The sequence below is a fragment of the Hyperolius riggenbachi genome, chromosome 12 (genome assembly GCF_040937935.1).
Source record: "Hyperolius riggenbachi isolate aHypRig1 chromosome 12, aHypRig1.pri, whole genome shotgun sequence".
In the NCBI taxonomy this organism is placed as follows: Eukaryota; Metazoa; Chordata; class Amphibia; order Anura; family Hyperoliidae; genus Hyperolius; species Hyperolius riggenbachi.
In genome coordinates this window covers 9,518,223-9,662,401 of record NC_090657.1, presented here as the reverse complement: position 1 = coordinate 9,662,401, position 144,179 = coordinate 9,518,223, and the positions used below count along the sequence as shown (strand labels likewise).

General features: G+C 46.8%; 2 protein-coding genes and 1 pseudogene across 5 annotated transcripts in view; all 3 read left to right on the top strand.

Annotated features, from left to right (window-relative positions):
- The first annotated feature begins 25,388 nt into the window (after positions 1–25,388).
- LOC137540896 (zinc finger protein 182-like) lies at positions 25,389–26,378 on the top strand (annotated as a pseudogene).
- Positions 26,379–33,678: 7,300 nt separating this feature from the next.
- Positions 33,679–116,662, top strand: ACOX1 (acyl-CoA oxidase 1). Of its 4 annotated transcripts, none has more exons than XM_068263772.1 (14): positions 33,679–33,895; positions 45,231–45,390; positions 77,279–77,439; positions 91,251–91,358; positions 98,246–98,365; positions 98,459–98,574; positions 100,725–100,894; positions 103,229–103,391; positions 106,472–106,662; positions 107,966–108,139; positions 110,549–110,654; positions 113,914–114,057; positions 114,790–114,996; positions 116,476–116,662. In XM_068263772.1, exons 1-14 carry the CDS (start codon positions 33,787–33,789, stop codon positions 116,524–116,526), a joined length of 1,980 nt encoding a protein of 659 aa, XP_068119873.1. In that variant the 5' UTR covers positions 33,679–33,786; the 3' UTR covers positions 116,527–116,662. The 4 variants fall into 4 exon arrangements, with proteins under 4 accessions (XP_068119873.1, XP_068119872.1, XP_068119871.1 ...); XM_068263771.1 differs by lacking the exon at positions 77,279–77,439 and adding an exon at positions 67,541–67,701; XM_068263770.1 differs by lacking the exon at positions 77,279–77,439 and adding an exon at positions 90,880–91,040 and having other exon boundaries at positions 33,680–33,895.
- Positions 116,663–130,407: 13,745 nt separating this feature from the next.
- The window catches only part of FBF1 (Fas binding factor 1), a 169,435-nt gene continuing 155,663 nt past the window's right edge, over positions 130,408–144,179 (top strand). The window contains exons 1-3 of the mRNA XM_068264242.1: positions 130,408–130,547; positions 139,624–139,651; positions 143,444–143,485. Of these exons, the coding sequence (XP_068120343.1) occupies positions 130,545–130,547; positions 139,624–139,651; positions 143,444–143,485 (73 nt within the window). The 5' untranslated portion in view covers positions 130,408–130,544. The remainder of the gene's footprint in view (positions 130,548–139,623; positions 139,652–143,443; positions 143,486–144,179) is intronic.

Here is a 144,179-nt window from a genome sequence, read left to right as displayed (position 1 = left end):
AATTCAGCCAGAAGAGGTGTATGGGTAAAAACTTGGAATGATGACAATTCTTCAAAATCAAGTTATGTGGTGTACCTTGTGAAGGGGGTCTGCTGTTTGAGTCAGTTAGACAACCCTCTAGACAGAACGGCAGACACACATACAAAAAAAAAAAAAAGTATTCCTGTTAAAGGAATTCTATCGATTCACATATTTTCAATTGACACAGGAATTGTTTGGGAAGTGTTGCTAAGTACTGGTGTATACATTTTAGTAGCAACCTCTTTGTTTACTGTTATCAAAATGCTTTCAAACTTTACTGACAAAACTGACTCTGAGCCATGAGGAGAGGGGAAATTCCCCTCACACTTGATCAGTTAACTCTGTGTAACTGTGTGTGACAGAGAGAACAGCTGCAGCTTCTGTGTCCTGTTTCGGACTGAAGTGTCTGTAGAGAGCAGAGGAAATGTAACTAATTGTTACAGCTTTTCATACTGTTTTTTGCTTTCAGAGTTTGTTTGATATTTGCTTTCTGTAGTCCGATATGCAACTCTGGCTGTGCATTGATGCAGACACCCCTTCTGCAATTGATTTGTCCCAATATAGCTAATCCTACCCTCAGTAAATTACAGCTTTTGCCTCTGATATTTAACATGAAAGGTAGGTACATGTTTACACAGCAACTTAGACATTATTTATACATTGTCATTTTAGAACACTTGGGTATTGATAGTATTCCTTTAAGAAAGGACCTTTTCAAAGTAAACGGTCCTTTCGTCCCTCCTTCTAAGAATAAGTCAGATCCCTAGTCCTCTAAGGGCAGGAGATTGGCTCTCTACAAGTCACAGAAGCCTAAGGGCCTGTTCAGACTGCACACGTTTCCAGCTGCGTTTTGGAAACGCGTGCAGAAGGCCAACACGCACGACATCAGACAGTGCATAGAGTGCACTGTCTGATGTGCGGTCCGGGAACGCATGCTGCACGCAGATTTAGCAAAAACGCGCGGCTGTCCCATTCACTTTTCAGTGATATGGGATCAGCCACGCAACGCATGCAAACGCGGATGACGTGCGTTCGTACTCGTTGCGTTCCGCATGCGTGGCCGTCCGCGTTTGTAATGTGAACCGGCCCTAAGTCCAACTTCACTTTTACCAAGAAGTCAGATAAGCAATGACGCTAGTATTCCAGTGAGATGGAGAATTGCAAATTTCAAAACATGGCAACTACAGTGCACAAAATATTGGTTATTTAGGCTTCTTTCACAGTGGGACGTTACAGGCACAGGTTAGAGCAACCTGTAACGCAGCCCAGTTCACAGTAATGAAAAATCAATGGGCTGTTCACAGTGCCCACGTTGCATTACAGTGTAACGCTGCACGTTCTGGGAAAGTGCAGCATGCTGTGCGTTATACACGGTTTTAGCCGCATTAGACTGTTTGCATATGCTCAATAACGTGTGTTTTTTTGTTTTTTCTTGCAGGAGAGGAGGGGAGAGTCCTCTGTTGTGGCCAGCCGCATGACTAATTAATATGCACTGCAGTGTTAACTTCCTGGAGCGGCCGCTTATTGGCTGGCAGGACCACGTGATGCGGAGTTTATCCGATCACGTGCTCTCCAGTCTTTTGCCGCATGCGCCGTTTTCGTCCGATAGTATGCGTCAAAAAGTACGCATCACAGACCCATCAGGAGACTCATAACGTGGCTCTAAATAGCATCCAACTTCAAAGCTCACATGCGTTGCGTTGGGGGCACGTTATGTGACCTTAGCGTCGCATCTAACGCAGCGTCTTAGTGGGAAAGAGCCCTTAAGGTGGTTTTTGGAGATACAGAATAGAGTTCAGCCAGCCTCCTTTTAAGAGCTTTTGCATTACTCCCCGCTTGCAGGACCAAATAAAGTTTTCAGCCCTACAATCGAAAGTCCTTTCCCTGTTTAGAAAAAAAGGGTAATTCGAGAAGTACCGAAATGTCAGAGGACAGGGATTCTATTGCCCTGTGTTTTTTCTAGTAAAGGAGCTACAGGGAAATTATCAGTTCATACTAAATTTAAAGAGTCTAAACCAGAAGGTAAAATACAGAAAATTCAGGATGGATTTGATCTATTATTCATCTCTTACAGAAGGACGATTTCCTAGCCTTTCTAGACTGAAAAGATGCCTTCTAAATAATACTTAAGGTTTGCCATCCAGATGGAGGAAGAGGTAAGAATGTATCAGTTTAATGCTTTGCCCTTCGGATTATCCTCAGCTCCAGGGTTGTTTATGAAGGTAATGTCTGGGGTTCTGGCTACACTTAGACAGAGAAAGGTTAACATTTTGGGTTACCTTGATGATTTTCTGTTTTGGTGGACATCTCCCAATTCGGTAAGAGATCAGATTGTTACGACAATAGTCTTACTACAAGATCTAGGTTGGATCATTAATTGGGAGAAATCTTCCTTAATTAAATCCTACACAGATTATAAATTTGTTTGGGCTATTTAATTAGCATATCAGACACAGGGGGAGCAATTAAATTCTATCATGGCTCATTCCACAAGAGGAATTTCGACTTCTTGGGCAGAGAGGGCAGGGGCCTCCTATAGATCAGATCTGCAGAGCTGCGACCTGGTCAAGTCACAATACGTTTGTAAAGCACTATCGCCTTAATGTATTGGCCTCTGCAGGTTTATCCTTCAGAAGGAAAGGTTTGCAAGCTGTGGTCCCACCCTAAGGTTTTAACTCTTGTATATCGTCTCATCCAGGGGTGCTGTCCGAAATGATGTTCTGGGAAAGACCACTTTACTTACGGTAAAGTCTTTTCCAGTAGTCATGAGGACAGCACCCCTGCAACCCGCCCTTATTTGGGTAGGAAAGAGAAATAAGTTTGTGTAAGCATCATTAAATGTCCGTGTCATCTTTTTATTAACTGAGGTACTGTGGCAGGTGTAGTATCTTATATGTGGCTGCCTATTGCTTATGCAAATTCTTCTTTTAACAGTTTCCTGTCCACAGTGGGGAGGGAGACAAGTCTCATCCAGGGGTGCTGTCCTCATGACTACTGGAAAAGACTTTACCGTAAGTAAAGTGGTCTTTTTTGTATTAAACATTTTATTTGGGTATTTTTGGGAGTGTGGGATGTAAACCATAGTTTTATAATGTAAAATGTGTCTTGAGTTTTATTTTTTTCACTTTTAGTTGTAGTTTTACTTTTTGGCCACAAGATGGCGGCCATGAGTTTGTTTACCTGACGTCACTCTAAGCGCAACACACGCTTAGAGCGACGCAGAATTTTTTTTTTTTTTTTCGCGCGCGAAAAGCGCATTGTGTACTAGCCAGTAACAAGTTCCCCAGAACTCATTCAGAAAACATGCATGGAAACAGTTGTGTCCCTTGCCTCAAGGCTACTCACACTAAGGCATTGTGACATACATTTAGGCTCAGTTCACATTGAGTTATGTTCCGCTCCGATGAGAAGCAGCAATGCTTTCCCAATGGGAAAGTTCACATTGCTCCGGTCCGCTCCTGTTCCGTTCCCTGCGTTCCACTCATCGGAGCGGACGTTCCCGACATGTTGGCTAACAGAACGGCAGCACCGGTGCGGATGCGCTCCAATGTGAACCTGCCCTTACAGTTGCACTGAAGCATACTTTTAACTGCATCAAATTGAATGTCACACCGCATGTACTGTGCAATGGAGCTTTCCCTCAATTGGTGTATGTTTTAACCAGGGCTGTGGAGTCGGTACAAAAATCCAGACTCCAACTCCTCAGTTTAGGATTCCTCTGACTCCTCGACTCCGACTCTTCTAATTTGCATATTACAATCTTGTTGTTTGAAAGTATGTAAAATGAAATTAGTCCATTAACTACCAACACTTTGGAATTTTATAAGACAACTGAAGTGAGGATATGTAGACTGCCATATTTATTCCCTTTAGTCATAGACTAAAACTAGTACTTGTAAAAGGTACAGACCGGAACAAAGAACATCTATTAGGCCCTAGGCAACGTAACTGTGGGTACATGTAAGAGTGATGTGCAGGTACTCTGCAGGAGAATGAGATTCTTCCTCTATTACACATTCTTCATGCACAATCTGAACCAGGTTTATGGGTGACAGACAACACCTCTGTGTTCAATGTGCACAACATTCTCAGTGGATTCTCTTCAGCTCTGTGGGTAGTGCATATGTAGAGTATAGTACTACTGTATAAGAAAGTAAACCTGAGACAGATTAAAGTTTTATACATACCTGGGGCTTCCTATAGCCCCCTTCAGGCTAATCAGTCCCTCGCTGTCCTCTTCCGCCACCTGGATCTTCTGCTATGAGTCCAGGTACTTGAGCCAGTCTGGTGTAGTGCGCATGCACACACTCCGCTGCCAGGAGCATACTACACCTGCGCAGCACTATTGTGCAGAATGCTCCTGGATGTGGGAGCGGCATGTAGCCAGACTACTCTGACTGGCTGAATTACCGGGACTCATAGCAGAAGATCCAGGTGGTGGAGGACAGCGAGGGACTGATTAGCCTGAAGGGGGCTGGAAGAAGCCCCAGGTATGTATAACACTTTTTTTTCTTTTCGTCTCAGGTACCATTTAATTTGTAGTCACCAAACCAAATATTTTGATATGTTAAAATTTGATTTCATGAGCAAAAGGAGGAAATATTTCCATCTCATTGACCATCTCTATTAGTGACACGGCTACACATCAGGCTTTATACTTACAGCATAAATGTTATTTAGTATATATGTTACGGCCAGAACCCGAAGTTTGGCCACTTCTAGTTCTGGCCGGCCACTTCGGGTTCTGGCCGGCCAATGTGCGAAGTGGCCGCTGCGCTGCGGCCAATGTTAGAAATGGATTGATTCCTGTGACATTAATGTATCTTCTGGCCGCAGCGCAGCGGCCAAACGTATAACAACTTAGTTAATTTAATGCAATTAAGCCGGCGGCAATGTAACAATTCAAGCCGCCGGCTTTTTCTCTGCCTCTCTCCTCCCCCCGCCTCTCTCGCTCTCTTATGGGCAACCGGCGGGGACACGCGTGTCCCCTCCAGAGTCGTTCGTCGCGGCAAGCTTCCCTGCCGTTCTTGCAGAGCGGGTGCTGTCAGAAGCAATGTCTGCAGCCTCCCCGCTCTGCTTTCCTGGTGCGACGAACGACTCTCGTGGACACGCGTGTCCCCCGCCGGCTGCCCATAAGAGGAGGAGAGAGAGACGCGGGGGGGGGGAGGAGAGAGGCAGAGAAAAAGCCGGCGCCTTGAATTGTTACATTGCCGCCAACTTATTTGCATTAAATTAACTAAGTTGTTATACGTTTGGCCGTTGCGCTGCGGCCAGAAGATACATTAATGTCACAGGAATCAATCCATTTCTCACATTGGCCGCAGCGCAGCGGCCACTTTGCACATTGGCCGGCCAGAACTAGAAGTGGCCACACTTCGGGTTCTGGCCGTAACATATATAAGAGATTCCTGTGTACACATTATATATACAGTCACAATAAGATATGTATATCTGACTTTAAAAATACGGGGACTGCTTTATTGAAGCCGCACAAGTAACTCATTTTGATTGGTTTATTTCATTTTTGTGGACTAAGCACAGCTATTACTGTGTATATATACATTATTTAAGAGGACTATTATCTGATAGAAAATATGATAAAATGTTCTATTTTAACCACCCTGGCGTTCTATTAAGATTGCCAGGGCGGCTGCGGGAGGTTTTTTTTTATAAAAAAAAATCTATTGCATGCAGCCAACTGAAAGTTGGCTGCATGAAAGGCCACTAGAGGGCGCTCCTGACGCGTACTTCTGATCGCCTCCGTCCGGCGATCAGAAGTAACAAGAAGGGCCGCAATGAGCGGCCCTCCTTGTTTTGCTTTTGTCGTCGCCATGGCGATGAGCGGAGTGACGTCCTGACGTCAGCCGCCTCCGGTCCAGCCCTTAGCGCTGGCCGGAACTGATTGGTCCGACTGCGCAGGGCTCGGGCGGCTGGGGGGGACCCTCGTTCGCCGCTGCTCGCGGTGGATCGCTGCAGAGCGGCGGCGATCAGGTAGCACATGCGGCTGGCAAAGTGCCTGCTGTGTGTGCACCTTTTTTTATTTGAAGAAAATCGGCCCAGCAGGGCCTGAGCGGCACCCTCCGACGGTAATGGATGAGCTGAGCTCGTCCATACCGCTAAGGAGGTTAATTACAGTTTAAATTCATTAGAGGTCGGTGCATCTTCCTGACTCCGCCTCCAGACACCCAAAAATACTCCAACTCCACAGCCCCGGTTTTAACCGGATACACAGTTAGAGTTGTAAAGGGAAACTGAATTAAGAAGGATATGGAGACCAATACCAGTTGCTTGGTAGCCTTGCTGATCTACATGCAGGGCCGTTTCTTGGGCAGGGCGACCGCCCTGGGCATCGGCCTGCAAGTAGAAGAAGGAAGGCGCAGGCAGAAGGATATAACAGCTAGGGAGATGATGATGCGTGGTGCAGCCAAACAGAAGAAGAAAGACTACCAGCGCGATCACCTACCTTGACTCCTCCTGGGCTGCCTGTGTCCGACGTCAAGTCATCATCACGTCACCACCACATTATGACACCTGATGTCCTGTAGCGGTACTGCAGGCTTTCACCACCGTGTGATGATACCTGGTGTCCTGTAGCGGTACTGCAGGCTGTCACCACCGTGTGATGACACCTGATGACCTGTAGCGGTACTGAAGGTGGTCAGTGTGCAGCGCCCATGGAGGAGTCGGCTTTCCGGGGGTCTCTTCGCGTGTGTTCTCCTGGTCCTTGCTTCCTCCTGGATAAGCGGCTGGTTACTAGTAAGTAGGCAGATCTACTTGTGACCTGTGTCCCTAAAGAGTAAGGGTTCGCAAGTCCACGGGGGTGGGACAAGGGGGCGCAATTTTTACACCCTCTCCCTGGGTGCAATTTAGCCTAGAAACTGCCCTTTCTATATAGCTGCAGTGGTGTCTGAATAACACCAGGAACAAGCATGCAGTTACACTTGTTAGATCTGACAATGTCAGAACCATCTAATCTGCTGCATGCTTGTTCAGAGTCTATGGTTAAAAGTATTAGGCAGAGGGTAAGCAGGATAGCCAGGCAACTGGTATTGTATAAAAGGAAATGCATATAGCAGCCCCCATATCCTTCATACTTCAGTTGCCCCTTAAAGGATACCCGAAGTGACATGTGAGATGATGAGATAGATAAGGGTATGTACAGTGCCTAGCACACAAATAATTATGCTGTGTTCCTTTTTTCTTTCTCTGCCTGAAAGAGTTAAATATCAGGTATGTAAGTGGCTGACTCAGTCCTGACTCAGACAGGAAGTGACTAGTGTGACCCTCGCTGATAAGAAATTCCAACTATAAAACACTTTCCTATAAGAAAATGGCTTCTGAGAGCAAGAAAGGGATAAAAGGGGAATATCTTATTAGTGAGAGTCACACTATAGTCACTTCCTGTCTGAGTCAGGACTGAGTCAGCCACTTCCATACCTGATATTTAACTCTTTCAGGCAGAGAAAGAAAAAAAGGAACACTGCATAATTATTTGTGTGCTAGGCACTGTACATACCCATGTCTATCTCATCATGTCACTTTGGGTATCCTTTAAAGGAAACCTAAACTAAGAGGTATATGGATTTTCCTTTTTCCCAGTAACCTCCAGAACAGGTCCACCATGAGATGACATAGGCTCCTCCCAGGAACAGGAAACGTCCAATTGAGTACTCTATAAATTTTATCAGACACCCTCACTCGCCAGTTGACGTTTCCTGTTCCAGGGAACAAGAGCCTTATTTATAAATACTATAGGGGCCTCTAAGGGCATGAAGATGTCTAAAAGAACAATAGCAAAGTGGATAAGACTATGTATAGAGGAGGCTTATAAGTTGACAGGGTCAAACCTATCAGGGGCTGTTAGAGCCCATTCTACTAGGGCAACAGCCACGTCATGGGCCTACAGAGCGGGCGCTACGCCGGAGGAAATCTGTATAGCAGCTACGTGGTCAAGCCTTGGCACCTTTTTCAAGACATTACAGGGTGAATCTGATGTCTGCAAGACAGCAATCTTTTGGAAGAAAAGTTCTGCAGGCAGCTAACCCACCCTAAATGGTAAGATTCTTGCCCATCTTCTCATGGTGGACCTGTCCTGGAGGTTACTGGAAAAACCCTATGTTAGTTACCTGGTAACTTCATTTTTAGTAACCTCCAGGACAGGTCCGTAACCCACCCTACTTAAAGGAGATATATATAATAATAAGTATGACACCCTTTGTGTTACCTAAAGAACAGTTCTTGTGTTATACTGGCGAGTGAGGGTGTCTGATAAAATTTATAGAGTACTCAATTGGACGTTTCCTGTTCCTGGGAGGAGCCTATGTCGTCTCATGGTGGACCTGTCCTGGAGGTTACTAAAAATGAAGTTACCAGGTAACTAACATAGGGTTTCAAATAATACCAGCTGCCTGACTCCTGCTGATTCTGTGTCTCTAATACTTTTTTAGTCACAGTCCCTCAACAAGCATGCAGATCAGGTGCTCTGACTGAAGTCAGACTGGATTAGCTGCATGCTTCTTTCAGGTGTGTGATACAACCACTGCTGCAGCCAGAGAGATCAGCAGGACCAACAAGCAACTGGTATTGTTTAAAAGGAAACATCCATATCCCTCCCAGTTTAGGTTCCCTTTAAGCTTGACCTGGCATGGAGAGTGGTGCGTGTGTCTACCTCCACCTGCAAACAGTGGGATGTGAAAATTTGGGCAATTTTGTTAATCGTCATGATTTTCCTGTACAAAACGTTGGTTGTTACAATAAAAAAGTCAAAACACCCCCCCCACACCACATCACGCACCACAACACGCACCCGCACACACTCACACGCACCACACACTCACACGCACCCCATTCGCCACACGCACAAAGATTGTCCCCCATCACAGTTTAGGGAATGTATACAGAAAGATGTCTCAGAGATTTCAGCTGTCTGTTTCCACAGTTAGGAACTTATTAAGGAAATGGAAGACCACAGGCTAAGTTCAAGTTGAGGCTTGAAGTGGCAGACCAAGAAAAATCTCCGAAGCAACGAATGGTGAGAATAGTCGGTCAACCCACAGACCAGCACCAAAGACCTGCAACATCATCTTGCTGCAGATGGAGATGATGTGCATTGGTCAACCATTCGGCGCACTTTACACAAGGAGGTGCTGTAATGTGAGAGTGATACAGAGGAAGCCCACAGCACAAACAGAGCCGCTTGAGATATGATAAAGCACATTTGGACAAGCCAGTTTCATTTTGGAATAAGGTGCTGTGGACTGATGAGTTATTTGGGCATAACAAGGGGTATTATGCATGGAGAAAAAACACAGCATTCCAAGAAAAACATCAACTACCTACAATAAAATATTTTGGTGGTTCCATCATGCTGTGTGGCCAGTGCAGGGACTGGAAATCTTGTCAAAGTTGAGACGCATGGATTCCACTCAGTATCAGCAGATTCTGGAGACCAATGTCCAGGAATCAGTGACAAAGCTGAAGCTGCGCCGGGGCTGGATCTTTCAACAAGACAAGGACCCTAAACATTGCTCAAAATCCACTAAGGCAATGCAGAGGTACAAGTACAATGTTCTGGAATGGCCATCTCAGTCCCTAGGCCTGAATATAATTGAAGATCTGAGGTTTGAGTTAGAGAGCTGTCCATGCTCGGAAGCCATCAAACCTGAATGAACTAGATATGTTTTGTAAAGAGGAATGGTCCAAAATACCTTCAACCAGAATCCAGACTCTCATTGGAACTACAGGAAGCATTCAGAGGCTGTAATTTCTGCAAATGGAGAATCTACAAAATGCTGATGTCATTTCTTTTTTGTGGTGCCTAAATAACCCCACAAATAGAGCCAATGTGATTAGGAACCATGTTTAGCATAAATAAGTCTTTGGAAGTGATGGTTTGCCCCCCACAGACAGACCTGATCCCCACATGGAGTGTGTCTGGGATTACATGGAGACAGAAGGTTGTGAGGAAGCCTACAACTTCACATCTACAGAAGATCTGAGAGGTTAATTCTCCATTGATGATTGGAACAACCTACCAGGTGAGTTCCTTCAAAAACTGCAAGTGTAACTAAAATAACTGATGCTGTTTTGAAGGTGAAGGGCTGTCACCCCAAATATTGTTGACGATTTTCTCGTCTGTTCACTGCATTATTTTAAATGATGAAAAATAAATGCTACTTGTATTTATAAAAAATATTTTGTCAGCAATTTTTTTTTTTTTTAGAACAGAACAGAACAGAACAGAACAGAACAGAACAGAACAGAACAGAACAGAACAGAACAGAACAGAACAGAACAGAACAGAACAGAACAGAACAGAACAGAACAGAACAGAACAGAACAGAACAGAACAGAACAGAACAGAACAGAACAGAACAGAACAGAACAGAACAGAACAGAACAGAACAGAACAGAACAGAACAGAACAGAACAGAACAGAACAGAACAGAACAGAACAGAACAGAACAGAACAGAACAGAACAGAACAGAACAGAACAGAACAGAACAGAACAGAACAGAACAGAACAGAACAGAACAGAACAGAACAGAACAGAACAGAACAGAACAGAACAGAACAGAACAGAACAGAACAGAACAGAACAGAACAGAACAGAACAGAACAGAACAGAACAGAACAGAACAGAACAGAACAGAACAGAACAGAACAGAACAGAACAGAACAGAACAGAACAGAACAGAACAGAACAGAACAGAACAGAACAGAACAGAACAGAACAGAACAGAACAGAACAGAACAGAACAGAACAGAACAGAACAGAACAGAACAGAACAGAACAGAACAGAACAGAACAGAACAGAACAGAACAGAACAGAACAGAACAGAACAGAACAGAACAGAACGCCTGGAGGTGCCTGGCTGGGCCCGACCCGCGGTCCGCAGCGTCGGCACCCCAGGCCTGCGGCCTGGAGGTGCCTGGCTGGGCCCGACCCGCGGTCCGCAGCGTCGGCACCCCAGGCCTGCGGCCTGGAGGTGCCTGGCTGGGCCCGACCCGCGGTCCGCAGCGTCGGCACCCCAGGCCTGCGGCCTGGAGGTGCCTGGCTGGGCCCGACCCGCGGTCCGCAGCGTCGGCACCCCAGGCCTGCGGCCTGGAGGTGCCTGGCTGGGCCCGACCCGCGGTCCGCAGCGTCGGCACCCCAGGCCTGCGGCCTGGAGGTGCCTGGCTGGGCCCGACCCGCGGTCCGCAGCGTCGGCACCCCAGGCCTGCGGCCTGGAGGTGCCTGGCTGGGCCCGACCCGCGGTCCGCAGCGTCGGCACCCCAGGCCTGCGGCCTGGAGGTGCCTGGCTGGGCCCGACCCGCGGTCCGCAGCGTCGGCACCCCAGGCCTGCGGCCTGGAGGTGCCTGGCTGGGCCCGACCCGCGGTCCGCAGCGTCGGCACCCCAGGCCTGCGGCCTGGAGGTGCCTGGCTGGGCCCGACCCGCGGTCCGCAGCGTCGGCACCCCAGGCCTGCGGCCTGGAGGTGCCTGGCTGGGCCCGACCCGCGGTCCGCAGCGTCGGCACCCCAGGCCTGCGGCCTGGAGGTGCCTGGCTGGGCCCGACCCGCGGTCCGCAGCGTCGGCACCCCAGGCCTGCGGCCTGGAGGTGCCTGGCTGGGCCCGACCCGCGGTCCGCAGCGTCGGCACCCCAGGCCTGCGGCCTGGAGGTGCCTGGCTGGGCCCGACCCGCGGTCCGCAGCGTCGGCACCCCAGGCCTGCGGCCTGGAGGTGCCTGGCTGGGCCCGACCCGCGGTCCGCAGCGTCGGCACCCCAGGCCTGCGCATTTTCAGCTGCTTTTTGAGAATTCTAAAATAATGTGGAGAACTGCAGTGTGTTTTTTGAACTCTTGGAGTGCTGTTGAGTAGACAGGTAGGGCATAAAAAGGCTAATTTGTGCTGTGTCTGTTCAAATGAAACCTTTGCTTCCCAGTCTCTATTGCAGCTGCAGTAATGTTAATCTGCTGCTCCTCCCTCTAGCCATGGGATATCAGCCTCCACTGCTCGTCACCAGTGGTTCTCACCTCGCAATCGCTCAAATTTACAAATCTCCTCCAACCATGCTCCAGCGGGCCAGAGTCCGTCACATTGTTGTGATAGTTAGTACGGCATGGTCATATTAGTAAACCGTAATTACAGCCTGACTCAGCTGACTCTGCCTGACTTGATTTTGCAGCACAATTTAACGCTTTTACTGTGATGGGAGTCCCACTCAATAGAAGAATCACAGCTCCCCCTATGCTAATGCCTCTGAGAGGTAAGAACAAACTATGGATCGCAGCCTAGGGCCAATTTAGGGGGGGCAGGGAGCAATATCTACAAAAAAACCCAAAACTAACTAAGAAAGGCCTAATTATGCGAAGAAATGGAGGTAAGATTTATTTGTTTGCGAAGTTGTATGGCCCTGCAGCGAGGTGTTAAAGCTGCAGAGTGCAGAAGTGTGAAAAATTGCCTGGTTGCGAGGGGGGTGTAGCCTGTAGTCCTCAACTGGCTAAAATGTTTGCTTTTGATTCCCCCTCCAGTGACTCCATCTGGGTTTTTGTACACTTTGTACAGTTTTCTTTTCTTTTTTTTTAAGTAATTGTGGCTGCAGGGATACCGTGAAGGTTTAGAAATTTGCCTATCATTAGTCAATGGGGCATCACAATGTTTTGTGATGTTCAGCGACTCCTAATCACAGGCAACTGCTAACAAGGCTTAGTCATATACAGTGCTGCCCATAATTATTCATACCCCTGGCAAATTTTGACTTTACATTACTACTTTTCAACCAATAAGTAATTTTGTTGATGAGAAATGAAATTTGGTGTATCCCAAAATATAAGCTGATGTACAAGAGGCATTATTGTGAGAGGAAAAAACATACATTTAAACAAAGTGACCAGGCCAAAATTATTCATACCCTTCAAACTGTCAGTCTGAGGGGAAATCCAAACTTCTATACCATTCCAAATAGTCCAAGCTGTTCTAAAGCATCCTAATTACCCTGATTAATTTGGAACAGCTGTTGCAATCTACTCAACAGGTGAAAATTCGCAGCTCTCTGCAATTGGTTTGTGGATAGTCATGGCTAAGACAAAGGACCTCAGGACCTACCAACTACACTATATTGTCTGTCGGCCTCTCCCCGCTTTTTTTGAACCAGACAATAAGGGCCCTCTCACAGTATAAAGCGTGTAGGAAGGGGGCAATTGTTTTCCTGTGCACTTGTACTTTGCAATTGTACCACCAGTAAAAGTTGTATTGAATGGAGTTGTATGGCATTATGGCAGAAATGCCACATTCAGAGAATGGAATCAGCTGTTTTCGGGATCTGGGATCAGCGATGGTGTCCTTGCGGTTGCATGTGGCTCAATAATCAGATGGAAACGCATGCAGTGTGAAAGGGGCCGCATACTTCCTGCTGGCATTTGGATGTGTTTGGAACTGAATAATCCCCTCTGTATGTGCAGCTGCTGACATTATTCTGACATCCGTAGCAGCCAATCAGGAGTCAGATCAGCCTGACCAGGTTAGACTTCTGCAATGTGTGATGTGGAGGAGACTATATTCCTGCGATGGTGCTGTGCTCATACAGAGGTCATTCAGCTGTAACTAGCAACATAATGACGGCTCAGGAAAGCCTCTGTTCTGTGTGTTTAGGTGGGAGCCGTGAGCGTCTCTAGTGCAGAATCCTCACCATGGCGGCAGACAGTGCTGAGCGAGAGGAAGATTGCAGCCCGGAGATTGTATTGAGCGGTAACATCTTGGGATCTTTTACGGAGAGCAAACAGACATGAGCCCTGATTGTCAACCTGCAGATGTCCTGTATGGAGCCGGTGAGCAGAGAGCTGTGCGCACAGAGGTTTCAAGGTGAATGAACCAGACTGCAAATCACTAGATCCATGTGTGTGTGACTGCGGGACATAGTTAGTCCTGCTGATCCAGAATCTGTTTGGGGGTTGAGGTTAAGGGGGATTGCTGGGGTAAAAGATTGAACTCTGCACTTGGGTATTAGGCAGGGGTAGGAGACGAGAAGCCTGTATATCCCTTGTCTGAGTCTTACCATCCTCTCTTCTTTCATTGTAGTTATGGACAATTATCAGGAGCAGCCTCACCTTCTGGATCCACATCTAGGTAAGCTATTTTCATAACCATAGACAATAGAGTCGGGGCCAGCAAGGCACCTCCAGGCCGCAGAGCAATGTTGCTAATGTTAATAACAGTGTGGAGCCAGTTGACATTTCACTTTGTAAACAGATCACTTTGTGATCAGGGCCGCTATATCACGATCATGGCTTCAAAGTGATAGGTTCAGATCAGGGTCATTGCTACAGAGTCATTGCTTCAGATCAGGTTCATGGTGTCAGAACAGGGTCAGGACTCCAGTCAGTGGCTCAAATCAGTCATTCCGTCGCGTCGTGGGTTCAGATCAGGGGTGTGGCTCCAGAGTCATAGGTTCAGATCAGGATCATGGCTACCGAGTCATGGGTTCAGATCAGGATCATGGCTACCGAGTCATGGGTTCAGATCAGGATCATGGCTACCGAATCATGGGTTCAGATCAGGGGTGTGGCTCCAGAGTCATAGGTTCAGATCAGGATCATGGCTACCGAGTCATGGGTTCAGATCAGGATCATGGCTACCGAGTCATGGGTTCAGATCAGGATCATGGCTACCGAGTCATGGGTTCAGATCAGGATCATGGCTACCGAGTCATGGGTTCAGATCAGGATCATGGCTACCGAGTCATGGGTTCAGATCAGGATCATGGCTACCGAGTCATGGGTTCAGATCAGGATCATGGCTACCGAGTCATGGGTTCAGATCAGGATCATGGCTACCGAGTCATGGGTTCAGATCAGGATCATGGCTACCGAGTCATGGGTTCAGATCAGGATCATGGCTACCGAGTCATGGGTTCAGATCAGGATCATGGCTACCGAGTCATGGGTTCAGATCAGGATCATGGCTACCGAGTCATGGGTTCAGATCAGGATCATGGCTACCGAGTCATGGGTTCAGATCAGGATCATGGCTACCGAGTCATGGGTTCAGATCAGGATCATGGCTACCGAGTCATGGGTTCAGATCAGGATCATGGCTACCGAGTCATGGGTTCAGATCAGGATCATGGCTACCGAGTCATGGGTTCAGATCAGGATCATGGCTACCGAGTCATGGGTTCAGATCAGGATCATGGCTACTGAGTCATGGGTTCAGATCAGGGGTGTGGCTCCAGAGTCATGGGTTCAGATCAGGGGTGTGGCTCCAGAGTCATAGGTTCAGATCAGGATCATGGCTACCGAGTCATGGGTTCAGATCAGGGGTGTGGAACCAGAGTCATGGGTTCAGATCAGGATCATGGCTACCGAGTCATGGGTTCAGACCACGGTCATGGCTACCGAGTCATGGGTTCAGACCACGGTCATGGCTACCGAGTCATGGGTTCAGACCACGGTCATGGCTACCGAGTCATGGGTTCAGATCAAGGTCATGGCTACCGAGTCATGGGTTCAGATCAAGGTCATGGCGTCGGTCATGGGTTCAGATCAGGGTCATGGTGTTTACATTTCGAACCAATTTCTGACTCTGATGCCTATTATAATTTGTATGTAATCACAAGTGAACCCATTCAGTTATAAAGTTTTTATTATTACTATTTAGTATTTGTATAGCTCCGACACCTTATGCAGAGCTGTACACAGTATATTGTCTTGTCACTTAAAGAGGAATGTTAACCAAGGAATAAACTCCATTCCAGTCAGTAGCCGATACCCCCATTCCCCTGAGAAATCTTTCCCTTTTCTCTAATAGATCATCAGGGGAGTCTGTATGGCTGATATTGTAGTGAAACCCCTCCCACAGTGTGATGTCATGTCCATGGTCTTGACAGTTTGCTCTCTGAGAACCTCATTGCATTGTGGGAAAGAATGGCTTTTTTCCAACTGTCAAGCAAGCAGTATTTCACTCTGTGCATAGAACTCTCAGTAATGAACATTCCGCACAGATCACCTGGCAGAACTAAACACGTCACTACCAGTGATACATTTCAGAATGTTAATCAGGGAGAGGAAAGATTTTTACAATGGGAAAACACTGACTAAATAATCTGTAAATACTATTGTAAACCAATGTTTCTCACACCTGTCCTCGTGACTCCCAGCGGTGCACGGTTTGCAGGCAACCTCACTTATGCACAGGTGAGGTAGTTAGTGTCTCAGCTTGGTGGATTGCATGTAGCTGAGACATTAATTACCCCACCTGTGCATAAGTGAGGTTGCCTGCAAACCATGCACTTTTGGAGAGTCATAAGGACAGGTTTGAGAAACTCACAATAAGCAATTTTATTGTTGTTTTCACTACAATTCCTATTTAACTGTCCCTCAGAGGGGCTCCCAATTGAATGCCTACCATAGCCCCATGTAATGCTGCCCTGCAGAGGTCTGCCACACACAATGCTGCCCTGCAGAGGTCTGCCACACACAATGCTGCCCTGCAGAGGTCTGCCACACACAATGCTGCCCTGCAGAGGTCTGCCACACACAATGCTGCCCTGCAGAGGTCTGCCACACACAATGCTGCCCTGCAGAGGTCTGCCACACACAATGCTGCCCTGCAGAGGTCTGCCACACACAATGCTGCCCTGCAGAGGTCTGCCACACACAATGCTGCCCTGCAGAGGTCTGCCACACACAATGCTGCCCTGCAGAGGTCTGCCACACACAATGCTGCCCTGCAGAGGTCTGCCACACACAATGCTGCCCTGCAGAGGTCTGCCACACACAATGCTGCCCTGCAGAGGTCTGCCACACACAATGCTGCCCTGCAGAGGTCTGCCACACACAATGCTGCCCTGCAGAGGTCTGCCACACACAATGCTGCCCTGCAGAGGTCTGCCACACACAATGCTGCCCTGCAGAGGTCTGCCACACACAATGCTGCCCTGCAGAGGTCTGCCACACACAATGCTGCCCTGCAGAGGTCTGCCACACACAATGCTGCCCTGCAGAGGTCTGCCACACACAATGCTGCCCTGCAGAGGTCTGCCACACACAATGCTGCCCTGCAGAGGTCTGCCACACACAATGCTGCCCTGCAGAGGTCTGCCACACACAATGCTGCCCTGCAGAGGTCTGCCACACACAATGCTGCCCTGCAGAGGTCTGCCACACACAATGCTGCCCTGCAGAGGTCTGCCACACACATTGCTGTCCTGCAGAGGTCTGCCACACACAATGCTGTCCTGCAGAGGTCTGCCACACACAATGCTGTCCTGCAGAGGTCTGCCACACACATTGCTGCCCTGCAGAGGTCTGCCACACACATTGCTGCCCTGCAGAGGTCTGCCACACACATTGCTGCCCTGCAGAGGTCTGCCACACACATTGCTGCCCTGCAGAGGTCTGCCACACACATTGCTGCCCTGCAGAGGTCTGCCACACACATTGCTGCCCTGCAGAGGTCTGCCACACACATTGCTGCCCTGCAGAGGTCTGCCACACACATTGCTGCCCTGCAGAGGTCTGCCACACACATTGCTGCCCTGCAGAGGTCTGCCACACACAATGCTGCCCTGCAGTCGTCTGCCACACACCATGACAGCAAGAAGCTATATGGAGGACAGAGGGAGAGAGGAGGGGAGGATGATAGCACATGGGACAGAGAGACGAGAACACTCCTGGAGAAAAAGTGAGAAACACATGGTTAAGTGTTAAGGTAGAAGGGGGAGCACAACTCTGTCAGATACACTCAAATCCCAGCCTTTGCAGCACATAGAGGGTAACTGTTTGCCACATCTAGCTGGGGGGAGACAGACACAGCAGGAGGAGAGGTGATCAGGGCCGGCGCTACCATTAAGGCAAAGGAGGCAGCTGCCCCAGGGCCCCAGAGCTTGTAGGGGCCCCCAGTGGCTACAAGAGGAAAAAAAGATTTTTCAAATCGGCCTTATAGTTTTTGAGAAAATCGATTTTAAAGTTTCAAAGGGAAAAAAAAAACACATTTAAAAACCTGCCGACTTTAATGGTTAATAACAAATCCACCTTAAATGCTAGAAACCCTAAATTTGCAGGATATGTTAAGGAGATCATTAGGAATAAGAGGAAAAAACTATTTTTCAAAAAGACCTTATAGTTTTTGAGAAAATTGATTTTAAAGTTTAGAAGGAAAAAAGTATAGTTTTAAATGCGGTAAATGTCACTTTTAGTAGCAAACCTAACGGTAGTGTAATTTTACATGCATCAAACGAAAGCGCAATAAATTTCCTGACGGGGTTTCCAGGGGGTTCATACGCAGCCGCAGCGCTTTGGCCAGGGATCGCTATACAGCCGCAATATGGCTGTATGAAGATCCCTGGCATTTTTTCCTATTTTCCCAATTTTTTTTTATGTTTAGAGTGTGGGAATTTAAAAAAAAAAAATTATGTGGGGTCCCCCCTCCTGAAACTTTTTTACCCCTTGTCCCCCATGCAGGCTGGGATAGCCAGAATGTGGAGCTCTGACCGATTGGGACTTCACACCCTGACTATACCAGCTGCAAAAAAAGTCCCCTAATGCCGATTTTTGTTCCGGGGTATATGTTGGGGGGGCCCCCCAGGTTTATTTTGCCCTAGGGCCCCATTGTTGCTTAAACCGGCCCTGGATGTGATGTGACTGCACAGCTCTGCACATTTAGTTCAGGAGATACAGCATGTTGCTTCAGACACAGCCTGTCACTTAGCCTGCACTGCTTGTCTCTCATCTGCTCCGATCTGAATGTAAACACAACTGTGCATAGCTGAGCTCTATCACCTCTCCTGCTCATTGTCCGTTCCTCCACCCATCTGCAATATGGCAAGGAGCTAGTTTTCCCTACTCTTTATAATGTGTAGTGGTGCTGCTGGTTACCTGCTGCTGCCTGGGGAATGCTTTCTTTCAGTATACAGGTAGATGAGAGAGGGGACATGGGTGCCACTGCCAGATATGTGTAGAGCACACGTACCCTAATGTGCCAGCAGCAGCCACCCCAGTGCCCCTAATGTGCCAGCAGCAGCCACCCAGTGCCCCTAATGTGCCAGCAGCAGCCACCCAGTGCCCCTAATGTTCCAGCAGCAGCCACCCAGTGCCCCTAATGTTCCAGCAGCAGCCACCCAGTGCCCCTAATGTGCCAGCAGCAGCCACCCAGTGCCCCTAATGTGCCAGCAGCAGCCACCCAGTGCCCCTAATGTGCCAGCAGCAGCCACCCCAGTGCCCCTAATGTGCCAGCAGCAGCCACCCCAGTGCCCCTAATGTGCCAGCAGCAGCCACCCCAGTGCCCCTAATGTGCCAGCAGCAGCCACCCCAGTGCCCCTAATGTGCCAGCAGCAGCCACCCCAGTGCCCCTAATGTGCCAGCAGCAGCCACCCCAGTGCCCCTAATGTGCCAGCAGCAGCCACCCCAGTGCCCCTAATGTGCCAGCAGCAGCCACCCCTGTGCCCCTAATGTGCCAGCAGCAGCCACCCCTGTGCCCCTAATGTGCCAGCAGCAGCCACCACTGTGCCCCTAATGTGCCAGCATCAGCCACCGCTGTGTCACTACTATGCCAGCAGCAGCCACCCCAGTGCCCCTAATGTGCCAGCAGCAGCCACCGCTGTGTCACTACTATGCCAGCAGCAGCCACCGCTGTGTCACTACTATGCCAGCAGCAGCCACCGCTGTGTCACTACTATGCCAGCAGCAGCCACCGCTGTGTCACTACTATGCCAGCAGCAGCCACCGCTGTGTCACTACTATGCCAGCAGCAGCCACCGCTGTGTCACTACTATGCCAGCAGCAGCCACCGCTGTGTCACTACTATGCCAGCAGCAGCCACCGCTGTGTCACTACTATGCCAGCAGCAGCCACCGCTGTGTCACTACTATGCCAGCAGCAGCCACCGCTGTGTCACTACTATGCCAGCAGCAGCCGCCGCTGTGTCACTACTATCCCAGCAGCAGCCGCCGCTGTGTCACTACTATGCCAGCAGCAGCCGCCGCTGTGTCACTACTATGCCAGCAGCAGCCACCGCTGTGTCACTACTATGCCAGCAGCAGCCACCGCTGTGTCACTACTATGCCAGCAGCAGCCACCGCTGTCACTACTATGCCAGCAGCAGCCACCGCTGTGTCACTACTATGCCAGCAGCAGCCACCGCTGTGTCACTACTATCCCAGCAGCAGCCGCCGCTGTGTCACTACTATGCCAGCAGCAGCCGCCGCTGTGTCACTACTATGCCAGCAGCAGCCGCCGCTGTGTCACTACTATCCCAGCAGCAGCCGCCGTTGTGTCACTACTATGCCAGCAGCAGCCGCCGCAGTGTCACTACTATGCCAGCAGCAGCCGCCGCTGTGTCACTACTATGCCAGCAGCAGCCGCCGCTGTGTCACTACTATGCCAGCAGCAGCCGCCACTGTGTCACTACTTTCTCAGCAGCAGCCACCGCTGTGTCACTACTATGCCAGCAGCAGCCACCGCTGTGTCACTACTATGCCAGCAAATCCTGCTGCTGATCCAAGAGACGTGAACACCAGCCTGAATGCGGGCAGCTTGACAGCAGTGCGTGACATTGTCGTAACTGCCATAGACAGGGACAGATATCCCTTGCAGCACAGAAATCTGTGTGTGTGATTGTGTCTAGCAGATTTTTTCACACACAACTGCTAATGGTGTCTGAGTCTTGCAAAGTGTCACTGAGGGTGACAGCCTTGTTTTATCTCAAATAGGGCTGCTCCTCCTCTGGATTTGGTCAGGGCCTGTCTCTGCAGGTGTGCTGTGGGGGTAGGCTACTGGAAATCCCCATCTAATAAGGAGCTTGTTATAGAGCATGGGTTAGTTATCTGTGAGCTGCAATACACTGCAGAGCTCCCCCAACCACACACAAAGCTGCTTCTGTACAACAGTCACTGGCACTACATGGCAGAGATCACTTTTATGCTGTAATAGAGGAATCTCATATTTCTGCCTTTCCCACCCTTGTGTTTGTTCCCTACAGGTGGATCCAGTAACAGAACCTCACCGGAGAGATATACAGGATCTTCTCAAAAAATTAGCATATTGTGATAAAGTTCATTCTTTTCTGTAATGTACTGATACACATTAGACTTTCATATATTTTAGATTTAAATACACACAACTGAAGTAGTTTAAGCCTTTTATTGTTTTAATATTGATGATTTTGGCATATAGCTCATGAAAACCCAAAATTCCTATCTCAAAAAATTAGCATATTTCATCCGACCAATAAAAGAAAAGTGTTTTTAAAACAAAAAAAAGTCAACCTTCAAATTATGTTCAGTTATGCACTCAATACTTGGTCGGTAATCTTTTGCAGAAATGACTGCTTCAATGCGGCGTGGCATGGAGGCAATCGGCCTGTGGCACTGCTCAGGTGTTATGGAGGCCCAGGATGCTTCGATAACGGCCTTAAGCTCATTCAGAGTGTTGGGTCTTGCGTCTCTCAACTTTCTCTTCACAATATCCCACAGATTCTCGATGGGGTTCAGGTCAGGAGAGTTGGCAGGCCAATTGAGCACAGTAATACCATGGTCCGTAAACCATTTACCAGTGGTTTTGGCACTGTGAGCAGGTGCCAGGTCGTGCTGAAAAATGAAATCTTCATCTCCATAAAGCTTTTCAGCAGATGGAAACATGAACCCACTTTTGAACCAGAAACAGCGGCAGAAGCGCCTGACCTGGGCTACAGAGAAGCAGCACTGGACTGTTGCTCAGTGGTCCAAAGTACTTTTTTCAGATGAAAGCAACTTTTACATGTCATTAGGAAATCAAGGTGCCAGTCTGGAGGAAGACTGGGGAGAGGGAAATGCCAAAATGCCTGAAGTCCAGTGTCAAATACCCACAGTCAGTGATGGTCTGGGGTGCCATGTCAGCTGCTGGGGTTGGTCCACTGTGTTTTATCAAGGGCAGGGTCAATGCAGCTAGCTATCAGGAGATTGTGGAGCACTTCATGCTTCCATCTGCTGAAAAGCTTTATGGAGATGAAGATTTCATTTTTCAGCACGACCTGGCACCTGCTCACAGTGCCAAAACCACTGGTAAATGGTTTACTAACCATGGTATTACTGCGCTCAATTGGCCTGCCAACTCTCCTGACCTGAACCCCATAGAGAATCTGTGGGATATTGTGAAGAGAAAGTTGAGAGACGCAAGACACAACACTCTGCATGAGCTTAAGGCCGCTATCAAAGCATCCTGGGCCTCCATAACACCTGAGCAGTGCCACAGGCTGATTGCCTCCATGCCACGCCACATTGAAGCATCCTGGGCCTCCATAACACCTGAGCAGTGCCACAGGCTGATTGCCTCCATGCCACGCCGCATTGAAGCAGTCATTTCTGCAAAAGGATTCCCGACCAAGTATTGAGTGCATAACCGAACATCATTATTTGAAGGTTGACTTTTTTTTGTTTTAAAACCCTTTTCTTTTATTGGTCGGATGAAATATGCTAATTTTTTGAGATAGGAATTTTGGGTTTTCATGAGCTGTATGCCAAAATCATCAATATTAAAACAATAAAAGGCTTGAACTACTTCAGTTGTGTATTTGAATCTAAATTTTTTTTAGAAGATCCTGTACAGGTCCTCTTAATTCCCAGGATAGTACACGGGAAGATCACACCATCCCCCACCCTCGTCAGGTAGATGGAACTGAGGCTGTAAACATAACATTGACTCCATATGGAATGACCTCACTTCATCAGTGCTTGCATTGTAACAGTGTTATTTTCTGTGTTTAGGCTGAAGGAGTGACAAATGTGAAGCTGGAGGATGGAGATGAAGAGACACATGTGAAGGAGGGGCCGCAGTCTGCAGAGGAGAGTGACATGATGGGGACCAGTGACTCAGGGGTGCCACTTCCAGGTGAACAAGCAGCCTTGCCCATTGCTATATGTAACAATGTGCTTACACCCAGGGCCATTCCCCACCTATTTGGTGCCCCAGACAAGACCATGTGCACCATCCCTCCGGCCTTCACATTGGCTTCAAATCACTCAGAGCTGTTTGGTAAAGTACCGCATTAGGTACAGTACAGACCAAAAGTTTGGACACACCTTCTCATTCAAAGAGTTTTCTTTCTTTTCATGACTATGAACATTGTAGATTCACACTGAAGGCATCCAAACTATGAACAATAACACATGTGGAAGTATAGTACATAAACAAAAAGTGTGAAACAACTGAAAATATGTCATATTCTAGGTTCTTCAAAGTAGCCACCTTTTGCTTTGATTACTGCTTTGCACACTGTTGGCATTCTCTTGATGAGCTTCAAGAGGTAGTCAACTGAAATGGTTTTCACTTCACAGGTGTATTGGATTCATATAGCACCAACATATTACACAGTGCTGAGCGATAAATAAGATTACAGGCAATGATAATAGGGTTGACATGCAACACACTGCAGGTAATAAGCAGTAACATACACAATGCCAGATCATGCACTGGAGTAGTAGTCCCTGATATACAAGTTCACGTTCTTCTGTGGGCAGCAACAATCGGATGCCACCAACAGAAAGCTCTGTTGGTGGCAAGAAAAAGAGGCAAGATTCATTTGGGTGATAAGTTGTATGTCTGTGCAGCGAACTGTTAAAGCTGCAGTGCTGAATAGTAAAAAATGGCCTGGTCACCTGGGGGTGTAAGCCTGTGGTCCTCGAGAGGTTATAAACACAATACAAACATAACTGGCTTTTGTGGGGGAAAAAACAACTGTTAAAGGGTTAAATTCCCTAAAAGGTTTTCAGCCTTCTGATCTATCAGCTGCAGTGGCAAAATTCTGATCAGTCTCTAAAGCCCAATCTACACGATGCGATTCTTTGTACGATTCGATTACGATTCTATGTACGATCAGATTAAATCCGGCATGTCCGATCAGGATTCGATTCGCCATTGTTTTACAATGGCAAATCGATTTAAATTGAATCGAATCCTGATCGGACATGCTGGATTTAATCGGATCGTAAATAGAATCGTAATCGAATCATACAAAGAATCGTATCGTGTAGATTGGGCTTAAAAATATCTGAATGGTGTGTTGGTTTTTAAACAAAACAATCAAGAAAACTGATTAAAAGAGCTGAAGAAAACATTTGATGGTCTGTGGCCACCTTTTATATAGCTTTTGGCACACAGTGCTTTAAAGAGACTCCGTAACAAAAATTGCATCCTGTTTTTTATCATCCTACATGTTCCAAAAGCTATTCTAATGTGTTCTGGCTAACTGCAGCACTTTCTACTATGACAGTCTCTGTAATAAATCAATGTATCTTTCCCCTGTCAGACTTGTCGGCCTGTGTCTGGAAGGCTGCCAAGTTCTTCAGTGTTGTGGTTCTGCTATGAACTCCCCGTTCCAGGCCCCTCTATGCACACTGCCTGTGTGTTATTTAGATAAGAGAGAAGCTGCTCTAATCAGCTGGATAAATCGTCCTCTGAGCTGGCTGGGCTTTCACATACTGAGGAATTACAAACAAGGGCAAAGCTGTTTGCAGGAAGAAAAGAGCAGCCTGAAACTTCAGTGCATGGGGGAAAGAAACACACAAATGATCTCTTGAGATTCAAAAGGAAGGGTGTATACAGCCTGCTTGTGTATGGATGTATTTTCTATGTGTGGACATACTGTACATCAACCTACTTCCTGTTTTGGTGGCCATTTTGTTTGTTTACAAACAAACTTTTTAAAACTGTTTTTAACCACTTTTAATGCGGCGAGGAGCGGCGAAATTGTGACAGAGGGTAATAGATGTCCCCTAACGCACTGGTATGTTTACTTTTGAGCGATTTTAACAATACAGATTCTCTTGAACCCTTCAGCACTTACAGTTATGTATCTATACTGGTATGATGTGTTGGGTGGTATATCTGTGATGCTATGTGGCACCTTGCTGTGTATTGGGGCTCCCAGTCTGTACAGTACATGTGCTGTAAGGCGGGAGGCATCTGCTCTATTGTTGCACTGGATTGATTGATGTGATTGTTTCTGTGACATTGGATCTTATGAGTGGGTCGCTGTGTTTTTGTTTTATTTCTTGGTTTTATCTTTTTATCTATTGAGTTTGTGTCTGATCTGGTCTTTATTATCTGTAACTGCTACGGCAACACACGACTGCTGACAGGACAATGACTGTTCTCTGTTATTATTTCTCCAACAGATTATGGTACAGACGATAATGGTGCGCACTACATTTACCAGCAGGAAACTCCATTGGAGAAAATATACACAGCAGACATCACCATGAGGACAAATCACCACATCACTCCAATCCTGAGGAATCTTCTGATAGATCCTATCCTGTTAGCTCACATACCCATCCTTTCTTATCTTCTGAGTGTGGGAAATGTTAGTGTTTGAAAACTGGTCTACGTACACATCACAGAACTCACACAGGATAGCGTCCTTTCTCATGTGCAAAGTGTGGGAAATGCTTCAGTCAGAAATCTGATCTTGTTAGAAATCTAAGAAATCACACAAGAAAGTGTTCTTATCCATGTTCCGAATGCGGAAAATGTTCCCGCGTCAAATCAAATGTTATTAAACATCAGAGAAGTCACACAGGAGAGCGTCCACATTCATGTCCAGAGTGTGGGAAATATTTCATGCAGAAAGGTAGTCTTATACATCAGAGAAGTCACACAGGAGAACGTCCACATTCATGTCCAGAGTGTGGGAAATGTGTCACGCAGAAAGGTAGTCTTCTTATACATCAGAGAAGTCACACAGGAAAGCGTCCACATTCATGTCCAGAGTGTGGGAAATGTTTCACGCAGAAAGGTAGTCTTCTTATACATCCGAGAAGTCACACAGGAGAGCGTCCACATTCATGTCCAGAGTGTGGGAAATGTTTCACGTAGAAAGGTAGTCTTATTATACATCAGAGAAGTCACACAGGAGAGCGTCCACATTCATGTCCAGAGTGTGGGAAATGTTTCACGCAGAAAGGTAGTTTTATTATACATCAGAGAAGTCACACAGGAGAGCGTCCACATTCATGTCCAGAGTGTGGGAAATGTTTCACGCAGAAAGGTAGTCTTATTATACATCCAAGAAGTCACACAGGAGAGCGTCCACATTCATGTCCAGAGTGTGGGAAATGTTTCACGCAGAAAGGTAGTCTTATACATCAGAGAAGTCACACAGGAGAGTGTCCACATTCATGTCCAGAGTGTGGGAAATGTTTCACGCAGAAAGGTAGTCTTATTATACATCCGAGAAGTCACACAGGAGAACATCCTTTTACATGTTCTGAATGTGGGAAATGTTTCATTCGTAAATGTATTTTTCTTAGACATCACAAAGGAGAGCGTCCTTATTCATGTCCAGAGTGTGGGAAATGTTTCAGCCAGAAAGGTAATCTTACTACACCTCAGAAAAAGCATGGGTGAGCGTCCTTTTACATGTTCTGAATGTGTGAAATGGTTGTCAGAAATTTGTTTTTCTTAGACCTCACAGGAGACACAAAGGAGAGCGTCCTTATTTGTGTGCAGAGTGTGGGAAATGTTTCAGTCAGAAAGCTAGTTTTATTAAACTTCAGAGAAGTCACACAGGAAAGCCATGTCAGGAGGAAAGTTACAGTCAGGCAGCTTATGAAGCTATGGGGAAACAAGCACAAGTCTCCTGGAAGCACATATTATTAGAGCAGCAGCAGTGACATGGCCTCACAGTGCTGGAACTACACTATAGATGTCACCTGCTCTACATTCAGGACTTTCTCCAAACTGGGGAATCGCCCTAACCTCTCATTTCTTGCTGATCATCTCAGAGTACATATGCTAGAAGATTACTGGGGAAGACTAGAGTTATTAGTTACCTGGTCACATTGTTTCCAGTAATCTTCCAGGACAAGTGCCCCCCCAGGCTTGCCTGGTCACCTGCTAGGAGTCAGACTGTATGCCCATATGACTGACATATAACCCAACTCATTGTTTACAGCGGCGGAGCGCATATGGAGAGCGTGTCCGCCACTCATCCAAAGGGAGCTGAGCGCCATGCACTCCAGTGATGGCAGAGACAGGCCGAGACCCAGAGGCTTGCGCCTCAGTGTGGGTCTCGGCGTTCCGCCACCATGAGCAGCCAGTGGATCCTACACCCCCGAGGACTGGAGCTCCACACCTGTGCTTTAGGCAGTGTTAACATTTGTCAAATTGTATGCATGTTTCTGCATGCAAATTTGCCTATTCAACATTACAGTGAACATTACATATTTACTTTATTGTTCACATTGCAGCGCTGTTTTCATTCATTCGCCCAACTATGGTACTCATCATACCTAAATGATCTGTCTTGTTTTTGCTTTGTTTTTTAGAACCAAATTAGGGTTTTTGTGTGTATTTTCTATGCATTTTAAAGGGGTGAAATTGAAGAATGAAAATGTCTTCATTAAACAATGCTATTGTAGATAAAACTCACACATGTTGTTTGCCCATTTGTCCTGGTTATCACAACATTTAGGTTATGTTACTAGTACAATGACATTATTGTATTTAGAAATAAAGGTGTATTTGTTTTCCATGTTGTGTTTTTCTCCCTCGTTGTAATCTATTAATAATTACAAACCCCTATTTGCAAAAACAACAGTAATACACCCTCATGGCAACATATTTCAAAAGCAAGGTAACAATAATTGATGACCTATACTTTTATTTATTTTTTTGGGATGTAGGAATGAGTTTTTCCCTATCTATTTCTTATATGACAGGGGTCCGAGCTGAAAGACACATCAACATTTATTCCACACCTCATTTTGATTACATTAAGTCACCTATACGTCATTTGATTTGATGCACAGGATTCCATTATTTTCAGGCCGGTTTCACACTGTATTTTGGTGTCAGCGGTGCGGCACGCCCACCGCACCACCAAAAACAGGCCTTCAGGAAATACCGCGTTACTATGCGGTATTCCCCTTTTGGCTTCTGGCCAAACAGGAAGTACAGTGCGGTGTTGGGGAAGGTAGCAGGCACCTCATGGGAAGGGTAGGTGGCACAGTATGGTTTAGGAGGAGGGTAGCAGGCACCTCATGGGAGGGTAGGTGGCACAGTATGGTTTAGGAGGAGGGTAGCAGGCACCTCATGGGAGGGTAGGTGGCTCAGTATGGTGTAGGGGAGAGGGTAGGTGGCACAGGATGGTGTACGGGGAGGATAGCTCTCCTTGGTGGTCTTGTGGCTCCCCTCCCCTTGCTCTTCCTGTTGGTCCCCCTTTACACTTCCACTGATATGCCTGGGGGTTATGAGTATTAATTAGTATTTATATAATGCTGACATCTTCCACAACGCTTAAATAGAACATAGTCTTGTTACTAATGACTTCAAAAAGGTTTGGAACCACGGACATAGATGGTTGAAGTGTTTTTATTTAAAAAAAACAACAACATTAGTAATAAAAAACAAAACAAAAACAAACACGAACATCTTGGCAAACAAATTGGCCATGGTTAAGGCAACCATATATCTAGCGATGATGAGCCGACCAAAATACAAATCTCTCTGTAACCGAATTCGATTAGTAATCTGATTAGAGAGAGATTGATCAGCTGGCCATACACTGAGGCCGATCATCAATTTCATGCTGAAATGCCATTGTAACATTGCTGAAATTGATCACGAATTGGCCTTGTGACACTGCATCTGGCCACCTCGCTTGTGATACTATACAGTGTTCTCCCCAGGGCCAATTAGGTGGGCGGGCCGCCCGGCTGTTTTGAAATCCCGCCCGGCTGCTGGGTCGCCTGTTCCAGGCTCAAATATGTCCTGGGTCAGAAGCCGGACATCCCGGCTGCCTCCAATAAGGTTCGCGTTCCGCCCACTGGGCGGGTGTGTTGTGCTAAAGCTGCCAATCCAGCCGCCATGTCTTTAGGATGCGCCGCTGGTGGGGGATGCCGGGAGTTGTAGGGTCTTCTCTGTGAATTTCTATCGCCGAGCCGAATACAAAACTTAATCTCCCAGGATACTCTGTGCGGCGAAAGTGCAGTTCCCTCCCTAGGCAGCAGCTTCAAGTTGCTCTACGCTGCCGGTGACCCCTCCGGGATTCACTCTGCCGTCTACCGCACAGACCAGGGAGAGAGGAAGAGAGAGGATGAGCACAGACAGCAGGGAGAGAGGGAGAGAGAGGATGAGCACAGACCAGGGATAGAGGAAGAGAGAGGATGAGCATAGACAGCAGGGCGAGCGATGGCCAGACAAAGCAGCAGAATATTATAGAGGGAGTGCCTGGACACTGGTGACAGCCTGAGCCGGGAGATGCCCCGTCACTGACACACACTGAGACTCAGATGCTGCTGCTGTTCACTAGCAGGGGATGGGATTACCAGCCGAAAACCTTTGGACAGATGGGAGTACCAGGATGCCAGATAGTGGAGACTGAACTATCTGGTGAGTGACTGCTGGAGGGGTCAGTGGTGTGGTGGTGCTGCTGGAGTGGTCAGTGGTGTGGTGGTGCTGTTGGAGGGGTCAGTGGTGTGGTGGTGCTGTTGGAGGGGTCAGTGGTGTGGTGGTGCTGTTGGAGGGGTCAGTGGTGTGGTGGTGCTGTTGGAGGGGTCAGTGGTGTGGTGGTGCTGTTGGAGGGGTCAGTGGTGTGATGATGCTGCTGGAGGGGTCAGTGGTGTGGTGGTGATGCTGGAGAGGTCAGTGGTGTGGTGGTGAAGCTGGAGAGGTCAGTGGTGTGGTGGTGAAGCTGGAGGGGTCAGTGATGTGGTGCTGCTGGAGGGGTCAGTGGTGTGGTGATGCTAGAGGGGTCAGTGGTGTGGTGGTGCTGCTGGAGGGGTCAGTGGTGTGGTGGTGCTGCTGGAGGGGTCAGTGGTGTGGTGGTGCTGTTGGAGGGGTCAGTGGTGTGGTGGTGCTGTTGGAGGGGTCAGTGGTGTGATGATGCTGCTGGAGGGGTCAGTGGTGTGGTGGTGAAGCTGGAGGGGTCAGTGGTGTGGTGGTGAAGCTGGAGGGGTCAGTGGTGTGGTGATGCTGGAGGGGTCAGTGGTGTGGTGGTGATGCTGGAGGGGTCAGTGGTGGTGTGGTGGTGGTGCTGGAGGGGTCAGTGGTGTGGTGGTGCTGCTGGAGGGGTCAGTGGTGTGGTGATGCTGCTGGAGGGGTCAGTGGTGTGGTGCTGCCAGAGGGGTCAGTGTGGTGGTGCTGCTGGAGGGGTCAGTGGTGGTGTGGTGGTGCTGCTGGAGGGGTCAGTGATGTGGTGCTGCTGGAGGGGTCAGTGGTGTGGTGGTGCTGCTTCCGGAGGGGTCAGTGGTGTGGTGCTGCTGGAGGGGTCAGTGGTGTGGTGGTGCTGCTGGAGGAGTCAGTGGTGTGGTGATGCTGCTGGAGGGGTCAGTGGTGTGGTGATGCTGCTGCCGGAGGGGTCAGTGGTGTGGTGATGCTGCTGCCGGAGGGGTCAGTGGTGTGGTGGTGATGCTGGAGGGGTCAGTGGTGTGATGCTGCTGGAGGGGTCAGTGGTGTGGTGATGCTGGAGGGGTCAGTGGTGTGGTGATGCTGCTGGAGGGGTCAGTGGTGTGGTGATGCTGGAGGGGTCAGTGGTGTGGTGATGCTGGAGGGGTCAGTGGGTGTGGTGATGCTGCTGCCGGAGGGGTCAGTGGTGTGGTGGTGATGCTGGAGGGGTCAGTGGTGTGGTGAAGCTGGAGGGGTCAGTGGTGTGGTGGTGATGCTGGAGGGGTCAGTGGTGTGGTGGTGATGCTGGAGGGGTCAGTGGTGTGGTGATGCTGCTGGAGGGGTCAGTGGTGTGGTGGTGAAGCTGGAGGGGTCAGTGGTGTGGTGGTGCTGTTGGAGGGGTCAGTGGTGTGGTGATGCTGGAGGGGGTCAGTGGTGTGGTGAAGCTGGAGGGGTCAGTGGTGTGGTGGTGAAGCTGGAGGGGTCAGTGGTGTGGTGGTGATGCTGGAGGGGTCAGTGGTGTGGTGATGCTGCTGGAGGGGTCAGTGGTGTGGTGGTAATGCTGGAGGGGTCAGTGGTGTGGTGGTGAAGCTGGAGGGGTCAGTGGTGTGGTGGTGAAGCTGGAGGGGTCAGTGGTGTGGTGGTGCTGTTGGAGGGGTCAGTGGTGTGGTGGTGCTGTTGGAGGGGTCAGTGGTGTGGTGATGCTGGAGGGGTCAGTGGTGTGGTGATGCTGCTGCCGGAGGGGTCAGTGGTGTGGTGGTGATGCTGGTGGGGTCAGTGGTGTGGTGAAGCTGGAGGGGTCAGTGGTGTGGTGGTGATGCTGGAGGGGTCAGTGGTGTGGTGATGCTGCTGGAGGGGTCAGTGGTGTGGTGGTGATGCTGGAGGGGTCAGTGGTGTGGTGATGCTGCTGGAGGGGTCAGTGGTGTGGTGATGCTGCTGGAGGGGTCAGTGGTGTGGTGGTGAAGCTGGAGGGGTCAGTGGTGTGGTGATGCTGCTGGAGTGGTCAGTGGTGTGGTGGTGCTGCTCAGGGTGTCTATCTATCTGAGGTGCCATTTGGTAACGGTTGTTGCATTTTATGTGTCAGAGGCAACGGTTGGTGTATTTATTATCTGATGGTCATAGTGGCTGCATTTGTTGATTTGGGGCTACTGTTGCAGCATTTCGCATTTTGGGAGCTCAGGATTACATCATTACATTTGTTAGCTCCACCCACTGATGTCCTGGCTATGCCCAATTTTTTTTTTCACGCATAAGGCATCGCCCCCAGCCTCACCACCCGGCTTCTTTTTCATGCCACCTGGCTGGAAAAAAATTCTGGGGAGAACACTGCTATATCCCGGTTCTGGAGGTGTGTTTAGCTTCTAAGGGCAACAATGGTTAATTTGCATATATTCAGCAGTGATGCATTGGGAGACATCTCAAGCTCACTCCAACCTGAATTATCGCAAATTCTTTCTGTTTTAGGAAAGCAAACTTTTGTATATATTAGTAAGTACTCTGGGAGCTAGTGATGGGTCGTTTGCGAACGAGCCGGCTCTTTGCTGCAAACGACAAGAGCCAGTTCTCCGTTTTCAAAGAGCCGATGCCTCAGCCGCCTCACACAGCTCTTGATTTCCTGTGTAATAAAGGGCGCTGAGGCATGCTGGGAGATGTAGTCCTCCTCTTGCAGCTTGTAGGAGTGTATGGGGCGGAGCAGAGCAGTAGCAGGAGGGATTGCACCAGTCAGAGAATTAGTCTGGAGTTGTCATGGAGACGGGGGCGGGGCTTTTACTCCGAATCGATTCTGAGTGGTGTCTAGTGATATTTAATGAAGAGCCGATTCAGAGCCGGTGTTCCAACTAACTAGCATACATTGACAGAATAGCATACATTTAAAGTGATATACCCCTTGTTAGTAGAATCAGTGTCCCCTTGCCCGCTCGGACAACTTTTTATTCTAACTCTATGTCCACTTGGATAGTGGAGATTGCACATCAGCACACAGGCAGCTAACTGCGGTTGAAAAGGTTAATGCTGCTGATGGGTATTATGGGGTTAATGTCTGCCCTGCATGACTTTGCACATGCTCAGTAGCATTTGTATGCTATTCTGTCGGGTATGCTAAAATGTTGGAACAACGGTGTAATGTCTGATTGCGCTGCCCGGAAGCTCCCTTGCACACTGAGTAGCACGCATGCGCAGTGTGAAGTTAATGATGCTGCTGGAGGTAAAATACTAAATATCTCCGCTCCCACACCTCTTACACTCCCCAAATTTTCAGGGTAGGGAGAGGACCCCCCCGAACGACCTCTATGCTAAATTGCAGCCCCCGAGACCCGCTGGTTCAGGAGATAGATTAGAGAAATCTGTCTCGGGAACCAGCTGGTCTCGGGAGCTGCAATTTAGCATAGAGGTCGTTCGGGGGGTCCCCTCCCTACCCTGAAAATTTGGGGAGTGTAAGAGGTGTGGGAGCGGAGATATTTAGTATTTTACCTCCAGCAGCATCAATCTATAGGAAATGTGGCCGGACAGTCTCCTACTGCGCATGCGGGGCAGCGCAAATCCACAGGCAGCGTAATCAGACACAACAACGGCTCCTTTAATGGGATTCAGAAATTCCCATCACTACTGGGAGCAACACCTACCAGACAGTTAGTAAACTCTTAGCAAAAAGCAAATCCCTTGACAGTCATGCTCCTCCTCCTCCTCCAGCAGCAGCTCACGCCCACATACACGCTCCTCATATCTAATGACAAATGACTTCACATGCCTTCAAATCCAGCGCGGTGACCTACAGAGCAGCCATTTTGTTGTAGCCCGTGACCCGACCTATCACAAGACGCGCTCTACATTCCATCACGCGCTCTGTGATTGGTGCGTGGGAGATTCTGCGCCGCCCACCTAGGTCATGTGACTGTTAGGACAGGCTTGTCACCGCCAAAAGAGGTCATGTGACTGCTAGGACAGGCTTGTCACCGCCCACAGAGGTCATGTGACTGCTGCGGAATAGCACAGGCTTGTCACCGCCCACAGAGGTCATGTAACTGCTAGGACAGGCTTGTCACCGCCCACAGAGGTCATGTGACTGCTAGGACAGGCTTGTCCCTGCCCACAGAGGTCATGTGACTGCTAGGACAGGCTTGTCCCTGCCCACAGAGGTCATGTGACTGCAAGGACAGGCTTGTCACCGCCCACAGAGGTCATGTGACTGCTAGGACAGGCTTGTCACCGCCCACAGAGGTCATGTGACTGTTAGGACAGGTTTGTCACCGCCCACAGAGGTCATGTGACTGCGAGGACAGGCTTGTCCCCGCCCACATAGGTCATGTGACTGCTAGGACAGGCTTGTCCCCGCCCACAGAGGTCATGTGACTGCTAGGACAGGCTTGTCACCTGAAATAAGGGGGAGAGGTCGGGCTGCTGCTGCCAGTGCGGAGGTGACAGCTGAGCCATGAATCCAGACCTGAGCAGGGAGAGGGCCGCCGCCTTCTTCAGCCCGGAGAGCATCACTCACATCCTGGATGGCAGCCCTGAGAGGACCCGCAGGAGGAGGGAGATTGGTGGGAACTATTCTTTATGCAGTTCTGTCTGTTTCTGGTTAATCACGTTCTGTAAGCCTCACTCATTAGAATTGCATAATTATAATAATAATCAAATTAATTGTGGCCATACATGGAACCAGGGGCGTAGCAATAGGGGTTGCAGGGGTAGCGACCGCATCGGGGCCAGAGGGGCCCTCCCTCAACTACATTATTACCTCTCTATTGGTCCTGTGCTCATTATAATCACTTCTATAGATACTTTGAATAGTAGTAATCACTTACAAACTGCTCCCCATTCCCTTCTTGCACCTCTGACACTGTAGTTGCCATTGGCAGGTTTTGGTGTGCTGTATCAATTGTTATGTATAAAGTGCTTAGGGGGCCCCATTGTAAAACTTGCATCGGGGCCCACAGCTCCTTAGCTACGCCACTGCATGGAACAATTTTTTTTTCATCCAATCCTACCATTTCTATGTAATATAAGGGGACTGCCTCAATTATCATTTCAGTATATTCACTAAATTTACCCTTCTACTACTTAAAAAGTGTAAGATTGGATAAAAAATTGTACCATGTATGGGCACCATTAGAAGAATATGGAAGCTGCCATCTTAATTTCTTTTTTTAAAATTCTTGTTAGTGGATTAGTTGATGTGCTGGAGGCTGAGTGCAGAAACACGGTTTGACCCATATATGGTAAGGAGTGGAGCAGGGGCGTAGCAATAGGGGGTGCAGAGGTAGCAACTGCATTGGGGCCCTTGGGCCAGAGGGGCCCTGAAGGGCCCTCCCTCAACTACAGTATTAGCTCTCTATTGGTCCTGTGATCATAATGATAATCACTTCTATAGATACTTGGAATAGTGGTAATCATTAACACATTGTTCCCCATCCCCTTCTTGCTCCTCTGACACTGTAGTTGCCATTGGCAGGGATTGCTATGTATAGAGTGCTTGGGGGTAATCATTACCAAGCTGCTCCCCATCCCCTTCTTGCTCCTCTGACACTGTAGTTGCCATTGGCAGGGATTGCTATGTATAGAGTGCTTGGGGGTAATCAGTAACAAGCTGCTCCCCATCCCCTTCTTGCTCCTCTGACACTGTAGTTGCCATTGGCAGGGATTGCTATGTATAGAGTGCTTGGGGGTAATCAGTAACAAGCTGCTCCCCATCCCCTTCTTGCACCTCTGACACTGTAGTTGCCATTGGCAGGGATTGCTATGTATAGAGTGCTTGGGGGTAATCAGTAACAAGCTGCTCCCCATCCCCTTCTTGCACCTCTGACACTGTAGTTGCCATTGGCAGGGATTGCTATGTATAGAGTGCTTGGGGGGTAATCAGTAACAAACTGCTCCCCATCCCCTTCTTGCTCCTCTGACACTGTAGTTGCCATTGGCAGGGATTGTTATGTATAGAGTGCTTGGGGGTAATCAGTAACAAGCTGCTCCCCATCCCCTTCTTGCACCTCTGACACTGTAGTTGCCATTGGCAGGGATTGCTATGTATAGAGTGCTGGGGGGTAATCAGTAACAAGCTGTTTCCCATCCCCTTCTTGTACCTCTGACACTGTAGTTGCCATTGGCAGGGATTGCTATGTATAGAGTGCTTGGGGGTAATCATTACCAAGCTGCTCCCCATCCCCTTCTTGCTCCTCTGACACTGTAGTTGCCATTGGCAGGGATTGCTATGTATAGAGTGCTTGGGGGTAATCAGTAACAAGCTGCTCCCCATCCCCTTCTTGCTCCTCTGACACTGTAGTTGCCATTGGCAGGGATTGCTATGTATAGAGTGCTTGGGGGTAATCAGTAACAAGCTGCTCCCCATCCCCTTCTTGCTCCTCTGACACTGTAGTTGCCATTGGCAGGGATTGCTATGTATAGAGTGCTTGGGGGTAATCAGTAACAAGCTGCTCCCCATCCCCTTCTTGCTCCTCTGACACTGTAGTTGCCATTGGCAGGGATTGCTATGTATAGAGTGCTTAGGGGTAATCAGTAACAAGCTGCTCCCCATCCCCTTCTTGCACCTCTGACACTGTAGTTGCCATTGGCAGGGATTGCTATGTATAGAGTGCTTGCGGGTAATCAGTAACAAGCTGCTCCCCATCCCCTTCTTGCTCATCTGACACTGTAGTTGCCATTGGCAGATTTTGGTGCACCATATCAATTGTTATGTATAGAGCGCTTGGGGGGCCCCATTGTAAAACTTGCATCGTGGCCCACAGCTCCTTAGCGGTGCCACTGGGGTGGAGAATTTAAAAAAATGTCTCTTTACTTTTTAAAAAATCTGATTTTTTTTTCCCCATACCCTAAATTGGCAATCTTCAGCTCTTTTTGTTTGAGTAGATTATCAGATTGGCAGTTATGATCATTCCTTTTTGCTGAAAGAAGTTACCTTGATTACTACTTATTAACCTCCTGAGCGATAATCCCGAGCTGAGCTCGGGGTATATCGCGCAGGAGGATTTCTCAGGCCCTGGTGGGCCGATTTGCATAATTTTTTTTTTTTGTTACACGCAGCTAGCACTTTGCTAGCTGCGTGTAACTTCCGATCGCCGCCGATCCGCCGCCGCTCGCCGTGCCGTGCAGCCCCCCCCCCTACCGACCCCTTGCGCAGCCTGGCCAATCAGTGCCAGGCAGCGCTGAGGGGTGGATCGGGACTCCCTCTGACGTCACGACGTCCATGACGTCGGTGACGTCATCCCGCCCCGTCGCCATGGCGACCGGGGAAGCCCAGCAGGAAATCCCGTTCTGAACGGGATTTCCTGCTTACTCTGATCGCCGAAGGCGATCGGAGTGGGTGGGGGGATGCCGCTGCGCTGCGGCTATCATGTAGCGAGCCCTGGGCTCGCTACATGATTTAAAAAATAAAAAAATTTAAAAAATAGTGCTGCGCCACCTCCTGGGCGATATAATTGTATCGCCCAGAGGGTTAAAGGATACCAGAGGTGACATGAGGCCTGAAACCCACTACAAATTGCTATCGCCAATCGCTAGCGTTTTGTATGAGCGTTTTGTAAGCAATTTTATGAGCGTTTTCTGGTGATTTTGGTAGCGATTTTATAAAAAGTTAAGCAGTTTGCCAGTGGTTGTGCAGGGATTAGCGGTTTTAATGCTGATTGGTCCTTGTGCAGTAATTTTAAAACGCTAGCAAAATCATTATTTGTAGGTTTTGACAAGCGATTACGCCAGCATTTATATGCTTTACATTGCAGAAACGCGAAAAGCTAAAAATGCTGCATGTCCTGCGTTTGCGAATTTGCTCATCGCAACCGCTCCAGTGGAATTTGGCCCATTCATTAACATTAGCCGAGCGTTTAGGGAAATCGCTAGCGGTTTGAATGGCTCCCTAAACACTGACAAAATCGTTCTAGTAGGTTCCAGCCCTAATGCAGTGTTTCTCAAACCTGTCCTTGTGGGTAGGTACACACTAGGCAGAATCACATATAGTTTTCTGTAGCACATAGTGGAAAACACATATACGATTCAGCTTAGGGTGTTCGGTGCATGGTTTGCTGGCAACCTCACCTATGAACAGGTGTGGTAATTAGTGTCTCAGCTAGGTGGATTTCATGTAGCGAAGACACTAATTATGCCACCTGTGCAAAGGAGAGGTTAGCTGCACAACATGCACTGTTGGGGAGTCACGAGGACAGGTTTGAGAAACGCTTACTTAACCTTTTTGGCGGTAACCCCGTGTGTGACACGGGGTAAGCCGCCGGAGGGTGCCGCTCAGGCCCTGCTGGGCCGATTTACATAATTTTTTTTTTTTTGCTGGACGCAGCTAGCACCCCGATCGCCGCCGCGCGCCCGATCGCCGCTATCCGGTGCGGCGCGCGGGCCCCCCCCAGACCCCGAGCGCTGCCTGGCCAATCAGTGCCATGCAGCGCCGAGGGGTGGATCGGGTCTCCCAATGACGTCCTGACGTCGGTGACGTCATCCCGCCCCGTCGCCATGGCAACGGGGGAAGCCCTCCATTAAATCCCGTTCTTTGAACGGGATTTCCTGATCGGTGATCGCCGAAGGCGATCGAAGCGGGCGGGGGGATGCCGCTGAGCAGCGGCTATCATGTAGCGAGCCCTCGGCTCGCTACATGATTAAAAAAAAAATTATTTTTTTTTAAAAACTGCTGCGCTTCCCCCTGGCGGTATTTTTCATACCGCCAAGGGGGTTAATGTATGGACAGCAGTCCACATTACCCCCCCCCCCCCCCCCACTTGCCTTGTAAAAGTCCCAGTACTTCTCACTAGTTTGTACACTATTACACAAGCGCTGACCCGGTGGCATGCGTCCTTGATTGCACTCTGGTGGACTGGAGTGCTCTGTACAAAGCCGTGAATGGGGCATGAAACTGCTGCCCGTACATGTCTGCTCCTCCTGTTTCTGCAAATTAAGTCACCTCGGGCATTCTTTAGATGCCAATTTGTGGACCAAGGTGGCAAATGGGAAGTTTTAAAAAAACAGTTCTCCATTGCTGCCTATTGGATAGTCTATAAAGTGGCAATTTCAGATTCTTCAAGCAGCTGTTTCAAAATCCGTTTTATTTCGCCAAGTACAGCAGAGCTATACTCGGAATTGTTTTTGGTACACATGGCATACATAGTATAGGAGGACAGATGCACAACACATACAACTTAACAATTAATGCAAATTACGAATTGCAGTAGTGGTATAGATATGTCCTTCTTAAAGTGAACCTTAAGTCTATGAAAAAAAATGAGATTTACTCACCTGGGGCTTCCCTCAGCCCCCTGCAGCTGATCGGTGCCCTCGCAGCCCCGCTCCGATGCTCCAGGACATGCCGGCGAACACTTCCCATTTGGCCGTTCCCAGCCATAATATCGCCCCCTATGCTGCTATTGCGGCCAGGAGGCGGGGCTGCGAGGATACCGATCAGCTGCAGGGGGCTGAGGGAAGCCCCAGGTGAGTAAATCATTTTTTTCATAGACTTAGAGACACTGAAGCGAAAAAAAAATTATGATAATATGATTTGAATGTGTAGTACAGCTAAGAACATTAAGATCAGATACATCAGTCTAATTGTTTCCAGTACAGGAAGAGTTAAGGAACTCCAGTTGTTATCGCTAGGCAAAAAAGCCATTGATCTCTACGACTTGTCGTGGAGAGGGCTGTCTTCTGACTTTTATTATCTCAACTGTTCCTGAACTATTTACTTTTTCTCTGCCAGAGGAGAGGTCATTAGTTCACAGACTGCTCTGAAAGAATCATTTTTAAATGCTGAGTGTTGTGTAATCTGCACATATTAAAAGTTTATCCAAGATGGCGCCGCACCGGTAGCCACGGCCACAGGGCTCCGGCCTCTTTTTCTCCTGTCCCTCTCTTTCTTATATGTTTTACCCCCTAACCCTCCTTAATCTATAGAGGAGGATGCGGGGAACAGAGGCAGAGACACGGACTGGCTCACGGAGGCTCTCACCTACTGGATGGCCGGCTGCGGGCTGCCAGCTGATCGCGCGGTGAGCTGATCAGCCATGTGCTCCCCCACTGCCATCTCAGGGCTGCTGCGGGTGGCGAGATCGAGGAGGACGCCGGCGGCTGCATGACCTCTCAGCCACACTTCCCTCCCGGCCCCTCACCACGTGGGGCTACTTCGGCGCTGCTGCCCAGGGACACCAGAGGCCACAGCAGCGGAGGGAGACCGCCCAAACACCGCGGCCCACGGGAGAGGCCCCTCACCACGTGGGGCTACTTCGGCGCTGCTGCCCAGGGACACCAGAGGCCACAGCAGCGGAGGGAGACCGCCCAAACACCGCGGCCCACGGGAGAGGCCCCTCACCACGTGGGGCTACTTCGGCGCTGCTGCCCAGGGACACCAGAGGCCACAGCAGCGGAGGGAGACCGCCCAAACACCGCGGCCCACGGGAGAGGCCACACAGGATCCCATCTGGCAGGGCCACCAGCAGTGCTGCTCCGTCTGCTGCGGGTGAGTGCCCGCGGGAGAGGCCACACAGGATCCCCTGCCATCCGGCAGGGCCACCCAAAGTGCTGGGGGTGAAGGCCCACAGGAGAGGCCACACAGGATCCCCCCCCCCCCCCCCTGTGCCCATGGGGAGGCCATCCACAGTGCTGCTGCGGGTGAGGTCTGCAGCCACAGACGAGGTACGCTGCCCCTGTCCACCACTTCTGCCCAGCCAGGGTGCCCCCGGCCCTATGTCCACCAATTGCTGCCCAGCCGAGGTGTCCCCCGGCCTCATGTCCACCCTGCCGCCCAGCCCCAGGCCCCACATCCATCACTGCTGCCCAGCATGAGTGCCCCCGGGCACCACAGGGCCCCCACTGTGTCTGTGCCCTCAGTACCCAGCCGTGCGGACTTGTAATTAGAAGCGCTACTCCTGGTTCGAGTGAACTCTGCTGTCCACCTCCATCACGATGCTCCGCTGCTTCTGCTTTCTCTCTACTTTCCGTGGACAATCGATTGCACCTGTCTTGTTGGGAGTGTGTCGCTGTGTAGCGTCCAGTGCCGAAGATGGCAGCGCTCAGATCAGCTCTCAGGCTGCTCCTCCAGTCCCACTCTTTTCTGTTCCTGCGATCAGTGTATGCTTTGCTATGTTTGTATTACGTTAACTGTATGTGTATGCTGTAATGCCCTTGTTTTTGCTTTTTATATTTGTTCTGCTTTTATTGTTTATACGTATGCGTATGTACCATGCTTAACTGTATACGATGCTCTGCTTCATTGTATGCACAAGCTGTTAATGTTGTCCTATGTATGCTTGTCCCATGTCTACGTATGTACCATGCTTAACCACATGCTACTTTCTTGTTCTTTCTTTTCATCAACGACCCTGTATGTGCCAAAACCAATTCCGGGTACAACCCACCGTTGTACTTGGTGAAAAAATTCTGATTCTGATTCTATTATAGAATTATGCAATGTTAGAAAAACACTATATGCCTGAAAATAAAAATATGAGAATATTTTCTTTGCTGCTAATCTTCTAATAATTATTCATAGTACACAACCAATTCACAATATCATATATTTTTCGCTTCAGTGTCTTTAAAGGGAAGGTTCAGGGCGGGGTTGAAAAAAAATAAAAATACATATCCACTTACCTGGGGCATCCTCCAGCCCGTGGCAGGCAGGAGGTGCCCTCGCCGCTGCTCCAGAGGCTCCCGGTCATCTCCGGTACCCGGCCAGGCCGGCTGCCAGGTCGGGCTCTTCTGCGCTCCAATCTGCGCCTCACGGGGGCGCGCTGATGTCAACGGACGTCGTCCGGGCTGAACTGCGCATGCGCAGTACAGCCCGGATGACGTCAGCGCGCCCACGTGGGACGCAGAAGAGCCTGTCGTTGGAGCGCAGAAGAGCCTGGCCAGGTCGGGTCGGCCACCGGGAGCCTGCGGAGCGGCGGCGAGGGCACCTCCTGCTTGCCACGGGCTGGAGGAAGCCCCAGGTAAGTGGATATGTATTTTTATTTTTTTCAACCCCTCCCTGAACCTTCCCTTTAAGGATCACTTTAAATAACAGTCCCAGATCATCAGTTCATCAGTTAGTGAGTGAGACCCTCTGTGCGGGTACAGTCCAATAACACTAATACTGATAGTAGTAGGGATAACAATGATGGTGATATCAATGACAGTGAACCCCCAACCGGACCATGGGCAGTGAGAACCAGGGTGGGCAGCGGCAGGAGCAGGCTGACCGGCCCCGCTAGGGCATGCTAGCAGGTGGGCCTAGGGGGAAGGTTGGTGTTAAGCAGCCGAACCATTTGGGGGAAGGTGTTCTCCCGCCTGGTGGTTTTGGATGGTAAGGTCCTGTAGCGGCTGCCCAACGGGAGGAGCTCAAAGTAGTGTCTGCCTGGGTGGGAGGGGTCACGGGAGATCATGGTGGCTCTCTTCATCATCCTAGCGGAGTGGAGGAGATCAAGAGGTGGAAGAGGAGACCCGATGATCTTCTCTGCGTCAGTTATGACTCTCTGCAGTTTGTGTTTGCCGCTGGCCGTTGCCCCTGCGTACCAGACAATGACTGAGGAGCAGAGGATGGATTCTATGGTGGCAGTGTAGAAGCTGGTTAGCAGTTTCCGGGGCATGCCGAAGCGCTTCAGCTAGCGCAGGAAGAACAGCCTCTGCTGGGATTTCTTCTGAACTTTGGTGGTGTTTTGCCCCCATTTCAGGTTGTTCGTGAGAGTCGTTCCGAGGAACCGTACAGATGACACCCTAGAGACTTCGGTTCCCCGATGAGGACAGGTGGGAGGGTTCCTCCTGAAGTCTACGACTAGTTCAACCGTCTTAGCTGCGTTGAGTACAAGATTGTTGTCTATGCAACAGTTTCAGACGACCCTGGCTTGTAGTATGTTCAAAAGGGTTCAGTTGTGGTTTGTTTCACATTACTTGCTATTCCTTCCACTTTAACGAGGGACCGTAACCTAGAATTGAACTGCATCCCAATCAGTAGCTGATACTGATACCCCCTTTCCCATGAGAAACCTTTTCCTTTTCTCATATGGATCATTGGGGGGAGGGGGTCTGATATTGTGGTGAAACCCCTCCTACAGTGTGATGTCAGGACCATGGTTCTGACCTCACAATGTGGGAGCCTTTTGCATTGGGGCAAATAACAGCTGTTTCCAACTGCCACAAAAGCAAGGAGCATCTCCTTCCAATGACATCACCTGCCAGCAGTAAAAATGTCACCATGTAATACATGTCAGAATGTAAATCAGGGAGAGGAAAGATTTTACAATGAGCAAACACTGACTAAATCATTTATACATAATTACTGTAAAAATGAAGCCCTTTTATTACATTATTTTCACTGGAGTTCCTCTTTAACCAAAAGTCCGAAACAGGCTGTCTACATGTGGGTTTGATATGGCTGTGTAAAACTTAAAGCTATAGGCTTGCTATACACCAGCTGTTCTGGATGCTTGCTTCTTAGCGGCTGCAGCACACGGCAGTAATATTTCTATGAATATTTATGCAGGTGCAGTACCAGCCTCCACTCTGAGCAGTATTTGTTCTGTCGACTATTTCTGCCAGAGCCCGAGGGGAAGCTGGTACTGCGCAGAAGTGCAGATGTAAATATTATTGCCATGTGCTGTTCCAGGGAGTCAGTGCAGGAACGAGAAGGCACAGAAGAAGCCTCATTAGGATGCAGAGGTGTCCCCTCCCAAAGTAAGTATGCCCCTGGGCATACTTCAGGTTTTTTTTATAGTTGCAACACTAAGGGAAAGTAGCATCACAGTGTCAACAAAGTGTATTGATAAACTGTATTGTGGAAGTAATTTTAACCTCCTCTTTGATACATAGTTTGAATAAAAGAGAAGTTTTCACCGGGTCATATCAGAATATAAGGGACAACCTCTCTATTCCATATCGGCAGGAAATAGAAAAGCATATTGACATTTCCTACAGGCTATAGATATGCTATTTCTTTCATAATAGAAAACATTATACCGCTCAGGATAAATACCATTTGTAAGACACTACAGGCCAAATATGTTGTCCGCTGCAGTCTTTACATTTGGTTGCAGGGTTTTGCATTATAAGCTGACCAGAGTATAAGCCGACGCCCCCAACCTGTTACGCGGTGCATCGGCTGCGATCGTCCCCAACACGCAGCTAGCAAAGTGCTAGCTGCGTGTTTAAAAAAAAAAAAAGAAATTATGAAAATCGGCCCACCAGGGCCAGAGCAATTCAGCGCGGTGGTCATGGATGAGCTGAGCTCGTCCATACCGCTATGCTGGAACTACAAGTCCCACAATGCATTTGCCTTTATGAATCATGCCTGTGGCTGTCAGACTCCTGCAATGTATTGTGGGACTTGTAGTTCCTTAACAGCCCTCAAGGAGACCCTTTTGTCCTCCAGCCTAGTCACCTCCTCTCACTCTCACATCCAAGACTTCTCACGGGCTGTCCCTCTCCTTTGGAACTCTCTCCCTCAGCCGGTTCGTCATGCCACGAGTCTGGAAATGTTCAAACGTGCTCTAAAAACACACCTGTTCAGACAAGCCTATAATTAGCTATAGGCAGCACTGAAGGCACACTGGCTCACCCACTAACCCCTGTGCTTCCTTTCCTATTGTTTCCTCCCCACTACCCTCTAGATTGTAAGCTCGTAAGGGCATGCTCCTCCCCTAATGTCTCCTCCCACTACCCTCTAGATTGTAAGCTCGCAAGGGCAGGGACCTCTTCCTAGTGTTTCTCATACTGCTGTAATTTTAACATATGCACATGTATCAACTACATATCAACGCGTACGTTAAAAAGGGGCGATGGGAAAAAAGGGCGCCGGGTTTTTAACGATAAGCATGGATTACGTTTAAAAATGTATTTCGTTTAAAAGTAATGTTTTTAAACGTTATAAATCATTAAATAATGTGCATTAAATCGGCAATTGTAAAAACGTTAATCTTTCGTTTAAATAGTGAAACGTATAATAACGTTTAAAAAAAAAATTACTAAGTAACCCTCCCTGTACCTACCCCTAACCCCTAGACTCCCCTGTTGATGCCTAAACCTAAGACCCCCCCTGTTGGTGCCTAAACCTAAGACCCCCCCTGTTGGTGCCTAAACCTAAGACCCCCCCTGTTGGTGCCTAAACCTAAGACCCCCCTGGTGGTGCCTAAACCTAAGACCCCCCTGGTGGTGCCTAAACCTAAGACCCCCCTGTTGGTGCCTAAACCTAAGACCCCCCTGTTGGTGCCTAAACCTAAGACCCCCCTGTTGGTGCCTAAACCTAAGACCCCCCTGTTATTTTTTTCGTTTAAAAATAATGTAAAAAAAGAAAAAAAAGTAATGTTTTCCGTTTAAAAATAATGTTTGGGAAAAATATTGTACTGGTTTTCGTTTAAAAATAATATTTAAACATGTATAAATCATTAAATAATGTGTAATCATGAGAAACAGTAATAAAACATTAAGTCTCCGGGCGCCGCTTTTAAAACGTTAATTTTCTCCGGCGCCCTTTTTTCCTACCGGGCGCCCATTAAACGATATTTATTATAGAAGTGAATGGCGGCGCCCGATTTGTCCACTAGCCTCAGGCGCCCGAATTTACTGTTTCCCATATCAACTATGTATGTATTTGTATTTCTACTATTCAATGACTGTACAGTGTCTTGTATTTTTTATGTATATATTTTCCCCATTATTTGTTTGTACTATGTACAGCGCTACGGAAAATGTTGGCGCTATATAAATATAATAATAATAATAATAATAATAGCTGTAGAGTCAAGTTTGCAGATCGCTGCTCTAGTGAGAGTTGGAAGATGAGTATGCCTGACTTGACTGCATTACTTTACAAAACTTCTAAACGCAGCCAATGCCTGTACAGTGTAGTGTGTTGTGCTCAGTGGCTGGGCTTCATGTACTCATTCTGTCTTCGTGGTTTTGCAGAGAACCTTGTGATCAATGATCCAGACTTCCAGAATGAAGACCCCAATTTCCTGTCGCGCAGCGAGCGCTATGAGCTGGCTGTTAAGAAGAGCGCTCTGATGGTTCAGAAGATGAGACAGCATGGCATCTCGGACCCCGAGGAGATCTATTGGTATAAGAGGTACGTGGGTGCCAAACATAAAGTATTTATTTTCTGAATACGGAAATTGAAGGCTACATTTAGTTTTGTTTCTAAACTCAGCTGTATTATTATTTATAATACTGTCTACAGATACTTCCTGTTTATTTTACCTTTTTTTATATATGTATATCAAAAAGATACATATTACAAGCTTTTTCCCATTTTCTGATGATCAACATGGATAATCATTGCATTAGAGAGCTTCTTCATCATCAAGGTCTTAGAATTCTCCTAGATAACAATGTGAGGCTGCACATGTCCCAAAATTGTGTTTTATGTGAGCTGAACACAAACTATAGCAGCCAGTTCATTTTAAAACAAATTTCCAGGAATTGGCTAATTAAAGCTCTTGTGCTTAAAGGGGCGATATGGTGAAACATTTTAAAATTGAAAAACCATATGTACTCTTGTCCCAGAGTAAATGCACTGCAATGTTTTACTTTTTGTGTAGCTGTCACAATAGGTATTAAAATTAGAAAGCTCTAAACCTCTTACGGCCAGGTTTTAGATTAGTCCATCTTTTCATGAGGGATTCTCAAAATTTAAGGACCAGGCGCTTTTTGCATGATCTGTGCGGCGGCGATCAGACCCCCTCTTCCCTGCTGGGGGTCTGATCCATAGCAGCGCCGTATGATGTAAACATCAGGGATTTCTTCCCCGCGTGTTTACATTTAGCCTGTGAGCCACGATCGGCGGCTCGCAGACTGTTCACGGTGACACCCTCCTGGAACTGACATGGAACGGCCGCTCGTACGAGCGGCTGGTTCCATGTAAAACCTATTGGCGTTAGATGGTCGTTAAGTGGTTAATTGTTTCAAAAAGCACTCCCTAGACAGGATCTATACAATGACGACAGACAGGTTGCTTATTCATGTTGGACTACACCCCCTCCATGTAAGGATTTTTTTTTAAAAATTAAACAAATTCTTATAATTCCCCATGAGAAGATGGATTAGTTCAAAACCTGTCAGTAAGACGTTCAGAATTGGTTGAACGTAATGCCTACTGTAAGTGACAACTACATCGAAATAAAAAAAAAAAAAAGATTGCATTTACTGTTATTGCTGCTAGTAGTTATGACAGGACAGCTAAGGAAATCGGTGAGGGACAATCCATTCCATCCATAGATTACATTTATACAGGTAGGATTTTATGGAATTAACCTCCCTAGCGGTATGGACAGAAATGTCCGTTCAAAAAAACATGCTGTGAACAGTATAAACATGCATACACATCAATACTCTCCTGCACTGTATACTAGACCCTTGCTTGACACATTTTGGCAAGTTACAGGAAAAAAAAGTTTTAAAAATAAATGTTATCACTGTTTGCACAGAAATCCTGGGGAAATTGAACGCTGGGAAGGTTAAGAGATCCTTTTTCTAGGTGGTCTGTGGTGGTGATTTTTATGTACATATGTGATTATACATATACATATTATATTATATAATTTTTTTTTTTTTTCAGATTGTGTCTTTATTTTGGTACATACAAAACAACATGAGGAAGAGCCATAATTGGGTTTAAAACAAGCTTGTGTCATTGCCTACTGACTTTCTCCCCCCCCCCCCCTACAAATACAGTAACCACTGCTTCCAATCTTTGTCTTAAAGTAGGAATGTCAGCTATAAAATCAAATTCCATTTATCTACTGCTCTGTTTATTATGTAGTCTACATCCTGACCCTGAATTTCAAGTACTCCAGTGTAATGCTGCAGGTATCCTGTAATGACCGGAAGAAAGTTGTAAGAAACCTTTCTTCCGGCACCAGCGGCTCACTAGTAAGAGCTGCAAACACTACTCATCACAGCACACAGCATAGGAGATAGACTTTCTTAGGCATCTTCAAGTTCCAAGTTGTTTATTCAGTAAACAGATATACAGATACAGTTTGTCATATCTTAGCCAAGCAGATTCTTCTTTAAAGGACTTCCGAGGCCAAAATCCGGGCCCAAAACATAAAAAAAGTTAGCTACCTTCATGGCTTTGTAAGGCACGGAGGACGCCGTCCGCGCCCTCCGTGCCGTTCCGCCTGGTCCCCTCTGGTGAATAGCCCCCCGAAAGGCTGCGACCCCACGGTCCGGGTCGGCATCTTCTGCCCCTATAAAGATGGCCGCCGGAGCTGGCCACGGCTGCGCAGTCCGCATAGCCGCTACTGCGGCTGCGCAGCTCTAGGGCCAACCCTCCGATCTACGCTGCCTGTTACGTGATCGGGGGGTTGGCCCTAGAGCTGCGCAGCCGCAGTAGCGGCTATGCAGACTGCGCAGCCGAGGCCAGCTCCGGCGGCCATCTTTATAGGGGCAGAAGATGCCGACCCGGACCGTGGGGTCGCAGCCTTTCGGGGGGCTATTCACCAGAGGGGACCAGGCGGAACGGCACGGAGGGCGCGGACGGCGTCCTCCGTGCCTTACAAAGCCATGAAGGTAGCTAACTTTTTTTATGTTTTGGGCCCGGATTTTGGCCTCGGAAGTCCTTTAAGTCCCTTTGCGTTACAAGCTCTTGACTAACATTCCTCCTGAATGTTAGTCAGGTTATCTTCTTTCTATTCTAAGTTACGTCTAAACTAAGTATATACAGCATACATTATATCAGCTTACATAAAGAAAAGTAGTTAGGGTTCCAGTCAGCAGATAGAAACCAAGAAAGTAAGAGTGGGCTCCGTTGGCCCATCCTGCCCTTTAATACTGACTAGGAAAGAGTTAAATGTGACCTCATCCGAGCTCTCCCCCAAAACCGACTATTGGCTCAGACCCCTCGTGGGGTCATAATACCCACCTACTCGATTAATATTCTATGATCCCTTTCCCTTACATACAGGAATGTTCTCTGTTTATTAAATATTGGCCTCTGTTTTCTTCTTTGCAGTCTGAAAGTCTGTACATTTGAACAGATAGCGTCCCTGTCCTTCGGACGAGGACAATCTGCTTCTGGTAAAAGTCTTCATAATTTCTCTCCGAGAAATTATGCTTAAAGAGACCCTGTGCAAATCAAGCCTTTCAACTAACTCAGTTCAAATAACTGAGGCCTACATATAATACTATGCAGTGTATGCATTCTGATCAGAGCTTATGTATTGAATTGCAATGTGCACATTAGGTTAGATGGACCTTAGATATGTGAAGTATGCATACTTTGGAATTTGTGCCGACTGATCTGGCTCAAAGCATCAAAATCTTATCTTTTAAAGAGATAAAGCCATATAAACAGATTTCAATTCAAAGTGACATAAAGACAGCATTGTACTTTGCTCCCCTGCACTAGAGTTTATAGTGAGACTCTTTCATCACTGAATTATTCTAGCAAATCAAGATCTCTGACTTACCCGCATATACTCGCATATAAGCTGACCTGTGTATAAGCCGAGATACCCACTTTTTCCTCAGAAACCAGGAAAAATGTGAGTTGTGTATAAGCCCCCTCCCCAGTGTAGCCCCCCTCCCCATAGCCAGTTGTGCTCCAAGGATCATACAGCTGTGTCTCAAGATACCACTAGATGGCGTCATAGATATGAGACACAGCAATTGCTACACAAGAAGATTGCCCGATTATTGCACTGCTGACACGTTGCTTGCATGCTCCGCTCCACAAGCCAGGGGACACCGGTAGTCTTGAGCAGCGCTTTGCTGCTTGTTCTGCTTAATGAGGTCCTGCAGAGCGGCGCAGGGAGAATTTTCATAGTTTCCTGTACTGGACGCTGGACTGGCTTCTCCTCTTCGTCCAGTCCGGCAGGCTATATAGAGCGGAGCAGACCAGACCGTGTATATTCAGACGTTAGGGCTCTAGTGCATAGTTTAGCATCTCTTTAGAATACAAGGTGTGTATTTGCTTCTAGGGGGCTCTGCACGTCTCTGTTGGTAGTCATTTCAGATGCGGCCTGATTATAGGATGCTCTGTCATCTCTCCCCTGTTCAAGTAGAAACCGGCCATTTTTTGGTGGCTTTTGTGGTGATGGGGGGATAAAATCTTTTTGTACATTGGCTTGGTACTCACAATATTGATTCTTTAGTTATATGCAAAGCAAAATTTTTAAGCTTATCTGAGAAATGTATCCCATAAGATTGAATAGTTGCATAATGGTTTACAGCAGTGGTGCCCAACCTTTTTTTTTTTTTTTTTTTTTTTTTTTGCCCAAGGGCTGCACTTCATATTAAGATAAATTTTGCGGGCTGGAACACATACATACAAAATTTAAATGTAAATCTTTAACATTTTTCTAGTAAGGCCTCTTTACCACAGACTGTTGAGCTGTGTGCTCAGCGAGCAGTTACCAGGCAGCAGTGAGCAGTCGCCAGGCAGCAGTGAGCAGTCGCCAGGCAGCAGTGAGCAGTCGCCAGGCAGCAGTGAGCAGTCGCCAGGCAGCAGTGAGCAGTCGCCAGGCAGCAGTGAGCAGTCGCCAGGCAGCAGTGAGCAGTCGCCAGGCAGCAGGGTGCAGTCGCCAGGCAGCAGGGTGCAGTCGCCAGGCAGCAGGGTGCAGTCGCCAGGCAGCAGGGTGCAGTCGCCAGGAAGCCGCGAGCAGTCAAGCATTTACGATTTAGATTTGATGCCCACTTTCTGGGTTACCTGGGTGTACCTGGGTGATCCCTCGGGTGATCCCCCGCCCAGCACAAGTTCTGTGTGAGCTGAGGGTAGCTGAGGCCTACTATTCAGCAGAAGCGGGTGAAGGTCTTTAGACTTTATCTGCAATGCAATGCAGTGTACTCATACTGGAAGTTTACTTTTTAAAAGGCTGCTTTCTCCTCCTCCCTCTCTGTGTTGTCACGTAGCCTTGTTGTGCAAACTTCCAATGACTGAACTGTGCACACACTGCCCTTCTGTTCTCTCTTACCGACTATAAATGCCTTCACCTGTAACCTGCTAGATCAGACTCTGTGTCTGTTTACTGCCATCTGCATCACTGTTACTGATATGGCCGTGTGCCCATAACTACATGGTACAAAGTCCTGCAGGACTCCTCCAAGCCACGGCCAGAGGGCAAAGATCTGCATGATAAAGTATGAGATCTACGTCTGCTACAGAATTTATTATTAAAGCTATAGTGGAAATGCAAGATATTTGTCCTACAGATTGCAAGAGTCAATTCAAATTTGATCCATTAACTAGTTAATTGAAACTGTGGCAGTAGTAGCAGCATATGTCAGCTAAATCTAACTGTGTTTTTGCCGATGTCACTGTACTATTGTGGGCATTCTATTGTACAGTGGGAGTCAGTGGACCATGGACTACATCTGTGGTTGCCAGTTTGCAGTGTGACAGGAGGGGGCGGAGTTCCAGTAGGAGGAGGTTTACTACATCAGAATATTACTGTAACAAGATTCTACTGTATATACAGTGGGATGCGAATGTTTGGGCAACCTTATTAATCGTCATGATTTTCCTTTATAAATCGTTGGTTGTTACGATAAAAAAATTAAAGGGAACCTAAACTGAGTAAAATAATTTTAATATAAATACATGATGTAGCTGCAAATGAATATTACATACTAACCTCACCGTCAGTTCCTCTCAGAGGCTCACCATTTTCTTCTTAAGGTGAACCCTACCAGTTCTGACAATGTTTTGTCAGAACTTACCATAAATATACCAGTTGCTGTCAGTTATATATCAGCAGCTGTCAGTTACAGCTGAATGTGCAAGGTAATGTCCATGTTTCCCTATGGCTCAAGTGGGTGATATTACAGTTTAACAGTGTGCTGACCAGGAATCCAATTTGAGTTCCAATAATTCTAAAGGTTTTGGAATCAATAAAATGACCAGACTCTCATTGGAACCTACAGGAAGCGTTCAGGCTGTGATTTATGCAAAAGGAGGATCTACAAAACATTGATTTCATTTCTTTTTTGTGGTGCCCAAATGTATGCACCTGCCTAATTTTGTTTAAACAATTACAGTGAGTTGCAAAAGTATACGGCCCCCTTGAAGTTTTCCACATTTTGTCACATTACTGCCACAAACCTGCATCAATTTTATTGGAATTCCACGTGAAAGACCAATACAAAGTGGTGTACATGTGAGAAGTGGAACGGAAATCATACATCATTCCAAACATTTTTTACAAATAAATAACTGCAAAGTGGGCAGTAATGTGACAAAATGTGGAAAACTTCAAGGAGGCCGAATACTTTTGCAAGCCACTGTATTGTGCACTTTCTATAAATCCAATAAACTTCATGTCACTTCTCAAATATCACTGTGTGTGTCTCCTATATGATATATCTAACTGATTTTTTTTTTTTTTTTTATCGTAACAACTAAACTATTTATGCAGGAAAATCATGATGATTAACAAGGTTGCCCATACTTTCGCATCCCACTGTACCTATAGAAAACATCGGTGTCTTATTTTGAGTTTTATACATTTATGTACTGTATTCTTAATAATAACAAAAAATAATTCCGGCCCTTTCACACTGAATATCCCCAAGCACAATAGCAAATGCAGTGTGATGTAATTGCATTTTCTCCCAATTTTTGCTACAATTGTCATATATTTTTTTGTGCATGGGAATCTGAAATGGAAATAAACTTATGATATAATGAATTGTATGTGTAACTCAGCTAACAAATAGAACATTAGTAGCAAATATGAGTCTCATATTGTGTCCAGTAAAGAAAGAGTTAAAGGGACCCGGAACACTCACTAAAAATGAAATGGTGACTAACCTGGGGCTTCCTCCAGCCCACAAGGTCCCCCGGCGTCCTCCTGGCTCCTCTCCCGATCCCGGCTGGTGGCTCCTTTTATGGGAAGACTTCTGCCTGAAGTCATCAGGGCGGCTTCCAGCTTCCTCAATTTGTACCTGAAAATCTGAATATGAGAGTCTTTTCTTACCTACTACTGTTATATTAATTATATGTACTACAGATAAAATTCATTATATCATTTGTTTTTGTTTGTTTCTTTGTTTTTTTTTCACTTTCGTGTCACATTAAGGTCCGGAAGCAGTTCAGCTTAAAGGGACACTTAAGTCAAACAAAAAGAGTTTTACTCACCTGGGGCTTCCAATAGCCCCCTGCAGCTGTCCGGTGCCCTCGCCGTCTCCCTCCGATCCTCCTGGCCCAGCCGGCAGCCACTTCCTGTTTCGGTGACAGGAGCTGACAGGCTGGGGACGCGAGTGATTCTTCGCGTTCCTGGCCACAATAGCGCCATCTATGCTGCTATAGCATATATCATATACTATATAGCAGCATAGAGGCTGCTAGTGTGTCTGGGAACGTGAAGAATCACTCGCTTCCCCAGCCTGTCAGCCCCTGTCACCGAAACAGGAAGTGGCTGCCTGCGGGGCCAGGAGGATCGGAGGGAGACGGTGAGGGCACCGGACAGCTGCAGGGGGCTATTGGAAGCCCTAGGTGAGTAAAACTCATTTTTTTTGTTTGACTTAAGTGTCCCTTTAAACAAAAAAGAAGATTTTTGTCTTAATACAGGATAAGCAGAATTGTAATCTGAACATAAATTGCTTTTTTTTTTTTTTTCTCTCCTATTTTTGGGGTGCGAAGTTGACTTTAAACTGCGGCTACTTTTAAAAGTCAAGTTATCCTATACATGTAGAGTTTCAAATGGGACCTCACAACATTGTTTAAGTTTACCTGCAACCATTCCCCATCGGATTTCTCATATACATTATTACAGAACTGGAATGGTTTGGTAATCATGCATGCAAATGTAAAAGTGTGAGGGGGAGGGACAATATACTGTCAACATGTCAGCTTGGTTCTTCTGCTGGCTAAACCTGAAGCCATTTGGTTCATGTTTTCATACTTTGAATTTAATTACAATTATCAAATGCTGTATCCTGTATGCAGTAAAATGGTAATCGGGGGCTGAGGTGTTTGCATGAAATACTTTTTCATTGTTTACAGTCGCTGATCCATCTGTCTTTTTTATAGTACTTGTCTGGGCTCTATGGATCCCTTGCTTGTGCATTTCACCATGTTCCTAAATATGCTGAGAAGTCAGTGTGTTGGCTCCCAACGTAAGATGTGGCTGCATCCTGCCCTAAAGATGCAAATCATTGGCACTTACGCCCAAACAGAGGTTGGCCACGGTTAGTGTTTGTGTGGGATTCGTGGACTTCGGCAGTGCCAGAGAAACCTGCAGCTCTATCCAATCTATGCTTTACAGAGTTCCCCAACCCTGTCCTCAAGGCCCACCAACAGTACACGTTTAGCAGGAAACCACAGACATGCACAGGTGGGGTAATTATTGTTGTAGCAGAGATTTCAGTCTCTAGATGTGCAAAGCTGGTAGAAAACTCCTGGCGGTCAATTAAAACTGCCAGGGGGCAGCGCAGCACAATTTTTTTTTTTTTTTCTGTTTTGTAATCATGTAGCTAGCCTAGCGCTAGCTACATGACAGCCGCTGAGCTGCAGCATCCCCCTACCTCCGGCGATCAGGCCTGATTTCTGGCCGTTCTGAACGGGATTTCTATTACGGCCTTCCCCGTTGCCATGGCGATGGGGCGGTATGACGTCACCGACATCCGACGTCGTGACGTCAAAGGGAATCCCGATCCACCCCTCAGCGCTGACTGGCACTGATTGGCCAGGTTGCGCATGGGGTCTGGGGGGATGGGAGGGCGGCATTGTGTGGCGGGTAGCTAGCTGCGTGTAATAAAACAAAAATTGTGCAAATCGGTCCAGCAGGGCCTGAAAAATCCTCCTGCGCGGCATAGCCTGAGCTGAGCTTGGGCGCCAGGAAGGTTAATTGCCTTTGTGGATTTATAGAAAACATGAACTGTTGCAAAAACTCCACAAATGCAGAGCAGCTCTGAGGAGAGCGGAGAGACCAGAGCTCTGCACTTGTGAGTCTTTGCAAGCAGGCAGAGCAGCGGTGATTGGATGGATGGGGAGAGCGGCTCCATCGTGATTGGGCGGTGCTGCTGAGAGCTGCCTCCCTGGTTGGCTGGCATGTAGAGAGCGCGGGGCTGGAAGAACAGCTGGTTACAGCGTGAGTTTACATCGGGTTATGGCAGTTGGGGCCAAGTAAAAAAATAAAGACTATACAATTTGTCATTTACAGCTTGCCAAGGGTTCCCTATGATGGGATTACAGTTACAGAAGTCCGTCAGCGCTAGTGCAGGAACTGACGCATAGAGGATACAGTGACATGTAGACAATTTAAAGGGCCATATTAGATATTGAAATAAAGGTCACAGTGAACCTTCTGTATGCTTGGTGTAACTACTGTGGGGGTGCTAAAAAAAAACAAAAAAAAACAAAAAAAAAACTTTTGCGGTAGTGGTCCTTTAAGGACAGAGTTGGGGAACAATGCTTTAGAATGAGTGCTACATAGACAAGACAAAAAACATTTATATCGCGCTTTTCACCTGGTGGACTCAAAGCGCCAGAGCTGAAGCCGCTAGGACACGCTCTATAGGCAGTAGCAGTGTTAGGCCAGCGCTGCAGCCACTAGGGGTGCTCTATAGGCAGTAGCAGTGTTAGGCCAGAGCTGCAGGCACTAGGGGGCTCTCTATAGGCAGTAGCAGTGTTAGGCCAGAGCTGTAGCCACTAGGGGACGCTCTATAGGCAGTAGCAGTGTTAGGCCAGAGCTGCAGCCACTAGGGGGCGATCTATAGGCAGTAGCAGTGTTAGTCCAGAGCTGCAGCCACTAGGGGGCACTCTATAGGCAGTAGCAGTGTTAGGCCAGAGCTGCAGCCACTAGGAGCGCTCTATAGGCAGTAGCAGTGTTAGGTCAGAGCTGCAGCCACTAGGGTGCGCTCTATAGGCAGTAGCAGTGTTAGGCCAGAGCTGTAGCCACTAGGGGGCGCTCTATAGGCAGTAGCAGTGTTAGGCCAGAGCTGCAGCCACTAGGGGGCGATCTATAGGCAGTAGCAGTGTTAGTCCAGAGCTGCAGCCACTAGGGGACGCTCTATAGGCAGTAGCAGTGTTAGGCTAGAGCTGCAGCCACTAGGGGGCGATCTATAGGCAGTAGCAGTGTTAGTCCAGAGCTGCAGCCACTAGGGGGCACTCTATAGGCAGTAGCAGTGTTAGGCCAGAGCTGCAGCCACTAGGAGCGCTCTATAGGCAGTAGCAGTGTTAGGCCAGAGCTGCAGCCACTAGGGGGCGATCTATAGGCAGTAGCAGTGTTAGGCCAGAGCTGCAGCCACTAGGGGGCGATCTATAGGCAGTAGCAGTGTTAGGCCAGAGCTGCAGCCACTAGGGGGCACTCTATAGGCAGTAGCAGTGTTAGGCAAACTCCCAGCCAACCCCCTTCCAGCCCCTCCACACTCCTCTTGCATCCGCAGACCACACCATAATAATCTCATTCCCATCCATACAACCCCCAGGCACTCTCTCCCTCTGTTTTGTGGTCTATGGAATGCCAGATCTGTCCGCAACAAGCTCACATCCATCCATGAGCTCTTCCTCTCTAAATCCCTCACCTTCCTCGCCCTCACAGAGACATGGCTCACCCCCTCTGACTGTACCGCAGCCGCTGCTCTCTCCTATGGGGGACTGCATCTCAGTCACACCCCCAGACCTGACAACAGGTCTGGAGGAGGAGTGGGTCTGCTTCTCTTCGCACCCTGCACCTTCCGGGTCCTATCACCGCCCCCTTCCCTGCACTTCTCATCCTTCGAGGCCCATGTAATCCGCCTGTACCAACCTCTCCCAGCCATCATTGCGGTCCTATATCACCCCCCATCTGCTCCAACTTCACTCTTCCTGGACAACCTGGCCTCCTGGCTCCCCCACATCCTGTCATCTGACCTCCCCACCATCATACTCGGGGATTTCAACTTACCTATCGATGAGCCTATCTCCACTGCTGCCAAGCAGCTACTCTCCCTCACCAAATCCCTTGGTCTCTCTCAGCACACAAATTCCACCACCCACCGCGCTGGTCATACTCTTGACCTCATATTCTCAAAGTCCACCTCCCTCAGCAACCTGGACATCGCACCTTTCCCTATCTCTGACCATCACCTCCTCACCTTCACTATCTCCCCACCAACAACTTCTCTCCCCACCCCTCAGCCTGGTCGATGGCAGAGAGACCTACGTAATCTCAGCCCAAATGTCCTAGCAAGTCCCCTTCTCTCCCTCTCCTCCCACCTACCCACCCTAACATGCCCCAATGAAGCGGCTGCACAATATAACCTTGCCCTCTCCTCTGCTTTAGATCAAGCTGCCCCCTCAATCTTCCGCCCTATCAAGCCCCCCAACCCCCAACCCTGGCACAACACCCACACACGTAACCTCAGGAAAGAAACTCGAGCAGCCGAACGGAAATGGAGGAAATCACCTCTCAATGCTGACTTCCTAGATTACAAGGCCAAACTGTTACTCTTCCACACTGCCCTCTCTGAGGCTAAACAAAGGTACTTTGCAGCACTGATTGTAACCCAAGCTTCCAACCCTTGACAGCTTTTTGCTACCTTCAATTCCCTCCTCAACCCCACTCCTCCCCCTCCCAGCTCCTCCCTCTCTCTTACCAATGCGTCTCAGGTTGTCCCCTTGCCTTCCCTCCCAGCGGCTCCCTTGTCTCCTCCACCCCTCGCCTCTTTTGCTCCTGCCACCATTGATGAAGTCAGCCTGCTGCTAGTGGCTTCCCCCCCCCCCCCCCCCCACATCCTCTCCCTGTGATCCGGTACCCGCGAATACTCTTTGTCCCCACTTCCCTGACCTGGCCCCAGTCCTCACCTCCTTGTTCAATCTCTCCCTTTCCACAGGCATCTTCCCCAAAGCATTCAAACAGGCCACTGTGCTTCCCCTGCTGAAAAAACCCTCACTCGACCCATCCCTACCCTCAAACTACCGCCCAATCTCCCTCCTTCCCTATGCTTCTAAACTCCTCGAACGCCTAGTCTACCAGCGCATTACCCAATACATCAACACCAATACCCTACTCGACCCCCTACAGTCTGGATTCCGACCTGCGCACTCAACTGAAACAGCCCTCGCCAAGGTGGTCAACGACCTTACCCTTGCCAAGGCCAAAGGCAGTTATTCCATCCTGCTCCTCCTTGACCTCTCTGCAGCATTTGACACTGTTGACCACTCCCTCCTCCTCCAATCACTACAGTCCATGGGCATCCATGGGCTTGCCTTGGCCTGGATCTCCTCCTACCTATCCAATCGCTCCTTCACCACTTCCTTCAATGGCTCCTCCTCAACTCCTGCCCCCCTTTCAGTTGGGGTCCCCCAGGGCTCTGTTCTAGGCCCCCTTCTTTTCTCCATATACACTTCCTCAATTGGCAAGCTTATCTCCTCCCTGGGCTTCAATTACCACCTTTATGCAGATGACACTCAGATTTACCTCCATACCCCCGATCTCTCAGCCACCACCATAAACAAGGTCTCCTCGTGTCTCTCAGCAATTTCCTCCTGGATGTCAGCTAGGTTCCTAAAGCTTAACCTAGACAAAACTGAGCTCCTGATCTTTCCACCCCATGCTGCTGCACTCATCCCAGGTTTCCACCTCACAATCGACGACAACAACCATTCTCCCTACCTCCCAGGCCCGCTGCCTGGGTGTCACCTTGGACTCTGACCTCTCCTTCATCCCACACATCCAAAACATCACAAGAGCCTGCAATTTCCACCTCCGTAATATCTCCAAGATCCGCCCATTCTTAACCCCGGATACGACCAAACTGCTCATCCATGCCCTCATCATCTCCCGCCTTGATTACTGTAACTCACTCCTTTCTGGCCTCCCCCTGAAACGCACTGCCCCCCTTCAATCAGTGATGAACGCGGCAGCAAGACTCATCCATTCTTCGCACCGCTCTGCATCCACATCTCCCCTTTGTGAATCCCTGCACTGGCTCCCTATCCGTCTCAGGATAAGTTTCAAGATTCTATGCCTGGCGTATAAATCTGTGCACAAAACATGCCCTACCTACATCTCGGAGCTTGTTCACAAGTATACACCAGGTCGCCCCCTCCGTTCCTCCAACGACCTTCGCCTCACCACCCCGCGCATTTCACACTCCCATGCCCGCCTGCAGGATTTCTCAAGAGCTGCCCCCACCCTCTGGAATGCCCTTCCACCACCCATCAGACTTGCTCCCTCTTTCAACACATTCAAGCAAGCCCTCAAAACCTACATCTTTATGATGGCCTACCCACATCCTACCACACAGTAACTCTCTAGGAATATTTAACAGCCCCCCCTAGTGTTTCCACCCCTCCTTTTAGATTGTAAGCCTCTGGCAGGGTCCTCCACTCCCTAGTGTAATCTACAGGATCGTGTGCTCCTGTCCTATGACAGCCTGTACTTGTATTACTGGGCCTACCTAACCAGCCCATATTGCATGATCATGTATTTTGTACAATTTGTATGTATAACTTTGTTCTATGTGTATAACCCTATGTATGTCTTCCTTGTATCATTGTATATATTTATTGTCCAGCGCTGCGTAATATGTTGGCACTTTATAAATACAATAAATAATAATAATAATAATAGGCCAGAGCTGCAGCCACTAGGGGGCTCTCTATAGGCAGTAGCAGTGTTAGGCCAGAGCTGCAGCCACTAGGGGGCGATCTATAGGCAGTAGCAGTGTTAGGCCAGAGCTGCAGCCACTAGGAGCGCTCTATAGGCAGTAGGGCTGTTAGGCCAGAGCTGCAGCCACTAGGGGGCGATCTATAGGCAGTAGCAGTGTTAGGCCAGAGCTGCAGCCACTAGAGGGCACTCTATAGGCAGTAGCAGTGTTAGGCCAGAGCTGCAGCCACTAGGAGCGCTCTATAGGCAGTAGGGCTGTTAGGCCAGAGCTGCAGCCACTAGGGGGCACTCTATAGGCAGTAGCAGTGTTAGGTCGGAGCTCTATAGGCAGTAGCAGTGTTAGGCCAGAGCTGCAGCCACTAGGGGGAGCTCTATAGGCAGTAGCAGTGTTAGGCCAGAGCTGCAGCCACTAGGGGAGCTCTATAGGCAGTAGCAGTGTTAGGCCAGAGCTGCAGCCACTAGGGGGAGCTCTATAGGTAGTAGCAGTGTTAGGCCAGAGCTGCAGCCACTAGGGGGAGCTCTATAGACAGTAGCAGTGTAAGGCCAGAGCTGCAGCCACTAGGAGGCGCTCTATAGACAGTAGCAGTGTTAGGCCAGAGCTGCAGCCACTAGGGGGCTCTCTATAGGCAATAGCAGTGTTAGGCCAGAGCTGCAGCCACTAGGGGGCACTCTATAGGCAGTAGCAGTGTTAGGCCAGAGCTGCAGCCACTAGGGGGCGCTCTATAGGCAGTAGCATTGTTAGGCCAGGGCTGCAGCCACTAGGGGAGCTCTATAGGCAGTAGCAGTGTTGGGCCAGAGCTGCAGCCACTAGGGGGAGCTCTATAGGCAGTAGCAGTGTTAGGCCAGAGCTGCAGCCACTAGGGGGCGCTCTATAGGCAGTAGCAGTGTTAGGCCAGAGCTGCAGCCACTAGGGGGCGCTCTATAGGCAGTAGCAGTGTTAGGCCAGAGCCGCAGTCACTAGGGGGCGCTCTATAGGCAGTAGCAGTGTTAGGCCAGAGCTGCAGCCACTAGGGGGCGCTCTATAGGCAGTAGCAGTGTTAGGCCAGAGCTGCAGCCACTAGGGGGCGCTCTATAGGCAGTAGCAGTGTTAGGCCAGAGCTGCAGCCACTACGGTGCGCTCTATAGGCAGTAGCAGTGTTAGGCCAGAGCTGCAGCCACTAGGGGGCGCTCTATAGGCAGTAGCAGTGTTAGGCCAGAGCTGCAGCCACTAGGGGAGCTCTATAGGCAGTAGCAGTGTTAGGCCAGAGCTGCAGCCACTAGGGGGAGCTCCATAGGCAGTAGCAGTGTTAGGCCAGAGCTGCAGCCACTAGGAGCGCTCTATAGGCAGTAGGGCTGTTAGGCCGGAGCTGCAGCCATTAGGGGTGCTCTATAGGCAGTAGCAGTGTTATGCCAGAGCTGCAGCCACTAGGGGAGCTCTATAGGCAGTAGCAGTGTTAGGCCAGAGCTGCAGCCACTAGAGGGCACTCTATAGGCAGTAGCAGTGTTAGGCCAGAGCTGCAGCCACTAGGAGCGCTCTATAGGCAGTAGGGCTGTTAGGCCAGAGCTGCAGCCACTAGGGGGCGATCTATAGGCAGTAGCAGTGTTAGGCCAGAGCTGCAGCCACTAGGGGGAGCTCTATAGGCAGTAGCAGTGTTAGGCCAGAGCTGCAGCCACTAGGGGAGCTCTATAGGCAGTAGCAGTGTTAGGCCAGAGCTGCAGCCACTAGGGGGAGCTCTATAGGTAGTAGCAGTGTTAGGCCAGAGCTGCAGCCACTAGGGGGAGCTCTATAGGCAGTAGCAGTGCTAGGCCAGAGCTGCAGCCACTAGGGGCGCTCTATAGGCCTAGCAGTGTTAGGCCAGAGCTGCAGCCACTAGGGGGAGCTCTATAGGCAGTAGCAGTGCTAGGCCAGAGCTGCAGCCACTAGGGGCGCTCTATAGGCAGTAGCAGTGTTAGGCCAGAGCTGCAGCCACTAGGGGGAGCTCTATAGGCAGTAGCAGTGTTAGGCCAGAGCTGCAGCCACTAGGGTACGCTCTATAGGCAGTAGCAGTGTTAGGCCAGAGCTGCAGCCACTAGGGGGAGCTCTATAGACAGTAGCAGTGTAAGGCCAGAGCTGCAGCCACTAGGAGGCACTCTATAGACAGTAGCAGTGTTAGGCCAGAGCTGCAGCCACTAGGGGGCTCTCTATAGGCAATAGCAGTGTTAGGCCAGAGCTGCAGCCACTAGGGGGCACTCTATAGGCAGTAGCAGTGTTAGGCCAGAGCTGCAGCCACTAGGGGGCGCTCTATAGGCAGTAGCATTGTTAGGCCAGGGCTGCAGCCACTAGGGGAGCCCTATAGGCAGTAGCAGTGTTAGGCCAGAGCTGCAGCCACTAGGGGGAGCTCTATAGGCAGTAGCAGTGTTAGGCCAGAGCTGCAGCCACTAGGGGGCGCTCTATAGGCAGTAGCAGTGTTAGGCCAGAGCTGCAGCCACTAGGGGGCGCTCTATAGGCAGTAGCAGTGTTAGGCCAGAGCTGCAGCCACTAGGGGGCGCTCTATAGGCAGTAGCAGTGTTAGGCAAGAGCTGCAGCCACTAGGGGGAGCTCTATAGGCAGTAGCAGTGTTAGGTCAGAGCTGCAGCCACTAGGGGGAGCTCTATAGGCAGTAGCAGTGTTAGGCCAGAGCTGCAGCCACTAGGGGGCGCTCTATAGGCAGTAGCAGTGTTAGGCCAGAGCTGCAGCCACTAGGGTGTGCTCTATAGGCAGTAGCAGTGTTGGGCCAGAGCTGCAGCCACTAGGGGGCACTCTATAGGCAGTAGCAGTGTTAGGCCAGAACTGCAGCCACTAGGGGGCACTCTATAGGCAGTAGCAGTGTTAGGCCAGAGCTGCAGCCACCAGGGGATGCTCTATAGGCAGTAGCAGTGTTAGGCCAGAGCTGCAGCCACTAGGGGGCGCTCTATAGGCAGTAGCAGTGTTAGGCCAGAGCTGCAGCCACTAGGGGATGCTCTATAGGCAGTAGCAGTGTTAGGACAGAGCTGCAGCCACTAGGTTGTGCTCTATAGGCGGTAGCAGTGTTAGGCCAGAGCTGCAGCCACTAGGGGGAGCTCTATAGGCAGTAGCAGTGTTAGGACAGAGCTGAAGCCACTAGGGGGAGCTCTATAGGCAGTAGCAGTGTTAGGACAGAGCTGAAGCCACTAGGGGGAGCTCTATAGGCAGTAGCAGTGTTAGGCCAGAGCTGCAGCCACTAGGGAACGCTCTATAGGCAGGAGCAGTGTTAGGCCAGAGCTGCAGCCACTAGGGGGTGCTCTATAGGCGGTAGCAGTGTTAGGCCAGAGCTGCAGCCACTAGGGGGAGCTCTATAGGCAGTAGCAGTGTTAGGCCAGAGCTGCAGCCACTAGGGGGCACTCTATAGGCAGTAGCAGTGTTAGGCCAGAGTTGCAGCCACTAGGGTGTGCTCTATAGGCAGTAGCAGTGTTGGGCCAGAGCTGCAGCCACTAGAGGGCGCTCTATAGGCAGTAGCAGTGTTAGGCCAGAGCTGCAGCCACTAGGGGGCTCTCTATAGGCAGTAGCAGTGTTAGGCCAGAGCTGCAGCCACTAGGGGGCGCTCTATAGGCAGTAGCAGTGTTAGGCCAGAGCTGCAGCCACTAGGGGGAGCTCTATAGGCAGTAGCAGTGTTAGGCCAGAGCTGCAGCCACTAGGGGGAGCTCTATAGGCAGTAGCAGTGTTAGGCCAGAGCTGCAGCCACTAGGGGGAGCTCTATAGGCAGTAGCAGTGTTAGGCCAGAGCTGCAGCCACTAGGGGGAGCTCTATAGGTAGTAGCAGTGTTAGGCTGGAGCTGCAGCCACTAGGGGGAGCTCTATAGGCAGTAGCAGTGTTAGGCCAGAGCTGCAGCCACTAGGACGCGCTCTATAGGCAGTAGCAGTGTTAGGGAGACTTGCCTAAGGTCTCCTACTGAATAGGTGCTGGCTTACTGAACAGGCAGAGCCGAGATTCGAACCCTTGTCTCCTGCGTCAGAGGCGGAGCCCTTAACCTTAGCACTTAGGCCACTGGTGTGCTCCTCCAGTTAGATGAGAACCATTTACAGCTGTAGTCTGATTACTGTACATAGCACGGTTTTTAGTTTTAATCCCCTGCTTGGAGGGAAGTTTATTTTGTAATATTCTTTACAGATTTTTTACTTAAAGAGACTCCGTAACAAAAATTGCATCCTGTTTTTTATCATCCTACAAGTTCCAAAAGCTATTCTAATGTGTTCTGGCTTACTGCAGCACTTTCTACTATCACAGTCTCTGTAATAAATCAATGTATCTTTCCCTTGTCAGACTTGTCAGCCTGTGTCTGGAAGGCTGCCAAGTTCTTCAGTGTTGTGGTTCTGCTTTGCACTCCCCCCTCAGGGGGGAAAGAAACACACAAATGATCTCTTGAGATTCAAAAGGAATGCTGTATACAGCCTGCTTGTGTATGGATGTATTTTCTATGTGTGGACATACTGTACATCAACCTACTTCCTGTTTTGGTGGCCATTTTGTTTGTTTATAAACAAACTTTTTAAAACTGTTTTTAACCACTTTTAATGCGGCGGGGAGCGGCGAAATTGTGACAGAGGGGAATAGGAGATGTCCCCTAACGCACTGGTATGTTTACTTTTGTGCGATTTTAACAATACAGATTCTCTTTAAAGGAAACTATGGTGACAAATTAACATACGTATAAGATGCAGATTTCTCCTAGGGTAAAATGCATTATAAATTACTTTTTTTCCCAATGCTTCTGTCGCTTACAGTAAGTATTAGAAATCTGACAGACCTGAAGATTATTTTAGACTAGGCCATCTCCTCATGAGGGATTCTCAGTATTACCTTTTATACTTTTACAAAAGTACTGCTTGGAAAAGATCTGTTCAAAGATGCCAGCCAGCTTCCCTACTCGATCGCACAATATTTTGGCAGTTGGACTTAGCAACTGCTGCTCTGTAAGTATTTTTGTAACTAAAGAAATAATGAATACCCCATTGGTGATGGTCTAGTCCAAACCTTGTCAGATCTGTCAGCCTTCTACCACCTACGGTGACAGCAGCATAGGAAAAAAAGTGATTTATAGTGCCTTTTACTCTGGAAGAAATCTACATTTTATATGGGTGCATTTTAAATTTTAATTTTTTTTTTTTTGTAATAGTGGCCTTTTAATATTTGCTTAGCGGAAGATTTAGATTTTCTGCAAGGCAGAAGGGTCCGGTAGTTGCTCAGGCAGAATGTGTGGCTTACTGTGGAGGATCATGGCCTGCAGAAGAAAATGTATAAAAAAAATATATTGATTATATATGTCCCACAGACACAGGTTGCTAATGTAAAAGCAAAGTGAGTCAATGTCCATTGCTTTCATCTCTTCGGCTACTTACACACCAGGACATTACAGGCGCACGTTAGTGCAGCCTGCAACGCAGCCCACCGCACAGCACTACAAAGGTAATGAGGCTGTTCACACTGCCCACGTTGCGTTACACAGTAACGCTGCACGTTCGGGCAAAGTCCAGCGTTCTGAGCGGCTTAAGCCGCGTTAGACTGTTTGCACATGCTCAGTGGGGGGCGAGAGGAGGCGGGGAGATGCCGCGACAGTAGCCGCGCACATGGCTACTTGATATGCACTGCACTGGCGGCTGCTGATTGGCCGGCGGGACCTCGTGATGCGGAGTGAGACCAATCAGCGCCACTCTGGTAGACCTTATGCGGATAGAGCCTCCTAACGCGGCTTACTCTACCGTCCTCTCCCGCACCACCATACGTTGTTAGGTGCACGTTATGCGACCTTAACGTAGCACCTAACGCAACGTCTTAGTGTGTAAGTAGCCTTCATGTCAAAGCGGATCGGAGATAAACAACTAACTATAACCAGTAACTTGTCTATAGAGCTTATCTAAAGTTTAGATAGTTTACACAGCAAATCTAGCTGCAAACAGCTTCAACAGTATATGATTACTTCTTCCTGTGATACGAGAGCAGCCATTTTCTGCTTGTGATCATTACACACAGGCAAGCTGCTCTGCATCTCCAGCCCTCAGCCTGTGAAAACGTCACTCCTCTCTCTCCCTCTCTCCTCCCCTCTTCTTCTGAAATCTGGCTAGTAACAACTGCTCCTCAACCCAGACTGAACTCCCATAAGCCCTTGCTACATGGGTCTCAGAGTGCCTAGTTACTGGAGGCGCTGTGAGCAAAGCTTGTTTAGGGAATTGGGGTATTAAAACAACAACAAAAAGTATTTGGCTTGAGGAATGCCCTATAAACTATATGTAAGGAACACAATTTTGGGAATTTGGGTTGTGAATAAATATCCACAGGACCATCCATACAGGACTATGAGCGTCGATCTAGCTGGTGCCTTACCTCCAAAAGGTCCACCAACCCACCTTAAAGCAAAATGTAGTAACGGGTGGCATACCACTGGCTGCGCAGCAATTATTTTATTGGCAAGGACTACACACTGCGTTACAGAGTTCCTGGTCCTTCATCATTACTCTGTGTGTGTTTAGAGAGATGAGCCTGTCAAATTACTCCATTATCAGCAAGTGTAAATCAGGGCTGTCAGCTGTGTCTGAGCTGTGCTTAGGTGTGCCATTGTTCTGGGATAATTGGTAAACACTGAAGGTTAAACCCTTTCTGTGCTCTCAGGAATGTGCAGGTTTATTGTAGGAGTTCTATAACGGATACATGTTTTTCTTTAAAGGTATTATGCTGTTGCAAGAAATTCTGAGTTTAGGTCCATTTTAAAGTAAACTTGTGATGAGAGAATATGCAGACTGACAAAACTAAAGGTACCTCCCCTGTGCCCTAAAGAACAAGCAAGGGTGTTGCAAGGAATACATTGGCCTCAATGATGAGATAGACATGTCACATGTCACTTCGGGTATCTTTTAAGAAGATGTGTTAACTATACAGATTTGTCTTTTATATGTGGAGGCCTGATGAAGGGTCTATCCCGAAACAAGTAGAGGTTGTCGCCTCAATATTTACAACTACACTAATCTCGATGTTAATCACTGCTGTATGTTCGCCATTCTTTGCTATGGAAAATGTTTCCTGAAGGATACCTTTTGTATGAATATTCTTGCACAAGTGTTGTCTTCAATAAAGACTTTTTGTATTTTTGCATATAAATTCTTCAAGTTTCTTCAATACTTTTGATATACATATCCTTGTACTGGTATAATGGGTTAAAAACGATGCTGGGAAGCGACTCTGGAGGCTGCCAAACGTTTTTCTACACGCTTGCAGAAAAGCATTTGAGCGAATCCAGTGTTCTCCCCAGAATTTTTTTCCAGCCGGGTGGCATGAAATAGTAGCCGGGTGGAATGAAAAAGCAGCAGGGTGGGACGAGATGAAAATGCAGGGCAACTATGCTTACAGCATAGGAGGAGGTGAGGAGGTGAGCCGATGACAGCCGGGTGGTCACTAAATCTAGCCGGGTGGAGCACCCGGCTAAAAAAGCCTGCGGCCGATTTAGAACTGGCCCTTCTGTAATAGGGTATGGCCCAATATCTCCAAAACAGAGTGAATCCTTAATTCTAGGGGCATCGGGAATAGTGAGGGATAGTGATGTCATAGGGCTACTTTTAGCAGACCTATACCATAAAGGGAAGTATCTTGTCTAGAATGGACAACGAGTAGAAGGGTGTGGGTTTTTTTGGGGGGGAATGGGGGGGGGATGGGGCTGCCTGCTGCAGAAATATCTAGGTTAGCGGGGAGAGATTTGCGTAGATAATGATTTTGAGCCATAGAAAATGGAATTTAGAACTGTTTTGTCGCAAATGCTCTTTGCATTATCCTGCATTAATTCCTTCAGAGCTCACTATGGGTTTCGCTAACCTGCGAGTGGGCTGAGTTATTTCTTTAATATCACACATCCAGTCCACAAGCTCTCCTGTTTTTCCAGCATCGCCCAAAAAAACACTAGAAAACCAGTATAGGGATCTGTACTCCGGGAGAAGGAAGCTAAATGTGGAAGTAAGGGCGAGCTTGTGGATTGGCTTTGTGATATATTTTAGCGCCCCTTCGCATACTGTAAACCTACCACACTTTTCTTTTTAAACGCTAGATATTTTAAAATCGCGAAGCGCTCAGAAAAGCTCTTCTGGTGTGCACACTACTTTTTTTTTTTTTTTTTTTTTTAATACGTAAAGGGACACTTAATTACCCTCACTACTCTCACTAAGCCGGATAACTTGCAAGTCGCCCGGCCACTGCGTATGCTTGGCACTGCCCATGTGCCGCCTCTGTTGCACTCTGGGAGTGTTCTGCACATGCGCACCGGGGGAACCGAGCAGCGTGGGGTGACGTTGAGGACCAAGAAATACTTCCGGGGGCTGGAAGAAGGCCCAGGTAAGTAACTGGGCATTTTTTTTTTCAGTTAAAGTTTTCTTTAAAAATTCAGCAATCCTTTTAGATCTGGAATTAAGCTCTGCCTTACAACATGTTTCCCATTCATCTTTTGGCATGTTTCCTAATGACACATGAAAGCACAGAAGAACTTGCTGAGTCATTCTATAAATTGATTATGAGTTGTAATAGAACACTTGCTGAAACAGTCAATAAAAAAATTTGTGTTTTTCTTGCCCTTTATTTTTATTCTAGAAATGTAAGTATGAAAATGTGATTATGGGAACCAGTGAACTTTGCTACAACAGTCTGCCATTTTCCCATTGTTCTTGGATGTTGATCCATGTGTGTCTTTTCTGTAGAACTTGCCTGGGCTGTAGAGTCGAACCCCTTTCCTTACATTTTAGCATGTTCCAAAACATGCTGGAAATACAATGTGAGGACTCTCAGCGGGAGAAGTGGCTGCTTCCTGCCCAGAGATTGCACGTTATTGGCACTTATGCACAAACAGAGCTTGGCCATGGTTAGTGTTCTCCTGCAAGGAATGGGAAAAGGGCAATGCCAGAGAAACCTGCAAGTCTACTAGATCTAAGCTTAGATGTCCGTGTAGCACATCTCATAGGACTGGTAATGTTGCCGCAGGGTAACGCTACACCAATAAAAGTCTGGGGCATTTCATACCTTGATTTTGTGATGTGTGTTAAGCCCAATCTACACGATATGATACTTTATACGATTCGATTACGATTCTATTTACGATCCGATTAAATCCGACATGTCCGATCAGGATTCGAGGCGATTCAATTCGATTTGCCATTGTTTTGCAATGGCAAATCGAATCCTGATCGGACATGTCTGATTTAATCGGATCGTAAATAGAATCGTAATCGAATCGTATAAAGTATCATATCGTGTAGATTGGGCTTTAGGTGTTCTTTAACTGCTGACCGGCCTCCTTGAGATAGCCTGTCTAGAGAGAAGATGCAGGCAGCCATTGCTGACCTCTTTCTAATAAATAATTCTATGGGACCTCTAGATAATGAGTCTAAAATATTAAAAAGAAAAAAATGTGCCTCCTATAGGAGTAGTCAAGGCAATGATCAAACATTAATTTCAAATAATATAAGCACCATCAGTGCTTTTTATGGGCAACATCCTTCATCAGCATTGGTGCCTATAGCCACAGTTTGTACAACAATATAGTTTACAAGGATAAAAAAAACTACATTAATATTTAAATTTAATAATGAAATGCAATAGTGCATATCAATACCAATTTAATGAGTTGTCAAAATTGTACCAAACAAATCTCATTATGCATTGAAGAATTCATATCGAATGTCTCCCCCCAAAAAAGTGAGAAAAATCTATCAATTTGTGAGCCGTTTTATACAGAACATATTCACATTATTATTTCACTCATAGAACACACGGGGCCATATGCAATTCACTTTTTCTCCTGAGTTCTCTCCTAGGAGACAATTTTTTTATCTTCGATTTTAAGAATAAGCTTTCAGCGCTTTGCAGTGGGGGAAAAAAGTACCAAAAGTAGGTTTAAAAAGTACTATCAAAATTATTTTGAGCATTTTTTTTTCTTTTGCTTGCTGGTAATTTAAAGAGTAACTGTCGGGCATAAAATATAAAAAAAATCAATTCTTTATTTTTATGTGATAAACGAGTAATAAGGATGCTAACCAGGCAATCCAAAAGTTACAATCTCTATTACTTGTTTATAAATGATCATTGCCCAGTTTCCCTGGCTCTTATTTGGTACGCTGCCGCAAACAGGAAGTTGCAGGGCATGCTGGGTTGTCCTTTTTTGCTTCTGTTCATTAGTTAAGTCTGAGGTGAAATAAAGAAGCAAAAAAAGACAACCCAGCATGCCCTGCAACTTCCTTTGTGCGGCAACGTACCAAATAAGAGTCAGGTAAGCTGAGGAATAAACATTTATAAACAAGAAAAGTAATAAAGATTTTAACTTTTGGATTGCCTGGTTAGCATCCTTATTACTGGTTTACCAAATAAAAATAAAGAATAGATTTTATACCCGACAGTTACACTTTAATAGGCATTTTATTGATGAGTTTAAAAATTTCACCTAGGAAAAAACTGGATTGCATGATGCTCTGATAACCTGTCTAATTTACCATAGACCTACTGTTTAGAAAAGCTATCGGGTTATCTTGGTATTGCCTGCCTAATTAAAATCTTGGTTTAGCATTGATGAGGTAACCCTACAGAATCCTACTATATACTATATAATTTACAGTGCACATAGTATACAACATACGGTAAATATTCTACAACAAGGATATAAAGGGTTTTTTTTTCATTCCATTTTAAAATGAGGTTGCCTAGTACCTCAGCTGAATACTGTTTTTGGATCACTTTACTCAGGGTATAAAGCCCCATCTACACGATACGATTCTTTGTGCGATTTGATTACGATTCTATTTACGATCCGATTAAATCCAACATGTCCGATCGGGATTCGATTTGCCATTGCAAAACAGTGGCAAATCGAATTGAATCAAATCCTGATTGGACATGTCGGATTTAATCGGATCGTAAATAGAATCGTAATCGAATCGCACAAAGAATCGTATCGTGTAGATGGGGCTTAAGAGGCAGAAGATCACAACAACGATCAGACAAGTAGCACTTTCGGCTGTATGCTTTTAACAAAGTTTGGCTTTACTAACAATGAGGCTCTAACCAATAATGCAATAGCGTTTATTACTGATTTTTGCCTTGACTCCAACACACAAGTTATTTAGTGCTTTAGTTGACATTGCAGAAATCGCTCAGCAGAATGCCATTCTTAGTATATAGTGGACTCGAGTCACTGTAATGCGCTTATAATTTACATACTGGGGTTGATATGCCTGTGTCAAAAACAAGCATAAAATAAAAAGTGCAGTATTTGTGAGGGCCTAATTTTTATGTTATTTTAAATAATGATTCTTTAGTATGTATGTAGCGCTGACATCGTCTGCATTGCTTTGTTAGGCCCCGTTCACACTTGCGGTTTAGTAAAAACCGCACCGAATGTCCGGACCGCACCGTATCCGGACCGGACCTGATCCGTACGGTTCCTGTCCGGATCCGGTCCGTTTGCATCTGGTTTCCGTGCGGTGTGAACACGGTTGCGGTCCGGATCCGGTTTCTTAAGGAGATAACATCCTTTTAATTACCTGGGGTCTGGGAGGTCAGCAGAAGGGTCTGGGGTCATTGTTGGAGACAGGTGGACGTGTGGAGACCATCCGTGGATACAGAGACTGCAGTTGGGACCATGGATCCAGGCATTTTTTACTCGTAAACCTGGGAATTCTCTCTGTTGTTCGCCTCCTTCAGACATATCAGACATGTTGCTGGCAAAAAGAGCTCCAGCATGAAATCGCTGCTGCCCCACTCTTCGCTGGGCCCATGTGGTCCCCATCCAAAATGCATAGGAAGTGGGGTAGAACGTCCGGTTTTTGTAGCCAGTGTGTTGTGCGCTCTCCGGCTCTCATTGCTTTGTATTGGCCGGATGGTGCAGTCCGGCTCCGCTCCGGATACGGCTGCCGGAGGAGCCAGGCCAAAAAATAGCGCATGTTGGAACGGACGCCGGAGTCCGGATCCGGCCCGGATCCGGTCCGGCTCCGGTCCGGCAGAACGGACGCATGTGAACGGACGCATAGGCTTTCATTGCCATGCCGTGCGTCCGTTCCGTCCGTTCTGAAAGCGGTCCGGCTCCGGCACGGCGATTCCGGACGGCCACCGCTAATGTGAACCGGGCCTTAGAGTATATTGTCTTGGCGCTAAATGTCCCTCAGAGGAGCTCACAGTCTAATACTTACCATAGTCACCTGTCCATTGTGGTCCTAGGCCAATCTAGGGGGAAGCCAGTTATCTGCAAGTTTTTCGGATGTGGGAGGGTTGTGAAGTGCCCGGAGGAAACCCACGAGGAGAAAATACAAACTCCGTGCAGATGGTGCCCTAGCTGTGATTCGGACCAGGCACCCAGCGCTGCAAGGCGAGAGTGCTATCCACTAAATACACTTATAAGTACACTACCCCTTTAGGTTATAAAGGTGACCGCCTCTACATCCCTCTCATTCATAGTTACATAGTTATTTGGGTTGAAAAAAGGCATACATCCATCTAGTTCAACCAGAAAATAAAGTACAACACCTGCCTGCTCCCTCACATATCCCTGCTGATCCATTCAGTGTATATTCAGATGATGGTCACATGACCTGAAGCAGGCTGTGTAGGCGGAGCTGCTGCTCTTCAGACTGGAAGGCGGTGCAAGCAGCCTACAGTTGTGAAAGCCTATGTTGCATAACGTGGTTACCAAATGGCCTCCTAACCATATATTTTAGAGCGGACCTGAAGATGTTTGTAATAAAGTGTTTCACTTACCTGGGGCTTCTGCTAGCCTCCTGCAGCTGTCCTATCCCGCGCCGCTCCTCCACGATCCTCTGTTCTCCTGCTGCGGCGCCGTTTCGGTTCATAGAGGCTCCTCCTTGTCTCCTGGAACGTCCTGCACAGGCGTAGGTGTGACTTTTCTTGCCTTGGAATGAGCTACACCATAAAGGGAAGCACCTGCTTTCCACTTCTATATGAATTGGACAGTGAGTAGAGGGAGGGGGGAAGCTTCCTGCTGCGAATATGAGAGATTTGCATGGAAAATAGATTTTCAGCCATAACTGATCTGTTTTGTCGCCAATGCTCTTTGCATTATCCTGCATCATTTTCATCAATTCCTTCAGAGCCCACTATGGGTTTACCTAAGCTATGAGTGGGCTGAGTTCTTCTTACTTTGATATCACAAATCCGGTCCAGAAGCTCTCTTGTTTTTTAGTATCTCAGAAAAACATCAGAACTATACACCCCAAAAGGTTTTTAAGTTTTCAGAGGGTGTCAATGAGGCTTGTTGGAGATGTGGGCATAGTCCAGGTACGTTCAAGCACATGGCTTAGGACTGTCACCGTTTTGTAATAAAATTATACAATTTATGGATACTGAGTTGGGTCTTCATGTTATCTCCTCATATTGGCCTCGCCTTTTGGGGTTACTGGAGGATTTGCCTCTGGGTAGTAAAAAAACGTTATTGGTTAGATTACTGTTCTTTACACAAAAAAAAAAATCTGTTTCATTGGCATGGAAAAAAAAATCCTCTCAACCTTCACTATGGCCTAGTGCACACCAGAGCAGTTCTGCTGCGGTTGGCGATCCGCCTGCGGGTGCGGATCCGCTAGGGTAATGTATTTCAATGGGCTGGTGCACACCAGAGCGGGAGACGTTTTGCAGAAACGCATGCTCCCGGGCTGCTGCAGATTTTGGATTGCGGAAGCGTTTCTGCCTCAATGTTAAGTATAGGAAAACCGCAAACCGCTCTGAAAAACGGCACTTCAGAGCGGGTTGCCAGGTGGTTTTTTTTTACAGTAGCTGTTCAGTAACAGCTTTACTGTAACAATACATGAAATCTACTATACCAAAACCGCTACACAAAACTGCAAAACGCTAGCTAAAACGCTACAGAAAAAGCGTTTCAAAATCTGCTAGCACTTTGCGGATCTGCTAGCGGTTTTTGGTGTGCACCAGGCCTATCTCTCTGGAAGCAACTGATAAATACAGCGTTAGCCATGTATCAACTGACCTGGTTGGCTAGAGGGTCCCAGTCAAAATTTCCTAACGCAGGGAGGATGGTTACATAATACTGAATCTGCTATTGCTAATCTTCATGTGACCCCAAATATTATTGATATTTTGTGATGTCAGCCTGTATATATATGGATATATGCTCTTCCTGAAGATATGATTTTGCTATAATATCTCCAAATGATATCTGTTCTAGCGCTGTTGTTTGTGGAAGGTGTATGTACTCCTTTTGATAAGCTTTGTCGCGCCCCTACGGTGATGTATACTTTATCACTCTGTCAATTCACTGCTTGATGTTTTGTTGGAAAACAAAAAACAAAAAGACTTTGAAAAATAAAAAAATAATAAACTCCAGAAAACCAGTATAGGTATCTGTACTCCGGGAGCCGGAAGCTAAATGTAGAAGTAAGGGCGAGCTTCTGGATTGGCTTTGTGATTGGATATTTAGCTCACCTTCGCATACTGTAAAGCGTTTGTATATTACTAGCAGGGTGGATTGCAGGTGCAGACAAGGGTTTGTGTAGCTGCTATACATAAGACATATGACCAGGAACCATTGTTTATCTACCTCTTGCATTAACATGCTGTGAATTTGAAATATTAAAGACATACTGCTTTTTTTAAGCTTAAAGAGAACACGCGGTGGGTTTTAAGAATCCTATTAGCACACAGAGGCTGATTCTGCTTATAATCACCAGCCTCTGTTACTATACTGTCCCTCCTCCCCTGCGCTCTGCTGCCCCCCCCAAAGCGACACGCAACGCGTCGCTAGCAGGCTGTTTACTTGCAGACTGTCACTCTCCGCCACTCCCCCGCCTCCTCTATAGCGTCGCTCCCCACCTGTGTCCCTTCCCTCTAATGCAGGGTGGGAAGGGGCGCTATAGAGGACGTGGGGGAGCGGCGGAGAGTGACAGTCTGCATGTAAACAGCCTGCTATCGACACGCTGCTTGTCGCTAGCACAGTGGTTTCTTTTGGGGGGGGTGGGGGGGGCAGTATAGTAACAGAGGCTGGTGATTATATGCAGAACCAGCCACTGTGTGCTAATAGGATTCTTAAAACCTTCCCTGGGTTCTCTTTAAAGGGACACTTAATTGTAAAAAAAAATGCCCAGTTACTTACCTGGGGCTTCTTCCAGCACAGTAAAGTCCTCCTGCTCCCTTGCCATAATTCAGTGCTCCACTCCTCTTCCACTGTCCCCCACCGTAAGTCTGCACTGTCCACATGCTTCCTCTATCGCATTCCAGCGGCCAGGAGCGTTCTGCGCTTGCTCTGTAGCAATTTTTGCTGAAAGTGGTATAAAACCCAGCATTTTTTCTTTGCTCTAAAAGATTTACAGCATATAATATACTACCACAATTTTTTAACAGAACAGCATTCAAACAGTTGAACACAGGGCTTACTTTTTCGATAGAAACCTGCCTGCAGTGAGATCTGCATCGGAAGAGGTGATAACATTATCTTGTGTTAACTTAATTGTAGGAAGAGAGGAATGTAAACATTCCCTGGCATTGGTAAAATTCCTTCTGTGTGCCGATCAGACACAGCTCAAAAATAATCACTGGGTGCATTATAATTATATAAATACTGTAGCTATGAATAAAATGCAATTGCAGCTTTCAGAGCAAATAAACTGTACTTTGGGAACTTGTCATTTGTAAACACAATATCACGTGTGCACAAAAATAAATATAACTATGGGTTATAAAAAAAAAAAGTAGGAAAACACATTTTTATTGAATATTATGTCAGAGTTTTGTACTGCTTCGATGCACAAGCGCAAAGATCTCCCGCCCACAGGAGAGCGTTGGAGCAAGCGCGCAGCCAGTGATCGGAGGAAGACACGGGAGGAACCGAGCACCGCGGGATGACGACGGGGAACCAGGAAGACTTCAGGGGGCTGGAAGAAGGCCCAGGTAAGTAACTCAGCACCATGGAATATGTTGGCGCTTTATAAATTAAAGCGGGCCCAAACCAAACATTTTTTTAATTCAAAATATTTAGTTGCACCACTGTGACACATACAAAGATAAATAAACACTCCTTCAAGCCTATGAGCATTTCAGTGCATGCTTTTCACCCTTCTCTTTTCATAACTAGGGTTGTACAGGTGGCAGCCATTACTTCTGAGCTTAGTAGGAGGTTTTAGATCATGGGTGTGTTTGTCATCAGCTACCCTCCCTCACAGGGGCGTCGTCTATGTGAGATCTCACACGAGCTGAGATCACCTCCCCTGTGACCTCATCAGTAGCAGCCTGTGTTTTGTTTATCTCCTCCACCAGTCTGCCGGATTCTGTCCCGGCAATATGAAAGGAAGGGAGGAGTTCCTCCAATAAATGTAAAATATTTCATTTGTCATCATGCAGCTGAAAAAAGGCTGCTATTCATTATAATTTAGAAAATAGATTTTATTTCTGAAATCTTGTATTTTTAATTTGGGTCCACTTTAATAACTGGGCATTTTTTCTCAATTAAAATTTTTCTTTAAAAATTCAGCTATCCATGGACTTATGTGGATTTGTGCACTGCCTTACAACATGCATTTCCCACTCATGTTTTTGTAGAACTGACATGTCTTCTAATCGCACATGAAAGCACAGAAGAACCTGCTGAATCCTTCTATAAATTGATTATTAGTTGTGATAGAACACTTGCTGAAAAAGTTATTTAGAATTTTGTGTTTTTCTTGCCCTTTATTTTTAATTATAAACATAGGACATATGAAGCATGAAAACGTCAGTATGGTTTTTTGGAGCTGTCCAATTGTGCAAACCATTTGGGATACATTTAGTTGCGGAATGTCTACTTTAATTAAAAAACAAATTACTTTGCTCCCTCAGGGTACACTTTTGTGGGCTGCAAACCCTACAATTCCTAAGAGATGGAATAAAGTGTATGGTGCTTTTATTGCTACAATTTTGGCGGTTGCCTGAAATTGGAAGGCAATAGATATCCAGTTAAATCAGATTGTAAATAGAGTGGAGGAAATTAGATTAATGGATTATATTTCTAGCACTATAACTAATACTTTACTTTTTTTATTTCATGCCATGTGGAATGACTGGTCAGTTGATAGGATATTTCCGGTTCTTGACTCTTAAAGCGGAATATAACCCTGCATTTCAACTTTGCTCTAAAACATTATTTACAGTATATTATATGCATCCAGCATTTTTTTTTTTTGTACTAGACCAGCGTTGGAAGGGTTACACAGTGCTTTAAAGTTCCTGGAGATTTCTGCAGACGCATCCGAAGCTGAAATAGATACATTTTGTTTACATAAATGTATCTAAGTGTTGAATGTGACTCATCTCTCTGACTGAGAAGGAGCTGGAGGACAGCCAAAGAGTGTGTAACATGTATCAATAGATACATATAACTAGATAGAATGTAACAATCTGAACTTCTGCATATCTCTCCACGGAACTTTAAACCTCTGTGTTTAACCCTTCCAATGCTGGTCTAGTAAAAAAATAAAATAAAATGCTTTTTGCATATAATATGCTGTAAATAATGTTTTAGAGCAAAGTTGAAATGCAGGGTTATATTCCGCTTTAAAGAGAACCCGAGGTGTGTTCTAAGAATGATATCCGCACACAGAGGCTGGGTCTGCCTATACAGCCCAGCCTCTGTTGCTATGTAGTGCCCCCCCCCCCCCCCCCCCCCGCGCTCTGCTATGCCCCCATAAATCACAGCCACGCTGTCGTCACGCAGCGTGTTGCAGCGGGCTGTGTTTACCTATGTAGTGTCACTCTCGCCGCTCCCCCACCTCCTGCATAGCTCCGGTCCCCACCCGCGTCCCTTCCCTCCAATCAGCGGGAAGGGACCCGGGCGGGGACCGGAGCTATGCAGGAGGCGGGGGGGAGTGGTGAGAGTGACACTACATTGGTAAACACAGCCCGCTGCGTGTCGACAGCACGGCTGTGATTTATGGGAGCGCAGCAGGGGGGGCCTGGGGGGGGGGGACACTACATAGCAACAGAGGCTGGGCTGTATAGGCAGACCCAGCCTCTGTGTGCGGATATTCTTAGGACCCACCTCGGATTCTCTTTAATGAAGGTTTCCGGGGAGAGAAAACACCTTTTGAATCCAGGAGTTTTGGGTAAGGGAGGGAGTACATCTGCTTTTTATGCCTGCTTAGGATGGTTGAATGCCTTTTAGGTCAAGTCAATTTTGAGTGACAACTTTGGATCGATCTCAGCTTGTATTAGAAACTTTGATATTAATTGCCATTCATCTGAATATGATAATATCATTGATCTTACATATTGTAGTTCTGTATCTGTGGATAACCTTCTGCACTGTCTGTAAAAAAAAATTTGTATTGATCCATTTTTCATAGTAAATCTTTATTAAAAGAAAATGTCATTATGGGAACTAGTGAACTTTGCTACAAAAGTCTGCCGTTTTCCCCATATTGTTCTTGGCTGTTTATCCATCTGTGTCTCTTCTGTAGAACATGTCTGGGCTCTAAGACGGATCCCTTTTCCTTACATTCTGGCATGTTCCTAAACATGCTGCAAAATCAGTGCGAGGACTCTCAGCGGGAGAAGTGGCTGCTTCCTGCCCAGAGATTGCACGTTATTGGCACTTACGCACAATCAGAGCTTGGCCATGGTTAGTGTTCTGCAAGGAATGGGACAAGGGCAGTACCAGAGAAACCTGCAAGTCTACTAGATCTAAGCTTAGATATCCGTGTAGCACATCTCATACGACTGGTGGTATCTGTAGCCAGTTAGATGACCATTACAGTCTGACGACTTGCGTTGAGGACCACCTTTGTGTTCAGTTTGTCAGTCCGATGCTAAGACGGAATACTTTTTCAGCTCAATAAGTTATCTTCAGGTTGTTTAGTGTTTATATTTTGCATACTACAAGGACTGCTCTGTAAGGATAACGCCTTGAGTCTTGGGCTACATTTCCACTATAGTGTGACATTTTCGCCTGCAAAAAATCATTTAAGATTTTTCTGATTGGTGAAAATTTGCATGTAAATTTTTATGCGAATTTTCGTACGCGAAAATTCACATTAGTTAACTATAACATAATCTGCCTAATAACAGCTTAGTCATGACTGCTGACAACTTCCTGTAACATGGATGTAATGCAAATTTTTCGGATTGCCTATACAAACCATTGTTCGCGAATCGAAGGCGATATCCTAAAAAATGATACAGGGCCTCACAATTTTTCACGCTTACGAACGCCAACAAAAATTTGCATTGAATGGAAACCGCCCCATTAGTTGCAAAATCGATGAGAGAAAAAAATCTGACACAAAACTCACAAGTGGAAACCAGGCCTTAGGCCCCTTTCACACTAGTGTGTTGCGTTACCCTGTTTTGCCGCAGGGTAACGCTACAACAATAAATAAAAACAAAGAACACCAAGAGCCCCAATAGTGTAATATGTACTGGTAAATGGTTACTAGATAGAGTAAATATTAATACTCACACACCAGGGTTACCATTAGGCAACCACTGTAAAGGCAGGTGGGGAGATTTTCCTGACCCCACTCAGGAATAAGAAGTCGCTCTCTGTAGATGAGAAAAAAGGGGTTCAACCCTCCACCCAGGGTGGACTCCATATTATGCAGAACAGAGGCGCCAAAAGGATTAAAGGAAGGTAAATGAGCTTAAAAACCAAATTCTTGGTAAATAGAGGAGGTAGGGGTGGACTTACCTCCTCCAAGTAGACACACAACGACTGTAGTAAAGACCATCAATATATTTTATTTATGAACTCCAAATATGCAACGCGTTTCGCAGGTTTGATCCCGCTTCATCAGGCAAGAACAACGGAGCAATAGCATATGTGGTCAGTAGAAGAGCCAGGCACCTCTGGGGCATTTCATACCTGCGTCGTGCGATGCGCCGGAAGTTTCCAATTTCCCCCGCAGGCGACGCAGGAGCAGCAGCGCATTGTGGCCAGCATGAGCGGTGATGTGTGGCGATCCAGAAGTGATGTAAGTCTATGGCAACGCATATTGTTTAAATTGTGTGCGGTCAGCGTTACAATGTGCATGCACGGAAGCGTATTTTTTTTTCAATACACTTCCGTGCAATTCTTATTTCGGCCACAGGAAGTGAGCGCTAGTGAGGCCTACTTCCTGCTTGGCCTGCAGCCAGAATCTCAAAATTTAATTTTGGCATTGCAGTGCGATCAGCCGATAGCACCGCACTTAAACCCCAGGTCAGCAGTGTGAAATTGGCTTCAGGGAGAAAAGCACTATACAAATATTGCCTTGTATAAATGCACCATAGGCTGTGTCAAATTGACCCAAAACTCCTGGTGATAAGAGTGAGAGGGGGTGGGCCCAAAGAGGATTTCAGGAACTAAAGGAGAACGTTTTATAATTGGACCTCTGGGTTTTGCTGCATGGCAGAAGAGCCGAAACAATACTCCAACAGCCTTCTGACGGCAACCTGAAACCGCATCTCTATGGACCTTCATTTGGGGGATGTGTGTCAGGTGTTCTTTAATGCAAACTGATCACAATTAAAGATTATTAATGAAAACAAATAGATATGGGGGCATTTACAAGGGCTTTTTCTTGTGACTGACAGTCATCCTGGATTTAAGCAGTGATGCTTCAGATAAAGGTAGGCCAAGTGTACTGTGCTGGAAATTGCCAGTTGCAGCCCCAAACATCACTTAAAGAGAACCCGAGGTGTGTTTAAAGAATATTATCTGCATACAGAGGCTGGATCTGCCTATACAGCCCAGCCTCTGTTGCTATCCCAAACCCCACTAATGTCCCCCTGCACTCTGCAATCCCTCATAAATCACAGCCATGCTGTGAGGCTGTGTTTACATCTGTAGTGTCAGTCTCAGCTGCTCCCCCGCCTCCTGCATAGCTCTGGTCCCTGCCCCCGTCCCTTCCCTCCAATCAGCAGGGAGGGAAAGGATGCAGGCGGGGACTGGAGTTCTGCAGGAGGCGGGGAGAGCAGCAGACTGACACTATAGAGATAAACACAGCCAGCTCTGACAAGCTGTTTGTCAGCAGTGTGGCTGTGATTTTATGAGGGATTGCAGAGTGCAGGGGGACCTTAGGGGGGTTTGGGATAGCAACAGAGGCTGGGCTGTATAGGCAGATCCAGCCTCTGTATGCAGATAATATTCTTCAAACCCACCTCGGGTTCTCTTTAAAGCATTTAGAAACCCCCTTGGCTGCCACAGGGGAGAGAACTGCTGACCCCTCTCTCTCATGTAAACCGAGTCATTTATGTTCGAACACTCTTTCTCAGTTGTTGGGGCAATTAAAAGGGTGTGTTCAGTGAGCATTTCCCACAGCGCCACCATGTGTATGTGCTCTAAAAGAGACTCTGAAGTCTCTTAAAAAATCCTTTTTTTTTTTTTTTTTTTTTTTTTTTTTTTTTTTTTCCTTTAATTACAATATCCTGTTTAACATATTAGCCCTACCTAAACCGCCGCATCCCCGCGGCTATAATCTAACTTCATCCCCACCAACTCCCAGCAGCCCCCCCCCCCCCACACCCTCCCCCGCAAAATCCACGACTTTCTTGGACGTGGTTTTTGCTGCTGCTGGAGACAGAGCTTTCAGCCACAGCTCTGCCTCCTGACGCGTCTATCAGCAACGTATCTCTGCCTCCCCCCCACCCTTCAGTGAAGGAAGACTGAGAGGGGCGGGGAGAGGTGGCGATCCGGGCTGACAGATGCGCTGAGAGGCAGAGCTCCGGCTTAATGCTCTGCCTTTCGCGGAAGCACTGCCCGGATTGCCCCCCCCCGGAGTTTGGGGGGATTTAGTTAGATTGCAGCGGCAGGAATGCGGCAGTTTAGGTAGGACTAAGGTGTTAAACAGGATTTTGTAAAAAACGAGGATTTTAAGAGACTTCAGGGTCTCTTGAAGTTCCTGAGCTTTCCACGTGGTCATTTGAGGCCATCCATGACATTTCGAGGACAAAAAGCTAAAGTTAGATCTACTAATGAGTTTATTACTTTAGCTTTCTTTATCCATTAAACTTTTGATTATTTTGACTTAAGTTAACTTCTGATTATTTATATTCTCATCACGTGCTTGGATTGCCAAGGAGGTACAGTGAGAGACACTGGGGGAAATTTATCAACCGTGTCTGAGACAAAACACTGGTAGGTTTTCATAAATCTGTGCAGAACCGTCTCAGACAGCCTAAGACATCACTAAATAGTGCAGATTCCTTGTAGTAAAATAGGAGGAGCTAGGAAGGTCTCTCAGACAGTGCAGTGTGTGAGGGGAATTGCTGTTGCTGAGGTAACCAACACATCTGCTATATTGATACCAGCAACAGTGTTCTCCCCAGAATTTTTTTCCAGCCGGGTGGCATGAAATAGTAGCCGGGTGGCATGAAAAAGTAGACGGGTGGGGCGAGATGAAAATGCAGGGCAACTCTGCTTACAGCATAGGAGGAGGTGAAGAGGTGAGCCGATGACAGCCGGGTGGTCACCAAATCTAGCCGGGTGGAGCACCCGGCTAAAAGAGCCTGGGGAGAACACTGAGCAAACTCTAAGGCAGGGAACACACTTGACTGTTTTCGTGCACGTTTTCTGCACAGAAAAACTGAGAACTCATGTTAATCAATGGGCTAGTCCACACTTAATATGTTGTTCGCGCGCACAAAAAAAACTGACATTCTGCATCCTGATTCTGCACATTTTGTCAGTTTTCTCTATCAATTACACCAGCTGCTGTGAAAAAACGCGCACGTTTTTCTGCATAGAAACACACTTGGTGTGCAGGAAAACGCGCGCAGAAAACTGAAAGACAAGTGTGTTCCCTGCCTCAGGATTAATTCACCAAAGGGGAGGTGCACTTCACAAATCATGTGTAGCCTGCACTCTGCACTATCTGTAGAACTGCTATCAAGCACTTCTTAATCTGGGCCAGTTTAGGGGTGGATTTGCACTTTTCTTAACTGTAGTGCAGCTCTAGAAATTCATGCTAAATTGCCACTATTGCCTAGGATTTAAGAAGGTTCTTATTATTATGCAGAACTGTTCTCCCTGCTGTTTAGAACAGTTTAAGAAGAAAAAAGGGTCGGTAATTCATTGATAAATCTGATCCACTGTACCTCAATCATCCTTTACTGTACATTGTTGAAGATCTGGGGCCTGCTGTACTGTGCAGGAATGAAATCTGTATAGTGCCCACTCAGAAAAGGGGACATTTGTACCCAACCACAAATACCAATGGAACATGGTAGAAAAACCGTGCTCATTTCAGCTCCTGCATAATTCAGTAGTTACCTAATTGTTTCAGTGAGTGATTGGATCGTGCGTATCCATGAACTATTATTGGCCCATGTATAGGCTGCCTTAAAGTACACGTCACAAAATCTGTAATTTTAAAGTTAGCCTGTCTCGAGAGAATCTGAAGGCAGTCATTGCTGACCTCTTTCTAATAAATAATTCTATGGACAACAGGGAGCTTAAGGGCCCGTTTCCACTAGTGCGGTGCGAATCGCTGGGATTCCACCGCTGACAAAATCGCATGCGGATGCGATTCCGCATGCGATTTTTGCCGCGATTTCGCATGCGATTTCGCATAGGCAGGCTATCAGCGATTTTAACCATGTCACTGCCTGGCTCAATGTACATTAGTTGTAGTGCGAATTCGCACGCGAAATCGTGGCAAAAAACGCATGTGCGATTTCCCCTATTAAATACATTGCCTGCGAATCGCCTGCATTCCACACGCAGGCGAATTCTGCAGGCCCTACCGTGCAGAAAAATCCTGCACAGAAAAACGCACCAAAAAACTGACAAGTGGAAACAGTCTCATCCACTTGTATTGGTTATGCGAATCCGCATGCAGACAACGCATGCGGATTCGCTCTAGTGGAAACGGGCCCTTAGACAATAAGTCTAATGCTGGGGATACACGGTACGTTTCTGTACCGTGTATTGACGAGCTGATCCGGCCAGCTGATATTCAGCTGGCCCGATCATGCCGCTCGATCCCCGCCGGCGGACAGTGGCAGGGAATCGAGTGCTGATAAGGAAGCGCCGGCGGGGACGAGCGGCAATCGATCCGCGGGGACGCGGCCGGGTTCGATCCGGCGGCTAATCGAGCCACCAGTCGACCCGTCTATTCCCAGCGTTAAATGTTAAAGTGAGTGTAGGCGGACTTGCCTCCTATAGGATTAGTCAAGGCAATGATGAATTCAACAGATTTTTATTGATAAAGGATAATAAGAACAAGTATAGAACATTTAGCTATATTATAGAGCTACAGTATCTTGTACCTAAGGCATCAAAATCGGTGCAAATAGCCAAATAGGTGCAAAGATAGGACTGAAATCCACAAACACAGAATGCTAATTTTGGAAAATGGGTTCATTAAACCAGAAGCACAAGGCCCCAGAATCAGCCATGCTTCTTATGCATCAAGAAAACCTATATCTAGAAACTCTGAATGCTGATCAACATCTGAAATATGGGAGAAAAAAAAAAGACTAAAAGGGAAGAAAAGGAGGGGAAGAAAGGAAAAATAGGAAAGAAAAGAGCAGAAGAGAGTTGAAGAGAGTGTGGCTCTGTTAAAAGAAAAAGGGTATCGGACATGTCAGATGTAATCAGATCATAAATAGAATCGTAATCGAATCGCACATAGAATCGTATCGTGTAGATGGGGCTTATAGCCTCATTTACACGCGTAGATGACGCGGCGATGTGGCTGATGCGGCTCGATTGATAAGATCCGACAGGACGGATCTCCCCACCGCCGATTCCCTGCTCGTTCCCCACGAGGGGATAATGGCAGGGAATCGAGCGGAAGATGAGCGCGCCGGGCAGGGACGAGGGCGGATCGAATCCGCCGCGAGCGGGGACGCGGCGGGTACACGCGGGGATGCGGAGGAGGCGATCCGGCGGCTAATCGAGCCGCCGGATCGCCTCGTGTAGATGAGGCTTAAAGAGACTCTGAAACGAGAATAAATCTCGCTTCAGAGCTCATAAATAGCAGGGGCACGTGTGCCCCTGCTAAAACGCCGCTATCCCACGGCTAAACGGGGGTCCCTTCACCCCCAACCCACCCCCCGCAAAAGTGTGTCGTGAAAAAGTCGCTGGCTGTCTCTTCCTGGAGGCAGGGCTAACGGCTGCAGCCCTGCCTCCAGTCGCGTCTGTCAGCGGCGCATCGCCGCCTCTCCCCCGCCCCTCTCAGTGAAGGAAGACTGAGAGGGGCGGGGGAGAGGCGGAGATACGCGCTGACAGACGCGCGTGGGGCAGGGCTGCGGCGGTTAGCCCTGCCCCAACCAGGAAGCGCTCCCCCGGTGTATCGAGGGGGATTTGGGGGTGAAGGGACCCCGTTAAGCCGCGCTATAGCGGCGTTTTAGCAGGGGCACACATGCCCCTGCTATTTATGAGGTCTGAAGCGAGATTTATTCTCGCTTCAGACTCTCTTTAATGCTTAGTATATACCATGCAATTTTCTGTTAGATTTTTCTGTTAGCTTTTCTGTTAGATTTTCTGTAATTAGATTATTTCCTGTAAAGTACTGGTAGAGGCTGGTCACTATCTCTGCTGCATTGTCTTCTGGTTATCTCCTGCTGAGTAGAACAATGCCTAATTGCTCGGCACATAGTTGGTTAGCCAGAGAATTTCCAACATGTTGGACATTATCTGGCAGGTGAATCTTACAGAAAATCTTACAAAAAATTGTATGGAGTGTACTAGGCATTATGTAGAATCGCTAATGATTTTTTTTTCTTTGCTACATCTGACCCCACTGAGATATCCCCTTTGTTCCTTTGCATCACCAGGACAGATAATAAGAAGAAAACATCTTAAAAAACAAAACAAAAACCCAATACTGCCTGATCTTGGGGGCTAGCCAGATCAGGTAGAGTCCATTACCGCCGTTCCCCTTTGCTGCTGCTGATGTAATACATTCATTTCAATGCAAAGGAATAAAAATCGGCCCGACCCCGAGGTCACGGCGCTGTGGCTCTCAGCTCTTTGCTTCTCATCTCGGCACAGAAAGGCCGGGCAGAGGTGGGGAAGGGGCTCAAGAGGCAGAGAAGGGAATTGGAGAGGCGAGTTCCTTATGCCAGAGGGGGAGTTTTGCAGTAGTGCATTTCCTGCTAAGGATGCTCCTTTCCCATTAGGCTACCGACAAGCTTGGCTGTGGATTCAAAGGTATGGGGGCAACGCCGTATAAAGGGGCAGAGAGCAGCGCATAGAGGATACAGAGGCATAGCATTTAGAATGGAACATGACTCTGTGTCCTAATTACCCCCCTGAAAACTGCCTTAGGTACACTTTTTAACAGGGATAACAACCTCTCCTACTGCACCTCATCGCAATGGCCATGAAAGTCAATGCAGCATGTTCTACTACCTGCAATGCGCCAGAAATGATCCATCTGACGCAAAGGCTGCAGAGCAGGTCGATGGCGACGCGCACATTTTCATTATTTGACGGAGGGTGTGTGCACATGACCAAGCGGCAAGGCTTTTTGGGAGCCCTCGGATTCCCTGCCTGCCGCATGTTACAAAGTTTGTGGAATGCTGCGATGCGTTGCAGTCTTCAGTTTGCCATGCGGTATGCAAGTATAAAAGGACGCTAAAAACCTTCCTTGGTGAAAAACTTGCCAGTTTGTTACCTTTGTAAAGTCTTATTTTAACACTATTGCATTTTGAAAATGCTGTAAAGGCAAAACCGTTTCCAGAAAAATAAGGGCTAAAGCTAATTTTATAAGAAAAAACGTTCACCTTTCATGAAGAAGTAATTGTAGAATGTACAGTTGTAGAAACTGTGGTAAGTTTACAATATGCCTTTTTAAAATGTGTACAGGGAAGCTCCTGGCGAAAGCATCATACACACGCTAAATGCATCCCTGCCGAGGTGCTCGATAACCATCGACTCTGTCGACAATCTAGTGGGTCTACGGCAGCTCCAAGACGCAACCTTCCAGATGCTCCCTGGCGCCTCGATCATTGATGAACCTGGCAGATTGATTCGGCCAAGTGCATTGTTTTCCCCACTCCCCGACCTCCTCGTGATGTCAATCCCATGGCTCTCCCTCTGCCACAACTACGCCAACAAAACATGTCACTAGCCTACAGGCTAGCAACAAGTCTACTCTGCAATGTTGCTCAAGGTATCTGGTCCCCATCCCCACCAGACAACCTGCCCATGTGTGTGTATGGCACTTTACCTAATACGGAGTTGTCCTGTAGGCTTCCTCTCTTTATGATAGGAGGGGTTCAATCTACAGTGCAAATACGCTTCCAACAATCTCTATTGGGCTACAGTGTGCATATATAAATTGCCAGATGCTACCTCTTTGGGAATCTCCCGTCTCTATCTTGACTTTGTGCTTCCATATCTATGGGTTACATCATACTCGGACTTGTAGCAGATATGCAGCTGCTACTAATGTTGTCAAGTGCAGTTGATATCCCATTCATTTCAAACTAGTAACAACTTGTTTCTGCATAGACTTGCATTGCAGCCATATAAGCTGCAAACCTTGGCTATTACAGGTGCGTACACATGCACAATTACTGTCACGTATGTAAAAATCTCTATATGTTGGTTCCTAGAGGCCAGTGGTTCCCAACCTTTTCCGGCCCGGGGAACACTTTCTGACCAAATTTTTCTCCGGGGAACGGCGGCAGGGGGGGCCTTTTTTTTTGGCGCGACCTAGTGAAGAGTGCCGTGCGTAGCAGGCTATGGGGGGGGGGGGGGGGGCTGGGGTGCGGCTGCCTGGGGTGCGGCTGCATAGCTAGCATAGTTGCCCCAGTATAGGGAGTTTAGTTGCCCCAGTATGGCTAGTATAGTTACCAGTATAGCTAGTATAATCCCAGTATGGATAGGTAGTGCCCCAGTATAGTGCCCAGTATGGGTAGGTAGTGCCCCAGTATAGCTAGCATAGTGCCCAGTATAGGTAGGTAGTGCCCAGTATAGCCAGTATAGTGCCCAGTATAGGTAGGTAGTGCCCAGTATAGCTAGTATAGTGCCCAGTATAGCTTCCTAGTATGGGTAGGTGTGCCCCTCCCCCCTCCGCGGCCACCGCTCCTGTTACCTTATCATGAGCGGGCGGCCGCTTGTCCGATTAGATTCCCCCGTAGTAGCCGCTCTCCTCTGTGGCATCTCCTATTACAGCAGCGCGCTCAGCGGCTGCTGCTGTGATGAGCAGGAAGCGGTACAGCGGCTTCCTGTAGCGGCGATATGCATCGCCGTTACCATGGGAACCGCTGTACCACTTCCTGCTCATCACAGCAGCCGCCGAGCATGCGCTGCTGTAATAGGAGATGCCACTGAGGAGAGCGGCTACTACTGGGGAATCTAATCGGACAAGCGGCCGCCCGCTCATGATAAGGTGACAGGAGCGGCGGCCGCGGGGAGGAGCGAGAGGCCAGACCTGTACGGCACACCAGGCAACATCCCGCGGCACACTAGTGTGCCGCTGAACAGCGGTTGAAAAACGCTGCTATAGGCAACAGCACCACACACCTTTTACTCCGGCACCAGCAACTCATCAGAGCTGCAACTCGCAGCGACAGCATACAGGAGATAGAGTGGAGACAGCCTTCTTCACCTTACAAAGGGTTTTATTAAGCATCTTGTGTTGATTTCTTCAGAGTATAAATCGTCTTTCCTATGTACATCACCTATATTTACAGCATACAGACAGGAAGCTAGCATTCTAACTAGGAAGCATAGAGAGCCGGATAGCTGGAAAGTATAGTACCGTTTTCCCTCCGGTCTCCCTAATTTATACGAACCTCAGAGTTAAATTCTGACATCACCCGAGCCATACCCCTAAGCCTACCATTGGCTGGCATGCGCATATGACCCACCTCATTATTATCATTTCATATTCCATTGCTTTATACCCTACATACAAAGAATGCAATGTTTTTATAAACCTTTGCTTTGTTTACCATTCCTGTTGTCTAAGGTCTAACTGACCCATTATGTGGCCTTCTAGATCTACACATTCCTGGTAACTGGCTGTATGTGGCCTTACACAAGGAACATCTTCTTCTCTGAAAAACTGCTTAAAGAGAACCTGTATCTCAAGTCTTTTACTAGACTTCAGTACCTGAGGCTAGAATTCAAGTATACTTACATTCTAACAACGTACAGATGGAAGCTGAGATTTGTACAGATGCGATAACACCCTACAGGCTACTGTTGCTATGCAGAAGGGTGAAAGAGCACCACATGGTGCATGGAGTGGGATGGTTAAGGTGGGAGAACAGTGGACTCAGCTGGTGGTTGGACGATATTATCTGGAAGTTCAAATTTGTCAGCGATGAAGCTGTAAGCACTCATACCGGTAGATCCTTGGCAGAGGCTGCCTAACCTGAGAACCATTGAGCTTGTGTACAAGGCTTCCAGTGTGATTTGGGCCAATGACTGACTTCCTTTCACGGACCATGCACTGCGCCTCTGCTGCTTTTCCTGCTGTAATTAACTAACCTAACTAAAACTTGCAATCACGTTCAACAATACTTGAACGATGAGTGAGAGCCGCTGCTTTGTTTTACATTTTACAATGATCTACTGTTAGGGGGCTTACAAGCCAACCAGGTTACTCCTACAGAACTTGTGACGCAGCAGAAGCATTATGTCTGTGTACTCGATCACTACAGACAATGCGTAACAGAGATGCCTAGCGTATTTTCAATATTGGAAACAGGTACACCTTGAAATGTTAAAACAATAATGGCTATTCTATAGATCTTTAAAGGGGCACTACAGCGAAAAACTGTAAAATTTTAAATATGTGCAAACATATACAAATAAGTACATTTTTGTTTTTCCAGCGTAAAATGTGCCATAAATTACTTTTCTCCTATAATGCTGTCACTTTACGGTAGTAGAAATCTGACAGAAGTGACAGGTTTTGGACTAGTCCATCTCTTTTTTATAGGGGATTCTCATGAATAGATTTTCAAAAGCACTTAACCCTCCTGGCGGTTTGCTAAAAAATCGCCAGGGGGCAGCAAATCTTTTTTTTTTTTTTTTTTTTTCATGTAGCGAGACAGTCTCGCTACATGATAGCCGCTGCTCAGCGGCATCCCCCCAGCCCCTCCGATCGCCTTCGGCGATCAGGAGATCCCGTTCAAAGAACGGGATCTCCTGGAGGGCTTCCCCCGTCGCCATGGCGACGGGCCGGGATGACGTCATCGACGTCGTGACGTCAAAGGGGATTCCGATCCACCCCATAGAGCTGCCTGGCACTGATTGGCCAGGCAGCGCACGGGGTCTGGGGGGGGGGGGGGGGCGGCTGCGGCGCGACGGATAGCGGCGGATCGGCGGGTAGCGGCGGCGATCGGGCACTGCACGCAGCTAGCAAAGTGCTAGCTGCGTGCAGCAAAAAAAAAATTATGCAAATCGGCCCAGCGGGGCCTGAGCGGTGCCTTCCGGCGGCATGGCCCGAGCTCAGCTCGGGCTTACCGCCAGGAAGGTTAATAAATGGCAGTTGCTCTGTCCAACTGCCAAACTGTGTAGTGAGCAGGGAAGCTGGCCAGCGTCACTGTTTATATCCTTTTTTAGGGAATATCTTTATAAAGAATAAATGCCTTGCTGAGAATCCCCTATGAAGAGATGGACTAGTCCAAAACCTATCACTTCTGCCAGATTTCTACTACCTACTGTAAGTGACAGCAACATAAGAGAAAAGTAATTTATGGCTCATTTTATTCTGGAAGGAACGTACATCTTATTTGTATATGTTTGCACATTTTAAATTTTTTACAGTTTTTCGCTGTAGTGCCCCTTTAAGGTACACTGTAACATGGGACATGGCATAGTCTTTGTAAAGTCAGCGGTCAATCACATTATACAACCAGTCATAGGTTTGTGCGTCGCTACAAGAACCATTTTGTGTCTAACCAACCCTCTTTAAGCACAATTAAAAGACCTATAGGATGGTGACATGCAACTAACAGACCAGGATAGTGACTATATTCACTTCCTGACTTGCATGGTATGATCCTATGTCTTTTAATTGTGCTTGCGGGAGTGTTGGTTAGACTTGCTGCATAGATGAATATTCGCTCTTTCAGGCAGAAAAAGAAGAAAAAAAAAACACAGCATATTTAATTGTATGCTTTTCACTGTACACACACGTCTATCTCATGATGCCACTTAAAGTAAATTTTGTAGTGATGAAAAAACAAGATACTTATGGCTTTGGGTCCTAAAGAGCCTTCCCTTTCCTCTTATGGTCCCCGCATTCAAGCGCTGTTTGAACAATTGGTTGAATTTGACCAATTGGTCAAACGGCTTTGTTGGCCCCCAGAGCCCTTGAAAGCACTTTTGTCTCAGAGTGCTTCAGAAGATGGGCTGCTCCGTACTTCATATGCGTCAGTGCGATCTCACACTCACTCGCATCGGCACGGTATGCTGCTGCCAGTACAAAGCCTCCCGTGGTGGAAAATTTGAACTGGGGTGAAAGCATTGGAACACGGGTACTGTGAGAGGAACAGGAAGGCCCTTTACAACCCATAGCCGTCACTCTCCATAGGTAAGTTATCTTATTCTAATTTTTATTTTTTAACTACAGGTTTACTTTAAGGTTCCCTTTAATGCTGTATCCATTACAGACTATTTTGTCTTTTTTCACTTGATGAGTTTTGAGTCTTCCCTCAATCATACAGTGTTCTCCCCAGCTTTTAGCCGGGTGCTCCACCCGTCTAATTTTGGTGAGCAACCGGTTGTCATCCTCATCCTCCCTCTATGCTGTAAGTAGAATTGCAACAGCCTTGCATTCACCCGGCTACTTTTTCATTCCACCAGGCTGAAAAAAAAAAATTCTGGGGAGAACACTGTCATAGATGCAAGACTTGTATCACTTTCTGCTACAAATGGGGTCAAATGATTGGAGGTTTGCATGTAAATTCAAATTTATTTACTGAAATCGTTGCACTTACGGTAACATTATTTTCTTTTTCTCCTCTTTCACCTCTCGCTGCTCTTGTAATTATTCTTCCTGCTCTTGTAATTATTCTTGCTTAACCACTAAATACATCTCCTCCTCCATATTCTGTTTGCTAATCACTCGTCTTGTCTATCCTCTCCCTGTATGTGATCCTCCTTCCTTCACAGCTTTGTGCATCGGGGCCTCCCTGAGCCCCTTGATCTACACCTAGGCATGTTCTTGCCTACTCTTCTGAGCCAGGCCACACCCGAGCAGCAGGACCGCTTCTTCATGGCTGCCTGGAACTTGGAAATCATTGGGACATACGCCCAGACAGAAATGGGACATGGTAACCACTTCCTTTGGGCAAGGGCTTTGCTTTGGGGTATAATAGTAATGCTAACACATTTCTGCCCGGTAGTACAGACATTTATTGCTTGCAGGTTTCTCTGAGAAGGGCTAACCTACTGCCATTTTCACTTTAAAGTTCTTTATATGGGATTTATTGGGCTGTTGTCTGTTATTTTTTGCCTCACAGCTTATGTACTTTTCTTTTCAGGAACCCACCTGCGAGGGCTGGAGACAACAGCCACTTATGATCCATCTACACAGGAATTCATACTGAACAGTCCTACTGTGACTTCTATTAAATGGTGGCCTGGAGGGTGTAAGCACTTCCAAGGAGTAGATTGTTATTTAACAAAAGGTTTAGCTTGTAAATTGCAGAAAATTCAGCGATAACTGAACGGCCACTTTGGAGCTGAATGCAGAAGAAACATCCAGGGCTGTGGAGTCGGAGTCTGAGTTGAGGAGTCGGAGTCAGAGCAATTTTGGGTACCTGGAGTCGGAGTCTGAGTCGGTGATTTCATAAACTGAGGAGTCGGAGTGGGATGATTTTGTACAAAATCCACTGCCCTGGTAAGTATTATACTAAGGCGTCAGAGTCGAGGAGTCAGTTGGAGTCGGAAGATTTTTGTACCGACTCCACAGCCCTGGAAACATCACATGACTTCCTTGTTTAGATTTAGGTGTTTTTCGCTATCTTTGCACTACTTGTCTTCGATAGCTGTTTTTTCATCTTTTTTGGGGTATAGGAAATCATTTCATGTGCTTTGATTTTCAATGGCCAGAGGGTAACGTGAAGGCTGAACATAGATTTTTATTGAATCCACAGACATTTTGAATTTTTTTCTGTTTGTTTTTGAATTTAGTTATTTAGAAGTAGTTTCATGTAGTAGTGAATGGTGGCATTCCTGCTTTTTTCAGTTAAGTCTTCAGTGTTCTCCCCAGGCTCTTTTAGCCGGGTGCTCCACCCTGCTAGTTTTGGTGAGCACCCGGCTGTCATCAGCTCACCTCTTCCTATTTTGTAAACAGTTACACACAGAAGCACCAGCCCTGCATTCTCTCATCTCGCCCCACCCGGCTACTTTTTCATGCCGCCCGGCTGGAAAAAAATTCTGGGGAGAACACTGGTCTTGCAGCCACACTGTGAGATGATTTGACGTACAGCTAACTACACACTGAATAATTGTTTTGGAACAGTACATTTTTACACTGTTAAATGGGACCGTAGCCTAAACGTTTTAGTTGTGTATGGTGTAAAATAGGTTATATAACCTCTGATGTTTTCATTCGAGCCTCCATCCATGTTATGAATTTAGATTTTTTTTATTTTTTTTTCCTAGGGCAATCTCCCGTTTTTTGATTTTGTTTTATGGACACTGCAAGGTGTTCATGTGAGCAGAACTTTCTGTATGACTCCCCCTGCAGTGTATTATATTACTGATTGCACCAGGTGCCAGTCACAATGTTGCAACCTTCAGTGTTTGCTCATTGCTAATATTTAGAGAATGCAACTCCAGAAAGGAAGAATATTAGCTCACACTAGAACCATGGTTGCAATTCTCCAGCACCTTTGCTATAAATGCCTAAATACAATAAATCGAGTCTCAAACTCGCGGGCCATTTGCGGCCCTCGATACAATATTTTGTGGCCCTCGCCAGCAAAAGCTTCCTTATAGTTCACTTCAGTGCTCCCAAGTAATCCGCCGCATCCCCGCCGCTAAACGAGGGCTGCAGAGCCCCCAAATCGCCCGGAGGGCAATCCGCCGGCATTTCCTGGAAGGGGCAGGGCTTTCAGCTCTGCCCCTCCTGACGTCAATCGCCTCTCCCCGCCCCTCTCTGTGAAGGAAGAGTGAGAGGGGCGGGCAGAGGCGGCGATGCGCCGCGATTGTGAAATTCCTTATGCGGCCCAGCCTCATCCTGACTTTGCCTCCTGCGGCCCCCCAGGTAAATTGAGTTTGAGACTCCTGAAATAAATTGTTACTATAGCAGTGCTGGCCTCCCCATCTCTGCACTTTCATATACAAGTGTTCTCCTTTTGGCCGAGAGCTTCCGTGCAACGCTCAAGTGCTGCAATCAATCATTTACATAGAAGTGCACAGTCCAGTCTGCTACACAGGTAACCGGTGAGTGCTGGAATCCAGGGCTGTGGAGTCAGGGCCGGTGCTACCATAGAGGCAAGGGGGGCAATTGCCCCAGAGCCTGTAGGGGCCCCCAAGGTGCCCCCATCTTAGCTGTTGCTTCCTGAGGCCCCAGCAGAGTCATTGGCAGAGTAGAATCTCACCTGTGCTGGAGGGCAGGTGAGACGCTACACTGCCAAAGACTCTGCTGGGGCTCCAGGCAGCACAGTTAGGTTGGGAGGTGATTGGAAGGGAGGCTCAGCACCAAAGGGCCCCTATTTCCACTTTATGGTCGGGAGGTGTCTGTTGGGAGTCCCCAGGTTAATTTTGCTCTGCAGCCCCATTGTTACTAGAACCGGCCCTGTGTGGAGTCTGAGTCGAGGCGTCTGGGTCAGAGCAAATTTCGTTACCCGGAGTCGGAGTTGGAGTCAGTGGGTTCATAAACTTCGGAGTCGGATTTGGAGTCGGATGATTTTTGTACTGACTCCACAGCCCTTCTGGAATCCCTTCCCACTCTGCCCCTTATCCAGTTTGCTTTTTCGCTTGAGTTTTCTCTTAGGAGATAATTTTTGTCGTATCTAAAAAATAACTCTTCAGCTATTGAAAATGTATTAAAAAAGTAATAACCAACATATTTTGTGTAAAAAAATTTTTCTTGTTGGGAGCATTTATTTTTTTTTTTTTTTTTTTTTTTGGGTAAGGTTTAAAAAGTCTCCTTTGAGAAAATTAGGGAGAAAAGTTAATAGGCTATGGGCCTCTCTGCTTTAAAAGCGAACTGTACATGGTTTTTGTAGCAAGCTTTCAAAGCTTTTTTTCTTCGGGCATGGTACAGAACTAGACCAGAACCGTTCCACCTAAAGCAAAAAAAAATGATTAAAAGCTATTTTTTTTTATGCAGGGACAATACATTGAATAATTTTCACACCTTTTTTCTAACTTTTGTAGGGTGACATTTTACCTATATCACATTACTCAGCTAATATAATATTATCCTACATGAGCTCCCAAAAAAATTCAGTTGTAATACATTTTAAAGAGAGCTGTCTGATTATTTTCTGTGTATAGCATTAAAAAAGATCACCATATCTAAAGCACATGAATGGTCTTATGTTATTGCAACTGTATGTGACTACGCCTGGCTCCCAACATATCTGGACATTTTTAATGTTTATCTCCTGTTTGCAGCAGTGAAAGAAAGTTTATACTAGACAGGTGGTTTCATACAGCCTGGTCTTTCAGCTTGCAAGTGACGTTTGGGTGGGCGGAGGAGCAGGTTGATTGACAAAAGGCCATATTGTGAGCCATTTGTACTACACTTAAGCCTGCTACACACCATGCAATTTCCCGTTAGATAGATGGGTGGAATAGATCATTTCCGATTTCCGATCGATTTGCATAAAAGTGATCAGAAAAACGATGGGAAATCTGATCGGATCTGTCGGAAATTATCTATCGACCCATCTAACTGATGGGAAATTGCATGGTGTGTACCAGGCAGTCCATCCATACAAAGGCTGATCACAGAAAATAATGTGATTTAGACCAAACAGTACAGCGTAATGTTATGATCAAAGTAGACTTACTACCATCCTTGTGTCTGCAAAACACAATACCTGTGCGGACATTCCTGCTCCGAGTAGGGGAAGGAGGGGATATTGGTATTCCCCTTCCTATTGTAGATTATCATTATTACCCCAAGCACGGTCAACTGTAGACATTGGGCCCAATCTAATTACCTTTTTCTCCCAAGTTTTCTTCTAGGAGAGAATTTTTAATCTTCTGTTTTTTAAAATGGCTTTTCAGAACTCTGCAATTGAAAAAAGTACTAAAAACTAGTTGAAAAAGTACCTTCAGAATTATTCTGAGTATTTAAAAAGCATTTTGTTGCTAAGATTTAAAAATCTCACCCAGGAGAAAACCTAGGAGAAAAAGTTGATTGGATCGGGCCAGGGCTGTGGAGTCGGTACAAAAATCCACCGACTCCGACTCCTCAGTTTAGGATTCCACGACTCCGACTCCTCTAATTTGCATATTACAATTTTGTTGATTAAAAGTATGTAACATGAAATTCGTCTCTTAACTGCCAACGCTTAGGAATTTTACAAGACAACTGAAGTGAGAAGGATATGTAGACTACTATATTTATTCCCTTTAGACTAAAACTAGTCCTTGGTAAGAGTACTTGTAAAAGGTACAGACCGGAACAAAGAACATCTATCAGGCCCTAGGCAATGTAAGTGTGGGTACATGTAACAATGATGTGCAGGTACTCTGCAGGGGAATAAGGAGATTCTTCCTCTATTACACATTCTTCATGCACAATCTGAACATGGATCAGGCCCTAGGCAATGTGACTGTGGGTACATGTAAGAGTGATGTGCAGGTACTCTGCAGGGGAATAAGGAGATTCTTCATCTATTACACATTCTTCATGCACAATCTGAACAAGGTTTATGGGTGACAGACTACACCTCTGTGTTCAATGTGCACAGCATTCTCAGTGGATTCCCTGCAGCTCTGTGGGGAGAGCATATGTAGACTATAGTACTACTGTGTAACAAAGTAAACCTGAGACAGATGAAATTAAAGTTTTATACATACCTGGGGCTTCCTCCAGCCGCCTTCAGGATAATCAGTCCCTCGTTGTCCTCCTCCACCACCTGGATCTTCTGATATGAGTCCAGGTACTTGAGCCAGTCGGGCGTAGTGCGCATGCACACACTCCGCCGCCAGGAGCGTACTACACCTGCGCAGCACTATTGTGCAGGTGCAGAATGTTCCTGGCTGTAGGAGCGGTACGCGGCCGGACAGCACTGACTGGCTGAATTACCAGGACTCATAGCAGAAGATCCGGGTGGTGGAGGACAGTGAGGGACTGATTAGCCTGAAGGGGGGCTGGAGGAAGCCCCTAGGTATGTATAAAACTTTACTTTTCATCCGTCTCAGGTTCCCTTTAATTTGTAGTCACCGAACCAAATTTTAACAACATATCAAATTATTTGATTTCATCAGCAAAGGGAATGCATACATTTGCATAAATCAGCATCAATGCAGAATTATTTCCATCTCAGTGACCATCTCTATTAGTGACACAGCTACACATCAGGCTTTATTCTTACAGCATAGATGTTATTTAGTATATATGTTACGGCCAGAACCCGAAGTTTGGCCACTTCTAGTTCTGGCCGGCCACTTCGGGTTCTGGCCGGCCAATGCGCGAAGTGGCCGCTGCGCTGCGGCCAATGTTAGAAATGGATTGATTCCTCTCAGGTTAATGTATCTTCTGACCGCAGCGCAGCGGCCAAACGTATCACAACTTTAGTGAATTTATTGCAATTCAGCCGGCGGCAATGTAACAATTCAAGCCGCCGGCTTTTTCTCTGCGCCTCTCTCTCCTCCCCCCCCCCCCCCCCCCTCGCTCCTCTTCTATGGGCAGCCGGCGGGGACATTCGTGTCCCCGAGAGTCGTTCGTGGCGCCAGGGCAGCAGAGCGGGGAGGCTGCAGACATTGCTTCTGCCAGCACCCGCTCTGCAAGAACGGCAGGATTCCCCTGCCGCGACGAACGACTCCAGCTGCCACTCGTGTCCCCGCCGGCTGCCCATAGAAGAGGAGCGAGAGGGGGGGGGGGGGGGGGGAAGGAGAGAGAGAGGCGCAGAGAAAAAGCCGGCGGCTTGAATTGTTACATTGCCGCCGGCTGAATTGCAATAAATTCACTAAGTTGTGATACGTTTGGCCGCTGCGCTGCGGTCAGAAGATACATTAACCTGAGAGGAATCAATCCATTTCTAACATTGGCCGCAGCGCAGCGGCCACTTCGCGCATTGGCCGGCCAGAACCCGAAGTGGCCGGCCAGAACTAGAAGTGGCCAAACTTCGGGTTCTGGCCGTAACATATATAAGAGATTCCTGTGTACACATCATATATACAGTCACAATCAGATATGTATATCTGACCTTAAAAATACGGGGACTGCTTTATTGAAGCAGCACAAGTAACATATTTTGACTGGTTTATTTCATTTTTGTGGACTAAGCACAGCTATTACTGTATATATACATTATTTTTAATGACTATTATCTGAGAAATAGAACATTTTATCATATTTCCTATTTTAATTACAGTTACAAATTCATTAGGAGTCGGAGTCGGTGCATTTTTTCCCGACTCCGACTCCAGGCACCCAAAATTGCCCGACTCCACGATTCCGACTCCACAGCCCTGGATCGGGCCCATTGAGGTGTTTGTGTGGACATATGACCAATGCTTGGTCTGACCATAAACTTTGTGAATAAAGCAAAAGTTCTTTGAGGTGCGTAAAAAGCTTTGGACAGTTATCAAGGACAAACTTCAGATTTTAGATCACGGGTCTCAAACTCGCGGGCCATTTGCGGCCCTAGATAAAATTATTTTGTGGCCCGCGCCGGCAAAAGCTTCCTTATAGTTCGCTTCAGTGCTCCGAAGTAATCCGCTGCATCCCCGCCGCTAAACGAGGGCTGCAGAGCCCCCAAATCGCCAGGGGGCAATCCGCCGGCATTTCCTAGAAGGGGCAGAGCTTTCAGCTTCAGCTCTGCCCCTCCTGACGTCAATCGCGGCGCATCCCCGCCTCTGCCCGCCCCTCTCACTCTTCCTTCACAGAGAGGGGCGGGGAGAGGTGGCGATGCGCCGTGATTGACGTCAGGAGGGGCAGAACTGAAGCTGAAAGCTCTGCCCCTTCCAGGAAATGCCAGCGGATTGCCCCCCCCCCGGGCGATTTGGGGGCTCTGCAGCCCTCGTTTTGCGGCGGGGATGCGGCGGATTACTTGTAATGGGAGCACTGAAGCGAACTATAAGGTAAAATAGGCAACATAGTTCGCTTCAGTGTGAATTTGATTTTGAAATAAAAATCAATGCAAGTGGGGGGGGGAGGGAGGGAGCTGCTGATTGACTTTTTTTGTGAAATCCCTTATGCGGCCCAGCCTCATCCTGACTTTGCCTCCTGCGGACCCCAGGTAAATTGAGTTTGAAACCCCTGTTTTAGATGATTATGTAAAAGCCTTGCCCTAATGCCGTTTTTTTTTTTTCTTATATTTTCTTTTTGAAATGTTAAATGCAGTGGGAAAGACGGCAAATCATGCAGTAGTGCTAGCACAACTCTACACCCAAGGTGAATGTAAAGGTCTCCATGCCTTTATAGTTCCCATACGCCAAATGGGCACCCATGAACCGTTGCCAGGTGAGTAACACGTGGAAATACTACTGCTACTTCTCCTTGATATCGTTCGGTTTTCCCTGAGTGCTTAAGAGTGCTCTCTTGTCCTTCCCGCAGGAGTGACAGTTGGTGACATTGGGCCTAAGTTTGGATTTGATGAGATTGACAACGGTTTCCTGTCATTCAATAAATTCCGAATCCCAAGAGAAAATATGCTGATGAAATTTGCTAAGGTGAGCCACAACGGGAGGTGTGAAATCCCTTTCGTCCCTTTTTAAAGGACAAGCGACACCCATGCTAAGAATTCCTTAAAGGACTTACGAGGCCAATATGGTAAAAAAAAGTTAAATACCTCTTCAGTTTTATGATCGTTAGAAGGCTTTATCCGCATCCCCCCTTCCATTCCGCTGCGCTTGTAAATCAATTCCCAGACTCGTGGGGGTCACGACCCGATCCCTCGGGTCGTCCTCAGCTGCCCCACTGAAGATGGCCGCCAGGTCCGGCCACGGCTGTGCAGTTCTCACAGCCGCAAGTGCGTCTGCACAGCTTTAAGTACTCCTCCAGCTCCGACCTCATTACGTCAGTCTCGCGTGCTTTTAGGGTTTCAGGCAATACTAGCAGATCAGCTAGTGGTATGATTGGCTAGTAGTACGACAGCTAGTAGTTTGCTTAGTGCTGAGAAAATCAATAGCAGATCAGGAACACATTCGACTGAGTAGCTGATCGGCTACTATGACAGTAGCCAGAGTGGTTAGTATTAGGCATTAGGATTGGTGGTTAGTGTTAGACATTAGGATGGGGACTACTAATAGGCATTGGGAAGGGGGTTGCTGTAAGTCATTAGGAGGGGGGATAGTGTTAGGCATTAGGAGGGGTTAGTGTTGGGCATTAGTAGGGGGTGTTAGTGTTAGGCATTAGGGGGGGGGGGTGTTAGTGTTAGCCATTTGGAGGAAGTGTTAGTGTTAGGCATTAGGAGGGGGTGTTAGTGTTAGCCATTAGGAGGGGGTGTTAGTGTTAGGCATTAGGAGGGGGTGTTAGTGTTAGGCATTAGGAGGGGGTGTTAGTGTTAGCCATTAGGAGGGGGTGTTAGTGTTAACCATTAGGAGGGGGTGTTAGTGTTATCCATTTGGAGGGGGTGTTAGTGTTAGGCATTAAGAGGGGGTGTTGGTGTTAGCCATTAGGAGGGGTTGTTAGTGTTAGCCATTAGGGCCCTTTTCCACTAGCAATCGCTAGCATTCGCGCTAAACGCTAGCGATTGCGATTCAGCAAAAGTGCTAAATTTCCCGGCGATTACCTGACGTTTGCGATCGCGATTTTGCTATGCACTGCACAGCAAAATCGCGGCAATAATCGTTCCGCCGCGCGTTCGTGTCAGTGTCAAAAACGAATCGCGGTAGTGGAAATAACCTACCGCGATTCCTATGTTATTCAATAAACCCTAGCGATTGTAAAATCGATAGCGCTTTGCGATTTTGCAATTCAGCTAGCGCAAATGCGCTAGTGGAAAAGGGCCCTTAGGAGGGGTGTTAGTGTTGGGCATTAGGAGGAGGGTTAGTGTTTGAATAAGGGACCGGGGAAAATATATATTACCAATATTCTAGCAATCACCATGAAATGGTGCCCAATTAACCTCCTTGGCGGTTCATTTTTTCCGCCAAGGAGGCTGCATTGCACATTTTTGTAATTTTTTTTGTTTCATGTAACTACCTGAGTGGTAGCAACATGAAACACCACTAGAGGGTGCAAGTGTCCCTGTAGTCCAAACGCCGCCGACAACCACAGCAAACAGGAGATTGCGTATAGAACGCGATCTCCTGTTTGGCTTCTCCTGTCGCCATGGCTACGATCGGAATGACGTCATGGACGTCTGCCGATGTCAGACGCATCCGATCCAGCCCTTTGCGCTGCCCGGGAGTGATTGGTTCGGGCTGCGCAGGGCTCTGGCGGGGGGGGGGGGTACTCTTATGCCGCTTCAAGCGGTAAGCGTGGCTAGCAAGGTGCTAGCTGTGCGTACAGCACTTTACAGAATGTAAATCGCCCCACCAGGGGCTGAGATATCCTCCGCGGCGGCTTACCCCGTTTCCAGCACGGGGTTACCTCTAAGAAGGTTATACAGCTGTCCTAGTGATACCGATTCCCCTATGCTATGTAAAGATTAATGTACTTTTTATGACCTTAGAAAGCTGATACAGATAAATATTTATTTCAGGTAAGCGTTTTGTTTCATTTCAGGAATGTTTATTTCAACCTCAAATGCCCCCCCCCCCCCCCCTGCCCCCCTTGATATGGACAGTTAATTTAACAGACCTAAACTCATTAGGAGTGTTGCCATATTGAACATTCTGTATGAAGGCTTCCATATTTACCTCTTGGTGATTTTCAGGTGGAGCCAGATGGAACTTACGTAAAGCCACTCAGCGATAAACTCACATATGGTACCATGGTATTTATCCGCTCTATGATAGTAGGAGACTCTGCCAGAAGCCTTGCCCGAGCCTGCACTATTGCCATCCGGTACAGCGCAGTGCGACATCAGTCTGAGATAAGAGCTGGGTGAGTTCTTCTGTGATCTTGGCCATTTCTACTAATATATAGCTCCACTTCTGAACAGTTATAATACTGCAACCTTATTGACCAGGTAAATCTGTTTGTCCAATAGTTGGTTCTGTTCAAAATCAGCCATAGGTCCTTATTTCATCTTTTTTTTTTTTTATCTTGTCTGAACTTGGTTATGATAGTTCTCTCTAGCAGTGTCCAAGAAGAAAAACGATCTTGAGGATTAAAGGGGTGGGGGATGAATTAACGACATAAAAATTATCCACCTACTTTTATGTAGCTCTTATCATTTTCAGTACACAAAGGGCCATATCGAACTCAGGGTGATAAGTAGCTTGCAGATGCGAGCTTCTTATCACCCTGATATCCCGCGAGGATTACCAGCAAATCCTATTGTTGGTTTCAGTCGTGCAATGGCTGATCGTTTGGAGGCATTACTCAGGCGAAAGCCATGTTACGGGCGATAGGGAGCGAGGGTTTATGCTGTGGTGCTGTCCTTCAGCACCATGACTTCGCTCCCCAGAGATGCGCGCACATCTGCCGCCATCTTCTGCCGCTGCATCTGGGGCTCTCCTTTGATAAGAAGACCCCCAGCACTCCCCGTCGGGCCTCCACACATTGCCAAAGGATTTTAGGAGTGTCCTCTTTAGGAGTAGGGCTATAGATACAATTGCTTATTTCTTTAGTTTTTCAGCCCGAAACAGGCTATATGTATCTTGGATTGTTGTGGCTCTGTAAAATCTTTAGCTACTTGGAGGTTAATTCATCAGTAAGTAACGCGCTAATCAGTACGACTTGGGTAATTGTAACGAGCGGACGCTACGTGCAGTCCTCTCTGTGTAGCGACCGCTCCTCACTTAATGGGAGCTAAACCTAATTGCCGTGCGATATTTAACTAGTGCGGCTGCTACTCTTGTAATGTAGTAGTGGCCGCTAAGGCTGCTCACCACGGAATAATCACGAGTAATTCAAATTGGCTCTAATTGCCCCAGCTGAGCTGCGGCGGGGTTAATTGCCCAGAATTCCGCTCTCCGCCCAGCGTTTCAACGAGCTCACAAGCGTCAATTGGACGCGTTGCAAGCCTCGCTATGGAGCCTTTCCTCCAAGCCGGAAGGAGGACATGCTCTCTAGCGAGGCTTGCACTGCGTCCATTAGGACACTTGCGAGCTTGTTGAAATGCTCGGCGGAGAGCGGCATTCTGGGTAATTAACCTTGCCGCATCGACCAGCTCAGCTGCGGCAATTAAAGCTAATTTGAATCATGAGTAACCGCCGTGGTTACTCGTGATTATTCCGTGGTGAGCAGCCCTGCGCGAGCTAGTGGACTTTCGTGGTCGTGCTACATGCTATCATGCAACAATTTGAGGGGCGTTCATTACGTAGAGAGGTCCTAGTAGTGTGCGCTCATTACAATTACCTCGCACTCCTTCAAGGAAATTGCGCTAATGAGGGCGTTACTTATTGATTAATCAACCTCAGGATCCCTACATATCAGTGCTTTTGGATTTATGCCTTTCAATGGTATAAACCAAGGGTCCCCAAACGTTTTGGGTGGAGGGCCGTATCAACATACTTCAGACTGCTGGGGGGCCAGAGTGTACATAGAAGTCTTTGCGGGCCAGACAGTGATGCATACTAAGGTGACAACCTGCAGTCCTATTGGACAACAGTGTCACCTGATGTGGAATTTGATTGGAAACTGCTTTCTGGCTTCATTCTATATGCGGGCCACCAATATATAAAAATGTAGCTTATCGCATCTATAATACATTTTGTGGGGGAGGGGGCTGGTAAAAAAAAAAACCTCAGGGGGCCACATTTGGCCCGCAGGCCTTAGTTTGAGGACCACTGGTATAAACAGATAATTTGTGTATTCGGGAGTGAAGCATCATGGGAAACCACAGTTGCTCACTTACAGCTGAATTATCACAAATACCTTCTGTTTTAAAAAGGCAAAATTACATTTAGCTTTAAAACAAGTAGACCCAAATTAAGTGAAGTTTGAGCTTTCTTTTCTTAGTGGCTTTTTAGTACTTTTTCTCCTGCTGAGTCCGCAAAGGGTATTTTGTTATTAGGGTAAAGAAACCTCTCCTGGGAGATGGAACAGTATATTAAACCACAGCATTATGTCCTCTTAAAAAGCAACACCACACTTTACCACAACTCATCTCTTGTCAAGCTGTAGAATATTTTTATTATTATTATTATTATTATTATTAATTTATAAAGTGCCAACATATTCCATGGTGCTGTACAACGTAAAGAGAATATGGAAGTAAATGTTTTGATGTACAATCTTACATGGCCATAAAGTACAGTGTGACATCCACAGGGAACCAGAGCCGCAGATCCTGGATTATCAGACCCAGCAATATAAACTCTTCCCACTGCTAGCAGCAGCTTATGCGTTCAACTTTGTGGGATCCTACATGAGCCAGACGTATCACAGGATTACTGGAGACATCCAGCAGGGGAACCTCAGTGAACTGCCAGAGGTGAGGCTGCTTTTATTGGTGGACTGTTTCCTTATAATGAAACTGTTATGCTTTCAAAATGAAACCGTTGCATGTTTTTTTAGAGTCTGTAAAATTGCTTAGAACAGATGCTGGTGCTCCAGTGAAGAAGAAAAGGACCGCATTGGCGGTGGTCACTACAAGTCCCGAGTGTGGCCCGTAACCTTATTTAGAAGGAAATAAATATGTCATCCTCCATATCCCTCTTATTCAAAGTGAACCTAAACTGACGGGAAAAAAAAGTTTAACTTACCTGGGCCTTCTACCAGCCCCCTGCAGCCACCCTGTGCCCGCACTGTCACTAAAGTGGTCCTCCAGTCCCCCGCAGCGACTCTCATCCATCTGGCCGACTAGCAAGTCGATGGTCACTAGGCATGCTGAGTGCTTCCCAGGCGTTGCTGGGAGCCAACTTGCGCAGTAGATATTTTTTCATACTGAGCATGCGAACAGTGCGATCAGGAGGCGAGTGGACTGGGGCTGCCCATCAAAATGAAAGTAGGGCTGCGGGGAACCAGAGGATCGCTTTGTGATGCCCCAGGTACAGGACGTCTGCAGGGGGCTGGTAGACACAGGTAAATTAAACTCCTTTTTTTTCCAGGTCAGTTCAGGTTCACTTTGAGGAAAACTTTAACCTCCTGGGGACTGACAGCCTACCCTTCCTTAAAGAGGAACTGTCACGAAAATCTTAACATTTAAAACACATACAAATAAGAAGTACATTTCTCCCTGAGTAAAATGAGCCATAAATTACTTTTCTCCCATGTTGCTTTCAATTATAATAGGTAGTAGAAATCTGACATTACCGACAGGTTTTGGACTAGCCCATCTTCTCATAGGGGGTTCTCAGGGTTTTCTTTATTTTTTAAAAGCACTTAGTGAATGGCAGTTGCTCCGTCCAACTGCCAAATTGTGTGCAGGGAGGCTGGCCAGCATCATTGTATAAATCTTTTTCAGGGAATGTCTTTATAAAGAATAAAGGCCATGCTGAGAATCCCCCATGAAGAGATGGACGAGCCCAAAACCTGTCGGTAATGTCAGATTTATACTACCTACTGGGAGTAACAGCAACATAGGAGAAAAGTAATGTATGGCTCATTTTACTCTGGGAGAAATGTACTTCTTATTTGTATGTGTTTTAAATATTAAGATTTTAAGACAGTTACTCTTTAAGAACCAGAGCCTTTTTACATGGGGGGGGGGCTTTTTAGACAGCCAGGCAGCTGTATCCCCAGTATAGATAGAGCTAGACATGGGTGCCCTCAGTACAGATAGATGTCCCCTGTATATTCAGCAGCCATTACTCATTTCCCACGTCTAGCGTTGAGCAGCTCTCCCCGTCTCCTCTCTGCCTGGCATTCCTGCTCGCACTGCCGCTAAGTTTCAGGTCCCGGTTTGATGACCTCATCAAGCCAAGACCCGACATTTTGAGGCAGAGCGAGCAGGGATGTCGGGCAGAGTGGAGGGAAGCAACGATCCCCGGCGGAACGTCAGGAAGATGAGTCCAAGTCCTCTTCTTTACCTTCTACCATTACTGCTAACCGTGATCACTACGATCCGCCGGCGATCGTAGTGATCAGAAGCCAATCGTCATGGCTCCTAATCAGTGAGGGGAGATGTCAGCTGTCATATGACAACTTAATCGCCCCTCTCGAGTGCTCACAATGCGGTGGGAATGGCAGGCGGTGTAAATCCTACGCAGCATCAGCCTAGGGCAGCCCCAAGTGGGGTGTAGGATTTACTACGCTCTGTACCCAGGAGGTTAAAGAAGCAAATTCTGACAGTTTAACTTTCTCATTAATGCGTAGTGTTTTCCACTTTAACTATTGTTGAAAGCAGCATAGATATCTTATAGGAAAGGGAAAACCGGTATTCAAAAATGTATGATTACTTATATAACTAGAGGGATCATTTTATTTAACACTTTTGGGTTTTACCTTTTTAAAACACTGTAGTTTCTTTTATAATTATTTTGAAAAACTGTGTTAATAAACCAGCTACCTTCTTATAGAGAATCTGTACTGTCCGATTTGTACAATAAAAAAACCCACCGTTTGAATCACTGTGACCTCCTGGATCTCTCTTTGCCGTTTCTGCTGCTCCCCGCCGTGATCCTGGCTTTTAATCGCCAGTTTTAGGCAGTGTGTACAAACAAAAAACATGGCCGCTAACCAGGAAGTGATGTATGTGTGTGTGTATATATATATATATATATATATATATATCAGGTTACAGTATACTACAAGTTTTTATTACATAGTGAATTATCTGCACTCCAGTCAGGGATTCTCACAGTTTCTCAGCATGGGCAGCTCCCTTCCCCCTCAGACAAGCTGAAATTGAGAGCAGAGACCTGTCTGTGAGGGATAAACAAAGCACACACACAGAGCCTGCAGGGGGCGTGGAGGGGCGTGTGCATAACTTCTCCCTATCACAGCAGAGGCAGTGCATTCCTCTCTAGGTCGACAAAGCTTGACAAAGAAAATAGATTAGATATATTACAGAGACAGTGCAACTAGAAAAGGCTTAGGTGCAGGAGAAGAGAAGCAGATCCGGCACTGGTTGCAGTAATCCAACAATTCTTTAATCCAGCAAGTACAGTAACATACAAGGAGTGAAAAGGGTCGGCCTAACAGCCGTTTTGCAGGTCTCCCTGCTTCTTCAGAGGCTCCTGCGAAACTGCTGTTAGGCCGACCCTTTTCACTCCTTGTATGTTACTGTACTTGCTGGATTAAAGTACTGTTGGATTACTGCAACCAGTGCCGGGTCCGCTTCTCTTCTCCTGCACCTAAGTATCAGCCTGTTCTGAGATTGTGAGCACGGTGCAGTTGTAACCAGAATCCAGCTGCTGCCTCCAGTCTTTAATTGAGTGCCAGTCACAATACTTTTTCTTAAATCAACTAGAAAAGGCTGCAGTAATCCAAACCACATTAGAACAGGTATAGAAACTTGTAGGATAGAAGAAATGAGGCGGATAATTTTGTTAGTCTCTTTAAGGCATACATGTTAAATAATTAAGATCTGCTGATCTGACAGTTTCTTTGTGCTGCCTGTCACCTCTGTAGCTCCATGCCTTGTCTGCGGGACTGAAAGCCTTTACTACATGGGTAGCGAGTGCAGGAATAGAGGAATGCAGGATGGCATGTGGAGGGCACGGATACTCTCGCTGCAGTGGAATACCTGACATCTACGTGAACTTTACCCCATCCTGCACCTACGAGGGAGAGAACACTGTTATGATGCTGCAGACAGCCAGGTAATCCATGGATGGAACTGTATCTGAATGTAGCCTATACATAGGCAAACCCAGGGGGGTATTACAGCTGCCCAGAATCCCCCCTATTGGTGATATGCTGATTAGTTGTAACCATTAAGACTGTTCCCCTTCCCAGCTTACACCTCTCTGACACTGCAGATGTCTCCTCCCCTGCTTACACCTCTGACACTGCAGCTTTCCCCTCCCCTGCTTACACCTCTGACACTGCAGCTGTCCCCTCCCCTGCTTACACCTCTCTGACACTGGGCTTGTCCCCTCCCCTGCTTACACCTCTCTGACACTGCAGCTGTCCCCTCCCCTGCTTACACCTCTCTGACACTGCAGCTGTCCCCTCCCCTGCTTACACCTCTCTGACACTGCGCCTGTCCCCTCCCCTGCTTACACCTCTCTGACACTGCGCCTGTCCCCTCCCCTGCGTACACCTCTCTGACACTGCGCCTGTCCCCTCCCCTGCGTACACCTCTCTGACACTGCGCCTGTCCCCTCCCCTGCTTACACCTCTCTAACACTGCGCCTGTCCCCTCCCCTGCTTACACCTCTCTGACACTGCGCCTGTCCCCTCCCCTGCTTACACCTCTCTGACACTGCGCCTGTCCCCTCCCCTGCTTACACCTCTCTGACACTGCAGCGGTCCTTGGCAGCTTTTGGTTCTCCAAATCAATTGTTATGTATAGAGCGCATGAGGGGTCCCAGTGTAAAACTAGCACTGGGGGCCAGAGCACCTAAGCTACTCCACTGGAAGGAATTCTCAGTATGAATCCTCCTTAGCAGCAGTGATTCAACCTAGAATTTGTGCCTGTTGTTTTAATTGTGTAAACAAGATTAGAGGTTTAAGGTGTGTACACACGCACTATGGAAGCCAATGACGGGTCCAGTAGCAAGTGTGTGTGCGCTGTCTACAGACTCATGAGGGTGTTTCTGAACAATCTGCTCAGCGGCTGAAAGTCCGCCCAACGGGAGGGTCTGACGGACCCGTCGTTGGCTTCCATAGTGTGTGTGTACGCACCTTTAGCAGAACTATCTTGCAGCAGATAGGGAGCAGAAAAAGATATTTTGCTAAGAGGTGAATCTGGGTGGAAGGTATATGGGGACGCTGTGCAGGTGAGACCAGAGATAGGGAGAAGGCCTATCACTATTACTAATATGAACATTTCCGGATATAACAACTGGTTGTGATCCTGGCCACTGACAGTACTGTCCCATTTCTGTGACTACGGTATAAGCTTGTTATACTTTTGCTGCTACCTAAACCACGTTCATTATTTCACTTCTTCATTGGCAGGTTCCTGTTTAAAAGCTTCACTGCAGCGCAATCTGGACAGCAGCTTGGTGGAATGGTCTCCTACCTGAATGATGTATCCAGGCAGCGCGTGCAGGCGCAGGCCGTGGCTGCTCGCTCTATAGAAATTAATGATCTGAACAGTTTAGTGGAGGCCTATAAACAGCGGGCAGCTTGGTAAGCTAAGAGAATGCGTAGCTCTTTTCAACTCCTATTTTTGTGTTAGCTATGTGCCTTTTTAATCAACAATAACTTTTCCCCTACTTATGACACCTAAATGCGATATATATCTTTTCTTTCTCTATAATCGGGCAGCCCCAAATTGGAGATCATGGGGAAAAAAAACTATGCAGGAAGTCTGTCTCCCCTCTACTTGTTCCATCGGTGATCTCCTGCAAGAGCCGCTGTGCAAAGCTCTGCATCAAGCCAACGTCCGGACCCAGTGTTCTCGGCAGTACAACGGAAGAGCTGTGCACAGCGGCTCCTGCAGCACGTTCCCTGCTGGTACCAGAAGAGGTGAGACAGGCTTCTTCCACAGGTTTTTTCCAATGATCCCTGCAGAAAAGGGAGGGATAAACGATCACTGATATTGGCTCCCCTGTGATCGTTCATCTGTGTGTGTGTGGGGGGAGGGGGAGGGGGGGGGGGGCGGCTAAGGGAACATATATTACATTACACCATTTTGTGCAACAGCTGAAAGTTTCGGGAGCGAGCCCGATCGTGCACAGCTGTGCCCAAAGGAAAATCCTATATCTACGTCCTCGTTGCTTAAATAAAGTCACAGAGGACACAGATCTACTGCTTATCCCTTTCAGTCCAAGTAAGCTTTAAAGGGACTCTGAGCACCTCTCATGGGCATGCCTTTAACCTCCCTGGCGTTCTATTAAAGATCGCCAGGGGGCAGCGCAGCGCTATTTTTTAATTTTTTTTTTCAATCATGTAGCTAACCTAGCGCTGGCTACATGATGCCCCCCTCCCTTCCGCATCCCTCCCGCCCCTCCGATCGCCGCCGGCGCTGTAATCCATAAGGAAATCCCGTTCTGAAACGGGATTTCCTTTAGGGCTTTCCCCGTCGCCATGGCGACGCACGTCGTGCCGTCACATGGAGACCCGATCCACCCCTTAGCGCTGCCTGGCACGGGGTCTCGCCTGGGGGGGCCCTGCATCGCGGCGGGCGGCGGCGATCAGGTGAGACACGCAGCAAGTAAAGTGCTTGCTGCGTGTTTAAGAAAAAAAATTATTCAAATCGGCCCAGCGGGGCCTGAGCGGCGACCTCCGGCGGTAATGGACGTATTAAGTCGTCCATACCGCTAAGGAGGTTAAGACTCCGACGAGTACTGCAAAGTACTTAAAGATGCATACTTTTCTGTAGCTTATGCTCTCCTCTTTCATTTGATACCTGAATCGCTGTTCTAGTATAGTTTTAGTTCGATTTCAATTTAGAAATCCACTGCCATCTTGGCTATGTTATAACTTTCGGGTCACCCCTGTCTTCTCTGTTAGAGAAGTGCATCACTGAATGAAGCAGGAAGAGGAAGTGACACGCATGGCCATTGCAAGAGGCTCCTCCAGAAGGGTCATAGCACGACTTTATTGGAAATCGTCTGTCTTAAAGAGAACCCGAGGCGGGGTTCTCACAATGCTAGCTGCATACAGAGGCTGGGTCTGCCTATAGAGCCCAGCCTCTGTTGCTATTTCAATTCCCCCTAACTTTCCCCTGCGCTCTATAATCCCCCCTAAAACACAGCCACGCTGCTGACAAGCAGCTTGTCAGAGCGGGCTTTGTTTATCTCTTTCATGTCACTCTCGCCGCTCCTCCCGCCTCCTGCAGAGCTCAGGTCCCGCCCGTGTCCCTTCCCTCGCCGCTGATTGGAGGGAAGGGACGCGGGCAGGGACCGGAGCTCTGCAGGAGGCGGGAGGAGCGGCGAGAGTGACAGTAAAGAGATAAACACAGCCCGCACAGCACGGCTGTGATTTTATGATGGATTACAGAGCGCAGGGGGGATTAAAATGGCAACAGAGGCTGGGCTCTATAGGCAGATCCAGCCTCTGTATGCAGATAGCATTGTGAGAACCCCACCTCGGGTTCTCTTTAAAGGCATGCCCATGAGATGTGCTCGGAGTCCCTTTTAAAATACTCACAGCTTTGATATAGGAGCTAATTGTGTCATAAAATGGGAGCTGAATAAGTATTACCATAGCCTTGAAATTGCCGTCTATATTTTTTTTTCATTGTTTCCCATGATCTGGTCTGATATAACATAAATGAACCACATGTTCTTGGTAAAAACGAGTTAGAGTGAGATATGAAGTTTTATAACTACTGTCCAAGAGAAATTGAATATCCTCATCTACAGTGAATATGAAGATAAGTGTTCAGTGTTACCAACGCTCAGAAGAGGTGCTGCTTTACTGTCATACGCCCTACCCATCTGTTTTATTGCTAAAGTAGAGAATCAGTCATACAGGCATTTTTTGCCTGTTTATAGAATAAGTACCAAGAAAATGAAAAACACTAGGATGAGGACACTGCCCTTGTAAGTTTACAATCTAGACCTCTTTACTTCCTTTCTTGTTTATCTCCAGGCTTGTTGTAGGTGCAGCAAGGAATGTCCAGTCTGATTTGAAACGTGGAAAGCGTAAAGACGATGCTTGGAACAAAAACACTGTTGATCTGGTTCGGGCAACTGAGGTAAGAAGAAAGTCCTGAGCATAGGTCAACCTCTTGTAATGGGATAGGTAGCAGGTGCGTTTTTTTCTGTCTATGTGGATAGCCACAGTGCAAAGCAAATCTGGAGACTGTCTTTGATTCACCAACACATAAGTGTTTTAACACATTAGTGCTTTACACACTATTTACAAGCGGTTTGTAATATGTGCAGCAAGTAACAAAATCTTTACCATTAGATGAGTGACTAGCTTGCAGTTGAGTCCTCTGTATTGTGAACAAACCTACTACTACTTGTACCAAATTAAAACAACTTAAAGAAAACCTGTACTGAAAATAAAAGTCAAAATAGGCATACACAAGTCATACTTACCTTCCATGTAGTCTACTCCTCAGTGTCTTTCTCCTGTCCTGCGTCCTATTTGTTCACTATGATCAAGGGAATTTTCCGTCCTCCATTTTGAAAATAGCCATTACCCATAACAGCTTTCTGGTCAGCACACAGTTAAACTGTAACATCGCCCACTTGAGCCATAGGGAAACATGGACATTGCCTGTTACATCCATTTTCCTCTCAGCTATAACTGACAGCAACTGATATTTTACTGACAGCAACTGATATATTTCAGATCTGACAAAATATTGTCAGAACTGGAAGGGATTATTGTCAGAAGAAAATGGTGAGCTTCTGAGAGGAACTGATGGCAAGGTAACTCTGTAATTTTCATTTAAAGTTACCTCATGTGTTTATTTTAAATATTTTTACTCAGTACAGGTTCTCTTTAAAACATTAACAAGTCTGTTCCAACACAGCAGTCTGATAACTTTTGCTTTTTTTGGTTGGCTCAGCCCAGGACACACAATGCACTTTCCAGAGTATGGCTCTGGACTGAAATAACAAGCCCTTTTATTCTCACCTGAACACCTCTCTGAGAGAACACCAATTCTGGAATGGAGTCCTCTACCCATCTAAGTACTGGCTGATGGAGAAAACCAAATTCCAAACTGGATTTTAACCACTTAATGACAAGCTCACTTATAAAAACGTCCTGCTAGAGCCTCTTAATGGCTCCAGAACGTTTTTATAAGTCAGACAGTGCTGTGCACGTGCGCGTTCCTGTGCGCGTTCCCGCACGAATAGTGAGGAAAAAAAAATACACCTTTATTTCCAAATACTATATTGTCACCATACTTTGTACTAGGGACATAATTAAAATCTTGTGATAACCAGGACAAATAGGCAGATACAATGTGTGGGTTTTATGTACAGTAGCAGTGTTTATATTAAAACTATAGGGGATGAAATTGGATATATAGTATATTTTTTTTCATTTTAAAATTCATAGAAAATAAAGTAATTACTGAAAACCAATATCAACCCCAAAAGCCCAATTGGTGGTGAAAAAAACAAGATATAGATAATTTCATTGTGATTAGCAGTGATTAACCTCCTGGGCGTTACGGACGAGCTCAGCTTGTCCAGTAACGCCGCAGTACACTGCTCAGGCCCTGGTGGGCCGATTTACACTTTTTTTTTCCCCAAACACGCAGCTAGCACTTTGCTAGCTGCGTGTTTGTTGCGATCGCCCACCGATCTGCATCGAAAGAGCTTCCCCCCCCCTTCCCCCGCAGACCACTTACGCAGCCTGGCCAATCACCACCAGGCTGCGCTATGGGGTGGATCGGGACTTCCCCTGACATCACGACGGGGGAAGCCCGTACAGGAAATCCCGTTCAGAACGGGATTTCCTGTTGGGTATTTGCGCTGGCGGCGATCAGAGGGGTGGGTGGGAAAGTGTAGGGAGGGGGGAAGCATGTAGCTAGCGCTAGGCTAGCTACGTGTAAAAAAAAAAAAAAAAAAAGCTTTAAAAAACCCTCAGCTGCGTCACAGAATAATTCTGGATGTACACTCCTTGCGCATGCAGTTCTATGGGTCTGTTCACATCTCTGTGTTGTAACTGATGGCGTTATTCTAACTCGCTGCATGCAAGCTTTGTATTAGTCTATGTCCAGTCTCCACTCCAGTCTCATCTCAATATGTACATTATGCAACTGACCACTATGAACTTAGCCTGAAACTTGTGCAGGACCATAAAAGTTTAACCTTTCTTTCACAATGTAAACCTTACTGCAATATTTAGCTGCGTTCCATGATTCTGATTGGCTAGAGTTAGTAGTGACAACGTTTGCAAAATTAATGGGATCAAAATGTGATGTGCTAGAGAGAGAGAGAGAGCAGGAGGATATCCTGTCTGTGCTAAACAAAGGCTGCAGTTGGTAGCTTAGGGTTGGCCCAAAGTGCGCATTGCTTGTTCTTGGCAACCCTATTCAGATGAATAGACCGGTTTTATACTGGTGATGAGAGGTGAAATAGTGTTAGCAGCATGTGTCTGTATCCTCACCCATTATATATAGGTTTTCAACTCCTCCCACACTCATACATATGCAACTTAAACTTCACCCCCATACTTATCCACCTACCTCTCATGTTTCCTCTTCTCACCTCCACTCCTTCCTCCTACCTTTCATGCAGCATTTCTTGACACTCAGCTACCCACACACTCACTTTATCCTCCCCTTCTCACAGTCATTGCCCAGTTTTTGCCACCCACATTGTCTATTGTGTGTTATGACCGGCGGGCACTTATTATCTAGTTTTTAAAGGGGCACTATGGCGAAAAATTGTAAACATTTAAAATATGTGCAAACATAGACAAATGAGAAGTATGTTTGTTTTTTTTCCAGAGTAAAATGAGCCATAAATTTATTTTCTCCTATGTTGCTGTCACTTACAGTAGGTAGTAGAAATCTGACAGAAGCGACAGGTTTTGGACTAGTCCATCTCTTCATGGGGGATTCTCAGCAAGGCTTTTATACTTCATAAAGATATTCCCTAAAAAGCATTTATACTATGATGCTGGCCAGCTTTCCTGCTCGCTACACAGTTTTTGGTAGTAGGACAGAGCAACTGCCATTCACTAAGTGCTTTTGAAAACCAATAAATCCCTGAGAATCCCCCATGAGGAGATGGGCTTGTCCAAAACCTGTCGCTTCTGTCAGATTCCTACTACCTACTGTAAGTGACAGCAACATAGGAGAAAAGTAATTCATGGCTCATTTTACTCTGGGAAAAACATACTTATTTGTATGTTTGCACGTTTTTAATTTTTACAATTTTCGCCATAGTGCCCCTTTAAGATGGCACAATAGCTTGGGCATAAAATATGTAGTGCAGTTTTCTTTTTCTTATGTAATTTTACATGATTTGAATTCATGCTTCTAGGCTCACTGTCATTACGTGGTGGTCAAACTCTTTGTGGACAAGCTTTCTGAGGTCCTGGATACAGCTTCCCATCGCATCCTGAGCACCCTCTGCCTGCTCTATGCTCTGCATGGAATCTCTAAGAATACCGGGGACTTTCTACAGGTTAGTATGGAATGGGGTCCTTGGCATTTGAGACTCATATTATTAAAGCGGAATATAACCCTGCATTTCAACTTTGCTCTAAAACATTATTTACAGTATATTATATGCAACCAGCATTTTTTTTTTTTTTTTTACTAGACCAGCATTGGAAGGGTTACACAGGGCTTTAAAGTTCCTGGAGATTTCTGCAGACGCATCCGAAGCTGACATAGATACATTTTGTTTACATAAATGTATCTAAGTGTTGAATGTGACTCATCTCTCTTACTGAGAAGGAGTTGGAGGACAGCCAAAGAGTGTGTAACATTTCTCAATAGATACATTTAACTAAATAGAATGTAACAATCTGAACTTCTGCATATCTCTCCACGGAACTTTAAACCTCTGTGTTTAACCCTTCCAATGCTGGTCTAGTAAAAATAAAAATTCTTTTTGCATATAATATGCTGTAAATAATATTTTAGAGCAAAGTTGAAATGCAGGGTTATATTCCGCTTTAAGGACAAGGTGTCTTTTGCCAAGACAGTAAAAAAGGGCTCTGGAAATTTGGACGCAATATACGCCATCACTTCTGCCGGCGCCCTAATTACTGTCGAGTACCGCTATAGCCTTAATTAACATCATGGCTATAGCGGTACTTAGACAGTAATTTGGACGCCGTCAAAAGACTGCATCCAGATTACAATAAAAACGTACTTTGTGCCTGTATATAATGTTGTGTCCTCTTTGCAGGCTGGTCTTTTGGCTTCATCTCAGCTGGAGCAGATACAGCAGCGGGTTAAGGATTTGCTGGTGGTAATCCGTCCTAATGCAGTGGCTTTGGTCGATGCGTTTGATTACAGTGACACTCAGCTGAGCTCTGTACTGGGAAGATATGATGGCAATGTGTATGAAAACATGTTTGAATGGGCCAAAAAATCGCCTCTGAACAAGACACAGGTGAGAAAATACACTGAAGCAAAATACACCCTCCTCCCTGATAGTAAATGCGTCTAAAGCTTATGATGGAGGGGTGATAAATGCTCTTGTCATGATGGGGAGGATGCATGCATTTATTATGAGGACCTGTCTATAACATGTGTAAACTTACATACCAGTGACAACATAATTCATGGGATACGTAATAGACTATACCAGACTTTCTCAACCTTTCTACCCTGGAGGAACCCTGCAAATAACATTTGGATCTCGAGGAACCCCTGCATTTATTTTGCAGGAGGCGTGGTCTTTAAATGTAGGTGTGGCTGTTTACGATGAGGGGAAACGCCCAGGAACCCCTGCAGAGTACTCAGGGAACCCTGGTTGAGAAAGACTGGACTGTACACTTACTGGGACCACACAAAAACGACAGTATTGTTGGCAGGCAAGTGAACTTTGCTTCTAGCCCGGAAAGTGAGCTTTTTTCAATGAGGCTTCCAGCTGTGCTTACTCTGTAGTGGAGGGGGGAGTATGGAGAGAGGGGGGGGCCTGAGGAGAGGGAGGGAGGAGTCAGGGCCCGCCTCCCCACAGCTGAGTCCCAGTGTGCCCGGGGCTACCCCCTCCATAACCTATACTTGGGACGCTTACACCTGGCTAACCTATACTGGGGGGGCACTATGCCTGGTTACCTATAATGGGGACACCTGCGCATGGATACCTATACTGGGGGCAACTATTGATCTTCATCTACTCATCCTCCATCCATATACCCATCCAGCTAGGATACATGTATTTATATTATATCCCCGGCTATACCTCATATATTCCACACACATGCCTCTCCATCCTTGCAAAATGTAGTTTGCGCACACGTACCCACGTCATGACATAGTAGAAACGATCACTCGCCACGAAAAAAAAAGTTGGCTGTGGGAAAAAATGCTTGAAATGTCATGACATCTGTACATAGCTTGAGCCATTCCAGTGCCACTCTGAAGTCCCCTTAAAATTTAGTTTAAAGTCTATGGGAACCGCCTGTAAAAAAAAAAAAAAAACAAGCTAGATACCAATGGAGAGGGAAGGCTCTAGGTCCTACTGAGACTTCCCTCTCCTCTCTCGGTGCCCGAGGATGCAGCGCTAGCTCCTTTGTTTGAATCTCCCGCTGAGAGCGACTTCGGGAGCCGAGTCCTCCTGAAGGTGGCTCCGTAGCACGATAGATGGCACTCAGGCTCCCGTAGACTTTCCGAAGCCTCCTTAGTCACATTGGTCAAATACTGCTCCAGGGGACATCGCTGCACCGAGATACTTAGGTAAGTATCTGGCTTTTTCTTTTGCAGACAATTCCCATTGACTTCAAAGAGAAAAGCTAGGGAAAAAAAAGAATAATTGTTTGAATTGGACATCAGGGTTATTGGTGTAGGGTAAAGCTGTAGCAAAAATCTGACTTCTTTTTAAAATGACGGCTAATTTATTTTTAATTTTTTTAATTTCTTTTTAAAGGTTCACGAATCCTTCCACAAGTATCTCAAACCTCTTCAGTCCAAGCTGTGAGCTGCTGCAATCAAGAACACTGGAGTCCTTATTTCTACAATTAACAGCTAGTTATTTTGACAAATATTTTTTTAATTGTTCAACAAATTTATGTTAATTTAATACTTTGAGGGGGAGTAAACAGGAAGTTACTGTACCAGTCAGTTTCCTGTTCCCTTTGCCTGTCAGTTTTCATTTTTAATAGTCCTAGTTCACACTGTGAAATCTTTCTTCATGCAATGCAGATTATTTCAACTGTGCACTAAATTGAAGGGTATTTTTTTTACTAAATTTGTCATATTTTCTGTTTACTTCCTGTTAGAATAACGGTTAATCTTTACATTCCATTTCATATTTGTTACCCAACAACTTTAGGATGCATTCTATAAAAAGTATCACTGACACCAGAAACAGCATTTACGGTACCCTGTAAATGGTATCCTGACATAAGTTTAAAGTGAACCAGAGACGAAGCACCCTCATGTATTTTACCATATAGGTCAGTGGGAACATTAGAAAAAACACCTACCCTGCTCTCTGTTTCATCCTTCACTGCTCAGCCTGCTTGTTATCAGCCCTGATAAAATCCTCGACTGAGCATTGTCTGGCTTTGCTCGGGAATCATTATAGCTGAGTCATTATAGCAGAGCCAGAAGGCGGCAGGCTTGGGCTTGAAAAGACATCAGAGAAAACAGACTCCGCTATAATGATTCCTGTGCAAAGCCAGACTGAATGCTCCGTTGGGGATTTTATCAGGGCTGAGCAGTGAAGGATGAAACAGAGAGCAGGGTAGGTGTTTTCTCTAATGTTCTCACTGATATATATGGTAAAATACATGAGGGTGCTTCATCTCTGGTTCACTTTAAGGCTACTTTTACATGGACATGTTGCATTGAACAATATAATCGCTTGGCAAATACAATGCGATTTTATATTGTAGCGATACATTTACATCGGTGCGTTAGCAGGGCAGTACACCAGAAACCATTGAGATAAGGCGAGGTATGATGGGGTCGATTCACTAAGGAAAAAAGTGTGAGTAACCTCCTTTCACTTGCGCTATTTAATCAGTGCGCCTTAATTGTCATTTCATTGATTAATGACAGCGTGCTAATGGCAGTGTAGCAGACTTAGTCAGGGGAGCGGGTACACAGCGTGCGCTCTGCTGTGAGTAGTGCAGCATAGCAAGCGCTATTAACTTGCGGACGCTCCCTCATCATAATGAGAGCTCCACTCGTCCTGCCCTGAGTCCCGGCGGGTCCAATCACTTTAAAGTACTTTATCCCCGCACTTTGATTGGCCCAATAGGCTGCCTGTCACCAGTGGCGCTCTTATTATTTGCAGGGAGCGGGTGTAAGTTTACAGCGCTCACTATGCTTTACTACCTGCAGCATAGTGTGCGCTGAGTGCTCGCTCCCCTGACTGAGCCTGATTACGCACGCTATGCTGCCACTAGCGTACATAGGGCATGACTCTCTAAAGCGTGATCACTGCTATCACCGCAGTTATCACGCGAGCTGCCGTGTGCTAAGGTTAGCGCGAGAACAGCGTCACTTTGCGTGATAAGTGAAGGCTTGCACACAATCACCTGCACTTTTCACATGAAAAGCGCACAAACCTTCGCTTATCACGCGAACTAACGCTGTTTGCACGCGGACCTTTGTGTGCAGCAGCTTGCGTGATAACTGCTGTTATATCAGTGATCACGCTTTAGAGAATCAAGCCCATAGCGTGCAAGGAAATCACAATTAAGGCGCGCTGATTAAATAGTGCGAATAGTCAATCACTAACAATCTCCTCCTCCACATTGCAGGTCTTGATCTCTGAGCAATTTATAGTTAAAGGGGCACTATGGCGAAAAATTTTAAAATCTAAAATATTTGCTAACAAGCAAATAAGAAGTAGGGTTTTTCCAGAGTAAAATGAGCCATAAATCACTTTTCTCCTATGTTGCTGTCACTTACAGTAGGCAGTAGAAATCTGACAGAAGTGACAGGTTTTGGACTAGTCCATCTCTTCATAGGGGATTCTTAGCAAGGCTTTTATTCTTTATAAAGATATTCCCTAAAAAGGATATAAACAATAATGCTGGCCAGCTTCCCTGCTCGCTATGCAGTTTTTTTGGCAGTTGGACAGAGCAACTGCCATTCACTAAGTGCTTTTGAAAATAAATAATTCCTGAGAATCCCCTATAAAGAAATGTACTAGTCCAAAACCTGTAGGTTCTGTCAGATTTCTACTACCTACTGTGAGTGACAGCAACATAGGAGAAAAGTAATTTATGGCTCATTTTACTGTGGAAAAAATGTACTACTTATTTGTATATGTTTGCACTTATTTTACATTTTACAGTTTTTCACTGTAGTGCCCCTTTAAACACATGCAGTGACGTGGAGAGGAGAGCAGCATGCCTGTAGTTGTACACACACTAAGCATGAGCAGAAAATCAATATAACTTGCAAATCTCTACTGACTCAGGATGTGGAAGCCGCACACACAAATAAAAGCTACTAGTTGTTAATTGTTAGTCAGCTGACAGCCTATCGATCAATAGCTAGTGGCTTTCATTTGCTGGCATGGCTTAACCCCAAAGATTGGGCGAGATCTGCATGTTAGGAGAGATTTCCACTTTTTCCTAGAAGTGACTATTTGTAAAATGTGTGGGCAGTTGTGGTCTCTAGGAAGTGCACTGCTTGCTGCTGTCATTTGCTTATTTCCACTTTAGAATTTCAGGTTTACTTTGAGAGCCATTCTATTTCCTCCACGGAATTCATTAATGGAATATTATAATAATAATAATAATATCAGGTTCCCGGTTCTGCTTACTGATAGATTCATTTAATGCTAAGGGATTACACAGTCACCATCTTGGCAACAGAACAAAAAGAAGAGCAATTAATAAATCTGTTGTGTATTTACAATAAACCAGTAATTTGTAACCTGCATTCTTGTGTTTTTATTTCTTAAATGTGTATTATTGGCACCATGTGAAAAAAGTTTTGCTAAAGGTCTCTTCTAAAGTTTGTTGGCCTATGCTAACAAAAGACTAGAAGTGAATTTAAAAACGACCCTTGATAATATACTGTAATTTATTGTGTCATTTACTGGAAGAAGGCTAGATGACTGTATGGACTCAAGTAGTAAGCCCAGTTCACACTTGCGATAAAGTGGCAAACGGATCCGTTAAAACAGATCTGATCACCGATCGATCAGATCAGTTTTCACTCTGTTGCCACTCAGTTTCCGCTCCGCTGCTTCCGTTCCGTTTTCCCACATCCCCCCCAGATCCCCACCCCCAATGTGTATTTTTCTATTTAGAACATTCCGTTTCCTCGCTAGTGTGAAAAAACGTTCCGTTTTCTCATTGCCCCCAATGCAGTATTTCAGCTTACGTTTCCGTTCCGCTGGGCTCAGCGGTCCGTAAAAATTGGTGCTGCAGGAAACTCGCGGTCCGTTCAGCGGAATCGTGCGGAACGGATCCGTTTGAACGGACGTATGTGAACTGATCCATACATTGAATCCGTTCCCTTCCGATCCGGGAACAGACCGATTTTTAAGTCTAATGAAGTTAAAAAGCATTGAAAAGTTATTGAAAGCATTATTGTATTATATATTTATATAGCACTGACATCTTCCGCAGTGTTTTTACAAAGTGTATATAGTCCTGTCGGTGGCCACTAATGGTCCAATATCTAGCGAAAAATCATTTGACCGATCAGAAATTCTGTTCGGAAGAAAAATCGTTCACTACACCATCAACAAACCAATTTTTGCTTCCTATGTATCACAACCAATCAAGAAAATCCAAATTTTGGTTTGACAAAAATCCAGTCGAACAATTTTTTTAAAATCGTTCATAATCTATTGTGCCCATCAACTGAGCTTATTTTCAACCAATCTGATCAGAATTTCTGAATGCTCGAATGATTATTTTATTTTTTATTTTTTTAACTAGAAATTGGACTTGGTGGCCACCTTTAACAAGGTAGTGGGAAGCCTCTGGGTACTCCAGAGGTTTTCTAAATTGTCCTTGATCCCACTGCTGCTGGCTGGGACCATCTTTGTGGCGACACTTTCATCCCTGTACGAGTCCGGTTGTACTGTGTATGCAGTGTAGTTTGCACTTGTGCAGTAGCACAAAGCCAGACTTGCATGGAGTAAAAAGCTGAGCATGAGTGGCTTCATGCTAAATAGGGCGTGTGCGGACCATACCCGCTCGTGCACAGTATGGCTGCGCTTGTACAAGAGAATATCCAAAAAGCCCTGGTATGCTGAGTGTCCCAGTGCTGAATCTGTGATCTCAAGGACTATCCAACACCTTTTCTCTACTGAGGCTAACTTTTACTTCATTTTCCGCTTCCGTTTAAAGGATACCCGAAGTAACATGTGACATGATGAGATAGACATGTGTATGTACAGTGACAAGCACACAAATAACTATGCTGTGTTCCTTTTTTTCTTTCTCTGTCTGAAAGAGTTAAATATCAGGTATGTAAGTGGCTGACTCAGTCCTGACTCAGACAGGAAGTGACTACAGTGTGACCCTTACTGATAAGAAATTCCAACTAGAAAACACTTTCCTAGCAGAAAATGGCTTCTGAGAGCAAGAAAGAGATAAAAAGGGGAATTTCTTATTAGTGAGAGTCACACTATAGTCACTTCCTGACTGAGTCAGCCACTTGCATACCTGATATTTAACTCTTTCAGGCAGAGAAAGGAAAAAAAGGAACACAGCCTAGTTATGTGTGTTTGGCACTGTACATACACATGTCTGTCTCATCATGTCACATGTCACTTCCGGTATCCTTTAACTTCAAAATGAGAAAATGTATTATAAAATGAAAGTTCTTGCCTTATATTGTACAATTAGAGAGAACCTGTACTGAGTAAAATTATTTAAAATAAACACATGAGGTAACTTCAAATGAACATTACAGTTACCTTGCCATTAGTTCCTCTCAGAAGCTCACCATTTTCTTCTGACAATGATCCCATCCAGTTCTGACAACATTTTGTCAGAACTGAAATATATCAGTTGCTGTCAGTTACAGCTGAGAGGAGAACTGATGTGTCCATGTTTCCCTATGGCTCAAGTGGGCGATGTTACAGGTTAGCAGTGTGCTGACCAGAAAGTTATTATGAGTAATGGCTATTTTCAAAATGGAGGACGGAGAATTCCATTGATCACAGTGGACAAACAGGACGCAGGAGAGGAAAAAGAGATTGATGAATAGACTACACAGGAGGTAAGTATGACTTGTGTATGGTTATTTTGACTTTTAATTTTCAGTACAGGTTTTCTTTAAAGGCAACTGAAAGCATTATTGTATTATATATTTATATAGCACTGACATCTTCCGCAGTGTTTTTACATAGTGTATATAGTCATGTCAGTTAGGTTCTCAGTGGGGCATTGTGGTAGGTTGTAATGGCTGCATTGTAATGCAGAACGCTACAATGTGCGTTCACAGAGCGGCTGTTGCAGTGTGACAGAGTGCAGTATCCCAATGCATTGCAGTGCATTTGCTGCATAACGCCAATGTTAACAGTACAGTGAAGCATACTTTTCATTGACTACGGTATATGCTTAATTGTATGTGACGCTACGTGCAGATAATGTGCAGTGCTGCTTTCCCATTCTCTTGTGTTCCCACTGTTAAAGGGAGAGCAACACAACTCTCACTGTACACCTAGCCTTACTGTCCCTCGGAGGGGCTTACAATCTAAGCCCTACCATTTTCACATTATATCCTTATCTGATTATATGTATGTATGTGTGTGTATTATACCACACATACATGCTAGGTGAACACTGCAGTCAAAAAGATCTGATTAATGGAACAGGCGCCAACATGTCCGGTGTCAGGCGTCGTGACTGAAGTCTTGACCTATGCAATTGTTTTGGATACAGGACACCTCATAATAGACAAAACACAACATTTACATTGGCTTGCCAAAGTATTCAGCCCCCTTGAAGTTTTCCACATTTTGTCATATTACTACCACAAACCTGAATCAATTTTATTGGAATTCCACATGAAAGACCAACACAAAGTGCTGTACACGTGAGAAGTGGAACGAAAATCATACATGATTCCAAACATTTTTTACAAATAAATAACTGCAAAGTGAGGTGTGTGTAATTATTCAGCCCCCTTTGGTCTGAGTGCAGTCAGTTGCCCATAGACATTGCCTAATGAGTGCTAATGACTAAATAGAGTGCACCTGTGTGTAATCTAATGTCAGTACAAATACAGCTGCTCTATGAGGGCCTCAGAGGTTGTCTAAGAGAATATTGGGAGCAACACCATGAAGTCCAAAGAACACACCAGACAGGTCAGGGATCAAGTTATTGAGAAATTTAAAGCAGGCTTAGGCTACAAAAAGATTTCCAAAGCCTTGAACATCCCACGGAGCACTGTTCAAGCGATCATTCAGAAATGGAAGGAGTATGGCACAACTGTAAACCTGCCAAGACAAGGCCGTCCACCTAAACCCACAGGCCGAACAAGGCCCATGGTGTCTGGACGAGCTGCAGAGATCTACAGCTCAGGTGGGGGAATCTGTCCATAGGACAACTATTAGTCATGCACTGCACAAAGTTGGCTTTTATGGAAGAGTGGCAAGAAGAAAGGCATTGTTAACAGAAAAGCATAAGAAGTCCCGTTTGCAGTTTGCCACAAGCCATGTAGGGGCCACAGCAAACATGTGGAAGAAGGTACTCTGGTCAGATGAGACCAAAATTGAACTTTTTGGCCAAAATGCAAAGCTCTATGTGTGGCGGAAAACTAACACTGCACATCACTCTGAACACACCATCCCCACTGTCAAATATGGTGGTGGCAGTATCATGCTCGGGGGTGCTTCTCTTCAGCAGGGACAGGGAAGCTGGTCAGAGTTGATGGGAAGCCGGATGGAGCCAAATACAGGGCAGAAGACCTCTTGGACTCTGCAAAAGGCTTGAGACTGGGGCGGAGGTTCACCTTCCAGCAGGATAACGACCCTAAACTTAAACCATTCCATTGTTGCTAGAGTTGGGCCGAACCTCCGATTTTAGGTTCGCGAACTTCCGCGGAAGGTTCGGTTCGCGTTAAAGTTCGCGAACCGCAATAGACTTCAATGGGGATGCAAACTTTGAAAAAAAAAAAATTATGCTGGCCACAAAAGTGATGGAAAAAATGTTTCAAGGGGTCTAACACCTGGAGGGGGGCATGGCGGAGTAGGATGTACGCCAAAAGTCTCCGGGAAAAATCTGGATTTGACGCAAAGCAGCGTTTTAAGGGCAGAAATCACATTGAATGCTAAATGACAGGCCTAAAGTGCTTTAAAACATCTTGCATGTGTATACATCAATCAGGTAGTGTAATTAAGGTACTGCTTCACACTGACACACCAAACTCACTGTGTAACGCACCGCAAACAGCTGTTTGTGTAGTGACGGCAGTGGCGGGTTCACTGAACAGGAATACAGTGGTGGGTTCACAGAACAGGTATGCAGTGGCAGGTTCACTGAACAGGTATACAGTGGCGGGTTCACTGAACAGAACAGGTATACAGTGGCGGGTTCACTGAACAGAACAGGTATACGGTGGCGGGTTCACAGAACAGGTATGCAGTGGCAGGTTCACTGAACAGGTATGCAGTGGTGGGTTCACAGTACAGGTATGCAGTGGTGGGTTCTCAGAACAGGTATGCAGTGGCAGATTCACAGTACAGGTATACAGTGGTGGGTTCACAGAACAGGTATGCAGTGGCAGGTTCACTGAACAGGTATGCAGTGGTGGGTTCACAGTACAGGTATGCAGTGGTGGATTCACAGAACAGGTATGCAGTGGTGGGTTCACAGAACAGGTATGCAGTGGCAGGTTCACTGAACAGAACAGGTATGCAGCCAGGAACAAGCTAAGCCTAACTAATCTTTCCCTATGAGAGAGAGTGTGCAGCAGCTCGCCCTACTCTCACTAACGCAGGCACACGAGTGAGCGTAATGGCCGCCGCTGCATGCCTTTTATAAGGGGGGGAGTGGCTCCAGGGGCTAGTGTAGCCTAATTGGCTACACTGGGCCTGCTGACTGTGATGTAGAGGGTCAAAGTTGACCCTCATGGTGCATTATGGGGCAAACCGAACTTCCGCAAAAGTTCGCCTGCGGGACGCGAACGCGAACCACTGAAGTTCGCATGGAACCGTTCGCAGGCGAACCGTTCGGCCCAACTCAACAATTTGTTGCCCTGGCTTTATAACAAAACATATTCATGTGTTAAAATGGCCCAGTCAAAGTCCAGATCTAAATCCAATCGAGAATATGTGGCAAGATCTGAAAACTGCTGTCCATGCACTGTCCATCTAATCTGACTGAGCTGGAGCTGTTTTGCAAAGAAGAATGGGCAAGGATTTCAGTCTCTAGATGTGCAAAGCTGGTAGAGACATACCCTAAAAGACTGGCAGCTGTAATTGCAGTAAAAGGTGGTTTTACAAAGTATTGACTCAGGGGGCTGAATAATTATGCACACCCCACTTTGCAGTTATATATATTTTTTAAATGTTTGGAATCCTGTATGATTTTCGTTCCACTTCTCACGTGTACACCACTTTGTTTTGGTCTTTCACGTGGAATTCCAATAAAATTGATGCATGTTTGTGGCAGTAATATGACAAAATGTGGAAAACTTCAAGGGGGCCGAATACTTTTGCAAACCACTGTATATTGCGCCAGTCGTTTGGCAGTCTTGCTGATATTTCTGGTCAGTAGGGTCTAAATCACAAACCTGAAACAAGCATGCAGCTAATCTTGTCAGATTGGTCATAGATATTTGATCTGCATGCTTGTTAAGGGTCCAAGACTTATAGGGAATAGAGATGGGCCGAACGGTTTGCCGGCGAACGGTTCCAGGCGAACTTTGGGGGTTCGCGTTCGCCTGCATCAGGCGAACTTTTGCGGAAGTTCGATTCGCCCCATAATGCTGTATTGAGCAAAATTTTTAGCCTCCATTTCACTGTCAGCAGACATGTTATTGTCAAACACACTGCTTTCAGTGCTAGAGAACCCGCCCTCCCTCTCTTCAAGCTAGGTCCTTTATACCATTTGACTTAGTTGTCTGGCTACACTAATTAGTTATGGGACAGTTGCTACACACTCTGCTAGGGAGATTTTAATTGGCTTCCCTCCTCCCTCCTACCGGGGAGGAGGGTCTCTTCTGCCAGGGAATTATACTATTTTAAAAACCAGTATACATCATACCATAGCTGGGGATACATACATGAGTATACATCATACCATAGCTGGGAATCGAACCCAGATCTCACTGTGTGATGGGCATGTCACCCTAAGCACTGTACCACTACAGAAGTAAGTGAAGCTAGCCTAAAATTTAACATTTATGCTCAATGCAATAGAACCATTAGGTTGCTTAAAGGAGAACTGTAGTGAGAGGTATATGGAGGCTGCCATATTGATTTCCTTTTAAGCTATACCAGTTGCCTGGCAGCCCTGCTGATCTATTTGGCTGCAGTAATAATAATCCAAACATTTGTATAGTGCTTTTCTCCTGTCAGACTCAAAGCGCTCAAGAGCTGCAAGCCACAGGGACGCGCTCAAGAGGCCACCCTGCAGTGTTAGGGAGTCTTGCCTTGAACTCCTTACTGAATAGGTACTTGACCTAGCCAGGATTCAAACCCTGGTCTCCCATGTCAAAGGCAGAGCCCTTAACCAGTACACTATCCAGCCACTGTAGTGTGAATCACACCAGAAACAAGCATGCAGCTAATCTTGTCAGATCTTACAAAAATGTCAAACACCAGATCTGCTGCATGCTTGTTCAGGGTCTAGGGCTAAAAGTATTGGAGGCAGAGGATCTGCAGGATAGCCAGGTAACTGGTATTGCTTAAAAGGAAATCAATATGGTAGCCTCCATATACCTTTCACTACAGTTCTCCTTTAAGCAACCTAATGGTTCTATTGCATTGAGCATAAATGTTAAATTTTAGGCTAGCTTCACTTACTTCTGTAGTGGTACAGTGCTTAGGGTGACGTGCCCACCACACAGTGAGATCTGGGTTCGATTCCCAGCTATGGTATGATCTGGTGTTTGACATTTTTGTAAGATCTGACAAGATTAGCTGCATGCTTGTTTCTGGTGTGATTCACACTACTGCAGCCAAATAGATCAGCAGGGCTGCCAGGCAACTGGTATAGCTTAAAAGGAAATCAATATGGCAGCCTCCATATACCTCTCACTACAGTTCTCCTTTAAGCAACCTAATGGTTCTATTGCATTGAGCATAAATGGTACATTTTAGGCTAGCATCACTTACTTCTGTAGTGGTACAGTGCTTAGGGTGACGTGCCCACCACACAGTGAGATCTGGGTTTAATTCCCAGCTATGGTATGATGTATACTCATGTATGTATCCCCAGCTATGGTATGATGTATACTCATGTATGTATTCCCAGCTATGGTATGATGTATACTGGTTTTTAAAATAGTATAATTCCCTGGCAGAAGAGACCCTCTATTTGAACTTCCTGGTCACGGAGTGACACAGTGTACGCCGGGATGCGGTGCGGGGTGCAGCGCGGAGAAGAGGACCCGGAGCCAGCGTCAGGTAATGTATACGGGGGGGGGGGACAGGCGGCAGGAGCAGCTCAACAGATTGTGATCGGTTTCAGGCTGAAACCGATTCACAATCTGTTTGCAGTAAAGGCAGCCATACGATCCCTCTCTGATCAGATTCGATCAGATAGGGATCTGTCAGCTGGTCGATCTAATGGCAAATCGACCAGTGTATGGCTACCTTTAGACTTCATGGTCGTTGGCTGCTTGTTTTCAAAACAATCGTCGTTTGAAACAATCGTTCCCCGATCGTTTCAAACGACTATAGTCGCATGTGTGTACGAACCTAATTAAAGTGCAGGGGATTAGGGTGCAGCCGGCGCCACCATAGGCTGTAATAGGAATTACATCTATAGCAGCGCACAGGGAGTCACGTCGGAGCCGTCAGAAGACGGAGCTGAAGTTACTTTTTGAAACACTGTACTTCATCCGCCAGCAATAGCTGGAAGCCAAATTACATCATTAATAGTAATTACAGCCGCCAGGACTTGTGCAGCAGCAGGATAAGTCATGTACCATCTTTATCCTGCGCACAAGTCACCGGCGGCGATTTCATATGTATGCGCTCCAATGCATTATTTGTAGGAATGTAACGTGATTTCTGCCCTTTAGAGATTAAAACACGACTGCGTCAACTCTGTGATTTTTGGTGGGACTTTTGGCATGGGTCCCCCTCCGGCATGCCACAGGCCACAGTCCAGGTGTTAGACCCCTCGAAACAACTTTTCCATCACTTGTGGCCAGAAACTGTATTTGTAGGTTTTAAATTCGCCTGCCCATTGAAGTCTGTGGCATGAACATTGTGAACATTTGCGGAAGTTCGCCTTCGCTGCTCGGGAACCCAAAATTTGATGTTTGGGCCACCTTTAGCCAGGCAATGTGCATTATTTAAAGGGGAACTGAAGAGAGAGGTATATGGAGGCTGTCATGTTTATTTCCTTTTAATCAATACCAGTTGCCTGGCAGCCCTGCTGGTCTATATCTCTGCAGTAGTATCTGATTAAAACCAGAAACAAGCATGCAGCTAGTCTTGTCAGATCAGACTTATAAGTCTGAACCACTGAAACACCTGATCTGCTTGCTGCATGCTTGTTCAGGGGCTATGGCTAATAGTATTAGAGGCAGAGGATCAGCAGGGCTGCCAGGCAACTGGTATTGCTTAAAAGGAAATAAACATGACAGCCTCCATATACCTCTCTCTTCAGTTCCCCTTTAAAAGGAAATCAATATGGCAGCCTCCACATACCTCTCAATTCAGTTGTCTCTTAAAGGGAAGGTCTGAGCTAATTAACAAAAAAAAAATCTACTTACCCGGGGCTTCCTCCAGCCCCTGGCAGCCTTCCTGTGCCCTCACCGCATCCAGCCGGTGGTCCGGGGTCCCCTCCGGTGCAGATGGCCAACCTCATCAGTGTTCTGCGCGGAACACTCTAGATAACGCCAGCGTGACCGCGAGCGGCTCTTGCGCATGCGCAGTAGATGCCAACCTGGCGAGGTCAACATCTGTACTGCAGGAGACCCCAGGCCCCTGGCTGGATGAGGAGCTGCGGCGGGGGGCACAGGACGGCTGCCTGGGGCTGGAGGAAGCCCCGGGTAAGTACATTTTTATTTTTAGTTTAAATAGCTTGCATCTTTCCTTTAAAGGACGCCCGAAGTGACGTGACATGATGAGATAGACATGGGTATGTACAGTGCCTTTGTGCACACAAATAACTAGGCTGTGTTCCTTTTTTTCTTTCTCTGCCTGAAAGAGTTAAATATCAGGTATGTAAGTGGCTGACTCAGTCCTGCCTCAGACAAGAAGTGACTAGTGTGACCCTCACTGATAAGAAATTCCCCTTTTTATCTCTTTCGTCGAGCTCTCAGAAGCCATTTTCTGCTAGGAAAGGGTTTTATAGTTGGAATTTCTTATCAGTGAGGGTCACACTGTAGTCACTTCCTGTCTGAGTCAGGACTGAGTCAGCCACTTACATACCTGATATTTAACTCTTTCAGGCAGAGAAAGAAAAAAAGGAACACAGCCTAGTTATTTGTGTGCTAGGCACTGTACATACACATGTCTATCTCATTATGACACGTCAGTTCGGGTATCCTTTAAACTGGCATCTTTTATTCACTTTATGTTCCCTTTAAGAAAGAATGCAAATCAAGGTGAGGGAAAATTTTACAATAGGCAAACAATAATTCGTTTATAAAGCAATACTGTAAAAATGAGCTATATTAACAAAGCTATATTTTTTTTCTGGTAAAGTTCTTGCGTACAATAAATCCCTAAAATATTTTCAGCTCTCCATCCTCATTATTTTATACCTGTTTTGCTCATCTAAACTTTTTGCATAGCTACCAACTTTTTGACATGAGAAAGAGGGACACTTAAGCCACACCCCTGATCTAGCCCCCAGTCACGCATACCATAAAGATTTCATAAGAAAACTGTGTTGTTTTATAATTCAAACCACACTGATTCTTTCTACCCTGGTTCATTTTCCTTTATAGTACCCTTTTAAAATGAGTAATATCATAGCTCCCAACTGTCCCTCTTTTGTAGGGACAGTCCCTCTTTGGGAGCCCTGTCCCTCTTTCTTCCTCATTTGTCCCTCTTTGCACCTTATTTGTCCCTCTTTCTATATAAATATCTATATTTCTCTACTACAAAATGTGTTTGACTCTAAACTTTATTCACATCCTTTAAATTGATATATTACTAATTTTTAAATATGAATATAAGGGAAAATGAGCCAGTATAGAAATGACCAGTGTGGACCGTTTGACTTCTAAAACAACATATTTATCTTATGAAATCTTTATGGTATGCGTGATGGGGTGTGATCAGTGGTGTGGCAGGGGCGTGGCTTAAGTGTCCCTCTTTCTCATCTCAAAAAGTTGGGAGGTATGGTAATATATCAATTTAAAGGATGGGAATAAAGTTTAGAGTTAAACACATTTTGTAGTAGAGAAATATATATCTTTACATAGAAAGAGGGACTAAGTCCTGAAAGAGGGACAGTTAGGGAGCTATGCTTTTTGTATCAAGTCTCCTTGCATTAGGGTCATGCAGCAAGCATGAATGATTCCATTTTCGGTAATATCATTCTGCTGCTGTTATAATGCTCTCCAGGAACTCATCCTGTCCTTCCAGTGCACTAAGAACAGTCGTTTCCCATTCCCAGCTCTTCTCCTCCATCAGCGGAGCACTATTCCTCCTATGCAGCAGGTGGCAGCACTGAGAAGCGTGAGACCTGATAGGAGGAAGCTGGAGACACAGAGACCGGAAGTGGGCAGCGGTTGCTATAGTGACGAGGGGACGCCGCCTGGCTAACAGCCGGAAGTGAAGGCAGCAGGAGCTGAGTGTGCTGGATGTGGGCCGCTGGTGGAGCTGAGTGATGCTGGAATAACAGACGTGTACCGGGGAGTGGAGCCCAGCGCAGGAGGATGGTCTGTATTCTGTAATTGCCTCACACTGCTGAGCAGCTATTTCCTGCACTGAGCTGACTGTCCTTTCTGGTAACTGATCATAGAACTTACAGTCCCAGTGAAGGGAGTTTATAGAGCCCTGTCTGATACCAGCATCTGTGTTGTTGTCATTAATTACTATTATATTGTGAAAGCAACATTCTTTGTTCAAATCAAATATAGCTTTATTGGCATGACCAAGATTCATTACAGGTATTGCCAAAGCAAGGGGAAAAGGGGGACATGGGAGGGGGTGGGGTAGGGGGACAGTGGCTAAGCAGTCTGTGGACATTTTTTTAGGTTTACAGTTCCGTTGTGCTCCTCTCAGTCTGTGGCGTGCTGTGACATAGTGTGCAGCAATTGTCACTGTGGATTCCTCCTCTCAGTCTGTGGCACGCTGTGATGTAGTGTGCAGTGATTGTCACTGTGGATTCCTCCTCAGCCTGTGGCACGCTGTGATGTAGTGTGCAGTGATTGTCACTGTGGATTCCTCCTCTCAGTCTGTGGCATGCTGTGATGTAGTGTGCAGTGATTGTCACTGTGGATTCCTCCTCTCAGTCTGTGGCATGCTGTGATGTAGTGTGCAGCTATTGTCGCTGTGGATTCCTCCTCTCAGTCTGTGGCATGCTGTGACGTAGTGTGCAGTGATTGTCACTGTGTATTCCTCCTCTCAGTATGTGGCATGCTGTGATGTAGTGTGCAGTGATTGTCACTGTGGATTCCTCCTCTCAGTCTGTGGCATGCTGTGACATAGTGTGCAGCAATTGTCACTGTGGATTCCTCCTCTCAGTCTGTGGCACGCTGTGATGTAGTGTGCAGTGATTGTCACTGTGGATTCCTCCTCAGTCTGTGGCTTTCTGTGACGTAGTGTGCAGTGATTGTCACTGTGGATTCCTCCTCTCAGTCTGTGGCATGCTGTGATGTAGTGTGCAGTGATTGTCACTGTGGATTCCTCCTCAGCCTGTGGCACGCTGTGATGTAGTGTGCAGTGATTGTCACTGTGGATTCCTCCTCTCAGTCTGTGGTATGCTGTGACATAGTGTGCAGTGATTGTCACTGTGGATTCCTCCTCTCAGTCTGTGGCATGCTGTGATGTAGTGTGCAGTGATTGTCACTGTGGGTTCCTCCTCTCAGTCTGTGGCATGCTGTGACGTAGTGTGCAGTGATTGTCACTGTGGATTCCTCCTCTCAGTCTGTGGTATGCTGTGACATAGTGTGCAGTGATTGTCACTGTGGATTCCTCCTCTCAGTCTGTGGCATGCTGTGACATAGTATGCAGTGATTGTCACTGTGGATTCCTCCTCTGTCGGTGGCATGCTGTGACATAGTGTGCAGTGATTGTCACTGTGGATTCCTCCTCTGTCGTGGCATGCTGTGACATAGTGTGCAGTGATTGTCACTGTGGATTCCTCCTCTGTCGGTGGCATGCTGTGACATAGTGTGCAGTGATTGTCACTGTGGATTCCTCCTCTCAGTCTGTGGCATGCTGTGACATAGTGTGCAGTGATTGTCACTGTGGATTCCTCCTCTGTCGGTGGCATGCTGTGACATAGTGTGCAGTGATTGTCACTGTGGATTCCTCCTCTGTCGGTGGCATGCTGTGACATAGTGTGCAGTGATTGTCACTGTGGATTCCTTCTCTGTCTGGGGCGTGCTGTGACGTAATGTGCAGCGACTGTCACTGTGGAGTCGTCTTCTCAGTCTGTGGCATGCTGTGATGTAGTGTGCAGCGATTGTCACTGTGGATTCCTCCTCTCAGTCTGTGGCATGCTGTGACACAGTGTGCAGCGATTGTCACTGTGGATTCATCCTCTGTCGGTGGCATGCTGTCACGTAGTGTGCAGGGATTGTCACTGTGGATTCCTCCCCTCAGTCTGTGGCATGCTGTGACGTAGGGTGCAGTGATTGTCACTGTGCATTCCTCCTCTCAGTCTGTGGCGTGCTGTGACATAGTGTGCAGTGATTGTCACTGTGGATTCCTCCTCTCAGTCTGTGGCGTGCTGTGACGTAATGTGCAGCGATTGTCACTGTGGAGTCCTCCTCTCAGTCTGTGGCATGCTGTGATGTAGTGTGCAGCGATTGTCACTGTGGATTCCTCCTCTGTCTGTGGCATGCTGTGACACAGTGTGCAGCGATTGTCACTGTGGATTCCTCATCTGTCGGTGGCATGCTGTGACATAGTGTGCAGCGATTGTCACTGTGGATTCCTCCTCTCAGTCTGTGGCATGCTGTGATGTAGTTTGCAGTGATTGTCACTGGGGATTCCTCCTCTCAGTCTGTGGCATGCTGTGATGTAGTGTGCAGTGATTGTCACTGTGGATTCCTCCTCTCAGTCTGTGGCATGCTGTGATGTAGTGTGCAGTGATTGTCACTGGGGATTCCTCCTCTCAGTCTGTGGCATGCTGTGATGTAGTGTGCAGCGATTGTCACTGTGGATTCCTCCTCTGTCTGTGGCATGCTGTGACATAGTGTGCAGCGACTGTCACTGTGGATTCCTTCACTCAGTCTGTGGCATGCTGTGACATAGTGTGCAGTGATTGTCACTGTGGATTCCTCCTCTCAGTCTGTGGTATGCTGTGATGTAATGTGCAGTGATTGTCACTGTGGATTCCTCTTCTCAGGCTGTGGCATGCTGTGACACTGTGAGAAAACGCGGAAGAGCCGCCGCAAGTACTCAGAGTGAGGCGGCTGATTCCGCGTCTAGCATGGCATCTGGAGTGTTTAGGCACGCATCCACTAGCGGGGCGGAACGCGGGGAAACCGCCACATGCCCAGCGGTCAGGGCAGCGGAGTCCGCGTACGAGCCGGCAGTCGGTACGCATAGGCCTACTACTGACACAGTGGCTGAGCGCGGGGAAACCGCCGCATGCTCGGTTGGCGGTGCGGCTGGCCCTGCGCTCGAACAGGCTGACACATTGCAAAGCATGTCTAGTGTGGCTGGGACTGATAGTCCACACAGGTTCAGAAGGACGCGTGCACGCGCTGAAAGGCAGAGCTTATATGACACTCAGAGGAGAGTCAGCTGACCAGGCCGGTCAGCTGACAAATCCATCTGTTCTCATTGGTCCAGCACTTAGGGGAGGCGCTGGGAAGCGCTGGTGTATATACTGGGTGCTGGCCATTCCTCTGGTGTCTGGCGTTGCGATCACTACGTGGTAGCACTCAGACCTTGTCAGTATCTGTGTTTATTAGACCAGTTTCCAAGGTGTTGATGGCCAAGGATCTCACACCTTAGTCTAGGAAGTCTGCTATTATCTGTATTATATTCTAGATCAGTTTCCAAGGTGTTGACGACCAAGGAACTCACACCTTAGCTTAGGCATTGTTGATTATTTGTTATGACCTTCTGCTTTCCTGACCATTCTTCTGATCTCTGATTTGGTACCTTTGTCATTCTGATACTCTGTTGCCAAACCTCGGCTAGTCTCTGGATTCTGCATCTGCCTCCTGTCTCTGTAGTTTATCTGTCCGTGTTTTGACGACCTGGCCTGTCCGACCTCGAGAACTATCTCACCTGTTGGGGGATAGCTCGCAGATCTGTCAGTGACACTTCTCCATTGGAGTCACTCACGTTCTGTCCTTCCTGCTCTCTCTATCTGACTCCTCCCCTTGGAGAGTCCAGACTACGGAAGGAACCAGTTGCCGAGCAGTGTTCCTATCTGCTCTTGCACCTGTCTTCCAGGTGCGATCCTCAAAGTATTACTGTTACACTCTTATCACTCAGGTGTCCAGAGGTTAGAGATATATCTGATTATCGGTGATACTGCAGATCATCAATAATCGGGTATATATCTGCATTCTCGGTGATACTGCAGATCACCGGTAATCAGATCCTCTCTGTGTTACACTGATCGTTACAGACATGCTGTGATGTAGTGTGCAGCGACTGTCACTGTGGATTACTCCTCTCAGTCTGTGGCATGCTGTGATGTAGTGTGCAGCGACTGTCACTGTGGATTCCTCCTCTCAGTCTGTGGCATGCTGTGATGTAGTGTGCAGCGACTGTCACTGTGGATTCCTCCTCTCAGTCTGTGGCATGCTGTGATGTAGTGTGCAGCGATTGTCACTGTGGATTCCTCCTCTCAGTCTGTGGCATGCTGTGATGTAGTGTGCAGCGACTGTCACTGTGGATTCCTCCTCTCAGTCTGTGGCATGCTGTAATGTAGTGTGCAGTGATTGTCACTGTGGATTCCTCCTCTCAGTCTGTGGCATGCTGTGATGTAGTGTGCAGTGATTGTCACTGTGGATTCCTCCTCTCAGTCTGTGGCATGCTGTGATGTAGTGTGCAGCGACTGTCACTGTGGATTCCTCCTTTCAGTCTGTGGCATGCTGTGACGTAGTGTGCAGTGATTGTCACTGGGGATTCCTCCTCTCAGTCTGTGGCATGCTGTGACATAGTGTGCAGTGATTGTCCCTGTGTATTCCTTCTCTCAGTCTGGGATGCTGTGTTCAGTATACTATATATATTGATAAGGCGAAAGGGTACTCCTGGCGTGGTGAAAATAATTGCACCTTAGTCAGAATTTGCAGCCTCTACCATTTTTTCTCCTATGGCAAAGTTTCTCAAGCCTGTCCTTGTGACTCCCCAACAGTGCCTGTTTTGCTGGTAGTCAATGCACATGCACAGGTGGGGTAATTAGTGTCTCAACCCGGTGGATTCCATGTAGCTGAGACACTGATTGCCCCAGCTGTGTATAGATGAGGCTGCCTGCAGAACATACACCGTTGGGGAGTAACCAGTACAGGTTTGAGAAACACTGACCAATATGATGCAAATGACAGGTTGCATGAAATGCTATCAGTAGTTAAAATGTACAACAAAGTGTGTGTGCAACCTCTACCAATCCTCCACCTCACATGAACCTCCCAACCTTTCTGCCTAACTCTAACCTCAGGGGCGTAACTAGAAATGACTGGGCCCCCCTGCAAAACTTTGGATGGGCCCCCCTTCCCCCCTCGCTTTCTGCACAGGTAAACTAAGAACCAATGTTATTCATTTGGCTAGTGCACACTTAAATGTGTTTTCCCCATGCAGATAAAAACAGACAGCAATGAAGTAGTGCTCGCAGTTTCTGTACCAATAACATTAGCTCCTGTGATAAAACATGTATGTTTTCGCACATACAGACACACATGGTGTGCAGAAAACGCATGCAGAAAGCCGACAGATGAGTGTGCTCCCAGCCTCAGCTTATTACACTCACTCTGTCCACCTCTGATGGAGCAGAACTGGCTCTGCAGACTCCTCCAGCATCACTACAGTACACAGCACTTGGGGAGGGGTGGAGAGGCTGGGGGTAGAGCAGTGCTGTACACAAGAGCCTGCTGATCACTGAATAGGGACTGTCGACAAATCTTTGTCTGCAAAACTTTGTATGATTCCCTATCAGTGGCTGGGCAGGTGCAGTCATTAGAACAATTGAGCAGAGAGCAGAAATATTTTTTTTCTCCCTGTTGTCAGTTTTTCAGGACAGGAAAAATAAGCTTCTCCCCCCACAGGGCCCCCTGCAGCTTCTGGCCCCCCCTGCGGCTGCATCTCTTGCAGGGTCTATTGTTACGCCCCTTCCTGTACCTAATACCAACCTGCACTCATCTACTAAGGTAAATATTTTTTTATTTATTTTTTTGCGTTTAAAAAGTCTTAAGTTTAACTTGTTGTCTACCAGTGTTGCTAAGCCCCTCCCCAAGACTGATATCCCCATCTGTAGCCCGTTTATTTTGGGCATACTGGGCCTGCGCAGTACGCTCCTGGTGCCATCAGCGGGAGTGAGGACACGACAACGCAGGCGCAGTGGTTTTCAGATTTTAAGGTCTGAAATTCCAGAAGTGAACCAGAGGCGGGGCCCGGAGCATCGGTGAGTGGCTGCGCGGGCACAGGATGTCTGCGGGGGACCATTAGAAGCCCCGGGTAAGTTCAACTCATTTTCCCCTGACCCCCCTCCCCCTCAACCCCCCCTCCCCCTACAGTATCCCTTTAAGGAGATTTGTATTGCAGCGAATGGAGCACCCAAATTATCAGGAACTATTTTTCAGTGTCCCGTCCCGTCTCTGTCTATGCAGAGAATGCAAAAAATGCAGATATTTGTTCGGGGGTTCTGCAAACAAGAAAGATCATCATAGATGACGTGCAAAAAGAACAGATGAAGAATAATTTAAAAATAGGGATTAGAAAGCTAGAAGAAGTTCTCTATTCACTGCTATCCAGCAGGGCTGGTGGAGGGTCATCCCTGTCTTCTCTGTTAGAGAAGTGCCTCACTGAATGAAGCAGGAAGAGGAAGTGACACGCATGGCCATTGCAAGAGGCTCCTCCAGAGGGGTCATAGCACGACTTTGTTGGAAGCCTTCTGGCTTAAAGGCATGCCCATGAGAGGTGCTCGAAGTCCTTTAAAACATGTAATTCCATGGAAGCATGGAAAACCTTAGTTTAGAGACTTTTCCATCATCACTCCTCCACCACTGGGTGGTGCTGCAACGCTAACACAATCTTCTGAGACCTGATCACATCAAATATGATGTGATTGGATGCCAGAAGACTTTGCAGGATTGCATTACCGCTAGTGGAGGAAGAAAAGATGTCGATCTAGCCGTGGGGACAGGTAAATATAAAAATGCTCCCTGCACCGCACTGCATAGTCTGCCAGTGCAGGGAAGGCACACTGCCCCGGCGCTAGATAAAAATCATCCCTGCAGCTACATAAAGTTTTCCTGTACAGGTAGTCCCCGACTTATGCCTGACTTGTGAACGATCCAGCGATACTATTGCCATGGATTCTGTGTTTCCATGGGAACAAGTAAAAAAAAAATTCAAACTGGACTTGTAGTTTTTGAGAAAATCGATTTAAAAAAAATAAAAAAGAGGGTTTTAAGCTTGTATAAGCAGGTATGGTGGGCAGAGGTGACACAGAGGGGGGCACTGGAGGCACAGGGGGCACAGAGGAGGTACAGAGGACAGAGGTGACACTGGAGGCACGGGGGGCACAGAGGAGGTACAGAGGACAGAGGTGACACAGAGAGGGACACTGGAGGCACAGAGGAGGTACAGAGGACAGAGGTGACACAGAGGGGGACACTGGAGGCACGGGGGGCACAGAGGAGGTACAGGGGGCAGAGGTGACACAGAGGGGGACACTGGAGGCACAGGGGGGCACAGATGAGGTACAGAGGGCAGAGGTGACACAGAGGGGGACACTGGAGGCACAGGGGCACAGAGGAGGTACAGGGGGACAGAGGTGACACAGAGGAGGACACTGGAGGCACAGAGGAGGTACAGGGGACAGAGATGGCACAATGTTCCGACGTAAGAACAGATTTAGGTTAAGAACGAACCTACAGTCCTGATCTCATTTGTTAACTGGGGACTACCTGTATGTGGCTGCTAAAGGGGTAATTAACTGAAATCATGTGGGGGCACAATTACTTTTGCAGTAATTTTAGCACAGTGCCAGGCACTGACCCCATTCATCTCCCCTTTAGTGAGTTAACTCTTTGTGGCAAGCACTGCAGCTCTCCTGCTCAGCATTTTTAGCTCCCTTTTGCTGTGTAGTGTGTAAGGTTTTGTCAGCAGAGGAAGGAAGTGGGTGGAATTTGGTGATCTGCTCTATGCTACAGAAACATCCCCACTCTGCTGGCAATAAGGAACCACAGTAGCCGGCCACCAAGTATTTTGAATTCAAGTGCTTTAAACAATGTCAGCAATTGTATACAATATGAAGTTTTCTATTGTCCGTGTATATATTCCTCTTCCGGCAGACATCCATGTTCTTCTACACATTACACAGATCGTCGCTCAGTATGCTTCCAATAAAATACAATCTGTATCTGGCTCCCAATAAAATACAATCTGTATCTGTAGTGAGATGGTGCCTGACCTATAGACCTATAGACTGCTTGAGTGTCCAGAATAGAGACAGAAGGGGGTTGGAAAACTGGGCAGGAACCCATTACTTGACAGATGATTGGAAGTGGAACCATCTCAATCTTAATTCACTTGCCACTCCGCATCACAACATGCACTTTCTAGAATAGATTTGATATGTGTCTAGAAACGAAGTCCTGATGCTAGTCAATCCATGCATGAGTCTTCCATGCGGGGTTTCAGATCATGCCCCAGTTCTTCTGACCATCTCTGCTGGTGTTCAGGCTGGAGGTTGGCCGTACCAGGTGTTGAAATATTGGATAGAGAAACTCACAAGGTGCCCATACACTTACTCGATTTCCCGCCAATATACAACAGATTTCATCACTGTGATCGAATCTGCCGTGAAATCGATACGCAAATGCTGACCGATAGACCGATTTCTCTCCGAAATCGATCCCGTCGATCTGTCAGAAAATTTCGCTCGATCGCCAGAGGGTCGGGAGTGCTAGCGGCAATAACTTAACCTGATCCACTGGCGCGTTTCCCTGCTGTCCCCGCTGTCCCTTCTCCGCACTGGGCTCCGGCTGGCTTCACTTTACTTCCTGTCGGGGGAAGTTTAAACAGTAGAGAGCCCTCTGCTATTTAAACTTCCCCCGACAGGAAGTAAAGTGAAGCTGAAGCCCAGAGCGGAGTAGAGACAGCGGAGACCGGGGGACACGCACCGGCCGGATCAGGTAACGTATGCGGGGGGGAGGGGGAGGGGGGGGGGGCGGCAGCTCAACAGATTGTGAATCGATTTCATAGTAAAATCGATTCAAAATCTGTTTGCAGTGTAGGCAGCCAATAGATCCCTCTCTGATCAGATTAGATCATAGAGGGATCTATCTGCTGGTCGATCTGGTGGCAATCGACCAGTGTGTGGCTGCCTTTAGACGTAAGGTTGATGGTGGTCGGTAATTTTGCAGAGTTCAGTAAAGGAACGGTGCCAGTGAAGACGGTCTAGGATGCAATCAAGGCCATGGCCAGTGGACAATATGGGATGGCAGTGACTGCATCTAAGGGTTAATCTCAAAAGACTCTAGCTGAGTAAGAGGAAGCTTTAAGCGCTTTAAACAATTCTTTCAATTTTATAAACTTTCTAGTTCACAAATACATTCTAGTCATTGTTACTGATTTTACTTCTCTATTTTTCCATTTTAGGCTTCCAAAAACAAAAAAGGACTGAAAGGTTAGTTTGCAGCATGCTGCAGTATTTTCTCTTGTGCTTCCTAATATTGTGTTATTGTTTTATAGGTCCTATTTCTGTAAAATACCTAAAATCTTTTTTGATCCAGTAGATAATTAAAAGTCTTAACAGTTCAAAAACCTACTTCGCTCCCCTTAATATGCAAAACTGCCATGGCACTTTTTCCCAAAGTGTTTTTGGAAGCTGTGGCCACTCCCACCTGTTTTGCCTCAGGCTGCCAAGCTGGGGGTGGCCGGACCTTGGCAAGGCAGGTGGGGGTGGCCACAGCTTTGCAAACATTTTAGGGTAAAATGGCCACGGTGGGTGTAAACGCTGCTTACTTATGTGTGCATAGCTCCCAACTTTTAGAGATGAGAAAGAGGGACACTTGAGCCACGCCCATGCCACACCCCTCATCACGCCCCTGACACACCCCTAGTCACACATACCATAAAGATTTCATCAGAAAAATATGTTTTATAATTCAAACCATGCTGGTCCTTTCTATTCTGGTTTATTTTCCTTCATATTAACATTTTAAAATTAGTAATATATCAATTTAAAGGATTGGGATAAAGTTTAGAGTTTTAAGCAAACACGTTTTTAGTAGAGAAATATATATATATGTACATAGAAAGAGGGACAAAGTCCTGAAAGAGGGACAAATGAGGAGGAAAGAGGGACAGGGCTCCCAAAGAGGGACAGACCTCCAAAAGAGGGACAGTTGGGAGCTATGTGAGTGTGGGTTTTTTGGTGGAGGGGGCAAACAAACACTGCCTTATTATGTGTAAGTGTTTGTTTTTTGTTTTTGTGGATGGGGCGACTGTTGTATAATTACCTTTAGGGTCACTTTACCTAACTGTGCAGACCAATGTGATGCAGTATGTGGCATATGGGCACTGGGGCTGACACCCCCCTTCCCCCTCCCAACCACCCTGCCAACCTCTGAAGTAATGCTGCTAGCTCTCATACTTCTAATTGCAAAAGACAAAGTCTGGATCTCTGACTATGACACGGAGCACATGCTTTCAGCTTCTTTGGTCAACCATGGCAAAGTGTGTTCTGAGTGAAACATGTCCTCCTACACCTCTGTATGGTCTTGGCCACCATACTGTAGCTCAGTTTCAGGGTATTAGTAATCTTATAGGCTAGGCCATCTTTATGTAGAGCAACAATTCCTCCTCCTCAGAGAGTTCTCTGCCATGAGGTGTCATACCGCACTTCCAGTGACCAGTATGAGAGTAATAACAGCAAATGTAACACACCTGCTAACCAATCACACCTGAGACCTTGTAACCAGTCACATGACCCCGGGGAGGAGTACATTTGAAATCGGCGCAGGATACAGCTGGTATATGGCTGATCCTGCTTCTGCACAAGTCCGGGCCGTGTTAGTTACTATTCCCCCTCCAGGCCGCCATGAATGGTAGGGAATGAAATAATTTGGCTTCCAGCTATTGCTGGAGGCTGAATTATTGTGATTTTTAAGCTTCTGACGGCGCCGACGTTACTCACTGAGCGCCGCTATAGACTGATTCCCATTAGTCTATGGCGGCGCTGGCTGCGCCCAAATCTAGCAGCGCTGAAAAGCACTGCTGCGCTAATTGGGCAGAATTTTGACATTCTTTGCTTGGGATGTACTCAGTTTTGTTGCCAGCGGTTTAGACAGGCTGTGTGTTATTTTGATGGGACAGCAAATTCACACTGCTATCCTAGCTGTATAATGACTACTTTCCATTGTATCAAAGTGTCCAATAATCAGTGCTGTCCCAGAAAAAGATTTAATTCAATATTTACAAAAAATGTGCAAGGTGTACTTACTTTTGTGAGATCCTGTATGTATAGTATATGGCTTTTCTGACGTCCGCCTTGTGAGGAACAAGATAACCATTCAGCCTGTGGTCAATGGCGAAAATAAATCAAGCAGCCTGATGTTATTATAGTATAATCTTGTTATAATAAACTCTGGTATAGTAAACATTTGGGTATAGTAAAATACCGCTCCAGGTCCCGGCCAATCTCCATTATAGGTCTATGAGAGCAACTCCTGGAATAGAAAACTCTGATATAATATGACTTCTGTTATAGTAAACATGATTTTTGGACACTACGTGATGCTGACTCTGGATATAGTAAAAAGTGGGCGGTGCATGCGTCATATGTCAGTGGGCGGGGCATGCGTCATATGTCAGTGGGCGGTGCATGCGTCATATGACGGTGGGCGGTGCATGCGTCATATGTCAGTGTGAATCCCATGGCCTGCTGCTCTCTTCAGGCTGGTTGCAGGTGAACTGATGTCTGATAACATTTGTAAGACAAGAAGAATAGCCCCAGCACTGGATATACAGTACTGTACAAATAAGCAGCCTGGGGAAAGTGAGGCATAGTGTGGACGTAAACAAAATAGGATGCAGCGTTACCACTTCCACTTTGCAATCACCAATAAAAGTATCATCACAGTCCTCCCACAGGATTGTACTCACTCCTGGTATCTCTTCCCTTATTAGCGATGACACTCCTGGTAGCATGTGGAGCGCAGTACAGACTATTTTCACTTGTAGTGCAGATCAGAGCGGGACTACTCGCTGCAAAACTAAGGAGAGTGGAGAGGAGAGTGCTAAGTCCCGCCCACAGAGGTAACAGTCACTCACATTACAGATGGGAGTGGCTTATCACGATTGGCTGTATTTTGAAGAGAGGCTTCCTGATTGGCTTGAGTGTGAGCAGAAAGTTTTGCAGGACACGTCCTGCAAGTCCCGCCCATGGAGGTATCGGCGCCACTCACAGGAAGCGAGTGGCTGCCTCTATTCAGGCATATATAGTGAACTCCTGATATAGTAAACCAATTTTACTGGTCCCTTGGAGTTTGCTATTAGGAGATTATACTGTATTGTCTTTACCTGGGGCCTGGGGCTTTCTCCAGCCCCTTGCAGCAGACTGTCCCACGATGACCGCTCCGCTCTCCGCAGCCGTCCTGGGCTCCCCACATGGTGCAGAGGACAACCTCAAGGTTATCCTATCTGCGCCTGCGTGAAGTGATGCTGTCAATCATGGCTACGTAATCCGTGGCACACTGCGCAGTGCGCCGCGGACAACATGGTCATGATTGACTGCAGCGCCTCTGTACTGTGTGGGGAGACCGGGACGGCGGCGGAGAGCGGAGCGGTCGGCGTGGGACAGTCGGCTACAAGGGGATGGAGAAAGCCCCAGGTGAGTAACGCTGATTTTTTTCATTTTTTCCTGATGATTCCTTTATGGAAACCTGATATCAAATTTACTGAAGTATTTATACTTACCTGGAGCTTCCAGTCGCTGCCAGTCCGACAGTATTGCGCATGCATGGCCTGGACGCACGCCCTACCCCTCCATCACGCTCCTTTTTGCCAGGATTGTTCTGCCGGGATTGTTATGCACTTGATTAGTACTACTGCGCAGGTGCAGAACACTCCAGACTACGAGGGCGCCCGTGTGGTCTTGCCGCGCATGCGCTGTACAGCACAACTGAGCCGACTGGAGCGAGAGACTGGGTTTCCCAGGACATGATCGGAGCAGCCCGGGAGGATGGCAAGGTACACCTTAATATAGAGGAGATTTGTATGTCATATCTTTTTGTATTTTTTGCTGCATTTTTTTTTTTTTTTTATAAGTAAACAAAAAAAATAATGGCAAACTATGTGATTGTTTCTTTCTATTACATCCATTTAATTCTTGTTCCTAATATTATTAGACCTAAATACAGAAAATGTAACTTAAAAAAAAATACATGACATTATAATCTTTCATTTTAATCATCAGATTCTATTGATGATGTCCTTGGTGATCTTCTCGGTGATGATGGTAAGTGATATCTGCAACATTTCCAACATACTTCACTGATAAAATTGACAAAACCCATAGTGACTTCACCCTGCTGCCCTCAAGTCCTGTCTGCACCCCTCAGCTGAACTGTCCTCTGACTGCCTTCACTTCAATCTCCGAACAAACTCTCCCCTCTCTAACCTGAAAATCCCATCTTACTACCTACCTGTGTTCTGAATCCTATTCCCATCTCATTTCACAGATCTCCTCATCCTTCATCTCTGCTGTAACATCACATCTCTTTATAACCTATCTTTTTCTACTGGCATTGTTCTATTCTCACTCAAGTCATCCTTACACCAATACTTAAAGGATACCCGAAGTGACATGATGAGATAGACGTGTATGTACATTGCCTAGCACACAAATAACTAGGCTGTGTTCCTTTTTTTTCTTTCTCTGCCTGAAAGAGTTAAATATCAGGTATGTAAGTGGCTGACTCAGTCCTGACTCAGACAGGAAGTGACTACAGTGTGACCCTCACTGATAAGAAAGTCCAACTATAAAACACTTTCCTAGCAGAAAATGGCTTCTGAGAGCAAGAAAGAGGTAAAAAGGGAAATTTCTTATCACACTGTAGTCACTTCCTGTCTCAGTCAGGACTGAGTCAGCCACTTACATACCTGATATTTAACTCTTTCAGGCAGAGAAAGAAAAAAAGGAACACAGTTGA

Coding starts and splice junctions, on each gene's coding strand:
- ACOX1 (XM_068263772.1), top strand. CDS start 33,787: ATGAATCCAGACCTGAGCAGGGAGAGGGCCGCCGCCTTCTTCAGCCCG. Junction 33,896..45,230: donor CCGCAGGAGGAGGGAGATTG/GTGGGAACTATT, acceptor GTGGTTTTGCAG/AGAACCTTGTGATCAATGAT. Junction 110,655..113,913: donor ATCTGGTTCGGGCAACTGAG/GTAAGAAGAAAG, acceptor TCATGCTTCTAG/GCTCACTGTCATTACGTGGT.